This window comes from Diadema antillarum, unplaced genomic scaffold, assembly GCF_040938485.1.
Source record: "Diadema antillarum isolate AM-2024a unplaced genomic scaffold, OU_Dant_1.0 seq00001384_RagTag, whole genome shotgun sequence".
NCBI classification, from domain to species: domain Eukaryota; kingdom Metazoa; phylum Echinodermata; class Echinoidea; order Diadematoida; family Diadematidae; genus Diadema; species Diadema antillarum.
This window is the reverse complement of record NW_027272140.1, coordinates 585124-729302: the sequence shown is the minus strand read 5'-3', so window position 1 is coordinate 729302 and position 144179 is coordinate 585124. Positions and strand designations below refer to the sequence as shown.

General features: G+C 39.3%; 6 protein-coding genes across 6 annotated transcripts; 4 read left to right on the top strand and 2 right to left on the bottom strand.

Annotated features, from left to right (window-relative positions):
* Window positions 1-5260: 5260 nt before the first annotated feature.
* Window positions 5261-12131, top strand: LOC139708902 (pseudouridylate synthase TRUB1-like). Its single transcript, XM_071620865.1, has 6 exons — window positions 5261-5381; window positions 7435-7516; window positions 7998-8070; window positions 9283-9422; window positions 10428-10484; window positions 11873-12131. Exons 1-6 carry the CDS (start codon window positions 5280-5282, stop codon window positions 12016-12018), a joined length of 600 nt encoding a protein of 199 aa, XP_071476966.1. The 5' UTR covers window positions 5261-5279; the 3' UTR covers window positions 12019-12131.
* Window positions 12132-52708: 40577 nt separating this feature from the next.
* On the top strand, window positions 52709-74237 carry LOC139708894 (uncharacterized). Its single transcript, XM_071620858.1, has 18 exons — window positions 52709-53075; window positions 59357-59497; window positions 60218-60407; window positions 61046-61213; window positions 61995-62176; window positions 62699-62934; window positions 63307-63535; window positions 63587-63670; window positions 64891-65214; window positions 66043-66231; window positions 66634-66803; window positions 68060-68151; window positions 69113-69204; window positions 70375-70446; window positions 70999-72157; window positions 72820-73040; window positions 73271-73371; window positions 74100-74237. Exons 1-18 carry the CDS (start codon window positions 52709-52711, stop codon window positions 74235-74237), a joined length of 4155 nt encoding a protein of 1384 aa, XP_071476959.1.
* Window positions 74238-82769: 8532 nt separating this feature from the next.
* Window positions 82770-102135, bottom strand: LOC139708901 (anaphase-promoting complex subunit 4-like). Its single transcript, XM_071620864.1, has 20 exons — window positions 102005-102135; window positions 100769-100880; window positions 99419-99665; window positions 98902-98967; window positions 98221-98329; window positions 97387-97497; window positions 96819-96902; window positions 95260-95346; window positions 94311-94498; window positions 93607-93707; window positions 92878-92929; window positions 91706-91808; window positions 90063-90119; window positions 89325-89564; window positions 88290-88381; window positions 87776-87877; window positions 86248-86340; window positions 85367-85558; window positions 84500-84599; window positions 82770-82910 (listed from the first exon to the last, which is right to left on the bottom strand). Exons 1-20 carry the CDS (start codon window positions 102113-102115, stop codon window positions 82770-82772), a joined length of 2388 nt encoding a protein of 795 aa, XP_071476965.1. The 5' UTR covers window positions 102116-102135.
* Window positions 102136-108285: 6150 nt separating this feature from the next.
* LOC139708893 (uncharacterized) lies at window positions 108286-113131 on the top strand. Its single transcript, XM_071620857.1, has 4 exons — window positions 108286-108635; window positions 109612-109880; window positions 111181-111352; window positions 112720-113131. Exons 1-4 carry the CDS (start codon window positions 108328-108330, stop codon window positions 113129-113131), a joined length of 1161 nt encoding a protein of 386 aa, XP_071476958.1. The 5' UTR covers window positions 108286-108327.
* A 10222-nt stretch (window positions 113132-123353) lies between these two features.
* On the top strand, window positions 123354-130885 carry LOC139708892 (alpha-(1,3)-fucosyltransferase 7-like). Its single transcript, XM_071620856.1, has 2 exons — window positions 123354-123383; window positions 129569-130885. Exons 1-2 carry the CDS (start codon window positions 123354-123356, stop codon window positions 130883-130885), a joined length of 1347 nt encoding a protein of 448 aa, XP_071476957.1.
* A 7479-nt stretch (window positions 130886-138364) lies between these two features.
* Window positions 138365-139486, bottom strand: LOC139708891 (alpha-(1,3)-fucosyltransferase 7-like). Its single transcript, XM_071620854.1, has one exon. It carries the CDS (start codon window positions 139484-139486, stop codon window positions 138365-138367), a length of 1122 nt encoding a protein of 373 aa, XP_071476955.1.
* Between the last annotated feature and the right edge of the window lie 4693 nt (window positions 139487-144179).

Here is a 144179-nt window from a genome sequence, read left to right as displayed (position 1 = left end):
GAGTGTGATAGGGTTTTAGCAGGGAGGTGGAAGCGATCTTTCAACATGTTCAATGTGTTGTGGGTAGAATTTATGTTTGGCTTATTGCCTAGATATTTCGGGTACAAGTCACGAGACCAACGCCCGCGAGTCATACAGCCCACGAGTTATACACCCCGCGAGTCATACAGCCCACGAGTTATACACCCCACAAGTCATACAGCCCACGAGTTATACACTCCCACGAGTCATACAGCCCATGAGATCGACACTAAGCAAACAAAGCCTACGAGACCGACGCATTCATTTAAACCCCTTGTTGTATATCTGTCGAACTCGTGGGCTGTTTTTACCTATATAGTGTCGAACTCGTGGGCTGTTTTTACCTATAGTGTCGAACTCATGGGCTAATTTATTTGCCTAGTGTCGAACTCGTGGGCTGCATGACTCGTGGGCTGTATGACTCTTGGGTGTCCGTCTTGTGCCGACCCCGATATTTCATAGGAACAGGAGCAATTGTCATGAAACCACCCCGACAAGGTTAATGCAACCGGGCAAAATACCATATAGACGGTTTCACTGGTTCTTGAGCGTTAACTACTAGTATACAAAATACTTTGCTGTGAGAGTTTCAGTGGTATGGGCAGCTAGAAGTGACTCCACACAGGAATACCAACCTCTGATCCCTGCTCCAAACTAATTATTCACTGAGGGGCGCAACCCCGAAGTGAATATTTATTTTGGAGGCACCAAGGCCTGTAGTTTTAACCAGCAACCCGAAATTAGGCAAAACTTTTTGCTTGTTTTATATTTTGGATCAAAAAATTAAACAAAAGAAGGGAAAATGGGGAAAAATGCGAGGCAAGAAGTCATGTGGTGGATGCGATGTTGTTAGTTTGGAGCAGGGATCAGAGGTTGGTATCCCTGTGTGGAGTCACCTCTAGCTGCCCATACCACTGAAACTCTCACAGCAAAGTATTTTGTATACTGGTAGTTAAAGGACAAGTTCACCTTCATAAACATAAGGATTGAGAGAATGTAGCAATATTAGTAGAACACATCATTGAAAGTTTGAGGAAAATCAGACAATCCGTTCAAAAGTTATGAATTTTTGAAGTTTTTGTGCAGTAACCGCTGGATGAGAAGACTACTGCAGTGTATGAATAACTTAGATGTCACATGCGTACAACAATATAAGGAAAATATAAAGATAATTTCACAAAATGCCATCTTTTGAAAAAAGTACACATTCCCCTGACTCGTTACCGACAAATGTTATGGGTAATATTATTCCCCCTACCTCTAGAAAGAGGCAAGTCAAGAGCTCTTTTATTATGCGAAAAAGTGAAAATATGTTGAATTTTCTTTTACATTTTCTTTATACTGTTGTACGCATATGACTCACAAGCTGTAGTAGTCTCCTCATCCAGCGGTTCCAACACAAAAATTTTAAAAATTCATAACTTTTGCATCGATTGTCCAATTTTCCTCAAACTTTCACTGATGTGTTCTACTAATATTGTTGCATTCTCTCAATCCTTATGTTTATGAAGGTGAACTTGTCCTTTAACGCTCAAGAACCAGTGAAACCGTCTATATGGTATTTTGCCCGGTTGCATTAACCTTGTCGGGGTGGTTTCATGACAATTGCTCCTGTTCCTATGAAATATCGGGGTCATCCCACAAGACGGACACCAGCGCACCATGTCAGAATTGCTTGATGATGCATGTCACAATAGACCTATTTGTTAGAAATTGCTACATTTCACAGATTGACGGTACGAAGCAGTGCGCAATGTCAAAATTGCTTTGTGGCGTCACATCTTATACCTGGTTAGAAGTTGTTACATATCACAAAGGGACCGTGCGAGGCAGTGCGCGATGTCAGAATTGCTTTGTGATGTCACAATTGTTTTGTTAAATTTATTGTTACATTATTTTCACAAAGTGACAGTACGACGCAGTGCACGATGTCAGAATTGCTTTGTGATGTCACAATTGTTTTGTTAGAAATTGTTACATTTCACAAAGTGACTGTACAAAGCTGCGCACAATTTTGGAATTGCTTTATTTGTAATGTCATTTTGCAAATACATGTATGTACATGTAGTATACTATTTGCAAAAAAAAAAAAAAAAATAATGTTGTCATAGAAGTGACGTCATTTTGCAAATAGTACTCATAGTACTTCATAGAGTGTCAAACATGCCAACATTCTGACATAAACACTTATTGGGTCTAGGGCAATTACCCCCTGGGCAATTACCCCGGACCCTTCCCCTGGCCCTAATCCTAATCCTAACCCTAATCTTATTCTAACCTTACCGTTAACCAGTATTAGCCGGGGGGGGGGGGGGGGGGGGTAATTGCCCTCTGGGGGTAATTGCCCGGATACGTCACTCTGTTTTATGTAACATTTTTTAACAAACAATTGTGACATCACAAAGCAATTCTGACATTGCGCACTGCTCGTACGGTCACTCTGTGAAATGTATCAATTTCTAACAACACGATTGTGACGTCATAAAAACAATTCTGACATTACGCATTGCTTCGCACCGCGCGTAGCGCTTGTCAAAATAAATGTAACTTTTGTTTACAAACATCACAAGTAGTTCTGACATCGCGCGCTGCTACACTTCACAACATCGCATCCACCATACGACTTCTCATTTTGCATTTCCCCCTTCCTTTGTTTAAATTTTTGATCCAAAATATAAAACAAATATACTTTGCCTAATTTCGAGTTTCTTGTTCAAACTATAGGCCTCGGTGCCTCCAAAAGAACTACAGTGTATTCACTTCAGGGCTGCGCCCCTCAGTGAATAGTTCCTTTGGAGTCACCTCTGCCCATAGTTTTAACAAGAAACCCTCAATGCAAAATATATTTGTATACTAGTAGATGAAATATCTATAAACACGTGAAGCTATTAACCAGTCACTAGAGGATAATTTTTTGATCCAAAAAAATGTACCCCCTAGTACTAGTATAACCGCGTTTTCTGTGGGCTTTGGTGGCGCTGTTCACTGTTATGCATGCTGCGCTCCAAAGTGAACGGGTAATCCCCGTTGATCCCGCCCGTTCGGTTCAAAACAAGGGGATTTGGAACGTGACTGGCCTGTGAGGCTGCTATTTTTGCCTAGTTGCGCCTGCCTGTAAGTTCCTTAATCATACTATCTGGGCTCCTCGCTGCTGCTGATTCCTCATACGTGGACATCACAACTCAGCTTGACTCAAGACGAGGTTACAAATCCGAGTTTCACAGTTTGAAATTTCGATTCCCCTGCGTGCATGCCATGATGCCATAGTCGTGACCCGCGACCCCCGGCCGGATGCCCGGGTCGTTCATCATGATCATGTCTATCATCATGGCATGGTGCACGTGCAATGACAATGTTGCCGAATTTCCCGTCGCACTGACTGGTGGGACTGATTCTGCTATTGCGAAATGAAATGTAAGTGTATCGGATATCGGCTAGCTAGACGAGGATACCGAAAGTGTGAAAGATGAGTCAAGGGTCTCTGACGTCCAGTCTTGCCCGTCTGAATGGACTCTTTGCTGTGGTAAAACCAGCAGGAATTACTTCAGCCAATGTGGTGGACAGATTGAAGACAGTTCTTCTCAGAGATATTCGGTATCGTGAAGAACATGGAGAACAGTTTCTATATGGGGAGTCCAGAGAGAACGTTGTTGAAGCCAGAGAAAAAGGTGGCGAAAAAGGAGAAAAAGGCGGGACACCTCGGGTTTGAACACTGATGTGCCCCCCCCCCCCCCCATTCATTTTATCTCAAAATTGCTTGGTCTGTGTAATGTAGGACTAGTAATAATAGTAAATTTATAGGTAAATTTATAATTATGTGTATTTAATGATTGTTTTCTGTGTCTGACACAGTTATAAACTACTGTAAAAGTGGAAATTTTCGCGCATTTCGCACAACCAGAAACTAGCGCGAAAATAAAAGCACGCGAATATTTTTGCTTGTCGTATGTTCCTGTGCGTCATGTCTCGATTCCGCAGAATTAAAAACACACGAAACTCTTCTAACCCAGCCAAGCGCAAAAAATTAGTCACGCGAAAATATCCACTTTTACAGTAATATGATAGTGCTGCATTGATTGACGATATTCATAGCCGGTGCTACGTTTTCAAAAGGGGGGGGGGGCACTTCTAATTTTCATCAGCTAAAAAGCCCCCCCCCCCCCCCCAAAAAAAAAAAAAAAAAAAAAAAAAGGCCTTCAGTGCAACTTCTGGTGCCACTGGTGTTTCTTCAGCTGACAGGCAAAAAAAAAGAAAAAAAGGTCATCAGTGCAAAAACAAAGGCCTTGTTATACTGCACTCACTTCAGGGTTTCATTCTGCTCTTGGCACTTCCAGGATAAAAAAAAAGAAAAGTGGGGGGGGGGGGGGGGCAGCAAGTGATGGTGACACCCTACATGTATATATTCCCAATGTATGGTGCAAAAAGTGGGGGGGGGGGGGGCAGCCCCCCCCCCCCCCCACCCCCATACCACATTACTTGTTTCTGTTTTATTATTATTATTTTAAGAGAATTGGGATATGTAATGACAAATGCGAGGACGGATTTACTTTCACACCAGTTCCAAACACACAGTGACTCTACTCTCCCTTCCCACCTTTCCTTTCGCTTTCTTCATTTCTTCTCCCTTCAGATTCTTATCAGGACTTTCCACACAATGCTGAACCACAAACCTCACCTCCTGTATATTCTCACCACCATGCAGTCATTCAAAGATTGCATAATAACTGATTATATTTTAAAACTTTGAATGTCAGTTGAATGGGTTGGATATTACATTTTACCTGTACTGTTAGTGTGTGCAGAAGTCCATTCATGTGGTCACTTAACACTCCAGGGATTTTTTGTTTTGTTTTTGTGCAAAACTGCTACTGTTCTAGTAGAATCTACATGTTCAAAGTTGGCCACTTGAATTTGAGATGTACTGCACTGACCCGATCCTCGCACGTAAGCCATTTGAGAATTGTGTGAGTGTGTGTGTGTGTGCTTGTGTGTGCATTGCTGTTGCTTCTAGTTCAATGATGCAGTCATCATATGCTATGTGAATGGGCCAGTTACCTGCAACATTTATTTTTCACTCAAATATCTTCCCCTTTTTACTGTTAATCTCCACTCACGGGCTGTTTGTTACAGTAGACCTTAAGAAGGAAAATCAAATCTTAGTCCATTTTTTGTTTGATTGGATTAAAACAGGTGGCTCCCCAAACTGTGCAATGAATGAAACTGGAAGGACAAACAAGAAATGTTACAAGCTGCCAAAGATGGGACATGGTGGTACCCTTGATATGCACGCCACTGGGGTGCTTGTGGTTGGCATTGGAAAGGGCACTAAGCAGCTGGCATCATACCTTCAAGGTGGAAAGGTAGGAATGGGTTTATTGAATCCAGACTTAAAGGCATAATTTACCATCTGCAGATAAAACAAAAACCCAGCATTACTGCTTTAAAATAGTTCTAAAATGTGAGTTAGGGATAGAAACAACCACTGTAAAACAGAAATTGAGTCGGTAAAATTGATGTTAAGTATTGTTGAATATACAAAATGTGATTGTTATAATAAAAATGTTTCCAGACTAAACCGTATACAGTTACAGTTTAATTGAGAAAAATACATACAGTGTATTTATCTCTTTATATTTCAGGCTTTATCACGAAAATTTTATATAATAGGATGTTTTGTGGTACAACAGACCTACACATATGCATTAAATGTCATATCTTGAAATTTTTTTTCAAATTACTGTTCCCAAAGGTAAACAGGACCTTTAAACAGTCACCCTTTCTTTCTCAGAGATATCTCCTGTATATATATATATATATATATATATATATATATACACACACACATTCTTTCCAATCCATTATCTTTGGTTTGATGGGTTGCCAGCTACACAGTAGCTCATTCATATGTCAACCTTTATAGGAGGACTTGACCTTTTAAAAAGGCGGGTGGGACACATGTTTTATTTCTGATAGTCAACATTGTATATTGTCATCCCCTCTATTAAGAGGCAAAGTTCTCCTTCCCTGAGGAAAGCAGATCAAGTGGAAGGTCTTTCTTGGAAGAATGCTATCACCCACCCCACTAAGAGCAAAGAGCAGGGCTGAAAGACCCTGTATAGTGGTCTTTTTTCCTGATGCTTTTGGATGTATTTAAAGGACAAGTTCACCTTTATAAACATAAGGATTGAGAGAATGTAGCAATATTAGTAGAACACATCATTGAAAGTTTGAGGAAAATCAGACAATCCGTTCAAAAGTTATGAATTTTTAAAATTTTTGTGCAGCAACCGCTGGATGAGAAGACTACTGCAGTGTATGAATAACTTGCGTACAACAATATAAGGAAAATATAAAGAGAATTTCACAAAATTCCATCTTTTGAAAAAAGTACACATTCCCCTGACTCGTTAGCGACAAATGTTATGGGCAATATTATTCCCCCTGCCTTTAGAAAGAGGCAAGTCAAGAGCTCTTTTATAATGCGAAAAAAGTGAAAATATGTTCAATTTTCTTTTACATTTTCTTTATACTGTTGTACGCACATGACTCACAAGCTGTAGTAGTCTCCTCATCCAGCGGTTCCAACACAAAAATTTTAAAAATTCATAACTTTTGCATCGATTGTCCAATTTTCCTCAAACTTTCACTGATGTGTTCTACTAATATTGTTGCATTCTCTCAATCCTTATGTTTATGAAGGTGAACTTGTCCTTTAAGTGCACCTGTTTCATGGTATATCAACTCTTGTAGGGTAACCCCAAGATGACCAGTACCAATTATAGTAATGGGAGTAAATAATATCATGTCTTCATACAGTGCACTCCTGTTGAAACAAAAATCTCATTCCAACAAAGAAAATATTCAGGTTCCAAAATTACGATCTAGCTTGTATATGTGTACATATATATATATATATATGTTTTAATGTTCAGCTATAACAAAATCTCGATGTAACAAAAGAAAACAACTTAATAGGGAAGACAATATTTTCTTTCCCTTTTTTTTTTTTAAAGAGCTTGCTACCTCTTGGTATGTGTAATACTGTATGCACACTGATTTTTATGATTCACCTATTTGAGAATAGTAGAAAAACATGTTGCAGGATGTAGGATATCTTGAGGCAAAATAAAAAAAGATTTAAAATCATGATATTATTTGTACATACGTACATATATATTCGCATTAATAGAGAAACATTGATAAACGTGTTTTTGCTTACGGAACTTCAAGTCACGTAACATGCCATAAGGCTACCAAAGATGAGTTAATCAAAGGCAATAAGTACATTGGATGATATTTGAGTAATACATATGTAGCAGTAATGTTCTAGATTGATAGTAATATCCTTGACTCATGTCTTAAGCTGATATAGTTGAATTCTTTGCTTAGAAATGTCCACAATTTCAATTTCAGACGTATGTGGCCCATGGCTGTTTGGGAAATGCTACAGACACCATGGATGCTTCAGGAGAAGTTACAGAGTCTTCAGAGTTTGGTGAGTAATCTACTTGGCATTGAACTCCATGTGCTTCTCATGCATAAAATGTCACATATTCAATAAATCTGTCAGTCAAATCATGTTTGAGAAGACATAGAATATCTCTCCATTATTGCTGTAGTTTGGCATGAATAATATTTGTTACAGAAAATATTTCAAGAGACATTGCAAACAGGCTTTTTGTCTACAGACAGTGAATGCTCGCTCAAAAAAGCCATCATAATTCTGGATGAATATGAGTTTAATAAATATGAGGAAATTATAGTGCATGTACTGTATACATCTCAGTGTTTCTGCATAGTTGAATATCCTTTGTCTTTCTTCCTTTTGAGTGTCATTTGCAATCAAACTCATTTTGTCATAATAGGCTCTTGCTGAAGACACCGTTTTTGAAGTGAATGTAATATTCTGACGCAGTATAGGTCTGCTGGCATAATAAGTTTACTTTTGACTGTTCAATTTGTTTGTGTTCACCCAGGTCATATTTCTGAATCTGATTTCAAGGGGGCTTTGAATAACTTTGTTGGGAACATCATGCAAGCACCTCCACTGTAAGTATTGAGTGTGTTTATTTGCAGCAATCTACGTCTTCTTTTTCACAGTAATAAGCTGCTCCATCAAAATTCAGACAAATGGATTACTGTAAAAGTGGTTTCTTTCGCGTACAGATACTTTCGCGGTTTCCATCGGTGCCGACTTTTTTGCGTGTGTTTAAATTCGCGATCGGCAAAATCTGTGAATTCACAGTCTGCAAAATCTGTGAATTCACAATCGGCAAAAACTGTTTTATTTTGCACATGAAAATCCAAACTATAATCTAATTATTCTTTTATTCATTAAATAGAAATTAAACTAAATGCAGGCTTACCTGAAATCCTGTCTCTCGAGTACTTTATAACGTGCTTGCTGTGTGTGTGTTGACCATCAATACACTCAATGCGCGGAATCTTTGTGCGTGCATGTGCGCAATAGTTTTGTAACAAGCGGCGAGTTCAAAACATTTCCTTGCGTGGTTAATTTCGCGTGACTTTTCAAAACATTTTCTCGTGATGTTAAATTCGCGGTTCAACCTCAAAGCGCAAAAAGCGCGAAAATAAAACCACCACGAAAGAAACCACTTTTACAGTAGTAGGAAGTTCACTGAAATGTATACACTAGATCCTTACCAAGTTTTTATAGATCTACAGTATATGTCACAAAATGTACTTTTTTGTGTGTTGATTTCATTCCAAAATAAGACATGTAGTGGAAAATTGTGTGCTTGATTTTTATAGCTGTAATAACAGGACATTCTTGATATTTTCTGTTTTGAACATCAGTAATTTCATGTCATGTCTTATCAAAGAAACATTCCTTTATCAATTGTGCTGAAAAGATGTCTGCAATGTCATATATGAAAACTAATATCTGAGAAGAATCTCTATTATACTTATAAAATACAAAAGAGAAGTCACATGTAACCACAGTGCCTACTTTGATTGGCTCATAGAGTACACTGTCGTTTAGAACACTAAAATTTATAAGGTCACAACTCTGTCGTCTTTGTTGAATATACACACCATATCGCATGAAATGATAACATTGAAACAGTCAAGACTATGTCATCATTTGTCCAACTTTGCTAGTACTTTTTTACCTGTGCTTTTGGATTTTGAATACAATGTTTCTTCCTTCAAACCTTGTTCACTTTGGGGGAAATTCTACATTGTATATGGCTGTGTTGATTGAATCATCATTAGTTTGTAATGTCGTTGTGGATCCAGGTACTCCGCCCTGAAAGTGCAGGGGGAGAGGATGTCTGATCTGGTGAAGAGGGGTGTGAAGGTTGCACCAAAGCCAGAGAGACCTGTGCAAGTTTACAGTCTTCGATGCCTGACGTTCAATCCCCCAGATTTTACAATTGGTTAGTCTAATTGAGATCTGGCAACTGAAACTTTACCATTTCATACTTTGCTGCATTATACAATCCACACCTTGGAGGAAGTGTAACTTCAAGAATTTCAGTTAAAAACAATGGAAGATTTGTATCAGTTCAAAGAATTGAATATTTTTGGTTGTCAGCATTGCCTCCAGCTGTATGCCAAGAGACATAAAAGTTTTAGGTGTTTTATAATGTGTCTGTGTGCTTGCCTCTTGATAACTGTTTCATGAAGTACTGGTATTCATGCAGTTTTTAATAATCCTGTCCATAGAAATTGATGAATATGCATTGTTATAGGCTTAGTACATTTGTATTGTTTGTTTTTTTTTGTCATTGATATTTGGGCATGATATAATGGCAATAAAAAGATGTATTGCTGAGAGTTTCTCTTCAAGTTCTTATGAATTATGCAGCATGCAGTAAATACATATATTGATATCACATACAGTTTGGAACTTAGATGATCACTTTATCTATGAAGGCACTTGTAGAATGACCTTACACTCTTTGAATTTACTCATTCTCTTCATACTGACTGTGGGTTAAGGTTTAAGGAATTGAAACAATTTTCTGCTTTGTTTTGCTTTGCCATGTTTTCTGACCAAAAAGATGTTATTGTTATGAATGATCAACCCCAGAGACATGAACACATAGCTGTATACCGCAATTCCATGTTAGATGACTGACCCATTTATTTCTACTGTAATGTTTTCCTTCCGGTTGACTGTTTACTCCAATCTTCAGTGGTCCAGTGCTCCTATATTTAACTAATATAGAAAACTTAAGAAGGTTCATTTGTGATTCAAAGTAAGTATACAATTTCCAGACATAACTGTCAAGTACTTTAAATGCTATTACCCCCTTCCTTCCCCTTTAACACACAAATGCCCACTCACACACACAAACATACACATACAATGTAAATAATGTACAGGATCCAAACAATGCCTTTACACTACCACTTCTATGATTTATTTTCTCTGAAAGAGGTCAGCTGTGGAGGTGGCTTCTACGTCAGAAAGCTCATACATGACCTTGGGAAACGTGAGTATTCCTCTCAAATCTCCCCTTCAATGAACGTACAGTGCACTCCCATTATCACAAACACGTTTATATCAAAATTCATGTTATAACCAAATAAAGATTCAGATCCCAAAATTATCATCTGTATATCATCTTCATACGCTTTTCTGTTTGGTTACGTCATAAAATTTGATTGTATAACAAAAGAAAACCACCAGTCCCGAAGACTTCATTATAATGGGAGTATGCTGTAATTACTACAGACTAATATTCATGTGTATGTACCAAGGTGTAATTTATGTCACTTTTTTTTTTATAATTGGGATGCTAGGTATTGATATTCAGAGTTATGGTAATGATAATGCAACAGTTTTATTTTTGCCATGTGTACAGGGGAACCTTGTTATAGTGAGCTGCTTGGAACCACTTTAGTTTCCTCTTTATATTAGGAATAAAAGGAATGAGCCCTGCAAAATTACCTTTTTATATCTGGCATCCTTCTGTATCCTTCCTTGTTATGTCAAGGTTCCAAAATGTAAACTTAGAATTCATAGTGCCATCACTCTCTGAATGTAGACAAATTTACATAAGTGGATTTCCTGTCAGCAGAATGTTCAGGTACATGTGTATATGTTACATTGTACGTATAGCACTTTTACACAGTCTTTTAAATGGCCGTAACATGCAGAAATTATGATTGGTTGATAACAATCATCTTTTGGTCTGTGATAAACTTGACATTTGAATAATCTGAAGAGTTCTTTTTTGCTTTTATTTAATGATTTTCCCCTTGCTACATTATGCTTCATCACGACACATTGAAATAAAAACTACATGTATCAGTGTTGTTGACCAGTGAAATACCACAAGATATTCTGGGAATTGTGTATTTACATGAATACATGTACACTGATGTCAAATTCTTTTAGGTAATTGAATCATTTCAAAGATCATTCAGAAAGAACCTGTGTTTTTGCTTTTGTTTTAATTTTTTATGATAGACTTTAATTGTAGCTTTAATTCCTCTTTTTGACAGTTAAGAAAAATTAAAATACATGTACATGTGAACAGTACTACTGTAAAAGTGGATATTTTCGTGCAACTAATTTTTCGCATTCAGCCGGGTAAGAAGAGTTTCATGTGTTTTTAATTCCGCGGAATCAAGACATCAAGTACTGGAACATATGGCAAGCAAAAATATTCACGTGCTTTTATTTTCGCGCTAGTTTCTGGTTGTGCGAAATGCGCGAAAATTTCAACACCAAGAAAATTTCCACTTTTACAGTATTGCAAATGTCTCTTCTGGTGAAGAAACTTCCATGTGAACATGCAATGATTCATTTTTGTAATTCATGTAGTAATGTTTACTCATGACTTCACACAATTGTGTTCTTGTATGTTGAGAGCAGGTCTAGGCTCGTGCGCCCATATGACGGCCCTGTGCAGAACCAAGCAAGGATACTTCACGCTGGACAAGCACGCCTTGCTGGAAGACAGGTGGACACTCCAGGACATCCTGCGAGCAGTGGAAGAATTCCAGGAGGTTGGCAGATGACAGTAGCAAAGAGTTTGACAATCCAAGAAACGAACTTCCTTCTTTGAGCATTGTACACTTGGCTCACTGGATGATGTATGAACTCAGTGCATCACTGTTGGGTGTCAGAACAATTCTTGTAGACTGTAGGCCACATTCCTGTTCTCATTCCCCCCCCCCCCCCCCCCCCCCCCCCCCCCCACCGTAGGGACTCGAGTGGCACTTGACACAAACTACAGAGTCTCTTCCATTTGTGGACTGGAAATTTGCAAAGTCATGGTGCAATGAATTAATTATGCATGTATTTTTTTTTTAATGCCTGTCCTACATTGCGTTATTACACTTAGTAAAAATAAGATATTTGGTGTTTGCAAAATGTAGACATCTGTTCAGATGCTCGACATGACCCATTCCTGATGTGACCTTGCTGATTACATACAATGGGTTTGTTATTCATCAGCAAACTTCTACAAATTGATGATTAAGTGAAAACTCAGAATAAAGAAGTCTGTCATATTATACCATAATATCTGATGAAACAAACTTTACTTTGGTCTCGGTGGAACAAAATCCTGTACTGGTACTTTTTTCTTTCCTTTAAAGGAAACCAAAACCCAAAGAGCAATGTGGATTGAATGAAAGCAGCAACATTATTAGAACACATCAGGGAAAGTCTGAGGAAAATCGGACAATCAATGCAAAAGTTATGAATTTCTTAAGATTTTGGTGTAGTAATGACTGAATAAGGGAACTACTACAGTTTATGACATCATGTGTGGACAACAATAAAAAGAAAATATAAAGGAAATTCAACATACATATATTTTCACTTTTCTAGCTTAATGAAAGAGCCCTTGACTAACTTCTTTCAGAACGCAGGGGGAATGATATTACCCGTAACATATGTCAGTAAGAAGTTGATGGAATGTGCAATTTTCATGAAAAATGAATTATTGTGGAATTCTTCTTTTATTTTAGAACTTTATATTGTTGTCCACACATGACGTCATAAACTCTAGTACAGTTGTAGTCTCCTTATCCAGTCATTACAGCACCAAAACTTTAACAATTCATAACTTTTGCATCAATTGTCCGATTTTCCTCAAACTTCCACCGTGTTCTACTGTTGCTGCATTCACTCTATCCATATTGCTCTTTGGGGTTTGGTGTGTGTGAGGTTGTCCTCCATGAAAATATCTTTGCTTTCAACCTTTTTTTAAAAAAAACTATTCATCTGTACCAGACTTTGGAGTAAATTGATCTTAAATAAACACACACAGAGAAGGTAACATGCTGTTGTGTTGTATTGCCCACTTCTTTACAAGATATAGAGCTGTTATTTCCTTTCTTTTTTTCATATTGAATGGTGGTGTTTTTTACTTTTGCTTTTTTTAGCTCACCTGAGCCAAAGGCTCAAGTGAGCTATTGCGATCGCCCTTCGTCCGGCGTCCGTCGTGCGTCGTGCGTCGTGCGTCGTCCGTCGTCCGTTGTGCGTAAACTTTTTACATTTTCATCTTCTTCTTGAAAACCCCAAGACCGATTTTCATCAAACTTGGCAGGTAGCATCCCTAGGGGGTTAGGAACTCAATTTGTTAAAATGGGCACCATGACCCACCCAGGGGGCCCCCAGGGGGGCCCAAACCCCCCAAAATTAAGGAATCTTTAAAAATCTTCTTCTCTAGAACCAGAAGTGATAGAGCTAAGTTAATACTATGAGTTAGTACATTGATGACTGCAGTTTCAAGTTTGTTCATGGCAGAATCAGGGATGCCCCCCTTGGGACCCAGGGGAGGGGGGTGGGGAGGGGTTCTAATGGGGCCTAAATTGTACATTTTCATCTTCTTCTTGAGAACCCCATGACCCATTTTCACCAAACTTGGCAGGTAGCATCCCTAGGGGGTTAGGAACTCAATTTGTTAAAATGGGCACCATGCCCCACCCAGGGGGCCCCCAGGGGGCCCCCAGGGGGCCCCCAGGGGGCCCAAATCCCCCAAAATTAAGGAATCTTTAAAAATCTTCTTCTCTAGAACCAGAAGTGATGGAGCTAAGTTAATACTATGAGTTAGTACATTGATGACTGCAGTTTCAAGTTTGTTCATGGCAGAATCAGGGGTGCCCCCCTTGGGACCCAGGGGAGGGAGGTGAGGAGGGGTAAAATGGGGCCTAAATTGTACATTTTTATCTTCTTTTTTAGAACCCCATGACCCATTTTCACCAAACTTGGCAGGTAGCATCCCTAAGGGGTTAGGATCTCAATTTGTTAAAATGGGCACCTTGTCCCACCCAGGGGGCCCCCAGGGGGGCCCAAACCCCCCAAATGAAGGAATCGTTAAAAATTTTCTCTAGAATCAGAAGTTATACAGCTAAGATAATACTATGAGTGAGTACATTAATGACTGTAGTTTCGAGTTTGTTCATAGGAGATCCAGGGGTGCCCCTCTTGGGGGCAGGGGTGGGGTGGGGGGGGGGGGTGGTTAGGAAGGTCCAAATGGGGGCCTGAATCGTACATTGTCATCTTCTTCCTGAAAACCTCATGATAGATTTTCGTCAAACTTGGCAGGTAGCATCCTTAGGGGGTCAGGATCTCAATTTATCAAAATGGGCACCATGCCCCACCCAGAGGGCCCCAGGGGGCCCCCAATTCCCCAAATTAAGGAATCTTTAAAAATTTGGGCCCTTATTGTACATTTTCATCTTCTACTTCAGAATGCCTGGTCAAATTTTGGTAGAGCTGTGAATAATTTAGATTAGTGACTGCGTGAAAGGTGAACTTGCGATACTCAGGTGAGCGCTAGACCCGCGGGTCTCTTGTTTTCCTTCAGTGTCTTGCAGTGATCATTGAATCAACTTTACAAGTGGCCGATAGGATTATTTTGATAAAATACATGGAAATACAGTGAATTATAGGTCATTTTTTTTTCTTTGATCTCCAACTTCCAATTTACTGAAGTGAAGACTTTTGAATAAACAAAACACACTGAACAAGACCGTCAGTTGGTGGTGTACATCACTGCCAGGCAGACAGAAATTTTACATGTTCAGTTGCTATGGTGTAGGTTTGTACTTGTACTTCTAAATTACATGTACATGCACACTGAAGCAGTAAATCCTGATCAGCTAAGGCTTGTGTCAGCACATTTCACCTTGTGACCATTTTCACTACCATGCATAAAAGATTTAATAGGATAATAGAGTACGAATACACTTGTACAGTGTACAAGTGAATCAGGTGAATGAGGTCCATGTATGTACATTGCAGTACACTAGTATACCAAGGGTAAACAAAAGTAAAGTAAAATTTGATTGCAAGGCTATTTCATGATCAAAAGTCTCTGCAGTGCATAACTATACACAGCCCAGTCGCTGTTACAGTATGCAAATGGTTGGTTTATAACAGAACCTACTTTGTACATGTACTACTATTGTCTATACAGCTGTATACATGGCAATTTGCACTACAGTGTAGAACTATTAGTACTACCGTGCACTCTCGTTATAACGAAATGCTTGGGACCAGGAGTTTTCTTTCGTTATAACGAAATTTCGTTCTAACCTATCAAATACAATATATAACGAAAACAAGGAAGCCACGCATATATGATATTCTGTTGTTGAATACACGTCATACACTGGAAAGCTATGTGAACAATTAAACAAATAGTTGATCAATTTCAGATTATTGTATTACAATAACACAAGTTCCCCTCGGAAACTGTGTGTGATACACCAAGCGAACACAGTGATGTAATGCGTTCGCCCATGCAGAGATGCTGTAAATGCCTTGTTCCGCTACGTATTTTTTGAAAGCGATTAGCATTTCGTTATAATGGAGCACATTTCTTTTGCTTTTCTTTGTCAGTGGTGCTCGGAAAAGACTTCGTTATAACAAAAATTTCGCTATAACAGTGTTCATTACAAGCGAATTTGGTACCACTGACTTTAATGGCGATAATTATGGGACCAGAAGTTTTACTTCGTTATAACCCTGTTCGTTGTAACGGGAGTGCACCGTAATGTCCGTATTACTATTCAGTAGACAATTGGCATTGGACATGTTGGAAGCTCAAATTTTTGGCCAACTTTGTCACCAGGTATTTTTAATAACACCGAATGGTTCAAATTTACAAGTTAGGGACCCTATGGCTTATGTATGTATGAAGTCCGGTTGGCCTTGTGACATGGTCTTTGTGTGCACAAGATCATACCCAGTCTTCACTTTTCGAATTAATCTTGTACCGAACAGTCCCTCTTTCAACTTCATGGAAATGAAAAGGCACTTCTTGGCCATCAGAAACATTCTACTCAACGTGCAGTGTGTAGGAGCTGACGTCCGTCCCCACACACGTGCGGTCGAGAGTAGTTCCGTGAAGGCTCCGTGCCATTCTTGGAAGAAGAACCCGAGACTGCTCACGCGAAGGTCCAATTATATGAGGAGCACCCACCAACATAAGTAGATGGGACCGACACATATTTTTGTACCTCCGTGAGGGTTGGTACGCCGAATTCGGTCTTTGGAACACCTTATGAAGGTTAGCCAGCTTTTTGCGCCCACCGCTTGCTCACACTGAACCCACGATTCGAAGAAAACTGGCAAGAAAACTACGAATCTCCACGTGAGTTACGAGTAACAATGCTAGGGTTAGAAGCTGCGGAAGTCTTCCGCAAGTCGTCCCTCCACAACGGCCATCGTAATTCTGCAGTGTTCAATAAGTGTATCGGTATCGCTCGTATACGTAAACCATAAAATCGATGCGGCCACGGATGCATCATGCATACCGCATCATTACACTTGGGATCTTTGGTTTTTGCGTTCAAAGCAAAGATTGCCCGTATGGCGCCCTCTTACGTGCGCTTGCTTTAATGCTGCAGTGATCGGTGACCGTCAACCGACGCGACAAGATGCCGCATCTCTAATCTCACATAGTCCTACGTTCCTCACCCGTAGTTACCCGGAGTTGCGCACGCAAGTCCTATTTACCCGCAGCCAAGTTTAGGCCCTGTCACACCTTTCCGGGCAAGCTACGCGAGATTGTTGCGTGTGGGGATTTTCCAGCACGCAGGACAATTTTTGCAGGCGGACAAGGATTTGGGCTAGTTTCGCATGCGTCTTGCGTGCTGGACCCGTGCTACTCACGTTCTACTTACGTGCATTCCGTGTGACCTGCGTTTCAGGCGCATGGGTGGCGAGTGAGGGATGACAACTCGGTGAAGGAATCCCTCTGAAGGAATTTGATACGGCAGAAGTCCCACAGAATGTCATGAGGGAGCTTTAGATTTACGGCGCGGACGTTCGACGACGCTTGCGTTGGACGTTCTCCCCTCTCCCTGCGTCGTTCTAAAAAGTAGCTTTAGATTACGCTGGGACGCAACCTACAAAAATGATATGGCGCCCCCATAAGATCGGTGCATGAAGTACTGTAGTAGCTCTCTCCGTCGTGAATTGAGCGGACGTAAAAATAGCCCAGAACGCGTATGAAAAACTCAGATGACGCAAGCTATAAATACATCGACTTGACGCGCGTTTTGCGTATGCTCAGAACATTTTTGTTTAGATTTTTCCTCTGAACGTCCCCGTCGCGAAACTCTAAAGCTCCCTATTTCTTGGCCGCAGCCGACTCTCAACTAACCAGCAGAAAGGCAGTAACTGACGCTCAGCATGCACGCAATTGCTCGTTAATAGCTCGCTCCACGCCTTCAGAACTGACCAGCTACACGGATATTGGCAGTTTCGACACCGTTCCTTGCCAGTAAAACACCCGTATTATGCTCTTAGAATGCCCGCAGATGACACGCGCTTCCGGCGCATAAGCATAGATCCACGGGTAACTTATACGTATTGTGCCTCAAGCTGGTCAACTGCCTGTGACTTGCGGCAGCTGTAAGGGCCTCCTACTTGTTTTCTGCTTGGACCTCTGCGGGCAATCCCCGCGACTCGCCCGGAAAAAGTTTTGGTCACGCTCAAAACTTGGCTGCGGGGTAAATCGGACTTGCGTGCGCACCTCCGGGCAACTACGGGCGAAATACGCGCTAGGAATTGTCAGGTGCGGGCCAACTGTTGGGAGGTCCGGGTAGCAAAAATTTTTCCCCTCAAGTCAACCCGCAAGGCTTCCCCAGACACGGTGTGACAAGGCCTTGAGCATGCTCAAAACTCGTTCCGGGTGAGTCGCGGGGGTTTGCCCGCAGAGGTACACGCAGAACACCAGTAGGGGGCCCTTATAGCGGCAGCACCTCGCAGGCAACTCCCACGCAGGTACTTCGCAGCTGTAACGCAGGTACTTCCGCAGTCCCCGTATATGTCGCTCTAACTGAAATCGGATCGGTTTCGAAGGTTTCACGCAGGTCGCACGGAATACACGCATGTAGCAGGTAAGTAGCACGCGTCTAGCAGGTAAGACGCAAGTACGGAACTAGCCAACATCCTTGTCCGCCCGCAGAAAATTCTCCTGCGTGCTGGAAAATCCCTACTCGCAACAATAGTATAAGGCCGGCGCGTAGCTTACCCGGAAAGGTGCAACGAGACTCGAAAGAAAAAATTCGTAAAACATCAAGGCGATAGCTTTGTGAGATGGTGACATATCGCGCGAAATGTCGGGGGGGGGGGGGGGGGGGATAGAGATTACATTCATGTAGGACCCTATCTTTGACATCACCAAATTACATCTCGAGTATAGGCTATGTTGTAAGTATCAAAATCTGTGGATCATTGTTCTGTTGTTTAATTTTTGCCAGTCCATGTGTTTTGATGTTGTTGGGTACATAATGTATTCACTTTTGAACATAACGTGTTATAGGTTGCCTATACTTTCAGTAAGAGTTCCTGAAAAGACTATGTTGCATGGTCGTGCCCACCATCTTGCCAAAATTGACTCCCGGCCCGCCAGAAATCTCCGAATACTCCGATACGCTTGTTTTTCACTGTCCTGCATGCCGCCGCATGGTGAAGAAATGTTGATGGTGATGCAGTGCATCAATACAGTATACCTGGCAAGTGGAAACAGGACAAAAGAGATGGCAGTATGAATTACCCGGTAAAAACAATGAGAAGCGCTTGATTATTAGTCTACAACAGTGGGTGATCATAATGACAACATCTGCTTCGGTGAAGTCTGCACATTTTAGTGAATAACAGCAGCCCGCCTAACGTTAGACTTTCATTTTGATGCAATGCGCCAGATATAGCTACTGCATGGTTTTACTGTTTCTTCATGTTTCATTATTTGCCATTGCTGGAGAAAATGGACGTGAGAGAGGGACACGATACAGAACAGTCAGAGCATTGATATCATATCAGATTTCATAAGCTCACGTCAAAAAAAGGGAAAATAAAATATTATTGAATGGCTTTGAAGTTATTATACCTGAGGGCCTATCTAGAGGCTTTCCCCAGACCCTCTGATCATCAGAGTCGCGCCATGATTGATTTTTGATGTGGCAGGTAATATGTCATCATCAGAGACATGGTTGTGATCATTAATTTTGTCAAGGATGTGATTGTGAGTCCGGAATCTGGGAGAGTTGAATGGTCTTCCAACATCTTGGCCTGAGGTGCAAGATTCGCTGACCTCTCTTCTCCATCTTGAGCACGCCGCCGTCTCATTTGACCTAACAAGTCGACATGATCTATACCTCGTCACCGGGACAACTTCGTTAACCAGTTCTGGCGACTGCTTGGATGGCTTGGACATTTCGGCCTGGTGGTCGGTGACAGGCCGGGTCCTGAGAGCTACCCGTTCACGCCGCAATCAGCGCATCCATTTAGCTCGACGATTCCTTTGTGGTGTCAATATTTATGCATAATGTTCCTACTCTACTCACTCAAGTTTTTACAGTTCGGAATCATTTCATGTACATTGGAGATGGAACCACCAGTCGCAATATTCTAGGAAAATCTGCGCTCTCAGAGAAGCAGTGTAGTGTATCAAAGTGGTACATTCAAGCACTGCAAATCAGTAGTATGGTAGGTGTTCAACCCACCGACCGGGTCTATAACGACCGACCGCGCATTATAATGGCATTGCGCGTACAGAAAGAAAATGTACGCATGGGACTACGCGCAACGGTGTTCGATTCTTCACTGGGCTACGCTACCGAGTAAAATGTGGCGAAAACAACTAAGTATTCCCTCTAAATTACCGAAATTTAGCAAAATCGAATAAGGTTTATCCTGTAACTACATATAACTAGGCCTACCTTTGCTGACTCGTTGTTAGATGTAGAGTATCCTTCCGTAATAAATTTGACGATTTTGACCGCAAAATTGTCACCGCCGCTTGTACGATCGTGCACACACGTTACACAAATTTGGTATACACATGACATAAACATTTTGTCGCCCGCTACGACCGTACGAGTTGATGCAGAAACGAGAAATGAATGTGAAAAAAACAAACCGACTCATCTAATTTATTTCAATTACGATGAAAAGTTTCCTAATGAAAATCAAGTCAAATTCATCAAACAGTCCTTCAAAAGTAATATCGAAGGATTCAAAATATATTCAAATATTATTGGGGAAAAAATGACGGCTAGAAAAAAACAGCGGCCTGTCGAAAAAACGCATTTAAGTGCCCTTTATACGTATTGTCAGGGTGGTCGGTAGAAATGAGCAGGGCAACTGAGTGCGGAAAAAATGACACCCCACGCGTTCGAAGCCGCCATTTAAGAGCGCGTGCCTCAGATCGCATTTTCAGTGCGCGCTTGTGAATCCGGAGTATTTTCTCCACACGTGAGTAAAATTTCAGGCAAACTGAGAGATTTTTCACGTTTCTATTGATAGAAAAACGTTAGGTGTCCGGTATTATGAACACCCAACCATACTGCATACGCTTCTATTGTTGTGTTGAAGTCTTCTAAATGAGATGGTATCCAAGCAGCGCACGAGCCAATCAAAACAGTGCATTCATGCGCACTTGCCTGCTCGCGCACAAGTTCATGCGCGATGCATTATTTTGTCGTCACAAATAGGCGTGCGTATAACAGGTGTGGGGATGCGCGCAGCAGGTGGTGAAGCCGATTTCTCACTCTCAAAGGTTATCGTGCAAGTATATTTCAGCCATTGGATTACGCGTGTAATATTATACGAATAATTTATGAGTTGTGAGTGCATAGGGCACGAATATCGCACGAGGCGCGAGATAAGCCACTGGTCTATTCAACAAGGCGCGTAGCGCCGCGTTGAATAGACCAGTGGCGAATCTCGCGCCGAGTGCGGTATTACGTGCCCCAATTCACGAACAAAATCATATATTATTCGTTTTATACAACACCTTGTCCACAATCACAGTACTAAATTAGTGACCGCTAACTCAGGAAGGCCCAAAAATAAATGTAACAATTAGGCCGAGAATTGTAAACCACCCTGTGTACTGCTTTCAAACACTCGTCATGATTCGACCACACAGTCACAGGAATCACAAACTCCGCAGGGTCTATACCCATTCTACGCTAACGTTAGATCGAGTTAGGCCTGACTGTTAAGCCTACCTGAGATGTCGGTAGATCTAGTACACTAGTAGGTCTAGACTTTCTCTATTTCCGAAAATGATTTTGTATAAAAACACAGAAAAATAATCAAATTACGGTTTCTCAACTTGAAATGAAGTCTTGATTTTGGGATCACTGTGGTCCACGTAGCAGATCAGAGTCAAAACTAAAAACACAGCAGTAGGTAGGCCGCAATACATGCAACTAGCTAGGTAAAGTAGCTGCGCGTACACGTTAAACGTTGCAGTACTCCGCCGCGACTGGTCTGTTTACCGGCAGCGCATCGCAGCGCAGCCGGCCAGCACGTACAATGTAGTTTGCTGGCGCTTTGCTGCTGTGAGCCACAGAACTCTGTGAGCGGCCATGCATTAGTAGCCCCCCACGAAGCCGTGCTGTAGTACCTTCGAGCCGTGCAATAGGCCCATGCCAGGGGCCTATTGTATGGCTGTCACTCTCAATGAGTTTGGTAGGTATTTTTTATTGAATGTCATGTGACATGTTCTTGGCCAATCACAATTCGACATCATTCTGAGGTGTTGTATAAACCAAAATATGCATGGGACAAAAATTTTGATTAGATAAATTTTCTCGTATAACTTTCTGATATTTAGAGTGGGGCACTCATGTCTCGGACCCAAACACTACTGATTATAAGCCACATGATGGGTTGTTACTTCATATTCCTACAAGTCTAATATATTTGTGTTATTACTGATTTAAAACAGCTTCTGAACGGGGTGCGTTGGGCCATCCCTGGGAGAAATCAGGGGCGGATCCAGGAATTTCGTAAAGAGGGGCGCGTTTACAAGATTAAAGGGGGGCGCACGCACCCCTCCCCCCATTTTTTTCTTTTTATTTCTTTTGTTTCAACAAAAAATAAGGGGGGGGCGTGCGCCGGTTGCGGTCCTCCCTGGATCCGCCCCTGGAAGTGGGGCATTGGTTGGGGCAAAGTGGGACAGACAGTAACTACATGTATTATAGGCGAGACAATATTACAAGCATATCTTATAATAATACGTGTGTGTGTGTGTGTGTGTGCGCGCGCTCGCGTGCACGTAGGCCCTATTATGATTGATGTGATGTGAGTGTGTGAATATTTACACATGAAGAGTTTCATAGCAAAACGTGATATATCCATTATGGTCCATCAGAGAAAGGTGCATTTCAAGCGCCTGAAATAAAAAAGAAAAATAAGAAAATTTGTGATTATTCTCTCATAGCTTTGAATAAAGGGAGAAGTGAAACAGTGATGATGTCCCAGTTTACCCCAGCACCCCCCAAAAATAAAAATGGTGGCTAACATCACAATTGAGCTATTTTTTTAAACATCTTTTAATGCAAATTATTGGAAGTCATAAGGTCTACACATTATAGCGTGCTAAGTACATACTAAAGCTGAATTCAGAAATCGCACTGAATGCAAAAAAAAAAAAAAAAAACCCGACAAAGTGTCTAAAAAAATAATTCAAAATTAAACTTTCCAGCAGAGTTGTTTCAGAGCTGTGTGTGCTTATACTCAAATGCCAAATGCCAAATAGGGGATAAGCCTTGACAGCTGATTAGTTCAAAACTTTTTGAGATAATATGAGAGGTGTCCCACTTCTCCCGCGTCCCAGTTCCCCCCACTCTCCTCTAGTTTGCGTGATCCGAAGAACCTTTGGGTTCTACTTGCTGCCGGAGTCAGTGTGTCGATGACTTTAGAATATCCAACTCTGTTTAGAATTAGACTGGCTTCAATAGGTGTGTGCTTGATGAAACATTGCCTTTATACAGTATACATATACGCTATATGTGCGATTTGCTTGTTCGACAGGTGCATGTTACCGAAGTCTGTTGCTATCACAAATGCCATAAGGACTGTCACTATGAGGAGCTTCCTATTACCTAGCTGCTTCGTGCCTTTTGTTTCAGAAAACTATTATTCCAAAAATGAACCAAGGTTCGTTAATCCGAAAATGTAAAGAATGCGCGTGCTAACGAACCTTCGGAATTATACGAACTTTTTTTTTTTCATTTTCGGATTAACGAACCTTCGGAATAATGAGCTGTAGTTTATTTTCGGATTAACGAACTTTCGGAATAATGAACATTATTTCATTTTCGGATTAACGAACCTTCGGAATAACTGTGAGTTTCTATTTTGACAAATTGAAAAAAAAATTGAGCTTCCGGTGTAATGGTAATAATTTAATATTCTCTCTATAGTTTGGATGTAAAACACAAGCACTGCACATACCGGATTACAACCATAAACCCAAATCTATGAGCTGACAAGCAATCAGACAACGAACTAAACCATTAATTTCGTTTCCCACCAGTCCTGATGTCCCGCCCAGATGCTACGGATGTTTACTCCAGTCTTCCCTGTCGTTCTTCGGCGGCCGGGCCGCCACAAAATATTCAGCTTGGCTGTAGACATGGTAGTAATTCATCGTTACAATTATTTCAGCAGAATGGTATAGAGCGGCTACATCAGAATCGACTGAAAGTCAGTCATGGATGTTTCAAGGTCATTTGTTTTCTTCAATCTTTCACAGATGCAAATTAGCTGATGTATGGATGTCGTCATCTCAACTCACAGCCGTTTTCCTCACGATAATGACACAACGTTTTGATCGATAATGAAATGATTACAACGCCTATCATTTACTTCTCTGATCCACACTGCTGGGCTATTGAAACACAATGAAAATGTGATTGAAGAAAAAAAAAAGACGATGTTTGTTAAGATCAACGATAGATAGAGGATATTTAGTTCAGAGTTGCATAAAGACTTGTCGGACCATGACGTCATCTCATGTAATTTGCATCCTGGCTGGAGGTTGTTATATAGACTATGCACTAAATCTTCGCTTTAAAGCCACTTTCCCTGTAAAACTGATGGCTGTCTGAACGCTATATTATATTCACAGGGGCGTCACCAGCTTTTTTTCAAGGGGGGTGCGTTTTGACACTAAATGTTTACGATATTTTTTGGACAGACATTTGGAATATAGGAAGCTCTCAATCCCTTACAGTTTTTTTAGGGAAACCGGCGCACCGGTAGCTAGGATTTCATCTTGGGGGGGGGGGGGGGGGGGGGGGTAATATGCGAGGGAGCGAGCAAGGGTGGGGGGGGGGGTGAGGGTGTGGAAGTGCCGGAGAGGGTTGTACCCCTTATAAATGGATTATAGAATGACGGTGTGAAACGACAAATTACTTCCAGCGATATCAGGGGAACGGCATAACGACCACATGCGAGCGAGCGGAGCGAGCGAGCTTGAAAATTTTGACATTTTACAGTCCAAAAACTGCCGTTTGTAGCCATATTCTTTTGCTTTGTAAATTAAGGGGGGCGCACCGGGCGCAACTGCTGGTAATTACTGGTAGCAACATCAGGTAAATGGCATAATAATTAAATGCCAGCGAGCAAAGAGAGCGAGCTTGGAAATTTTGTCATTTTACAGTCCAAAAACTGCCATTTGGAGCCATATTTTTTCGCTTTGGAAATAAAGGAGGGGTAGGGGCGCACCGGGCGCAACTGCCGGTAATTACTGGCAGCAACATCAGGAGAATTGCATAACAATTAAATGCGAGCGAGCGAAAAGAGCGAGCTTCAAAATTTTGATATTTTACAGTCCAAACACTGCCATTTAGAGCCGTATTTTTTCGCTTTGGAGATAAAGGAGGGGTGGGGGCGCAACGAGCGCAACTGCCGGTAATTAGTGGCAATAACATCAGAAGAATTGCATAACAATAATTAAATGCGAGCGAGCGAGCGAGCGAGCTTGAAATTTTTGACATTTTTACAGTCCAAAAACTGCCGTTTGTAGCCGTATTTTTTTGCTTTGGAAATTAAGGGGGCGCATCGCGCGCATCTTACTGCTGGCAATATCTGGCAGCAACATCAGGTGAATGGCATAACAATAAATGCGAGCGAGCGAAGAGAGCGAGCTTAAAAATTTTGATATTTTACAGTCCCAAAACTGCCATTTGGAGCCATATTTTTTCGCTTTGGAAATAAAGGAGGTGGGGGGGGGGGCGCACCGGGCGCAACTGCCGGCAATTTCTGGCAGCAACATCAGGAGAATTGCATAACAATTAAATGCGAGCGAGCGAGCGAGCGAGCTTGAAAATTTTGACATTTTACAGTAAAAAACAAACAAAACTGCCGTTTGTAGCTATATTTCTTCGATTTAGAATTTAAGGGGGCGCATCGGGCGCAACTCCTGTCTCCTGGCAAATACTGGCAGCAATATCAGGAGAGCATACTAGTAATGATTACATTCGAGCGAGGGGGACGAGCGAGCTTGAAAATATTACATTTTACAGTCCAAAAACTGCCGTTCTTTTCTTAGCAATATTTTTTCGCTTTGGAAATTAAGGGGGGAGGGGCACCGGGCGCAACTGCAGGCAATTACTGGCAGCAACATCAGAAGAATGGCATAAAGATTAAATGCTAGCGAACGGAGCGAGCGAGCTTGAAAATTTTGACATTTTACAGTCCCCAAATTGCCGTTTGTAGCTAGATATTTTTTGCTTTGGAAATTAAGGGGGCGCACCAGGCGCAACTGCCGGAAATTACTGGCAGCAACTTCAGGAGAATGGCATTACGACTAAATGCGAGCGAGAGGAGCGAGCGAGCTTGAAAATTTTGACATTTTACTGTCCAAAAACTGCCGTTTGAAGCTATATTTTTTTTCGCTTTGGAAATTAAAGGGGGGGGGGGGGGACGCCCGGTGCGCCCCTCTCCCTGGATCCGCCACTGGTAGTCAAGGGTGTGGGTTTATGTTCATGACTGGGGGAGGTATGACCAGCGAGGTGGCGTCGAAGTGACCAAGCGGGGAAAGGATGTCCAAAATCTGCACTTTAGAGCATCCCCTAAACTAATTGTGCGTGTTTGTGTGTGTGTATTATAATGTACATGGAAAAGTTAGGAATTAGCCCAGGTCAAGTCTTTTCATTGGCAATGCAAGACATTTTTACATAGACTAGTATGTAAAGCAACACTGCAAAATCAATGATCTAGCTTTGATATAACGAAGCGTAAGGTACAAAGGTGTACATTCTACATCACATTGCGCAACATTGTAGCGACTCTTCGTTCGGATGTACCGAGTACACTGCGCACATCCTGCTTATATGCAGAATGCCAACCAGGAATCACGCTGAATCACAATCTTTTATCGGGTCCGGGGTTTTTAAACAATGTTTCACACTGTATCTATACCTATCTAATTATGGTTAAAAGAAATCATAGAAAAATATCTTATTTCTTGATCACCCTTTCATTCAAAAGCAGTTTACTAACACTTGAATTACTATTTCGGTAAGTCTTTTTTTTTTTTACCAGCGGATTGGGAGGGGGCGCACCCCTACCCCCCCCCCCCCCCCCGTAGTTACGCCACTGCTTTTGGGTGAAATAATTGGACAGATTTCTTGAATTCTAACAAAAAAAACAAGAAAATCTTTTCATCGTGGGAATTATGATTATGTGGGGTGGGGCAAATGGTACGCTTGCCTTCCAACATTTCTATGGGGGCAACATTTTTGTTTTCTTTCAAAAGCAAGAAAATCTTCTCATTTCGGGAATTATTAATTATGGGGGGGGGGGGCAAAATTTAAATATGCTTGCCCCTCCAATATTTTTATGGGGGTAACTTTTTGTTTTTCTGTCAAAAAAAGAGATAAGAAAATCTTCTCGTCTCTGGAATTATGGAGGGGGGTGGGCAAAATGATACGCTTGCCACTCCATTTTTTTCATCTTTTTTTAGTGAGGCTAGGGCTCGCTCTTGGGCTGGCAATGGATTGGTCAGAAGTAACGTACATAGACCCTAAGTAGCACACGTATCTCCGTATCGTACGGATGTACAGTACGGTCGATAAATAGTAAACACTGTAGAATACTAATAGATATGTATAAAATCAGTGCTGCCAGAACCAGGGGTGGCGAATTGATTTGTGTGTGTGTGTGTGTGTGTGTGTGTGTCCCTGGTGCAAAATATAAAGAAAAAAATAGAAAAGAGTAATCATCTAGCATCCGGCGTTGAGGTCGCTCGCAGACTGATTTTTTTTTTTTTTTTTTTTTAAGGATCTGAAGGGGGGTGCGTTCGCACCCAACGCACCCCCCCTGGTGACGCCCATGTATTCATTAATTCTACGCGATGAAACTGGATTTTCATTCATTGGTACGCGATGAAACTGGATTTCGTCTAGTAAGGGCCTTTCCAAACTTTTGCATCGGATATTGTGTAAAATCTTCCGAAAAAACTACAAAGTGAATTCTGTCGGGGGGGGGGGGGAATATCGAAAATCACACTTTAAACATTAAAACAACGTAAGGCATCCCGGATATGGGATATCCAGTGGGCCAAGAATTATTACATGTATTATCATTTCTTGAAAGTCTGCTATATACACAAACTTTACGATCGATGATGATTACAAAGTGCAGCATATATTTGAAGGAAGCGGGAGAGTACAGATGATGTGCACGCGATAAATCCTATTGATTATGTTATAACTTCACATGAGAGTGTAACAATTCAGGGTGGCTAAAAGCTAATCTGAACAGGGCTCTATTAATATTGTAAAGGGAGGAGGGATTCGGACATTGCTCCATTATACATATGAAGCGATAGACGGCGCATTGACGTTCTCCATCAAACCAAAAGCCCAGAAATATTGTGAGTTGAACGGTAACACTACAAAAATTTCAGGGTGACTAGACATCCTGATATTAGGCACCTACATTGCTAAAAGATAATAGCCCCTGTACTTCCTTCCTTGAGTCATCCAACCCCGTAAATTTTGCCTATAAATGACTGACGTGAAACTTGACCAGTGTGAAATTCTATTGTGCATATTCCAATTGGACGTATCTCTCTCTCATAGTAAAATCAAGCAATTGGTCTAGAGGCTTCATTCTGGAAAAACGGAAACGGGCCCATTCTTTGAGACTCTAATGCAGCAATATACACACATTAGTGAAAGTTTGAGTATACTAGTATGCCAGAGTCGGACAATCCGTTCAAAAGTTATGAATGTTTGAAGTTTCAGTCCGGGTGTGGTCGCTGGATGTGAAGACTACTACAGCTTGTGATGTCATAATGTGTAGAACGATAAACTGTAAAGAAAATTCAACTTATTTTCACTTATTTCTCATGCTGAATACAAGAGCACACGACTTTGCCTCTTTCAGAAGGCAGGGGAATGATATTACTCTTAACATATATGTCAGTTAAACAGGTTGAGGGAATGTGTAGACCCTACTTTTTTAAATGAAATTTTGTGGAATTCTCTCGATATTTTCCTTTTGATAAGCATATCGTTCTACGCATGTGACATCTTTACTTTCTCATGATCTCCCTTACGAAAAAGTCCTGTGGTACTCCTGTGGTAATTACCACAGGACGGTACCACAGGACAGTACCACAGGAAAGTACCACAGGACAGTACCACAGGAATTGCCCTGTGGTATTTTGGGACATACCACAGGACAGTACCACAGGAATTCCTGTGGTATTTTGGGACGTACCACAGGGCAGTACCACAGGAAATTACCACAGGACCGGTACCACAGAACAGTACCACAGGACAGTACCACAGGAATTCCTGTGGTATTTTGGGACGTACCACAGGGCAGTACCACAGGAATTCCTGTGGTATTTTGGGACGTACCATAGGGCAGTACCACAGGACTAGTACCACAGAACAGTACCACAGGAACTGTCCTGTGGTATTTTGGGACAGTACCACAGAACAGTACCACAGGTCGATCATTACCACACAGCATTACCACAGGGCAGTACCACACAGCATTTCCATGGTACCACAGGAGAGTACCACACAGGATAGATCGAAAAAAAAAATCTGGGAGACTTTTAGCCACATTTCAAGGAATATTTCTGATAGGTGAGTGATGGATTTTAGGACAAACATGGCCCTACTTAATAACCTGTCCTACTCCTAACATAACCTCAAACGAGAGTCTAATGGCCAAGTGCCAATCTAGTCCTATTAGTGGGGTGGCTTAGTGAAATTATCGTGACACGGCGGACAAAAGCATGATTTTTTCACCAAAGGTACTTCATGATGTACCTTCTCAAAAAATAGGGTGCTCCAAGAAAATTGATGCTGGGAAGGAGGTCAGAGGTCAAAGGTCAATGACCTTTATTTGTGAAACAGGTTTTTTGGCTATTTCTCAGGTCAGGAATATCAAATCTGGATAAAACTTGGCAGGAAGAATATTGAAAACAAGTAAAATATTTTGATTGAATTTGGAGTGAATTTTCCAAAGGTCAAAGGTCAAAGGTCAATGAACTTTTTCTAAAAATCATGTTTTTGTTTATTTCTCCAGGTAGGAAGATTCAATTTTCACAAAATTTGATATGAATGTTGTATAGAAGGTACTAAGAGTATAAACCAGGGGTCAAATATAATTGTTGATTTGTGCGTTGCCATGGCAACCCAAAACTAGGGTTTTTAATTGAAGTTAGTTACAGGAGGCTATTTTCCAGTTTGGAAGAGATTCCATTTGAATAGGTACAACTGATCGACGGGATGTATACAGGTTTGAAATACTTTTCATTAGTGTTAAGTGGTATGTTGCCATGGCAACTACATATAGAGATTTTGGTTAAACTTAAAGGAGACTTCAGAACTTATGAATTTGAAGAGATTTCCATCAGGGTTGGTATAATTGATCAACAAAAAAGTCGCCAGACAAAGATTTGTCACCTTTATAGCATGTGGGTTGAGTGAATGCAGCAACAATAGTAGAACACATCAGTGAGAGTTTGAGGAAAATTGGACAATCCGTTCTAAAGTTATGAATTTTTGAAGTTTCTGCTCATGCAGTCGAGGCTGGATGAGAAGACTACTATACCTTGTAATGTCACATGTGTACAATGATATAAAGAATGAATAAAGACAATTCAACATAAATTATTTTCGCTTACAAAAGGATACTCAACTTCTCTTTCAGAAGGCAGGGGGAATAATATTACCCTTGACATACGTCAGTAGCAAGTCAAAGAAACTATGTGAACTTTATTCAAAAAGTATGGTTTTGTGAAATTCTCATTTTATTTTCCTTAGAATGTGCGCATGTGACATCATGCACTGTGGTAGTCTTTTCATCCCGCCGCGACTGTGCAGATACCTTAAAAATCATAACTTTTGAACGGATTGTACGATTTTTCCAAGCTTTCTGTGATGTGTCCTACTAATATTGTTGTATTCACTGAATCCATGTGTGCATGAAGGTGGACTTGTCCTCAAAAGAGCAGACTGTAAGCTTTAAAATGATGTATCACACAATTCAAAGGGATTCCCCTAACCTATCTAAATAATAATACCGGTACTGGAAAGAAAGCACACACTCTGGATAAGTATGAACTGAGAAAAGAGGCTGCATTGTCTATTTTAGCGTTTAATCTTTACCAAGCTGTCTCATGTCAATATGTTCGTCTTTTCTTCCCCCCTCCAATTTTCATTTGAGTTTGTCATTATCAATTTTTGATGATAAGAACGATGCCACAAGGCATTGTTTCTTAAAAATGCTTCACCTGCTCCTTCAGGTCCAAAATCTACATCAATATATATAATTTTCCTGATCTCCTCAACATTTTCCCAAAATAAAGCATACACCTTTTATGCATTGAGTCCTCCTTTTTGTGGATAATTAAAGGCAAAACCCCAAAATTAGTGCTTGAAAATTATTCTTAAGTGTGAGTTACGGATAGAAAGAACCTCTGTAAAAATGAATCTGTATAATCAATGTTAAGTATTGTCAATAACACAAAATGTGAACAATATTTCTATGATAACATGTTTCCAGACTAAACCGTCCGCATTTATGCTTTAATGAGAAAAATACTGATATCTCTTTATATGTTTGCTTTGATTGCAAAAACTGTATATGGTAGGATGTCTTGTGATACAACAGGGGGGGGGGCATTTCATGAAGCAGTTTGGTCAAATATTTTTCTGACAAACTGTTACAAACTACAGAAATCCTTGCATCTGATTGGCAGAGAGCAAATTTGTCCGACAACTTGTCAGACAAAATGCTTCATGAAATGCCCCAGACCTACACATATTATGCATAAAATGTGATATCCTGAACATTTTTTTCAAGTCACTCTCCCAAAAGTGTATATATAGGACCTTTAAGTTTTTCTTGTGTTTGTTCCTGGCAGATTACTAGTACACAAATGCTCCAATCCATGATGACCTAACGGAAATTAAGGAAATTAAAATGAATATACAGCTGTACTGAAAACCAAAACTACAGATACTAATAACTTACTTCATTCTTCTCTCCCCACCCCACCCCTTCTTTTTGGTTTCTTGATATACTAGTAGATCTAGCTAACTTTGATAATTGTCATTATGTAACATCATCTTCAATTGACAAGGCGATAAAACTTAACAATCATTTCATTATGCTGCTGGACTAATGGGGTCAGTTGAACTATATTGTTTTTAATGTACTATACTTTTTCCTCCTGTCAATCACATGTATTTTGGGTGGAATGTATTTTGACATAAAGCATCATAGAATCAACCGCCTTTGGGGTCGGGAAATTTGTCATATTGTATTGTGATTTAGATTCTGCTCTATGCCGATTTTGTTTTATTTCTATCAACTTTTTAAACTCCCCCATAGACTTTGTTCACCAGCCAACTACATCCCACCCTCTTTGGATAATGTGAACCAATCAAACATTGCTTTTACTTTTTAATAACATGTCTATACATAGCTATCAGACCAAAAATATTCAAACCGCTTTAAGTCTTTATGAGTGAAATTACAAATATCAATATATTTTTAAGAATATTCAAATTGTCTAAATTCAACTTCATCTATGAAAACAAACTTTTAACCTTTTTAAACATTTGAATAACCCCCATAAGAAATAAGAAACATATAGAGAGGGGAAGTGCGGACTATAAAAATTGCTTACGGGAACCAGGTAATCCCTGCGCTAAACCTATGGAATTCACACAATCTTGGAGGAAACAGGTTAAATTTGTTAGGAAATATGTAGGGTAATACCCAAAACCTTAAGTTCTCAATGGAATATGCAGCTCTTCTACTGGTAAACTAGTAGTTCTGGGAGAAAAAAATGAGCTGTGACATAGTCCTACACCTGGCTAAGTCATTGCCCAAGATTTAAAGTATCTGAGCCAGAGTCACATGTCACTCTTTGCCATTTCTCTACAGGAGGTAGACAGTACTAAAAAAAATCCTTTACCAGAAATTATATCAAATTATTTAATGAAAAGGTGCTTAAGAAAACTGGACTATTCCAACACACCTCCCTCAGGTCTGCAACACAGACTAACCACCTGCTACCATAGGAACACCAGTAAAAATGGTGTATTATTGGTAACATGCACATAATATGTCGAATTATGGGTCTGAATTTTAAGACTAGCAACCATGTACATTGCATTGCATTGTACAGAAACCTGGCGAATGCCCTGTGTATAGTCTTTGAATTCAGACATTATTGTTATGTACAAATTAAGGGCATTTTCTCATTTTTTCTGTTAGCGGATTTCTTGGAGCACCCCCTAATTTTGATCCTCATATATATACAAATGTCTGAGGAAAAAATGACACTTTTGTCCGGCGTGTCACGATTATCAGTATATTTGTCACTAAGCCACCCCACTATATATAGATCTATATAGTCATATTCTATTCCTAGGTAGCCATCGACCCTCTCAGTACATATATATATGGCCGTCTATCCATAAAGCATTAAGGCATGGTTACTAACTCGATTATACTTTATTATCAAGATATGAAATTACACTTTCATAACAATATCTATGATATTGGGAATAACATAACATAATTAGACAATCTTTCATAAAGTTCAAAGTAAGTTCCATCATTAATACTTTGACTTTTTAAGTCATATATGTATTTTCTAAAATCTAGAGTGCTTTTTATGAATATTCATGAGCTATGTAAAAATTTGTACCACAGGAGTACCACAGGAGTACCACAGAAGTCCTTATGAAATTTCTCATGCTTTACATCAGCACTTTCACTAAATAGGTAATACTGTAGGAGTATAGGACAGGATAAGTAATGGCAAATCAATTGTTATAATTCACAGCATAACTCATCTATCAATTGATTGAGGAATATTAATATGTGCTTTTTTGTTTGTATTTTTGTTATAAATTTCAGTTGATTCTGCCTTACAATTTTCCTGTGTGGTACTCCTGTGTGGTACTGCTGTTTGATATTCTCCTGATGTGATAGTCCTCTGGTATAAAATGTTAAGAAAAAAAAGAATATCCTGTAGCATTTTTCTGTGGTACTTACGAATTTAATTTGCTGTGTGGTACTTCTGTGTGGAATAGCACCATATTATGATTTTCCTGTGGGATTTTGGACAGTTCCTGTGGTACTCTCCTGTGGTATACATCGAAAATTACCACAGGAATTCCTGTCGTACTGTCCTGTGGTACGTCCCAAAATTCCACAGGACAATTCGTGTGGTACTGTCCTGTGGTACGTCCCAAAATACCACAGGACAAGTCATGTGGTACTGTCCTGTGGTACTATCCTGTGGTACTTTCCTGTGGTATTGTCCTGTGGTACGTCCCAAAATACCACAGGACAAGTCGTGTGGTACTGTCCTGTGGTACTATCCTGTGGTACTTTCCTGTGGTATTGTCCTGTGGTACGTCCCAAAATACCACAGGACAAGTCGTGTGGTACTGTCCTGTGGTACTATCCTGTGGTACTGTCCTGTGGTACGTCCCAAAATACCACAGGACAAGTCGTGTGGTACTATCCTGTGGTACTGTCCTGTGGTACTGCCCTGTGGTACGTCCCAAAATACCACAGGACAAGTCGTGTGGTACTGTCCTGTGGTACTATCCTGTGGTACTTTCCTGTGGTACTGCCCTGTGGTATTGTCCTGTGGTACTGCCCTGTGGTACTGTCCTGTGGTACGTCCCAAAATACCACAGGACAAGTCGTGAGGTACTGTCCTGTGGTATGTCCCAAAATACCACAGGACAATTCCTGTGGTACTGTCCTGTGGTATGTCCCAAAATACCACAGGACAAGTCGTGTGGTACTGTCCTGTGGTACTTTCCTGTGGTACTGCCCTGTGGTACTTTCCTGTGGTACTGCCCTGTGGTACTGTCCTGTGGTACGTCCTAAAATACCACAGGACGAGTCGTGTGGTACTGTCCTGTGGTACTATCCTGTGGTACTTTCCTGTGGTACTGTCCTGTGGTACTGCCCTGTGGTACGTCCCAAAATACCACAGGACAAGTCGTGTGGTACTGTCCTGTGGTACTATCCTGTGGTACTATCCTGTGGTACTGTCCTGTGGTACTGCCCTGTGGTACTGTCCTGTGGTACGTCCTAAAATACCACAGGACAAGTCGTGTGGTACTGTCCTGTGGTACTATCCTGTTGTACTTTCCTGTGGTACTGTCCTGTGGTACTATCCTGTGGTACTGTCCTGTGGTACGTCCCAAAATACCACAGGACAATTCCTGTGGTACTGTCCTGTGGTACTGTCCTGTGGTACTATCCTGTGGTACTTTCCTGTGGAACTGCCCTGTGGTACTGTCCTGTGGTACGTCCTAAAATACCACAGAACAAGTCGTGTGGTACTATCCTGTGGTACTTTCCTGTTGTACTCTCCTGTGGTACGTCCCAAAATACCACAGGACAATTCATGTGGTACTGTCCTGTGGTACTGTTGTGTGGTATACATCCCAAAATACCACACGACAATTTGTGTGTATACTGTCTTGTGGTACTGTTCTGTGGTACTTTCCTGTGGTAATGTCCTGTGGTACTGCCCTGTGGTACATCCCAGAGTACCACACGATCCTGTGACACAGTACCACACAGTTCCTGTGTTAACATATATTTGTGTGGTACATTGTGTGGTACCAACCAGTACCACAGGGAGTACCACATGAGCCTGTAAAACAGTACCACACAGTTCCTGTGGTAACATTTATTTATGTGGTACATTGTGTGGTACTGACAAGTACTACAGGGAGTACCCTACAAGCCTGTGGTACAGTACCACACAGTTCCTGTGGTAACATTACAAGTGTGTGGTACATTGTGTGGTACCGACAAGTACCACAGGGAGTACCACATGACTTTTTTGTTAGGGCTAGCAGTGCTGCACAGAAACTGTAAAAGTTCGTAACTTCAATGCCTTTCACTGATGTGTTAATGTACTGCATTATCTCAACCACAAAACTTGTCCTAGCTAGGCATTGTTTACCATTTGCAGATGAAACAAAAAACCCAGATTTGGTGCTTCAAAGTTCCAAAATGTGAGTTAGTGATCGATAGAAACAACCAATATAAATAAAATGTTAGGCTCTAATCAGTTAATGTCAAGTATTGTTAAATATACAAAACGTGAACAATAGTTATAATAAGATTGTTCCTAGAATAAACTGTCCACAGTTATGGTTTATTGAGAAAAATAGTGATATCCCCTTATATTTTAGGCTTTAGGCCTGCTGCGAAATTTTCATAGAGTAGGATATTTTGTGACACAATTAATTGCCTACACATATGCAACAAATGTGATAACTCAGCATTTTTTAAACCACTGATCCCAATGGTTAACAATACAGTTGTACAAAAGCTTTTGCGGCAGCTTGCGTTATCGAAGAAATAAAGAAGTGAGATGCTGAGACAGAACATGCCAAAATGGAAGCAATCCACTGAACATTTATTTCGTGTGGGAAGCTGCATGATCGATTCCCTGTCAGTTTCCGCGAGTACAGTACAAGTATTTTGATGCGTTTCGTTGCGTATGAATTGTGTGTTCCACGAGTCAGAGTACAAACTTGTACCAATACCAAAGATATCTCTGTTATGTGCAGTATACCACTGATCTGGGATATACTTATACTCAAAGAGAATTTCCTCAGTAAGTGCCCCAAAATCCAAATTAAAAAAATCTCTTTTCTCCTCCCCAAGTGGTGGAGAGGAGAAAAATCTCTTTTGATATACCGGTACTCGTGGTGGGGAGGAGAAAAATCTCTTTGGTACTCGTATACGATACTACACTTGAACTGTACTAGTAACGTTTATAAAAACAGGCTATGAACAAGTATTTTCACTGAATATCTTTGTTAATTGAACTAGAAAATAGCTAATTATTGTTAAAGAAAGTTGTAAAAATCATTAAGAAAATAAGAAACATTTGTTAATTGTGAAAGCGCTAATTGTGAGCTTACCGAATTTCAGGAAAAATATATACACGTACATTGTATTACAGTAATCTGTAAAACGATTTTTTGTAAAGACTACGCACTCAACGGTCAAAGGTGAGTACCATAGCGTCCAGCACCCGGATGTACGCCTGAACCACTGAACCGTTGGGCGGACCGTGATGATCCCAATGCGATAAAGATTTGAGTGTACACTTTCTCACGGTACGTAAACGATACACTCGGATTGCATGCGGGACACACCTGCACCTGTTCATCCCTCTCCCTATCTAGACACCTGTAGCTGTACCTGTATGCAACCACAACCTCTGCTATGCTCTCGTCGCGTCTGCTGCTGGTGGTGGCGTAGTGACAAGCACAAGATGTGCATGTGGCTAGGAGGAGAAGTAGGATCCGGAGACGAGAGAACAAACAACTGTCAGAGATAGAATCTAGACGCTGATACGGTATCTGATCCCAAGTCACTTGCTCCTTGAAGACGGTAAGCAACTAGTATCCAAATCTTAGAATTAGATTTTACATCTAGCGTCTATGTCAGCACGTTGACGTACGACGTCTGAGTTTTGTTAAAGATTCGAGAAACGTACTCGGTAACGTTAGTATTCATATTCCCCCTCTTCGTCCGTTAAACTTATGGCAAAACAATGACCTAGCTAGCGAGCTGAGCTGAGCTGATCGGCGATGGATGCGATCCGATTGGTGGCGATACTAAAAAATTTACAGGTGCTAGGTGCGGGTGTGGGTGGCGTGTGTGACACGGTGACGCTAGAACTAGGTAGAAGAATGGATAGTCGTATCAATAATCGGTAACGAAATTGCGTGGAGGAAGGAGTTTGTTGATGTGTTGTCGAAATTGTAGTGTTGTGTAATACTGCTGGATCAGCTGGAATTGGAAGAAGCAGATGGAAGTGTATTGACTATATCAGTGACAGTGTAGATCTATATTTACTAGACCAGGCCAGTCTATCACAGTATCAGACTGCAGACTACTGTAAAAGTGGATATTTTCGCGTGACTAATTTTTCACGCTTTGCCGGGTGAGAAGAGTTTCGTGTGTTTTTAATTCCGCGGAATCAAGACACCAAGTACACAAACATATCCTTACGGCAAGCAAAAATATTTGCATGCTTTTATTTTCGCGCTGGCCCTACTTCAGGTCTGGTTGCGCGAAATGCGCGAAAATTTCAACACCGCGAAAATTTCCACTTTTACAGTATGCCTTATTTTATTATGGCCTAATGCATGAACAAAATTTCAATCCTCTTTGGAAGCAAATTAATCTTTGACTTTGTCCACACCACACTGACACTCATGTCTGGACATGATGCTGATGGGCGATGACAGCAATGTCCGGTCAACATTCTGAAGATTGTGAACACGTTTAGTACTAGACTGATAGTACAGTGTATCTGTCTCTTCACAGTGCCAGTGGGCTTTTGACGTTGTGACATGTATGGTCAGCCCCCGTTTAAACGGGGGTCCTGACCATACATGTCCCAACACCAGATAAGAAGCCCACTGTGAAGAGACAGATACCATCGATGGCATCGGTCTCTAAATATAACATGTTACTATGTTAGTTCTAAGTCTTGACAACAGTCAACACAGTTCACGATCACTGGATTTTTACTCTCTATGTGCCCGAGGTCTATGTCTAAGCCTAGAAAATACAGTTAGGTGATATAAATCTAGGCTGTGTTTATGCTTCCCTTTTTCGGGCCAGACTCGGCATTTTGAAACTTGCAAAACGCGGTTGTGTCCTTGCTCATTGTGATATAAACGCTGTTTCAAAATGTTTCAAAATGCACAAAAAGGTGTGTTCACGGTCGGCGATTCTGACTAATCACGTTTCATGGGAAAATGTAAACGCAAAATCACTTATATTCGCTTTTAAATGATGTCATCTCATCACCTTTGCAGTTCACATAAAAATGCATGCGCCAGGCCAGCCGACCTTACAATTACTTTACTGCACAATGTACAATCTGCAGGTGTTGTGTTTTTTAGCTCGAGCTCCCTGTTGGTACATTTACTGTGTGTATACAGTACAGACACGTAAATGCATGAAGACCTTTACAATACAATCCGATTTTGTCAACAATTTGTCAAAATAAATACTTGTATTTCCTATCATTGTCTACAGTCTGTCCGTGTGTATTCTTCAAATAATCAAGATGATATTAGGCATGCTGCGAAACGTGAATATTGCACACACTCAGGCCAGAACTTTTGAAAAAGTGCATGCCCCAATTTGACCTGCCTCTGCTGAGGTCAACCAAGCAATCATAAACGCTCTTTCCAACCTCCAAGAAAGTGAGCATAAACAATGCTCTACAGTGAATGCTGGTTTGAATCAGCGTTTTGAATCAGCCTTTCAGAATGCTGATTCTGCCTTCGTAAATTGAGCATAAACACACCCCGAGACGTTTCTAATTCTAGTAGACTACTCTAGTAGTACTCATGTACATTGTAGATTCTAGTTTCTCTTCTCCTTCTAGTCTGACATTCCAGATTTGTAGATTGGTATAAGGGCAAGTCCAAGATAACACGCACGTTTAATACGTATGGGACATTCAGAGACTTTTATGACCTGAAAAATAGTGTTAATGGCCTTTGATCATATCGAACTTAATCATGGTGATTGATATCTAGAAGAAGTATAATCATGTAAAAAATTGAGAAAAATGACCTTGACAATTATATTCTAGAAGAGAAAATATGTGCCGTTACGTATGGGACCAGAGAAATTGTTTTTTTGAACATTTTTTTCAACCTCAAAACTCTCTGAAAGTATATCATTCTACAACTTGTAACTCACTGTGATGAAAGTCACAACACTCAAGATTATCACAGGTAAGTTTCATGTCATTAGGCAAAAAGCTCTAATTACAGGGTCTAATTAAAGACAGACATGACGTGTTACGTATGGGACAGTTACGTATGGGACAGTTTGTCCCCCATTCATTTAGTGTGTGAAGAACCATGTTTACGGGTATTTTGCATAATCATTGAAGTAAAATCAGTTGAAACTACTCAAATACTGATCCAGATTGTCAAGGAAACAATATTCCCCAAATATTCACCATCATAATCATATTCAATCATATTTCTATATTTTTATGACCAACCTGGGTATGCATGCCCTTTGTATCCCATTCGTTTAGTGTGTGGAAAACCATGTTTATGGGTATTTTGCAAAATAATTTTGCAAAATACCCATAAACAAATTTTTGCATAATTATTGAGGTGGAATCAGCTGAAATTACTCAAATACTGATCCAGATTGACAAGGGAACAATATTCCCCAGATATTTACCATCATAATCCCATTCAATCATATTCTATATTTTTTATGACCAACCTGAGTATGTATGCCCTATTTTTATCAGGATAGTAACTACTGAAAAATTGAATAGTTTAAAGTGCTTACTTCCATTGATGAAGGGCAGTTTGCCATTTAGTTTCAATAAAAAACAACTTGACACAAGAAATATTAAGTTTAATAAATAAGCAATACCTGCTGCGTGGAACCCCAGTGATCGAGTAGATGATGTCTGTCTAGCAGTCAGGTCATTGATTCGAGTCACACCTCAGTATGTATACCCATGAATTTTGTTGTAGCTACTACTGAAAACTGAATAAGGACAATTTGTGTATCACTTGCAATTAAAAAAAAAAATCATTTTACTTTTTATTTTTTTTTCTATATAGGCCTATATATATTCAGATTCAGATTCAGATTCAGATTTATTCACAACCATTTCAAATTGGAACTCCATCACATAAACTTTGAATTCCTCTAGTCTTAGGATTTTATGCTCTTACATTGTAAGTAATTCATATAATTGGTTTCCATTCATCTCTTTAAATTTTGAAAACTGAATCCCCATTCCTACAAAAAACTATACTATCCCTTTAATGTTGATTTTTCATTGTGTATTTTGCCATTTTCCCCTCCCCCTTTCTGAAAATTGTTCAGTCAAGTTCATGTATTGTTTCAAGTGTCTATAACTCAAAAAGTAGCTACAATGTTGGGATGCTTTCTTCAGGATGATTGACCATTTATGTACTGAGAGACCTTCCCAGCTAGGTACATGCATTCACATGCAATATGTATGAGGATGTCCCATACGTAACGCATTTGTCCCATACGTAACATTATTTCAATGCCTGATAAAAGATATTTCTTTTACTTTTTTTTTCTTTTTTCTCTGGTATTTAATTTCTCTAAACAATAAATTAGAACTTTCCAAAAGGGCATTAAGATAACTTTAGCAATTTCAGAAAAAACCTAAAAAAATGACCTCATTTTGTTACGTATGGGACATCTCATGATAGGACACGAGCTAATTTGCATAATCATTTGCATAATCCCTAAATTTTCATACCAAGTTAAACTATGTAATGAACTTCTTATGTCCACATATTAATCAAATATCATTTGCTTTCCTTTGAATTAATATGAATTTTTATAAATGTCCCATACGTAACGCTGTGTTTCACATTTATGCAAATGAAGCCCTTGAAATTTGCATAAATTTACATAATATCATTTTTTCCTCCACGGAAATCAAAACTTCAACTCATAAGCTTCAAAATGATACCAAACATGTCAATATTGAGCAAAGATGAAATTTTGACTTCTGAGGGGACCTTATCTTGGACTTGCCCATAACCAGGAGACGGTATTGTTTAATTGTTCAGCAATTCTCGCTATCGCCAATGACGTAAAAAGTATCTGGATGTGGCTTTTTCGTCAAGATTTAGTGCACTTCCGGGACTGCAGCACTTCCGGTGCGGGGCATATTTTGCACAGCGCTAGCGTGCGCGTACGTGTACCTTACCTAGCGCTGCGCCGGCCACGGATAGGCGGCTGTACCCGAGCCAGCTGGCCACGGCTGTACATACTGTAGCTATAGCCCCCGCATTGCCCTGCCCTAGGCCTTGCATTATAGCATGCACCGCACGCATACAAGCTAGACATACCAGTACTGCTCGATCATTGCGATCGACTTGCACATCAGTCATTTCTGCATATGCTGAAAATAATACTGGAAACTGATATTCACCCACCTCAATATCGTCATGGAATGCCCATCTTTTTTCATTTGTTCTCTGTCGAAGTGCCGTGAACACAATCGGGAACGAACCATGATCTCAAACTTATCTTGTCTCCGAAGCAATACAAGCAAGTCGCACGCGCTGTGGAGTCACCTGAAAACTTCACCCACATCACGTCTCGCATGCAAGGGATATTTCTGTAGATTTGTTCGTTTATTGTCGTGCGACCAACACATGGCAGCTTCGCAGTAACAACCCATATAGTCGTATTTACAGCAATTTCTCTAGAATGGAGAAATTTCAAATCATATAGAAGCTAAAATTCAAGTCGAGGAAACAGTAAGTACTCGTAAGAATACAGTCGGTTGTATGTAAAGAGCATTAGTCGCATATCACGCGTGTACGAACGGAAGTGACTTGGCTCCTGAACTATCCCATAATGCACCGCAAGTGATGCTTAAATCAACATCCGGGTACTTTTTACGTCATTGGCGATAGCGAGAATTGTACCATGCCATGATTGACACTGTCAACAAATCACTCCTGAGTCTACACTACAGATGAAATATCAGATCTCAAACTTTAGCGAGATAAGTGACTGCCTTGAGGGGCATGGTATACAATTAATATACAATGTACCAAGCCTGAGAGGTTCTGGTCGGGATACTTGTGTACAGCGACAGGGCTGCTTATAGTTACATGTAGTTGAAACCATAATATAGTATGTGCATGCGCATGAGGTGACTTCAATAGTACCCTTTAGTTTCTCTGTAAGGGGTTCAGCCCCAATGATTGACGTCACTGAAACCACATAGTTACCTCGGTACACCAGAACCTTGAACAATGACCTGGTATATTTGTTTTATATCCCTCCCTATGAATTTTAAGAGTAACACCAAAGTAAAGTGGATGTTTGACCGATCTCCAAAGTTATTTTTTTTTTCCACACACAAAATTACACATAAAAGTAAGTGCATCAACTGCGTGATACCCTCCACGTCTTCTTGTGAAGCGTACACGCCGTGTATTTGGTGGAAAACCGTGATGTGATGTGATGTGATGTTGTCGCATGTGCCAAAATATGCACTTGTGATGGGTAGTGCACGTATGCTTTGATAGCAAATATCACAATGGCAGAATAAGGATCCGTCCTAGGGAAAATGATTGGAAACTGATTTTCATATAGTGGAATTATGTTTTGTCACTTTCATTGCTCTCAGCCAATCAATGAAGTAAAAATAAATTGTGAAGGATATCATTACAACTATCTGCCCAGAGCTCAGATATGTTTTCTCAACAGTGCTTTGCCCTGAAACTTAATCTCAGGGCATAGCACTGTTGAAAAATTACTGAGGGCAAATAGTTTCAACCATTCAACAAATTTGAAGTGTGCATAAAGTATCATTTCACAATGCGCAAAACCTAAGATCATACACGTGCAGTTCACAATGAGCACTGGTGGGTGCGCAAATGTATCCACACAAGACAAGCTTATGCGCATCGTGGAAAACCACTAGTAGATGACTACTGGGCAGTATAGCAAAAACTATCTACTTGTGCTGCACCTTGGACCAATCAGAATTGAAGATTCATCAAATGACGTATAAATTTCCTGCAGTGTAGTGTAAGGCTGCTACCGTCACTGCAAAACATGAGCAACTTTAGATCTAATCAGTTGTCATTTCCATTTATTCTATAGAACTTAGACTTGGGACAGTTGTTCCTTGGAATTTAGTCAAAATCAAATATTACGTATTCATTGATTACAATGTATTTCAAAATCCAGAATCTGGATCTACCAAAACTAAAAGTGACAGATACCCTCCACTGCGTAGAGAATGTGTACACAGTTTATTGATAAGTTTCATGCAGCGTGCCTGTAATTTTTCACGCTCAATTGGGTAAGATAAATTTTGCGTGTTTTTGATCGTGCAGGTAATCAAAATACAAAGTAGTAGATCTACAGAGTGTGTTACATACCATCAGTATAATAACAAAAATTGGAGCTGATGGCCTTTTCAACGGCATGACATAATTTGTCTAGCCTCGCCTAGACTTTTATGCAGACACAAAGCTTTGGATTATCAGAATTTAAATGAATAAATTCCTATGCTGAAATGATATTACACTTCATATGTTTTGAAATATTATATGAGATTGTTAATTCAACTGGCTATTTTAAAAATTTGTGAGAAAGACTTAAACTGCAGAAACTCCTAGATACTGCTCTCTTGGAATACTATTTTGGTGAAATAGTTCACATATTAGCCTTGAGGTAATGTTAGAATATTGATATGTTTGTTGGAGAAGATAATACATAAAGTTTCTTAAAAGGCTTTTGAATTGAGTTTCATTTTTACAGTACCGGTATCATTGTTCTTCACCATTTTGTTACACTGAGTGTATCAGCTTCTCTACGCATCGTGTATGGTGGAATCTTCCATTTATACCTTGTACATGCACAGTCCTGCATACAATGTGTGTATGTAGGACTTACACGTGTACGTGTACGTATGAGGAAGTAAGTTTAGCCAGACTCGTCATTTGAACGTCCCTTAACTAATCAGCGTGTTTTAACTATTAATTGGTAACAAATAAAAGCTTGAGGAGCCAATCATCTGATAATTATTAATCAAATCAATTATGACACTATTACCTGTCGAGGAATAGTATTCTAACTTATTATACAGAAGCATCGACCTGACCCACTTGTACATGTGGAGTTTTGTCCACACACTGTATGTTCATTTAGCTTTGGGCAGCGCTTGATTGTAAACTTGGTCATTAAAATGAACGATCATATAAAATAACAAGCTTAAATATCAATTTTTGGTATCAAATCCTTCAAGATTATTTTTAGCATTTTCTTTGTAGGTATGACTGCCTCTCCTATTGTGCTCCGTGCAACACATTGCATGATCTAGGTATGGTACACACTGTGCTTACTATCAGTGATCCACAACTTGCTCAGTCATACTGTTGTAACCCAACAAGCTACGACAGTACGCTTCAAAAAAGCATAATATCCATCTAAAATACTATCAAGCAATCAGCGAATTAGAGACATGTCAGTAATAAGCTTCCATCTTAATACATGTATACTCACTATGTTGGGCTTGTCAAAAAACAAGTTTTAGTAGACATCTGGTGACAACTAAACTGTATCAACACACGTCTCGGTTCTCACACCTGTAAGTAGAATGTATCAGTCCGAGTCCTCTCACTCTGTCGTAACAGTGATATTTGAATATTAAAGAGGGGAAAATTCATGAAAAATAAGCGATAGCATTATACCACAGAATATGGGAATTAGCTGTGATTGATGCTTGTGAAACCCTGTACCAAGTGCACCTTGTTCAGCAACAATTCACGTTTTCCTTGTAAAGTAGAAGGGGACTATATTTGTTTCGCCGTAGATCAACAAGAAGCATGCATATTTTGAGTGATGAAACCGTATATAGGGTCTTCTGTAAGTTCCTCTTTGGGAAGCGGAGTTTGATTAGAAAAAGTGCCTTGACAAATCTCGAGACGGAAAGGGGAATCCCAGTGGAGTTGAAAGTTAGTCTTACAAGAAGGAGTAAAATTTTCTTCGTACAATTGTGAAAATTTGGTCCAAAAAAAAAAAGTGATTGAAAATGTGGAAGTCAAGACATTCTGAAGTTTCAAAAATTTTTCAGGAAACAGTTCTTGAGCAGACGATATGAGTCAGATATATGCAAATAGAGTGTAGTGAAGTGATGATATCATGCCCTCACAGCTTGCCATATATCGTTTGTACATAAAATTTTGAAAATTCTGGTTCCTCATCCAAATGCAATTACAGTGATGTACATGTATGCCCCAGTCTCAAATCCTGATATATCAAAATGATTATTATTCTGAAGTTATTCAACTAAGAATAAACATCTTGTTTGCCCCTTTAATAACAGAAACATTGAATTTTTGCCATATTTTTGTTTATTTTGTACATGATCAATGGAAAATTGTGAGGTGATAACATCATCAGCTCACTCATTTGTACATATCAACTGTACGAGAACTATGCAGAAATTAGTGAAACTTCAGAATTCATAACTTCCCTAATACTTACCCAATTTTAATCAAATTTTCACTGTTATACTTGTAAAATTTTTCTTTTTCTTATTAGACTAGAATTTAACAAAAGAAATTCCTCTTGAAGTGAACATCGGTATATAGTCATGAAACACAACGGCCATGAAGTTTACAGAATTTGTTGCAATCTTATTTGTAATCTTTGTGTAGGACTTTTATTACTGAGGGCCATGTAATTACATGTACAATGCTCTCTTCTGATCTAAATGCTAAATTTAAACTCAACTTTTGTTTTGTTTTGTTTTGTTTTGTTTTTTGTTTGTTTGGTGTTTTTTTTTTTGTTTTTTTTTTGGTCCCTTTCCTGCATGTGTAGATTGTACTGAAGTGGTATAAATTTGCTTTTAGTTGCCAATTTGGTTCCATAGAATGGCAGACAGATTCCAACAGTGATAGAGTAGGATCTGGCGTAGGTGTTGTCTATCAAAATAGTGATTACTGATGATTTTACATTTTATTTACCTGGTACATCTAAAGCCCTAGCAGGTGTGTGTTTGTAATATATCAATGCCATAATATGTGTGCTCGTCACAATGACATCACTTTTTATTGAATTACTGGTACTCTTTTCTTTCTTTCTTATTTTCCTCCATAGGGTAAGCAATGAACTAACTACAAGTCTGTGTTTGTTGTGTGTGTGTGGTACCTTATCTCAAAAAGGCAACATTGTTAGAAAATACTTAATCGCATGCAAAATAGCACTCTGTTGTGGGCATGATATTATGAATTCATTATTCTTGTGGATATGTGCACAAAAAGTGACTATTGCTTTGCAGTTTGTGGATTATGGTAAAGCAAGATATTTTTGAGGCATGAAATTTTCGCGAATTGGAGCCAGTTGCCTCTTTCGTAGCATGAAACTTTTGATACATGCATAAAGTGCAGACAAGAACATTCGCATGCATTTTAATTTTGCAAATCTTGGATCTTGCTAATGTCTGATAACATAGATCTTTCAGCAAATGGGATTCTATAGACATTCTCTATGAGCTCACTAATAGTATACCCTAAGTACACACTATGACTATATTTACCAGGTACTTTAAATCAATTTGTGAGATTCTGAGCTATCAATGTAATTTCAAGCACTGGTGAGACAAGTAGGAAAATCCACATTGCAGGAATTCATTAGGCAGTTAAAAAACAAACAAACAAACATGCAGAAACCAAGTTATTGTGTTTATTTTTTTTTTGTGTGTGTCTTGCCCTTTGGTTACTCTAGAAAACTACAAAAAAGTCACATTTAATTGTCCGTTTCCTGTAACATCTTTTAACCAAATTGATATACGGTAGTCTGCATAAATATTTCTCATATTCAGTGAGAAAAATCTCAACAAGTTATGAGGGCTCTGTTTTATTGGAGAAAATTGGATTGGAGTCTTACATCATGAACAGTACACTGTATAGCATTATGTGAAATACGTTTCTTTGTGCAAGATTCTACTTGAACAGCTGACAATTTATATTTTTATGCCATTTTTTTGTTTGTTTTTTGACACAGCAACAAATCCGTAGAACTGAATATAAAGTTTCTTTGTTACCAACAGCTTATATGGCAAATAATGTAATAACCTTTAATTTAATTCAGTCAGCATGATATATGGCCATGGGCCTTCATAATGTACACAATTCCACCAGAACTTAATTTAGTGACAAAGTTTCTGCAGGAGCCCATAAATCATTGTTGTTGGTTTTTTTTAACAATTTCACACACGGATTATTAGACTTAGCACTAGTAGTGACTATGTGTTCCAACAATAAGTCAAATGTTTACTTTATGAAAATGTTGCATGACTTTCAAAATGTACATGTATGTACTGACAAACAGTGAGCTATCATCATACATCATTCTGCTTTCCACTGTGTATTACATGCCTGTCCCAGTTAAATACAAAATGCCTTCACAAAACCACCTTCTTGACTGGAATGTTTCAAACAGCTGACATTAGTTCATCATGTATTGTTGCTATCGAGGGCTACACGTTTTGTTCTTTCTCGTTGTCTCTCTCTTTCTTCTTTTTCTTTTTTTACAGGAATTATATGTTTTTACATGACATGTACTATGATTTGAAGTGTCTATTTGTTCCAGTCTATGAGTTAATGGATGAAGGATAATTTATTTAAGCTCATCTTTGGTAAAATTATTCATGGTGGCTGTACAATATGACACAAGACTCAAGTCACTCATAAATTGCAGTGTATCTTTGACAGGATTAAAAAAATGCTTGTTGAAACACCAGCATAGAAAGAACACTTTTCCTTTCCTCCAAATTCCATTTATTCATAAAAGAAATTAGTGTGATTTTTCAAACACTTTTGAGAACTTTATCATTATTATTATTATTTTTTTAATTCTGGTTATGTAATTCTAGACTTGTCTTTTTTACACTGCACACACTGAGGGTAGGGATAAGAGACAGGTAGTGGTGGTTGGGGTTTTTAAGTGCTATGTGCAGCCCTTATTAACATGAAGACTTTATTCAGCATTATAGACAATACAGAAACCCCAAGCTTCTGTCTCAAGGGTATTTGATTATGCCTTGGTCTCTCTAGTCACTGATGTTTGACTTTGTAGGCATCTGAACTATCACATCCCGGGGGGGGGGGGGGGGGGGGGGGGGGGGGGGGGGGGGGGAGAATAAAAGAAAGGATGAGGAGTTTGGAAGAGTACTCTTAATCAAACTTAGGCATCCAGTCTGAGGATGGAATTGTAAATATTTGGCTTCTTTTTGCCTTGCTAGCAGCTTTAAAGAGAATGGCCCCCAAATCCCTGTGGCTCTTCATAAAGAAATCTCCCACTGCACTGCAATTGATTCCTTTTCAGTGGTAGTACTCTACGTGCAATTCTGAAGATCCCCCCCCCCCCCCCCCACCCAAGCACCTGCGGCTCCTTAATGGAGGAGTCGCACGTTGCCATGGTAGTGGCCGGCTTGATGACAAAGCTTCCAGGGCAGGGCGTCCTTGTGGATTCTAGTCCCTTGCAATGTATCGGGGTGGAGATTGGAGATTTATTGATGCTGAGTGAAGTTGAGATGCCATCTCATTTTAAATTCAATGGCAAGTTGGTGTGTCTTCGGGAAGCAAATAAACACTGAGCTCGAATGGCTGATATGTGCATGCTGTGCAATATCACCTTGCTGCAAGCCTCGGTCATTTGCATCAAGACTTAACTGTTTGATGCTTTTTTTCTTTCTTTTTTTCCTCTTGTCTGGCAAGTTCCAAGAACAAGCAGCCTTTGATACCACATTGTTGTTACCCAGTGAAGTTGTTTTTGAAGATGTATGTTTTTGTTTCTGTTGTTGTGTTTTCTTAGAAGCATCTGTGCAGTGATGTTTGTTTAAGCTAACAAACAAAAGAAGCGATGAGTTTAATGACCAACATCAACATTCTTTGCCAGAGTCGAGACAGTCTGACCTCTCATGTTTTTATGCCTCCGCCAAGAAGTGGTGCCGGAGGCATTATGTTTTCGGGTTGTCCGTCCGTCCGTCCTTCCGTCCGTCCGTAATGAATTTTGTGGACAGGGTAACTATCAAAACCTTTTGAGGTATCCTAATGAAACTTGGCATGTATGTGTATTAGGGGGTGAAGTTGTGCCTATCAACTTTTGGCTGCACATGCTCAAGGTCAAAGGTCAAAAGGTCAAGGTTAAATGCTTAAAATTTCACTATTTCCCCCATATCTATGCAATGCCTGAAGATATTTTCTTGAAACTTAGTGTATAAATGTATTACGCAATTAAGATTCTCTGGTGAAAGTTTGGGGCCATGAGGTCAAAAGGTCAAAGGTCAAAAGGTCAAGTAAAATGTTAAAATTTCACTTTTTTCTCTGTATCTTGGAAATTGTTCAAGGTATCTTTATGGAACAAAGTGTATATGCATGTACTGACTGGCAGTGGTTATCTAGGGAATTTGGGGTTCATGGGGTCAAAGGTCAGGGGTCAAAGGTCAAGGGCAATACTTCAAAATGTTACTATTTTCCTTATATTTATGCAATGCCAGCAGGATTATTTTTTTAAAACTTGATGTATGCATGTACAACCCACTAGAGATTCTCAGGGATTTTTTTTTTTTTGCCAAGACGGTCAAAGGTCAAAAGGTCAAAGAGCAAGTGAAAGTGCTGAACTTACTTTTTTTCCGTATCTCGGAAGTGGCTCAAGTTATCTTTAAACTTAGTATATATTTATGTGTGTTCTGCCTGACAGTGATTCTCTTATGAATCAAAGGCCAGATGAAAATGATAACAATTTACTGTTCAATACAGAAATTGCACTTTTTCTCCATACCTTGAAAATTACTCAAGTGTGTAAACTTATGAAAGGGTCAAAGTCGAAGTTAAAGTTCTTAAATCCCCAAATACATGATCTCCTATTCATCCAATTAAACATAGGTCAAGGAAGGTGAACATTCGATACATTTGTGACAAATATGTCATTTTAATATTTTGCCAATTTTGTGAAAATGTAATCACACAATGTCCACATGTACTATAGACCTATTAGGAGAATCATGCATTACGGCGGAGGCATACCAGTCGCCATAGCGACATTTCTAGTTTTGTTTTTTGTCTTTTTTATGAAACCGACATTGGTGTTCCTGAAGTAACGTTCTACACTTTGCCATATATCTTTTGAATTGTGTAGCACACTGCATTATATAATTCGTTGCCAACCATTTGGCTACTGTATTCAGTTAGCAGGACAGAAATAGGCCCAGTTAATCATGCTTAGAAGAAGCAATTTGCATGAGAATACGATGACGAAAGATGGGTATAATACACCTCATCACTCATTTATTAGGCATTTTGTCATGATAATGAGCAAGAGACAGACAGGCAGACAGACATACAGACAGAAAGATAGATAGAGAGAGAGAGAGAAAAGGAGAGACATATAGAAAGATGGAGGGAGAAAGAGAAATGAAAAGAGAGTGTTGGGTTGGATGGTGGTTTGATGTAATTAATGTAAACATTTGGCAACACGGTTGGGAAGGAGGACAAATTAAACCCAAGTGAATCATGACTGGAATTTCTAACCAGACAGCATCAGACTAATGTGCCGCAGGGGTGGATGTAATATACCGGCCTCACTCATTATTCCATCAACAGATAGAATGATGAGGCTGCGATGAGATGGGGGAGTACTCTGTGTGCCTTTCATTAGCCTCATATTTGTATTGATTAAGGCCGAGCCATGCCTCAACCACCGATCTCGCAACCCCTCCACTGGCATCAGCGGCGGTAAGTGGCCGCATTATTGACCCGTGAAGGACATGTTAGCCCCGGTTTATTGTCATGTAAAGTCTTTTTCATTGCAACAGGGACTGGGCGAAATCTTCAATAACAACTTGTCAATGGAAAAGTAAAAAGGAAGGTGAAATGTGGTCCTCACAATGAGTAATCCTCAATGACTTGGAGATATCGATGTCATGTTTCATTTAATTCTCATAAGAAACCTGCTTTGCTAACGGTGGCTGCCTGGGGTGTATGTAAAAAAAGTGAGGAAAAAAAGTGTACCTCCTCGAAGTGATTTAAAAAAAAATGTTTTTCTGTTTGAGAACACCACCTTCCCTTGAAGATATGAAGTTACAGGTTGAAGTTCAGAGTTTTGGAGTGGAAAGGGAAATGGTTGATGATTGTGGTACATGTACTACATACTGTGTAACATTTCATGTTGAAGAATAGAGCTCAGAATTTGTGTAATATCTGATTCGGATATGTTTGATCAACACTACAGGTAGTAACAGAAGAATGTGTGCAGAAATTAGTCACTTTGTTTTGCTTAGCACAGTACTATTGTAATGATATAATTAATTTATACCAGAAAACTGGCAAATGAAGCTGACCTCTTGTGGTTTGCCCTCAGAGATGACTAGCAATAGTCAGCAAATGGTATCAACCTGGCACATTGTGCCATACATGTATGAAGAAGAACCTGAAATTTCCATGATCCACTCAGGTTGGAAATTACAAAAACTAGGGTTCTGTCTATTGCCTCATATCACTCTCTTCTGATCTTACTTCATCATTTCTCTGTAAAAGAAAACAAAGACCAGATAATCAGTTATGAAAGAATGAGTACTCTGTATTTTGTACCTTAAATCTGTTTGTTTTGTTGGACCACTGTTCCAGGAACTGGTGAAAATCTTGTGTTAACTGGAGTTGCAAAGCTGCTTGTTTTTGTTCAATATCTGATGTCTTACAGGAGTATAAATTTCTATGAGAATATATTTGCCTTTGAAAATTCTCTGCCCCATGTATCAAGTAAATTGATGCCTACTGAAATGATGGAAGCATGATCATGCAATACCGATGTACAGTATTATGTCATCAGAGAATATAAGTTTCAACATGTAACCATTTGGTGATCAATCATTCAAGGACATGAGAGTCATAATGTCATTAACATTATTTTCCTCCTAGTATGGAAGTAAATTTAAGATACTTTTATACTGCTGTCATCAATCTTCATACTTACAGTTTGTACGTATCATGTTACATGTAGCTTTTTTTATATAATTCCATTTTTATGATAATATGTCACAAGAGTAAATGTTATGCACCCAGTTGCTATGAAGGAATTTAGCAATTATTCTACTCTTTGTTATTGCACAACTCTTGACATCACATTTTGTTTTTGTTTGCTCACCACAGAACTCCAAGATGGAATCAGTAGAAAGAACGGGAGATAGGTAACTGCGGTTGTGATGAAATCCGGGAATCTGATGAGAGATCCACCATGAACTGAGTGAAAACAAGAGAAATCACCCCTTCCCCACCCCCAATTTAGCTTTGCAGCCCAACCTCCCAAGGAGGTCTGACTGTTCAAATGGAGGACAAGCAGCAACGAAACCTACGCAACTTCCAACACCAGGCCCGGCTGCTCCTGACGGAGCGAGAGCGGGAGCACCTGTACGAGATGCTAAGGGAGTACCAGACGTTTTGCAACTCGCGCCAGTTTGTCTCCAACCTCCACGGCATCCTGAACACACCGGCCAAGCTGGACCTGCTGCGCGATGTCCGGAATTTGGTCCCGCCGGCGTGCCTGCACGAGTTTGATGGCCTGGCGCCGTACGACCGCATGGCGCACCCGATGCCCCAGCACATGTTTGGCAGCGAAGGGGCAAGCGTCTTCAAAAGGTCGCCCAGTTGGCATGGACAAGGAAGGCATCAAGATACTCAGAGTGAAGACTTGGGTAAGTTTACGTTCCTGTGGTGGTGGTGGTGGGTTTTTCCTCCCCCATATCTTCAGGCTAAACATTACACCTTGCTACCTTCTATCTCCTTTCTTCTTTCTCAACTCTCCTTGCCCCCCTTTTTTTTCTCCTTCTTTTTTCACTTTTTTTATTCTCTTTTACTTTTCTACATGGATGGATGTATGATTAGCCTCAATCCTTCATATTTTTTCTGTTCCTATTTACAACTACCTCATCCTTACCCTTATTTTTCTTGTGTTAATTTCGTCATATTCATTTCCTATTTCTCCTCTTGTTCCATTCTCTTTTTCCTTAATCTTCTTCATTTCTTGTTCAGTTCTTCTTCTCTTCATTATCTTCATTATCTTCTTAATCTGCTTCTCTTTTTCCTTTTGTTCTCATTTTCATGCTGCATTGTGACCCTTTTCTCCCTGTTTTTCTCAATATATATATATATATTTTTTTTTTTGCTGCTATGCAATGTCTAAGGTGTGCCAACCAAAGCCAGGGTACTGAATGCATACATCTGGACAAAATTCTGTACCGTCAGAATGGAAGGAGCCCCAAAGTTATACCAGAAACCCAGGTTCTGGTAATACCAGCAATTGTGTCGTTGGGCAGTCAGTTTCTATTTGTTAATGGTATTGATTTATTCTCCGTCTACATCCAGCCAAACTGGGGTCACTGAACCTAAATGGGAGGTGATTTCCGTTTTTCCTCCTTTTGTTCGAATGTCTCATTGTGGTGCAGTGACCTCCTAATGAGATTTGTTTTCTTCGACTCACTTCTGCTTAATTCCTTATTAGCTGATCCCCTAAGCTTCAAGAGAAACACTACTCTGTTCTGCGTGAGTTCATCTCAATACAAGTGATATTGCAAGTACCCTTACCATTATGCTTAATAACATAAATGGAATCCTTGTGAGAATGAACATGCATATTTTGAAATCAATTTGATATTATATTGATTCCAAGCCAGCTTATTTGCTCAGGTTTTGTTGTTGTTGTTGTTCATAACTCAACTGTCAAGTTAACTCTATGTATATCCCATTAGCCAAGATTCAATTTTTGAACAAACACATTTGTAGGACTACTGTGTCATAAAACCACCCATGACCGTCCTTGTCAAATTGACAGTGTTTTTGCAGTTGATGAGATTTTGCAGGTTTAGTTCTGTGCAGAACTGAATTGAAGATTCTAGCAGCTGCTACTGAACATAAATGTACTGTTTATAGTGTGTTTTATATTCAAAATGACAAAATTCTAACATTTATCTAAAAAGTTCATTTAACAGATGCTGTTGTTGTTATTTTTTGCCAAAACAAGGCATATGGACTTAAGTTTGGAAAATCAATTTCTACAGGAATAGTTAAAGGGATGTAAAAAAAAACCAGGGATATCATTATTTTAGGAAGGAGGACTGCTTCTAAGAGTGATGTGAATTAATGTAAGATAGGGACTCCATCCATTACAGGAAGACTGCTAGTAAGAGTGATGTATAAGATATTCTATGCACAGCCAATGGTCTTTTGGGGGGTTCGGAAGCATGGCATTCACTCGTGCTATGCAGGGGCTTTTGACTCTGCCAATGAAGATGTTATTAGCTCACCTGAGCCAAAGGCTCAAGTGAGCTATTGCGATCGCCCTTCGTCCGGCGTCCGTCGTGCGTCGTGCGTCGTCCGTCGTCCGTCGTCCGTCGTCCGTCGTCCGTCGTCCGTCGTGCGTCGTCCGTCGTGCGTCGTGCGTAAACTTTTTACATTTTCATCTTCTTCTTGAAAACCCCATGACCGATTTTCATCAAACTTGGCAGGTAGCATCCCTAGGGGGTTAGGAACTCAATTTGTTAAAATGGGCACCATGCCCCACCCAGGGGGCCCCCAGGGGGGCCCAAACCCCCAAAAATTAAGGAATCTGTAAAAATCTTCTTCTCTAGAACCAGAAGTGATAGAGCGAAGTTAATACTATGAGTTAGTACATTGATGACTGTAGTTTCAAGTTTGTTCATGGCAGAATCAGGGGTGCCCCCCTTGGGACCCAGGGGAGGGGGGTGGGGAAGGGTTCTAATGGGGCCTAAATTGTACATTTTCATCTTCTTCTTGAGAACTCCATGACCCATTTTCACCAAACTTGGCAGGTAGCATCCCTAGGGGGTTAGGAACTCCATTTATTAAAATGGGCACCATGACCCACCCAGGGGGCCCCCAGGGGGCCCAAACCCCCCAAAATTAAGGAATCCGCAAAAACCTTCTTCTCTAGAACCAGAAGTGATAGAGCTAGGTTAATACTATGAGTTAGCACATTGATGACTGTAGTTTCAAGTTTGTTCATGGCAGAATCAGGGGTGCCCCCCTTGGGACCCAGGGGGGGGGGGGGGTGGGGGTGGGGGTGAGGAGGGGTCCTAATGGGGCCTAAATTGTACATTTTTATCTTCTTCTTGAGAACCCCATGACCCATTTTCACCAAACTTGGCAGGTAGCATTCCTAGGGGGTTAGGATCTCAATTTGTTAAAATGGGCACCATGCCCCGCCCAGGGGGCTCCCAGGGGGCCCAAACCCCCCAATTGAAGGAATCTTTAAAAATCTTCTCTAGAATCAGAAGTTATAGAGCTGAGATAATACTATGAGTGAGTACATTAATGACTGTAGTTTCAAGTTTGTTCATAGGAGATCCAGGGGTGCCCCTCTTGGGGGTAGGGGGGAGGGGGGTGGTTGGAAGGGTCCAAATGGGGGCCTGAATTGTACATTTTCATCTTCTTCCTGAAAACCTCATGATGGATTTTTGTCAAACTTGGCAGGTAGCATCCCTAGGTGGTCAGGATCTCAATTTATCAAACTGGGCACCATGCCCCACCCAGAGGGCCCCAGGGAGCCCCAATTCCCCCAAATTAAGGAATCTTGAAAAAATTGGGCCCTTATTGTACATTTTCATCTTCCACTTGAGAATGCCTCGTCAAATTTTGGTAGAGCTGTGAATAATTTAGATTAGTGACTGCGTGAAAGGTGAACTTGCGATACTCAGGTGAGCGCTAGACCCGCGGGTCTCTTGTTTATCTCAGAATGGGTGCACCTGCCCAGCTCTGAGGATGATCAATATCGTCGCAAGCAATTCCCTCCTATATAAATGACAAGCAAAGTAGAGGAAGGACAGAGAAAGAGAGGGATGGAAAGAAGAAAAAAATATGCCTGGTGTTGCTGTGAACTTTCAAACTGAATTGTTGAAGCAAGGAGCTTTGAAGCTGCTTGGTTGAAGGCAGTCTATGTGGAGACAATTTTCAAAGGAGGGTTAAGTTGTAATTCATCAGTTTTTATATCTTTCAGTCTTTCCTCCATGTTAGATGTGCATAGAATACACTTGAATTTACAAATATTAGACATTCAGGATATGACATGGTAGGATCCATGTGGTCTCCTGAAGTGTGTGCGAGTTGATCGTCATGTTTCTATTGTTTGGTATCATTTTTCATTCAATCCAAAATGTTACTGCTGAGAACAGCCCCCATGTCCTGCCCATACTGTAGGAGAAACATGCAAATGGTTTGTCTATGATCTGCCCTTCTCTCTCTCTCTCTTGTCTAGCCATGCCCCCCCCCCCCCCCCCAAATCTCTCTCTTTTTGTTGGAAGGCAATCAACAAGCAATCCAGTGCCACACCATCTTTGGCATCATTGCTGCACTTCCTTATACTTCCTTCGGGTTGAAACTGACAATTGTCTGTCAGATCTTTCGTTTTAAGTGTCATCCAAGTGTTATTTTAGTGGATTTTAGTAGGCCATAAAGTATGCTGCTTGCCCCCTCTTCACTGTGTTAACTTTGTCCGAATGTAGCCCTGACATCTCACAAAAGGCCTCCTCTGTAATCCCTTAAAAGCCGCTCCATTGAAATTGATCACAGGGAATTGTTTGGGTCCTGTTTCTCCTTCGTCCAGTGGAAGTCAATATGGCAGGAGATGACCGATGGTGGACAAAGGATGCCATCACGTCCACTCATTGTGTTGGCGGTCAGTGAGTGACAGTTTGTACTTGAAGAGCTGTCCATCCACAAAGGGTTGAAAGAGAAATTACATGGCAATTGTTGTAACCCCTGCCAGTTTAGGGCAGTGTCTGCATTGTTGGGTATAAGCCCTTTTTACAAATTAGATGAGTGTGCATTAAAGTTACCAGGCACAAAGTCGGTTTGGTGTTGCTGGGCCTTGTGTGTTCTTTGGTGGTTTTTCTAGATATAACCATGTAAATCTACCCAAATGTACAATGGATATTGGCCACTTTGACAGATAGTGTTGAGTATGCATACAAAACGTTGCGCTATAGTGTCTTGGATACGAATATTGTACACTCTATGAATAATTATGTTTCTACGCATCTTTCTTGATATTGAATGATAATTCCATCCATGGGCATTTGAGTGCCCATCAAAGTTAGACTGGACAATGACTGTCAGTGATGGTAGATTTAGTCTCAAACTTTCATTCGACCAGCTTTTCTCCTTGGATCTGTTTCTGGAAGTCATCACATAAAAGTCTTTCCAGATATCTCAGAATGGCCAAAGTCACTCATATATGTAGCTATGGGAAACTTTCAAAGAGAAGTGAAATCCATTTCATGAAGTCTCTCACGTTGATAAGTGTGCCTTATGAGCGAAAAGTCTCTCATAATCTGACTTTCACAAACGGACCCCCCCCCCCCCCCCCCCCCGTGATTGTTAAGTGTGACTTTTGTAAACATTGATCACAAAAGGATCATTGATTGGTCCAATAAATGACAATTAGAAAGTCCTTGGTCTGTATTATTTGCTCAACTCCACGCATCCCTGCTTTTTCTTGCACTGAGAAGATATTCCACAAAGAGTCCATGACGGGTTTGTGGCAGATTGACTTTCTCAGAGGCATAGACGATCCCCTGACTTGTGGGGGAGGCATGTTTCGAATTTCAGTGCAGCTTTTTCACGCAAAGCCACAGAGCACTTAAAGTTCTGCCTCTCGTGGCATTTTATCATGTAAGGAGAGAAGACAAAGGCAAACAAAAGCTGTCTTATTGGACCATACCATGCTTGGGTAACCGTTGGGCTATTGATCTCATGGAACTTTTGTCTAGAGTTGCGTCACAGGTCAATTGATTTCCTTTCTCCTGTGCGTTTAGGCCGGGAATCCGTACAAATGGATATATAGTGCCGGAGGAGAAAAACAGGGCATGATGAGTACCTTAAGTACTTACATTGCCAGGACACTGCTAAGAACATTCTAAATCAAAACATTATCGATCATCACTATTGATTGTGAATCTTATGCATGCATGGCTCTGTACGTGGAAATTTTCAAGGATTTTAGATAACATATGACAAAACAAAACAAATAAAAATAGTTCATGCTGAACCTGTTCTCTCTTACAATGCCATGGTGTTGTTATCATTGTATGACTGTGTTTTGTAGGTTTTGACTCTGTCGTTACCAACTGGCAACTGTGCTGCGCAGAATGTTAGTGATGTTTAATGAAGCCAGTGATCTTGATGTAGTAGACAGTGAAGTAATCACTTGGGGGAACTTTGTAATATTTGCTGCTGGTGAGCTGAGGAAATTCAGAGATTGGTAATGTAGAGTGCTGTAAAAAAAAAGAAGAAATAAAAATAAGATTTAATCAGTTAGCTGTAGAGATTGTGAAGGACTGAGATGCAGTTTGATGATTGCAAAATTGTTTACCGGTACTTCAGATGGACGAGCCAGGGTCGCTGCACCCAACATGTTGATTGTAATTCTCTGAATGATTGAAATGGGAGATAAAAAAGGGGAAAACCATCACCTCATCACATTTTCTAAAGTGCTTGCAGTCATATGTATATTTGATACTGTAGATACATCGGTAGCATAACAGCAACAAAATGTGAATAAAACACAAGTTATGTGAGATTAAGCTCCTTCCCGATATTTTGAAATGAACAGCTTCAAAATGAATTTATTAACACTGGTAGTCATTTCCTGGTATTACAGTGGTGGAAGACATTCTTTTACCTGAGACAAAGAGTATGATTAGTTTTAGAATATGATTTGCCATTTCTGTTACATTTGTCAAAATATGTTTCATTTGTCAAAATATGTTTCAGATATGAAATAGAAAAAGGAGATGAAACAGGATTTTTAAAGGAGGTTCATAATTACACATTAATTGATAACACAGAGTTAATAGAACATCAGTATATATGACTGGGTAGTGTTTGATATTTACATATCATTATAAAAGTACTGATAATATCTAAAGATGCGCTTGTTGTTATTCATTTCTTCTTTCCATAGACTTCAACCACTATGTGGGCAGTGGGCCCAGGGTACTGACCATCGCAAACAAGAGTGAGGACCTTGGTTTCACCATCAAGGGAGGATCTGAGCAAGGTGCCCCCGTCTCTGTCAGCAGGGTGGAAAGGGGGTCGGAAGCAGGTAGGCTGGAGACTTTATTCCATACTGTAAAATTAGAAACATTCGCGGAATGAAACTTTTTCGACTTACAGCCGACAGCTTTTTTTTTTTTTTTTTGCAGCATGAAACTTTTGTGAATTGCCCCTGGCATTCAATGCATTGTGTGAAAACAATCTTACCATGCATTTTACTTTCTTGAATTTTTGCCTCCTTGCAAAAGTTTCATGCATGCAAAAATGTCTGGTTTTGCAGTATTATGCAGTGTATACCTGATTATCTGTGTGTTTCATGAAATTGTTTCTTCTGTCACACAGTGTTTAGTTTTACGTTGAGTGAAGAACTCCAACGAAGACACACAAAGTAGAGCTGGAACTTTCTGAACATTAATCTCAATTTTTGATTGTCTTCCTACTGTAGAATTGCCTTTTTGTTCTAGCATGCTACATCTGAATTTCATATTTGTTTTGATGCTTTTACTTGTTTACTTTATATGTGGGTCAACGGCTAGTACATAGCAGTCATCAAATATGATGATTTATAGAACTTAAGCAACAATTCCTCTCTCCAGTTTTGACCAGCATAGTAAGGCTTGATACGAAAAAAAGTAACAACACAGCAGCATCAACAAGACCACACACACCCACACAAACATGATATGATGTACAATTGCTATAACATTGAAAGCTGCACCACCCCTATGTAATGACATCCCATGGTTGCTCCTGTCACAAAACACCCCAGAGAGGAACGGCCTGGTGGTCGGCGATGAGATCGTGGAGGTGAACAACATCAGCTTCGAGGAGATAGCCATCAGCAGCGCCATCAGGGTGCTGCAGGGCTCCACTCGCCTCAGGATGACTGTGCAGCACAACCCCGCCCTGGCCGCCTCACAGCACACTCACCGACGGCAGTCTAAGGAGAAGATGAAATGGTACGGAGGTTGACCTTTGCCCTCTGACAGAGAAGGATCTCTGTGGTCATTTAAACACAGATAGTGTTCTTGCCAAGAGTGCTTTTGTCTGATTATATTTTCATTGATGAGTAGGAGGCTGTGCAACGTTTATTATTATTCCCAGTAAGCAATTAATCCTAGCAGAAGAGAGCCAGAATGATATTATTTTGTTGCTCCTCTTTCTTAGATTATGAAGGAAAGAGTACAATGTGAATGATATCTTGATTATCCTGAGCTAGCCTTTATTTTCTTCTAAAACTTAGAAAACATTGCCACTGTGGTATCATGATTCATTATGATTCAAACTGAGGCAACATAATTTGATATTCCCCTCAACGGTGGAAAATACTGCTTAAGCTGAAGAACAGTGCATATTATGCTCCAAGCTGTGGCAACATAATTTGTTATCCACGAGAAAAAGGCCAGCAAATACTGAGTGAATTGAAAAAGAGGGCAGTATGTTCCTAGCTCATACAACATATTTTGATAGCCCCCTCAAGGCCAGTCAATATAATTATGACAAAACATAGTCTTTATAGCCGGAGACAAAGCAGTGTTTCTACTAGTGTGCCTCATACAACATAACATTTTTTTTCTCCATTGCCTATCCTCCTCAGGTTTGACACCTACTCGCGGTCAAGAGGACCCCCTGCTGGACTGAACACATCACCTCCCCAAACCAACACGGATAGGAAAGTGGTGATCCAGCTGGATGAGAAACACAGATTTATCGGATTCAACATCCGAGGGGGCAGCGAGTATGGTCTTGGCATCTTTGTCTCAAAGTAAGAATAAAAAAGGGAAAGAACAACAACTCGCCCCCTTCTCACACACACAGACACACAAATTTATGCGAATGGAACAAAGGACAGCTTCTCAAACGGAACCTACGTTTAAATATACACACACTAAAACACATAAACATTGGCACACACAACAAAGAAGCCAAACAGAACCAAGAAGTCAGTAGATGAGCTGTGACATTGGGGCAACTTTACAAAACTGGAATTGTACTTCAATTCTACATTATTGTTTCTTTTTCTTTTTACCAGGCAATTTTACTTTAGTATAACACTAAATTATGGTGTTGTGTGTTGTATAGAAGCAACTCCAACTTAATGAGACATTATTCTATCTGACATACAACCGTAGTCAGTCTGGATGAAAAACAAATCTGGACATGAATGTATAACATGACAATATGTGTACAGTTTTAGCCTATTTCATTCTGAATCAAGTCCACAACCAAGACTTTTCATGACACTCACAAATATCATTTTGAATCAGCTGTAGAAGGTATCTGGTAGATGACCAGAGATTCTAGATTTCGGGAAGTTAACATATAAGAATTTCAAGGATGGACTTCCAGTGAAACAAGGAGGTTGCATAATGGGACCTATGGATACCATTATCCAAGAAAATTCAAGGGCACAAAAAGAGACTGCTCCACTTCTATTAGATAATTTTGACTCTCTGTGCAGTCTTAGTAAGTTTAATATGCATGTAAATGTACCAGGCATTCAAGAATTTTTCCATTTTTGTGTGCCTCATTGCATCGCCACCAAGGATTGACCGTGGGGGCATGGCGGAGTACCACAGGGTGCAGGTTGGGGACCAGATCCTGTCAGTCAATGGCACCAACTGCGAGAACATCCGGCACGCCGAGGCCGTGGACCTCCTCCGCGGCCAGAAGAGATTGGTGCTGACCATCCGCAGCATGGGGAATACCCTGAATCAGAGTCAGAGCAGTGAGTGGACCAAAAAAAAATAAGAGAGAGAAATCTTGTAGTCAAGGTGACACATCATCACTTCACTCTGATTTGATTTGGAGGATGTGCATATGATTGTGAAGTTTTTTTCTGAACCCCCTACCATTACCAGTCACAACTATTCTGCCTTAATTGTCAGTGGTATATGATGTTGTAGTTGTCTTGAGAGGGTATTACTGCATGAGGTGAAAGAAAGTCTGTATTACCTTATCTTTTGAACATGTTCTTGATATCATATTCAGTCATGTAATGCTGCCATAGACACCATGTAAAAAAATCATGAAAACGTATTATTAAGTGTACAAGAGAGTATACTTGTGATAGAGAAATTTGCCAAGATAACTTGCTATGCATCTATTTGAAGATTTGAATTGCGTTTGTTGGATTTCTTGTCAATTGCCAATCATTATGCTACTGTACATGAAGTGCAAAAAAGTTTCAAGATATTTCTACCGTAAAATGACCTCATCACATATCATCTTCCTTTTCTATCAAACCCAGGATCTCAGAGATCTCCAAGTGCCACATCTTCCCTTATTGGAGCCCCTTCGGCATTGCAGCAGCAGTCTCCCCCACTTCCCAATGGACCAGTCCCACCGATCCCTAAACAGAACAAGGACTGGCTGACCCGGGCACAGCCCCAGGGAGGAGTGCAGAGGCTGGATGGGAGGGAGGGCAAGACCAAACGTTCTGGCATGGATACGCCCAGTGTGCACCCCACAAGGCCTGTTGTTCAGGTGCTTAGTGAATTCATTAGAAAATGTTGAATATCTTTCCAAATAGTGAATATATATGTTTAGTGTTAATGGGGGAATTTGTTTTAACATATGAGTATATATGCATATGCACTATATAGATCCTCAGTTCTAAGTGATTTGTATAATTTGTATGAATGATACTTCTCCATATAGTGATCATCTGTAGCTATTGAATTTCTGACACAGATGGGAAGTACCTGCTATGTCATTTTTTAATGTTCTGAGTGGAAAATATATTCTTCACTGTGAATATAAATTTCATGCTTATGTTCCAAACTTCATGTTAGTATTTTTCTCCAAGACTAAATAACAAGTATGATTCAATATCATTGTTGAAATGTCTGTTTGTAGGGTCATATGGGCATGCTGCCAGGAGAGGTCACTGCGGCTGAACCAAGCTCATCCAGACCCAGCTCCGCCCAATCCCAGCTGTCGTCCAGGCTGTCGCAACCTGCGGTGGCGCCGGCCACGCTGCAGGTCGCGTACACGCAGCCCCACCCAGCCTCCTACTCCAGGCCCCAATCTCAGGCGCAGTCCTCTCCGCGACCCCAGACCTACCCAGAGCAGGATAGTAGACAAGGTCAGGAGAGTGGTGGTGGTGGTGGTAATACCGGTGGTGGTGGTGGTAAAGGTGGTGGTGGTGGTAGGGGTAAAGGTGGGGGCAAGGACAGGAAACGAGCCTTGGGGCGGTCACTGAGCATGAAGCACCCTGGAGGTAAGATTCCTTGTCCATCTGTCTTGTCTGTTTCCTGACTTGCTGTCATTATGCATTAATATCTGTAAAAAAAATCACCTCATTCTTTCAATATCCAGTAGCAACTAACCAATAATAGCGTTTGCACCTAAGGTCACATACCCATACCGATTGCACGGCTGACCTCACCAATTTCCATTTACTCTTTCCTGTGTAAAATTCATGATCAACTCTTAGTGTATGGTCTTTACTCGTGCAGTGGAACAAGATTTCACACTTGGTGAAAGATGAACTGCACTATTAAACTCGGCTTCACCTTGAATTGAGTGAAGTGGAACAAGATTTCACACTTGGTGAAAGATGAGCTGCGCTATTAAACTCGGCTTCACCTTGAATAGAGCAGCTATGTATCTTTCTAAAAGACAGAAAGAGGACTTGTTGAAAAGGACCTACATCTTGACTTACAGTAACACCTACCGTATACTGTATTTGTATTCTCATTTTCCACTTCAATTCAGAATATATTCCCTCATCTCATTCTCCATTAGAGCACTAAAAATTATTATTCTCACTCTTTACCTTACCATTAACAATGTGTAATTCATAATGTACAGTCTCACCCATTATTTTCATGTACATTTGCAAAAATATTATTGCCTGCGTGCATGATAGGTGTTTTTAAACGTCATACCCTGCATGAGTAAAAATCAGGATGTTCATAGATGGCTCTGCATATGAAGCTCATCTACATACATCACAGTTTCTAGATTTGAGAATTAATTGCTGTTACATTGAAACTTTACAACTGTGTCTTGTTATACTGCATCAGTTCCATATTTTGATGAATTATATTAATTTTCACGTCCATAACTCAACTGGAATATTGCATGTCAAGGCTTGCAAATACTCATATACAGTAGCGTATATATGGAAGTAGACAACACGTTTCGATATGGGAAGGACTATGACTTACGGCATTCGTTCATTTGGTTGGTCCATCCTGTTGTACATTTTCTTTGTGGCTAACATTATAACCTTTTTATTTTCCTCCACGGTAAACACAATCAAATGAAATCAATGAGTATTATTCACTGCAATTTGCTGTGCTGAGTTATGTCTTGCAGTTTATTCACAATGATGAAATCACAATTGATGGACTTGGTAAGTTTCTTGTTTGTTCTGCCTTGCAAAGAGCATCTATCCCCAATCATATAATTTTGATTTCTTTTGTGTAATGGCAGAGAGGCGGTTGCCAGTAATCGATGCGCAGTCCAAGCAGAAGCCAACAAAGGTTAAGCGCAACAAGACGTTCCGAGAGCTGTTCGGCCTCAAGCCCAAGGTCAAAGTTCGCGAGGTAGAAGAGCACCGGGCCAAGATGATGGAGGTGGAGAGGGAGAAGGGGAGAGAGCCGGGCCAGCAGGATCTGAAGCGGGAGGAGGAGATCGTGGCGGAGGTTTTCCAGGAGGACCTGGCCCGGGTGGATCCCATCGGCCAGGAGGCGGGAGCCCACGAGGAAGGGGGCGCGGTTGTGGAGAAGGAGAAAGATGGCAAGCGCAATAGAAAAGGTTAGATCTTCGGGGACCTATTTTGCAGTGCCTCACCATACTTACCCATCCCAGTTCTAAAATTGACATTTGTTACCCTCAACGAGTGTCAGTATACCATAGTCACCAATAAAACTTGCACATATATCTTTTAAGCTCTTATGTACCAACATGACTTGTTCAGTAAGTGTCAAGTCATGCATAATTGGCCCAAATTGTCCTCTGTGAAACAAGCTCAATCAACGACAATAAACACTTCACTTCTCTGCCACCTTCATTGCATATCAATTTTTTGGCAGTCATGGACAAAACCAAAGAGATCATCATTTTAACTCACAAGTAGTTTATTTGATGTTTCATATTTTTCGTATACCTTGTGTGATCTTGACAAGGACATAATGAACCATGACTAATGGAATCACTCTTGGGAATGATCCTGCCAATCCAACCTTAGTGTTCCTGTTGGTCTATTGTATTGAAAGTGATTAGATAGTGTTGAGGATATTGTGGGCCCAAGTCAGAATAGCAATGAGAAGACATCCTTTTGTTCTTCTTGCATATACTTTGCTCTCTGACTTGTCCAGATTTGACAATAAACACCACCTTCCAGAGCATGACATCCCCATCTCTAAAACTGATGTTAATAGACAATTTGGACGTGCTTGATTTGTACACCATGCAAACTTTCACTCAAATGAGACAATCTATATGATGGATTTGTTTTTCTTTTGTTTTTATCATTCCAAGGAAATTTGTGATTGCATGTGCCAATGCATGTAATATTTTATTCACGGTGCATTGAAGGTATCCTAATGTACATTCTTGTAAAATATTAAAAATCCCTGGCAGGTAAGAGCAAAATGACTGGTATCATTGCCAGCTTCAGAAAGACTCGCCCCGAGGGCATCGTGAAGAAGCGTCACGCCTCCTCCAACTCGCCGGAAGAAGAGCCGGAAAGCCCGCCCCAAGATGACCGACCCGGTTCGGCCACCAGCTGGGCTTCCAGGAAGGACAGCCTCGGGGAATCTCACAGCAACAGTAAGTCACGGTTCCCACTCAAAGTCAGGCTTTGATTTGAAACTTGCTGATGAAGACCATGACTTTCTGTAGTAGAGATAGAGTGTTTGAAACTCCTAAAGTTTGACACTTCCATTTTCAAGACTTCAGTAGATGTACAATAGACTTCCTTGTTTATTTTTTAGAACTTACATATGTGATCTTTGAGAATCAAATGTTATAATTTAAGAGTGAAAGTATCAATTTCCTACTTATTTTTGTAATGATTGTAAGTTTGAAACCAAAAGTTAATAAAATTTAGACAGAGAACCCTAACCTTAATGGCTCTGATAAAGAAAAATCAACTAATTTGTGACAATGTTAAAGGGGATAGTCGTGACTTATTATGTGTCTGCTTTTAACTGTGTGTGTGCTGTGAAGCAGGTTCCCATGGAAGTCTAGGGCGGCAGAAGGGGATGTTCATGGCGGGGGCGGGGACCCAGATCATGCACATGAATGCTGCCCAGGCCAGTCAGATGTCCATCTTGGAGGAGGCGGTCAAGAAGGTCCTGAGTGAGGACGAGTCCACTGCGGTCCTCCGTCACGTCAAGAGGGTAGGACAGAGGGGTTGACCTTTAATCTCTTATTTCGTAAATGGTTTTTTCTCTCATGTCAATATGAAAAGTTTGTTCTTGGATGTTATGAAACGGATAATAGTATGATCTTGTAACACATGGGTACAGCATTCTTCAAGGAATCAGACAAAAACACAGACACTTCAACACGCACACACACACTGACACCACATACACACACACAGAGACTCCAACTCTCCCGTTTTCGACGGGAGATCTCCCGCCGAAAGCCCATTTTTGCACAATCTCCCGTTCTCCCGTTTGAGATTTGATTTCTCCCGCCCTGGCTCTGTGTCTCCCGGTTGAAAGGATTTCTTACTTATTTCTATCGTATGTTGAAAAAATAAGCCTTAGATAGCACCAGAGAACATCTAGAATCCTAGGAACTTCGCGCTTCGCACACATCAACTTGGAGTCTCCCGTTTGCTAGGGGTTTCGGGCGGGAGAATCTCCAGATCAGAAGGTGCTTGGGGTTGGAGTCTCTGCACACAGGCAGAAATTGACACACACAAAACAGAAGAAATGGTGTGTGAGGTGTAATTTAAAAAAAAAAAAAAATATATATATATATATATATATATATATATATATATATATATATATATATATATATATATGAGTGGTCCATCAGAATTCTCAAGGCTTTTGGATGATACTAAGTCATGTTTTTGTATCACACACATTTGATATGTCACTGAAGCTTCACTCCCTGTGTGATATAAAAGCAACAGAAGAAGTACACATCCAGAACACTTTTTTGCATTCTGCCTTTCAGACCGATGAACAGTATGTATTAAGAATGGGCTGTTTTTACTCATTGCTTATGATCAGACACTATCAATAATAAATGTCCCTGGTTCAAGCTCATAATTCAAAGTTCAAATTCAAATATACATGCTTCATATTTGTTCTCACGTAAGGTTAGCTTATAAAGTCCAGTCAGTTCTCAGCAGTAATTCCCCCCACTCCCTAGTAGCCAAAACGTCACATGTGACAATGTCCAAGGCAAAGGTGTAGTCAGCTTCACACATTGGTGTGTTACCAGACTGGATTAAGGCCTTTTCTTAGTGTCACCAGATGCTGAATTTTAAGGAGATGAGAAATCAGATGGATCAGTGTGATTAAGTGCCTATGTTGGACATGATTAAAAAGAAAAATCATAGATCAGGAGGTTTGGGATATCAACAATAATCTTATTGTACCTGTTACCATGAACTTTGTGTTCTTTATTGCAGTACCATGCTGAGGGGGACGTCGATTCCCTTGTCACCCCCTTACTGGCCATCTTGGATAAACCAGAGAAGGTGGTTCTTCTCAGAGAAGTCAGGTATGATCTACTCTCTCATGGTGTGATGATATTGTTGAGGAAATGAATTAGTATAACAGGGATTTTGCAAGATTACAGAGCAAAGCAAAGACAAGGAGGAAGACCTCTTTAAGTAGCACCTACCTTATTTTGTATACAAATCACGCAAGCAGAGTGTCATCAAAAAACTGACTTACACTTGTATATTTCAATACGAGTCGTACACTTGCTGTCATGGTGGGATCTCTGCGGCATAGCAGTTGACAGGATTGAAACTGGGTAACGAGATGGTGCAATAGTGGATGCAAGGTGGTCCTTGCATCCATGCACAAGATGTTTTTAGCTATGATGTCTGTCTTGACCCACATGTGCAAACATGGTTGCCTAGGAACGAAGTGATGAAAGTAGACCAGCAGTTCCCTTTGGAAAGAACAGTGCTAACACTAAGAGGAATACCATTGACAAATGGTAGTGTGATACCATCATTATTATCACTATCATAATTATGACAGCTCTCAGACACTAAACAGCCAGTATGATTAGCCACAGACTAGTCATATGGTACCAGGTACCAACCATCTGATGTCCCCAATCCCCTTCCCCAAACCGGAAAAAGTGAGCCTTTTCTGTAAAAGAGACTGTTTGATGTACATGTATGGTAGAATATACCAGTTGGAATTTTGCAAAGGGTAAAGCTTGCTGTACGCTCGCATACGTGTTTTGGGAACAGATGCCTCTATTCACTTATCACTGACTGACAGTGAGTCAACCTGACTATTAATTGTTGATATTTTGTGACTTAACTCTTTCAGTGCCATGAGTGACATATTTATGCACAATGTCAATAGACTTGTTAGCCCAGTGGTCTTGAGAGGCTCAAGAGGAATTTAAGCTAGATCCTAAAGTTCGGTCAACTGGTGTCACACGCAGATGTCTAATTCTGAACCCCCCCCCCCCCCCCCCCATTTGTTGCACTCTACAGGGGAGTTATTGCACCCCTCGACCTGGCTGTGTATGACTCAATGGTGTCAAGGAGAGAGCTGGAGGCGAGGAACATCCTAAATGCCAAGTCAGGTAGGATGCACCTTCTCTTGTACAATTCATGATGTCACAGTTGGTTTCATTTGCTGACCATGGGCATTACTTTTAATACATGTTACTGTACCATATACAAAACAGTCTGTGTCATTAAATTGCTCACCTGCTTATCATTGTGATTCATATTGTCAACCCATATATCAGTGAATATTACTCTCCACTTATCATGATTCCCACAATGGAATTAATGAGTGTTGGGAGATTTATTTACTCTTGTACGAGAATTCATAGATGTTTCAGGTCTTCATGTAAAGTGATGAGTTATTCATAGTACCTCTTATGATGCATTCTGTTTTGTAAAACAAATTTTGGATTTGCCAACGTGAAGTTGCTGCTGTGGCAGGCAAGCTTTGGACAAGATTCATGTATCCATGGGCAAACTATATGGAGGAACTGTGCATAAAATGTGAATGCATCACTGCACTAGCCCATCATCTTTCCCTTCATCTTCGCTCCTCCTCCTCCATGGGTGCTAACAACCTGCTTGCCTGCTTGCCCAGGGCAATTAAAACTTCCCTGTTGGGCAAGTGATATGAATGGGCACTTGCCTGTTGAAAATAGAGAGCCCAACTCAAAGATTCATTTGGGCAAGTGGAAGAAATATCCTTTGTAGTGCCTCCCCCCCCCCTCATTATTATCAACTTGTGATATGCCTTGGCCCATCATCACCATTGCCGTTTTCATTGTCATCATCGTTGTCATCATTATCCTCATCAATCCTTATCATCGCCATCACCATCATCATCATCACTATAACAACAACTGGCAGCTTCGTCTTCTGCTCACTGGCTGTCTTTGATGTGATGAACAATGCCATCATTTTATCATTGCTATCGTAATGTAGTGCACTCCCGTTAATAATGAACGCAGTTGTAAATTCTAGTAACAACGAAGGAAAAATTCAGGCCTCGGCATTATCCACTCTGTGTTTTTTATTGTTTATTTGTTCGTCTGAACAAAATTTTGATATAACAAAAGAAAATGGCCAGTCCTGAGGACTTGGTTATTTGGAATCCACTGTAATACACTGCATCTACTCTAGCGGTGGATATAGTAAGGCAGTATACTGAGTTTCAAGTGTGTGTAATGATGACCTTATTGCGCTGTTGTTTTGTTCATCTTATTCCGTATTTCCGTGTTATAAAGGGTCAGTTTCTCCAAGACTTATGCGAGAATCTCGCCAACAAGTCAGCGATCACACCGACTCCAGGCAAGAAGGTCAGTTTTGAAGTTTGTCACAAACTTATCTTGGCAATCTTTTATTTTTCAATTTCTGCTGTATGATAATTGCCTGTTTTTATTTATTGAACTTGATAGTGCCTCGACCATTTATATTCAGTCTGATCAAATAATTTGATTTTCAGATGTTTGTGTTTGTGTGTGTTGGTGTTTGAAAGTATTTACCTTAATTTTATCCATATTATGATCTAGTGTGTGTGTGATGTTTGACTGGATACTTCTGTTCGGTTACAGCAAATTGGACATAACGCACACAGTGGGTTAGATAGTTAAAGAAATTAAGTTCAATATGATGAGGCAATCTTCAAGCTAGAATCTGTGCATTGATGGTTCACAAATGTGTGTTTTAGAGCAGATTTTGTAGCATTATGCACACAAACTAGGCAAGACCTTATTCACCAGTCTTGAAATGACCTTCGCAGGACAAGAAGTGTTTAATTGTAATTGGTTATAGACAATTGGACATACAGTATATTGAATACAACATACATTACCATGATGATATGAATTTTGGTTATGATATAGTTTCAGAAACTGCCAGCACTAGCAGTGGAGGAAAAGAGAGGCTTAAGAGACATCAGAATGAGCTGGAGCGGCTTAGAAAGCAGCGAGAGGAGGAAGTCCGCCAGGCAAAACTGAACTCTTTTGGAAGGTCACTTGACACAGACTCTTTGTCGTATGAAGTGGTAAGTCACCCGGCCAACCAGAGCCGCCATGGCAGCTTTGATACCTACAGCAATGGGGAGCGGCGGGACATGACCCAGCCACCAGCGATGACGACCTTCAAGCCAGCCGTGACTTCGGCCGGAGGCAGCCCGGCCAACAGCACGCCGGAGGGCAGTCTGTCCAAGCGGTCGGCCAAGAAGGTCCTCATCAATGCCTCGCCGCAAATCATCCGCACGAACTCGATGCGCAGCGGTGAACAGTTCTCGCACGAACGGCTGGAAAGCAGCAGGCACAGGCAGGAAGAGGAAGGCTTTGACCATTCTGGGAGAGGAATGGGAGCAGCACCCTATGCACCTGTAACACACTTTGGCGATCAGAATGGGTCTTCTCCAAAGATACAAAACACAGACTATCCCAGCAGGAATCGAGATGCTCAATACTTGCAGGGACCATCGACGAGTACGCGCGAGTACGAGTCACCGTATGCCACCATCAATTTCAATCCAGGTGCAGACGAAGTAGCAGATACCACTGATGCAAATGAAAGCGATCACGATAGCGTGGATTCAGACTACAGCCTGAGCAAAAAGAGCGCCGTTTATCATCTGATGGGCAGGGACGGTGAGGACGTCCACATTGGAGGGGACTCTCCGCTGTCCCCGACGAAGCCTCGCAAGCTGAGCCCCATCCCGGCTTCCCCTCCCTCCCCTCGCGTGATTGAGCCGACCCCTCCAGCCTCCCCAACAGAGGCGTCTGCCAGTGTCAACCTTGACAATCTTATCAGGGTAACTCCGAACAAAATATCCGTTCCTCCCCTGAGGGACGGGTCCAGCTCCAACCGATCGAGCGGGAGCAGCTCGGACGAACCCGTCTACGCCATGGTGGACAAAGGTCAGAGGAAGACGGCAAACTTACTCGATGTGAGAGAATCCATCGACAGCGCCTCAGAGTCTGAGAGTAGCGTCAAGAAAGTGAGCTTCAGTGATTACAGAGGGTCACCCCAGGCTCCTAGGAAAGGCATCCTGTAAGTTTTACCTTTGTAATGAAGAATCTTCCGGTTTTTCTCTTCACTCTGAAAACATCACAAGTGAATTTGTCTTTTTCTTTCAACAGCAAAATACAGATTTATGATAACCCAAGTATATATGTGTCTGAAGTTTTGATGTAATGCTGTAATTGAAGTTCATGGGCCCTTTTCACAAGAAGAAATGCTCACAAATGATTTACAATTCAAAGTTATCAAAATTAAGAAAACAATTTGATATATTATCTTCAGACTTTTTAGTTTTTGGAAGAAGAGAAATATGCATGATATTTTGTAATCCTCACCAAAACATGCCATTGTCTCTTATATCCTTAGAATGTAGTCCTACAATAATCCACTTGTTTGATTCAGTCAGACTAGCCGATTAATATTCTCAATAGAGATTTGACTCCCTATATCATTTTTGTTGGTCAGGTATTTGGTAAATTTACCCCCCCCCAAAAAAAAAAAAAAAAAAAAAAAAAAAAAACCAACAACACCAAAACAGCAAATTTCAATCAATTTGTATTTTCATTGTATCTCAATAATACAATTGATAAGCAATACACTGACTCAGCTCCAAGACATGAAAATCTGCTTTCACTTTTACTTCCACCATTTACTTTACAATACCTGGTTTTCTGTGTCTTTGACACTTGCAGCAAAAACAGTTTCAACGGCAATGAGCGCCCCACCATCCCTGTGCGCAACCCTCAGCTCTACATCGATGACGACGATGACGACGAACCATCGCCCCTCAAGGAAATAATTCGACGAAACCGAGGGAAGTCACCTGTGAAGCCAGCCGCCAGGCGGAGGATAGACGGGTTCCCTGGGAGGGAGATTTTCCAATTTGAGCTGAGCAAATCACAGTCCTCACTCGGTAAAGAATCCTTTCGTCTTTTCACACATTGCACAATTGTCTTTGTCATTTTGTGGAGGCATTCCACAGAGCAAGATAAACAAAGAAATGTTGCAGCAAATTTTTGTCTTCTGTTTTGAATAATCCATGCTAGACAGTAATGCAATGAAATTAAAAATTTAAAGTGGATCCAGGTTGATTTCTGATTCCATCTGATTTGATAATGAAGTTCTTCTTGCATTTTGTCGTAGGGTTGAGTCTAACAGGAGGCAAGGACTACAAGAATCAGCCGTATGTCAAAGTGGACAAGATATACCCTGGGGGTGCTGTGGCGGAAGACGGCACACTCACTGTAAGTCAGCATCCATCTCCTTCTACAAACCCAATATAACAGTAATGTTGATAGAAAACTGATAGTCCAAGAATCAACACTGGAAATTGCACTCTAACCGCACATTTCAGTGTGTATTTTCCTCACACAGAGTCATATCTGGTGTATCTTCTGAAGGTGAAATTTACTAACGTTCAAGCATGCGATCAGGTCGTGCTTTTTTTAAGGTCTTGAGTTGATATGAATTGTTTGAATTTCAAAAGTAGAACTCTAGGATGGACATGTTTTACTGATATTCACTTTCATTGAGCTTAGATTGGTCAGTTGCTCTCTCTCTCTGAAACACAAGGAAAACTGAATGAAATCAAATTAAATCAAAGTATTACAACAAAATACGTCTGTGGCTAGACAGCAATAGCAATGGCGAATATTCTTGTTTGAATGATACTTTTAACTGGAAAAGAGAAGTGACTAAATGAATGACATAGACAAGTGGCCATCTGTTATGTGTGTACAGTCAACTAGCAGTGATTTTGCTTTATTTGTGTAAATTTTGTGTGCCTATTGTAAGTTATGAGACACTTTTGTATGTTCTTTGGCACCTTTTCCAAAGAAGCTTGATTGGCTTTTATTAGTCACTCGCAGTACGTTTACTTCATGATTGTGAAACTGTGGTGTCAATTGTTTTAATGTGGAAATAAATGAAATGAAATGAAATGAAATGTGAATTAATGTGTTTGTGTCTCCAGACTGGCTGCGTCCTGGTCGGAGTGGACGGGGAGAATCTACTGGACGTCAGCCATCAGCAGGCCATGGACATCATCCGGTCAGCCTACACAAACTCGCCCCGTAAGACTATGCAGGTAGAATTCATGGATGCCCTGTGAAAAAGGGGGAGAGAGAGCTTCTTCCATTGCCGCCACCACCACCACCACCACCGCCACCATTACCAACGTGGCTCCACCACTTCCAACTTGGATCTGTTGATGACGTGATGACGATGATGCTGGTTTAGTGACAGATGGCCGTAACTCCAAATCCGGGGCAGAAATCTATCCACTTACTGTATAAGCTGTTATTTTCGCGAGGGTTTAAGTTTTCACGAATTTCGCGAATAACAGTCGGACCACAAATGTAACAACAAGCGACAATGTCACCATGCGCGAGGGTAATGGTGTGCTTATGATGGCCTCCGTGTCAATTTGTGAAAATAACATCTAGTGAAAATGTCGGTGACTTCCTCAATTGCGAAAATATTTGTATGCGAAAATAATAGCATATACACAGTGCGCCGTGATTTTTCGATGCTAACAAGTGTCTCAACCGAATGTTCTGCTGAAATAGGTTCTCGACTCTTTGTTTGTACTTCCATGGCAGACCATTGTGAATTTACTGAATAGTCAGTCCCACATATAGCATCCTTTGCAGTTCACGACATTTGAAGATCAGATTGATGAGATTGATAGGAATCAATGGGAACAATGCAGTGTGTGCTGTTGGTAGAAGAAATACCCCAGTGTCTGGTATTTGGTACGGGGCATCAGAGTGTCCTACAGACACAGTCTGTCGATGTATGAACTTTGTTATAATGACCAAGACATGATGTATACATGTCGTGTCAAAGTCTTCTGAAGACAGCGCAACACTAAAATCATTACTGTAAAAGTGGAAATTTTCACGCATTTTGCGCAACCAGAAACTAGTGCGAAAATAAAGAACACGCAAATATTTTTACATGTCTGTGGTCCATTAACCCGTTGAGAATGGACTGATTTTGCTACAACATGCATTTCCCATGGACACCTGCCCGAATATACTCGGGACTCGTCCTCAACGGGTTCATAAATGACTTGATTCTGCGGAATTAAAAACACGCAAAAGTCATCTTACCCAGCTGAGTGTAAAAATAACCCTTTTTGCAGTATGTAACAATACTATAACAGAGCTTCTTCCAAAACAGTTAGAACAGTACAAGGTCTTGCAGTTGATAGGAAAAGTTTTTTTTTTTAAATTATTATTGTATGGGTTCATGTTTGTTCAGTAGCAAAGAATCAAACTTGCAGAGTGTATTGAAAGCTATTGTAAGGAAATTTTAAGTTACCATGTATAAGTTTCATTTATGACCATGTGACTCAAAGGCTTTCAGGCCATTTATCACCTTGTTGAGGTTTACTCACAACCTTGTCAAAAAGCCAGCCATAGCTATGAAGCAATACTGGAGAGAGGCTGAATTCCATGGAGATGTCTTTATCCTCTAATTTCTACCACTTTCTATGCAGCAAAACGCACACCTTGATGCTCAGAAGCCACCATCTCATGCTAACTGTATATAATTTTGTAGAAATGCCAAATTCTTATAGCGATTTAGATATCAGAAATCCGTCTTCTAGCCGGTCTTTCATTCCAGTTTCTATGAAGTGATAGCCTTGTATTCATTTGTGATGTTTCATAGCTAAATGTGTACAGAGTAATATTTGATTTGCATACAGATCTTCTGCATTGATGTGCCGAACTTATAGAGGATATAGAGGGATGTGAATAATTGCATTGAGTTGTTTGTTGTTTTTTTTTTACCTTTTCAATATCAGTGTGCATTTCTATGTATGTGATCTTGTTAGAAATTTGAGATTCATTAATATGGATTAAAGTATATATTACCAGCATGTGCAAATATCTACTTGATCTTTTATACTACTGCACATAGTGATGATCATGCTGACGAAATTACAGGGGCAATATTTTGTATATCAGAAAATACTCAGCAGTGGCTTTTTGCACCTATTTATGACTTTGTAATCAGTGTATTTTTTATATCATTATCTTCAAATGTGTTAATCAATTCCATGGCATAATGGAACAGAATGTAGAATACTTGTAGTATTTAAACAACAATATACAAGTATTAGATTGTGTCACTGTGTTTGCTTTGAATATGTGCAGTGGTAAATTCCATAGAAATTTAGATAGATTAGAACTGATAGCAAAAGCTCTTGATGGAAAAAAAAAAGGAAGAAGCTTTTTTTGAAGTTTCTGTGAATGGAAAGCAAAACAAAACAAACAGTATTCTTAGGATATGTGCATTACATTTACGTGAAATGTGTGTATGTTCTTTTTCAACAGAAATTTTCATTAGACATAAAGCTTATTCAGGATTAGCATGCTAAACAGAAAAACAATTAACTTCAGACACTAAACCAAAATATTATTTCGTTGCCCATGCTTTGTAATACATCTTAAAGAGAAAAAAGAATAAAAAATCTGCATTTGATCATGTATGTTCATTGTATAATTTTTACATCGGGAAAAAGTCCTCAAATTGGAATTAAAGTGAGTTTAATGCTTGTAGAAACTTAGATATTAAAAGTCCTCAAATTGGAATTATAGTGAGTTTCATACTTGTAGAAACTCTAGTAGATTGTAATAGGGAAAATGATTCCTTCTTGGTTGGATGGACTACATGAAAACTGTCAACAAGTGTTATGACCTGTGTTGTCTTTCAAAGGCTAAATTCTATGCAAGATCCAACAGAGAGAGAGGGGGAGGGGGAAAGATTGAAAGCTATCAGATTATTATGCAACGCTTCATATTGTTACCAAAGGCTGTCTGGTACTTTGCCTTTATCCGTCACCTTGAGTCCTCTTCACATCAACTTGAATCTCAGAGAAAAATGTGATTCTGCCCATGCTGCACTACGAGTACTTGAGTATATTTGCTCCTTGAATATGTATGATCCATTTATGGAGTGCTTGGTGCGACATCATGACCGTGAACACTGACATTGAACAAGCCGTTTTTTTACCTGAATCATGATAGGCCGTCCATAGCATTTTTGCTTGAAATGTTTTTTTAAGGTTGGAGTGTTGTAGGTATTGAAATATCAGAAGTATCGTATTTTGGTTTGTGGTGTACAGAACACATACAGAGAATACACGTTGTATTATATGCAAGGCTGATTATATCTGCTGTTTCTAATATGGCGCTTGACTTTACAGTTTATGTTATGCAATATTCGAACTATAAGGGGTAGCACAAGGCTGAAATATATATTCGTATTTGGAGAAAACGTGCACTCAATACACATGCATTTAACATTAATGTTTCACTCAGGGTGCCACCTGACAAACAATACAACAACAACAACAAAATAAGAAGGAAAATTTGTACCTTTTTCCACTAACAGGATGAAATGTTGCTATTTCTTTTGATCTGCACTGCCAAGAGTGGCTGCATTTCTAAAAATGTAAGATGCCAAGCAAATGAAGAATTGTGCAACCCAGGTGTATTACCCCTTTCGCAGATTTTGTGCAACATCGACTTAACAAGGGGAATTAAATTCCGTCCATTAGTACTTGAAAATGTGTTAAAGCAATGCCTTGTGTGAGTTTCTTTCACCGCATTATTTACTTGTCACAAACCTTAAAGGACAAGTTCACCTTCATAAACATAAGGATTGAGAGAATGTAGCAATATTAGTAGAACACATCATTGAAAGTTTGAGGAAAATCAGACAATCCGTTCAAAAGTTATGATTTTTTGAAGTTTTTCTGCAGTACCCGCTGGATGAGAAGACTACTGCAGTGTATGAATAACTTAGATGTCACATGCGTACAACAATATAAGGAAAATATAAAGAGAATTTCACATAATTCCATCTTTTGAAAAAAGTACACATTCCCCTGACTCGTTACCGATAAATGTTATGGGTAATATTATTCCCCCTGCCTTTAGAAAGAGGCAAGTCAATTGCTCTTTTATTATGCGAAAAAAGTGAAAATATGTTGAATTTTCTTTTATATTTTCTTTATACTGTTGTACGCATATGACTCACAAGCTGCAGTAGTCTCCTCATCCAGCGGTTCCAACACAAAAATTTAAAAAATTCATAACTTTTGCATCGATTGTCCAATTTTCCTCAAACTTTCACTGATGTGTTCTACTAATATTGTTGCATTTTCTCAATCCTTATGTTTATGAAGGTGAACTTGTCCTTTAAATGATGATCGAGTCCGCTTAAGACTGTATGCGGAGGGGAATCTCTCATGGATTTCTTATTGTTGGGGAATATGAGGTCCTTATGCCCATGGAGACTTGCTCTTTTAACAAAACAGCATGAACAAACAAATCTGATAGTAAATTCTCCTTTTTAGAGATCCTTTTGTCACTTTTGAGATTGAAATGCATGTAAAAGTAACAAAACTGAACAAGTAACTTGCAGATTCTACTGTTGCTGAACAGTCACTTTCACAAAACAGGTTTGATGCTAACTTCAGCAAATACTGTTTCTACCTGTTTAGAGTACTTGGAAATGCCAACAGTTGAAAATTCTCGAGGAGTCTCTTCTTTGTACAGTATATATGCCTGCTGTTACAAGTTTCTATCATGTGTGTATGTGTGTAAGTCCCTTGTGCATTTCATATTTTCTCTATTTTGTGAGCTCATGCTATCCTGCTAGTCTACTGTGGCATCCTTTGTAAGGTTATCTAGCAATTAGACTGACACAGTGAGAGCCCTTCCCACGCACAGGAACAGAGGGCTAATCAACCAAGTATCCAAGTATAATAAGGATACCCATGCATTACTATTTGCTAATGACCAGTAGACGATGCTACAAGTTGCAAATATCAAATAAATAGAGTTCTATGTTAGAGTTAATATGTAATGCAAACAACAATATGTGAAATACTGATATACTACATATAATGCAATTATTATATTAAAGGACAAGTTCACCTTCATAAACATAAGGATTGAGAGAATGTAGCAATATTAGTAGAACACATCATTGAAAGTTTGAGGAAAATCAGACAATCCGTTCAAAAGTTATGATTTTTTGAAGTTTTTCTGCAGTACCCGCTGGATGAGAAGACTACTGCAGTGTATGAATAACTTAGATGTCACATGCGTACAACAATATAAGGAAAATATAAAGAGAATTTCACATAATTCCATCTTTTGAAAAAAGTACACATTCCCCTGACTCGTTACCGATAAATGTTATGGGTAATATTATTCCCCCTGCCTTTAGAAAGAGGCAAGTCAATTGCTCTTTTATTATGCGAAAAAAGTGAAAATATGTTGAATTTTCTTTTATATTTTCTTTATACTGTTGTACGCATATGACTCACAAGCTGCAGTAGTCTCCTCATCCAGCGGTTCCAACACAAAAATTTAAAAAATTCATAACTTTTGCATCGATTGTCCAATTTTCCTCAAACTTTCACTGATGTGTTCTACTAATATTGTTGCATTTTCTCAATCCTTATGTTTATGAAGGTGAACTTGTCCTTTAAATGATGATCGAGTCCGCTTAAGACTGTATGCGGAGGGGAATCTCTCATGGATTTCTTATTGTTGGGGAATATGAGGTCCTTATGCCCATGGAGACTTGCTCTTTTAACAAAACAGCATGAACAAACAAATCTGATAGTAAATTCTCCTTTTTAGAGATCCTTTTGTCACTTTTGAGATTGAAATGCATGTAAAAGTAACAAAACTGAACAAGTAACTTGCAGATTCTACTGTTGCTGAACAGTCACTTTCACAAAACAGGTTTGATGCTAACTTCAGCAAATACTGTTTCTACCTGTTTAGAGTACTTGGAAATGCCAACAGTTGAAAATTCTCGAGGAGTCTCTTCTTTGTACAGTATATATGCCTGCTGTTACAAGTTTCTATCATGTGTGTATGTGTGTAAGTCCCTTGTGCATTTCATATTTTCTCTATTTTGTGAGCTCATGCTATCCTGCCATGTACAGAGACTATCTACCTTTTGATATTTTGTGTTGACCATTTCTGTAGAATATTGTGTAATATCCTTTGTTTTGCTGAAGAAATAATAAAAACACCAGCAATACGCTCTTTGAGGCTTTCAACCTTTAAGACCTGTGTGACTTCGTGATATTTGGCTGTACTGTTAATCATCAGGCCCCTGTTTTATAGTACACTCTCAGAGGAGAATGAAATTGAAAATACATGTGGATTGAGTGAATGCAGCAAATTAGTAGAGCACATCAGCTAGGTTTAAGGAAAATCAGACAACCTGTTGAAAAGTTATGAATCTTTTAAAGTTTCGATGCAGCCATTGCTAGATGAATGGACCAACAGTGTGTGATGTCACATGATGGAAAATGATACAAAGAGAATTCCACAAAATTTAAAGATATATTGAGTTTTCTTTACATTTTCTTAATATTACTTTCCATACATGATGTCACATGGTGTGTTCTCATCCAGTGATAGCAACACCAAAACTTTTTCATGGATGTCCAAGTTTCCTCAAACTTTCACTGATGTGTTCTAATAATACTGCTACATTTTCTCAATTCACATACAATGTATATTTGGGTTTCACTCTCCATTAACTGCACACTTACAGTTGTGCTGTTGCCATGTTGTAACCATGAAAGCCGTTAGCATAGTAACTATGATTTTCAGTCTCATTACACAGTGCCCATCATTTTGATTGTATGAAAAATGTTCTGCTCCAAAACAGAGAATGTACCTCATGAAAGGTCTTGCTATATCAATGGTTCATTTACTATACAGCCTGTTATTAAAGCGACAATTCAATTTTTTGCAAATTTTGCAAATCATTTTTGGGCCGCTTATTTAACAACATGCGAAAATGTCACCACTTTATTGTAATTACATTTTTATAGCATTAGTGCACTTACCATAGCCTCGGTTTCAAAGCGCAAAAACAAAATCTCGCAAAAATGTCGGTGACCTCATTCGCAAAAATATCTGTATGCGAAAATCACAGCTTTTGCACAGCAACACGTGTACATGCACGCACACACACTAACCAACTGACACTCAAACTCACTTTGTCACACACACACGCACACACACACACACACACACACACACACACACAGATTTACCGACAGACTGACACAAACACAGCTATGCTCCAAATGAAATGCATCTGATCACAAAAGGTGTGGGATAGCAATACAGATAAAGTCTTTATCACACATTCACAGCTGTGCTGTACAGGACAAATCCTTCAACCATGCTGAGAGACAATGACCTCACATGTAACTTAGCGTCGCTGGGGCGACAAGACCTCGTATCTACAAAATGTCAAATGTTCAGGAAAGCAAAAAATAAAAAAATAAAAAAATAACATGGCAGCCAAAGCACTGTATCAAATGGGATAGCCTTTCATTTGGCATGCCCTGGTGGCTTCATTTTTGGGGTAAGAAAGCTCGGATTTGGACAGGACATCACTGAACTGATTGTCTGGCCATTAATCAAAGAAAGTCATTTTCACCAAAATTTGAGATACCTGTACAAGGTCTTGTCACCCAAGTGACGTTATATTTCAATGCTTTGTGTCTGAACATCTTGTAGAGGCGCATGGTGTTACATACTCCCTTTTGTATTCAAATTCACAACTCTGCATCAGTGTGTCACATTCGGGCTCAAGATAATACTAGCAAGGTTGAGATTGTAATTGGCTCCCAGTTTGACAATGGCAATTGAAGAAAGCACTTGGACATCTAGTACATTTGACTGCTTCATCCCATCATGGCTGGTAACATCTAGGGTTTACATTGTTACATTTTACTGTAATTATCACAGCCAGTAACCTGTAACAATCCTGGATGCAGTGACAAAATGCATCTTCACCAGTTTGTTTATTCTGTTTTGTTTTGTTTTTGTTTTTGTTGTTGAAATGTCAAGGTCTCTTTAGTTTCATGAAAATTTGTGGCACCTTGGCATAGATTGTCCACATTCTGCATTGGAAAAGTAGACTGAAACAGTGTGACACTGAGAATGGAACTAGTCAAAGCCCACTGAAAATAAAAATATTTCTGAAGGATACTTCTCAAGTGACCCGTTGCACAGTTTGTGACTTGGCACGAAAATCTGAATGTAACTGGACATAAGAAAGTTTAATGTCGATGCTGTCTTAAAATAACTTCTTTCCTGCTTTCCAATGCGTGACCCTGGGCAGGTGAGCCACTGTTTGGTTCTTTGCTCATACAGGACATGAGACACACATACTGATCATGTGACGCACACAAGCAGACTTTATGCATCTGATGGAGTACTGCACATGCACTGATCTCTATCCTTGTTTCTCATTTTACTGGTAGCAAAGTTTCCTCCCGCATGAGCTGGGAAGCTGATATCAAAATCTGTTACTATCAAGATGATGTTGGCGATAGCTCCATTCATTAAGGTTCTTGGAAAAAATTCTGCCAACCTGAAGGCCCATCACAGCGATGCCAACGTGCTCCACTAGGTTGTTAGATGCCTGCATGCGTAGAAATCCAGCCAGCACATCTTTGCTAGGGCTCCTGCATCTTCTCCTGGGTGGTGATAGGCATAACTCCCTGGTGGAGACGCATCCCATCAGGTGAAAGTCAGCCACAATGTTGGAAAAGCATGAACCTTGATCCGAGGGCATGTCAGTCATCGGCATTACTGGTATCTTCTGCCACCAGCATGGAGGAATCGTCGAGCTCCGCCTCCTCTTCATCGTCCTCATCCTCCCCCTCATCCTCGGCGTCCATATCGAACAGGCGTACCCGCCTCTGGTTGGAGAACAGCTGTCACAACAAAGATATACGACACAAAGTGAGGCTTTGCTATCTCTACAGAGCTCTCAGACACTCCCAATCTGGTATGGTATGGTATATAACTCATTAGTTTGGATCAGTTTGATTGACTTTTAGGCACCCGAATGTGGCCTTCATCTGGTGCAGAGTTAAAACATGCAACACTGCTGTCGGACTTTGGCATCGACTTTACTGGTAAACAGATTGAAATGAAGAGAATGTGGAAAAGCTCTACCCTTCGAACTAAATGATCTGACTGACTGGCAAGTAATCAGGAATGCCAATCCTGTAAAGAGCATTGTAGCATTCTGAATGTTGAAAAGGCATATTGTTTGGTGGTTTTACCTTCCTTGCAATAGACATGTATAGTAATACAATTTGGGAAAACCAGCATTTTCAATGAAACCTGCTGTATTTCCTGTTAAAAAAAAACCAACAAAAAACACACACACATACACACACACACACACACACACATACATACAAAAATAGTACCAAAAAAAAAAAAGGTAACAGTTATTATCTCTGTGTAATGACAGTCTACACTGGGTCTGCACTTCAACTTTGCATCGGTTTTGTGAAGTATTCATTCATATATACAATAGAATATCTGATCAGGAAGGAGTAATCTGTGATACTGTAATCCAGTATGGTATTATAGATTGAATTAATTTTTTTAATGCAATGTTAAGTATTTTTGCTTTTTTATTTTTTCTCCTTTGTTTCCAACACACAGGAGCAAATGGGATTTGATTATAACTATGTCACTCCACCCCAAAAAGCATCTGTAAAAATCTATCAAGATATACCTGAGAAAGGGGAATTCCCATAGAGATGACAATGTTACTGGTTACTGCATGCAAAGGGATTCTTGTTTATCCTCATTATTTCTGTTGTTTTTTTTTTCACTTCACAGACCAAAGACCGCACAAGTATTGCACGACCTCAAGTAGTCTTGGCTCCTCAGACTCTGATTCAATTATTTTTGTCACAGGCAGATACTGTATACGCTATAATTATCGCGTACATAAATTTTCGCGAATTGCCGCTCTCACACATTTTCGCGAGTGGTTAAATTCGCGATTGGGGGACCAGAGAAAATATGAAGTGGCAAAGAAAGTTTTCAACTTACTAGCAAATAAGAATGATACTAGTTATACACTGCGTGAAAAAAACTTACCAAACTCTGCTAACTAGACTAGTAAGTTAGAATTCAACATTTTTGAAGTGGTTAAGTCCATCGCGCTAGATTTCTGACGAGTGGTCCCCTTGCGATAATGGATTGGCTCTCTACAGTATTCGTAAGTAGACGTGGAAGTGCTGTATGTACGTAAACAAGCTTAGCCAGGTATGGTCTGTTCGGTAAGCCATGACATGGTATACTAGTACTGAAATGTTCGTATCATCAAGGCAAGGGATTCATTTTGGAAGGTAATATTTTCGCGTGTTGTTAATTTCGCGAATAGCTCCCGACTCGCGAAATTTGCAAAAATAAAACCCCCGCGAAATATATAGCGTATACAGTATTGGGTAGGTGGAAGTGTGTGGTTAAGTAGGAGGGGGGGGGTGCAGAAACTCACCACACAAGCAACCTTCCTGGACCCGCTGACCGCCAGACGACACGCCCTCATGTTATCCATTCTTCGGAACATCACCAGTGGGCCAGCATCAAATGTAGGGCTGGGAGCAGAGGGTGTAATTCGATATCAGATTGGAGTGCTTGTCAACCCCCCATGAGCCCAATTAGTTGAGATTCTCAACAACAAGATGCTAACACCTCAATGTCATTCATGCTGGAGCTGAAGATTATCAGCATTTAGGTTTTCTCAGCAGTAACAGGGCCAGATCAAGGCCATTCAACAGCAAAACAGTCGCTTTAGCTGTATTGCGGCTCACCTGAGGTAACTAGTAATACTTAGGAAACAGTATGAAGTAGGCACACCACACAATGCATAGAACAGTAAGTCAATTAGAGCACAAGCCCAAATGTGTCCATGAATCAAGCAAAGTTGTGGCAAGTACCATTTTATCAAGTATTGTTTAAATGTGTAGTGACTTCTTATGTCAGCAAAAAAGTTTGAAATCTAACTAACAGAAACTTACCTAAAATAATGCATTGAACATGAAGAAAACATATCAAATATGTTGAAATGAAAATACATATTTGTACAGTCAGGAACCCTTATTGGTACACTTGCCAAGTGGTACATACCATATGCATGGATAATGTACAATCAATTATGTAAATATACTATACTGTTGTATTTTTTACTCAGTATGCATGTTTTACTATGTACACATATACCCTTGAAAGTTTCTTTTGTTACACACCATTTGTCAAACCAAGACAGTAGCAATAAAGGCAAAAGAAAAGATATCAACACATAGGCATAGAGTGGAAGTCCATCAAGGGAACAACAAAGAGCCTTTGCAGGTCTTATGCTTACAGATTAGTGACCTCAGAGAGGTGACCTTTGACCTCCGACAGTGGGGTGAAGTCGGCCTGACCCTGGAGGGCTTCCAGAGAGAGCTGGCAGAGGACAGGCTTGGGGCTGCCCCCAGCACCGTCTTCCTTGACCTCTTGTAGGAGGATGGACAATGAGTGGTCACCATAAAAAGCTGCATCCAGGACTAGATGGCTGAAAGATTACAATAAAACAGAGTATATCAAATGAATGAGGTGACAAAAATCACATTGCAAGAGAATAGTAAGTGGAGGGGTGAAGGTCGAGGTTTCAATTTTCTTCAATTTGTCTCCCTCTGAAATTTTGTAAGATCGCAACTGTTGATGTGTAATTCAACAAACACGTCAGAAAAAAGGAACCACAGGACTCAAACCTGTCATCTACTGCTTTCCGGGCAGTGACACTACCACCAGGCTATCCCTGGTTGCTGGCAGTGACACGATGAACTTGGAACACTTACCCAAACTCCAAAATTGTTAAATTACAGATCAGCAGTTGCGATCTGACAAATTTCATGTGTTAGAGAGAGACAAATTGAAGAAAATTGAAACCTCAAAAATCACAATATATCAACATACCTAGGTAGAAGTAGAGGTGAGAAATTGATAGACAGAAAGAAAGATAGATACATACAAATACACCAATATATACAGAGATAAATGAAAAGATGGAGAGACCAGCAGATAAATATTGATAGATGGAAGGACAGATAGCTAAATTCATAGAAATAAATAAATTAACAGACAGCTACATGGATAAATATGTAGAGGTAAATAGATAGAGTGACTGAAAGAAAGACATTGACATTAAATATCAAGAAAGCATGTGCAAAAAGAAATCTCTACATCACTTGATAGTTTTACCTGTCAGCTGCCAGTGACACGATACTCTCGTCGGGGTCTGATGAACCAAGACTACCAAAGTTCAAGGCGACAATGTCTGTGTGGTCTTTCGTTCTAAACAAATGGAAACGCAACAAAGGAATATCAATCATCATTTATGGATGCTTTAAGGCTGAGAACAACCTAGAACGCATATCTACAATCTACAAACAGTGTCTTCAAGCACCTTCCAATGGACTTTAGGGACACAAATGCAAGTTGTTTAGGCTGTGAAATGTTATAGAGTGAGACTGTACCGTATGTCCAAAAAAAAAAATACAACGGTACCCTCTGCAATGATAGCTTTAAAAATAGTGAATCAATCCAAAAACAATTTCAGTGTATGAAACTATAACTCGTTGCCCACATCTTACAGAGAACCCCATTCGATTTGCTTCAGTGGCCAAAGAGAAATGAGAAATTTTGTAGAGCATGTCAGAAATCTCTTCCCTCCAAGTTTTGTCTATTGTGTTCACACATTAATTTGCATTTCCAAGAACATCCAAGTGTTGAACTTGGAAGAATCAGACTCATGACATGCTTTACAACAATCCGCATTTCTCTGTGACCACTTAACCAAATTGAATGGGGTTTTCTGCAAAATAGAGCTAAGATGTCATATTATAAGACACTGAAGTAGCATTTAGACGGTTTAATCATATTGGGTGTTATCAATGCGAAAAGTGGATTGTAATTTTTTTTTGGGACATACTGTACATGTTTGAAAATCATTTGTTGTGGGAAATGGCACCAGCATCCTAGCGCAATAGCAGCACAAGAGTGAGGCTCATGATGCATACTGGAGTACAAATGCATGAGCTCAAAGACTTGTTCATTGACAACGTACTTTAAAATGTTCTCAACAGTGCACCTTCCAAGCCCACAGTATTACATAGCGGCTGGTTACATTCACAGGATTCTTGGTTAGTGGTACAGTACACCGATGGTGAATACACACTATCACACTAGATTCTATATCGCAATGCATGAATGACATCACGATCAGAATATTAGGTGACTTTCAAATCTTTTTTTGGATAGCAAATATACTAAACATCAAGAAAAAGTCAAACTGGCAACTCAAAAATGATGTGAATGGGGATATGAAAGACAACTTTTTAAATCTTTTGATGGGTATTTTTAAAAGTAAATAGTAAAAAGATTGACACAGCACCAAAGTCAGATGTACACTACGACTTCTTTCGTTCATTCGTTCGTTTATTCTTTCCGATAGAAGATCAGTGGTTACAAAGAACATAAACTAAAATCAATCAAAATGAGATCAATGACATAATGCAGACAAACAAAATTAGAGTTTACATATTTTGCCATATCAAACAGTTCATGGAAGTGAAAAAGAGAACGAGAGGACGAGAAACTACTTTCTTTTGTTGCTTGGCCTTATAATTAAACATTATTTTTTTTAAGCATTATTATCATAATAATCATCATCATTGTTATCATCTGGTATCCTGACTGATATACATACACAAAACACAGGACAACTCACCTGTCTGGCTTGGCGTACTGCCTTGTCAAGTGAATACTCTTGGTCGGTGAGGGCGCTACACTCTTCACCGTGTACAAGATACCAAGGTCCTGGTTACCTTGTCTGCAGGTTGATTGAAGAAGAAAACAACCAGCAATGCAATGCACACTTTGAATGAAGTGACCTTTAGGTTTGTGTACATGGGATACAAAAATATGTAAGATCTATTTACAGTAGAGGGTTTATCTTCTTTTTTCTTTTACAGCCTGTAGTGTCTGAAAGCTTGAAAAAAATCAATTTCTACAATTGTTCACAACAGTGATGTGAATGACCCTTTTTACACGAAAATGAAAAAAAAAAATTCAAGTTCTGTATAATCAAAGGATGTGAGTCATTGCTAATTTGTTCAGGACATAGTTACCCGCTGAATTACAATGAATATCAGTCTTACCATCAACTGTAATTACACATAATACACAGGATGTGTTAGTGGAAACTTTGCTCTTGCATATGAATAGGATTGGTTGAAGCTTACTGCGAGAATATCCAGTGCTCCTGGTCATCTGTTTCTGACCGGTGGTCAAGACGGTGGGACTCTCGGCAGGTGAGGGACTCGCCTCCAACATGCTGCGATGAGACGGGAACCAATGTTGCAAACAAAAGGGACTTCATTTTCATTTTCAAGAAAAGTAAAACTGTCTTTGTTGGTATATAGCATGAAAAGTGGGAGGTAGGCAGAGGAAATGCAGATCTTCCACATTTGTCAGGCATAGAGATTACACCTCCAAGTGGTCTTGTGATAATCACTCACTAACTCAGCTCAAATCTGCACTGACTAATATTTGAAAATTCCCAAAGTTTTAAACAAAATTCATCAAGTATTACTACCAAGCAAGAATGGGCCAGAGAGAGAGACAGAGAGAGACAAAAACCACATCCATCCTTTTTCACCAACAACACACCAGTATGAGTGGAAATTTACATATAATATACATTTGATATATTCAGGGCTGCGCACTAACCCATTTCTACTGGTCTGACCTGTCTGTCAGACCAGTAGGTACCCAGTTTTTCCATTTTTTTTTTTCCTGGTGAATTCCTGAAAAAGAGTTACTGGTCCAAAAGTGATTTCCACTGGTCAGGGACCGTCGGACCAGTGCCAGCGTGCAGCGCAGATATATCCATTTCATTCGTATATACAGATGTTCTCAGGACTATATCTAAGCTTGATGTACATTTCTTTAAAATTGTGTATTCAGGAAATCTGAAACTCAATGAAGATAATGCTCCATATAGAGGCTGCCATTAAAACGAAGCCTTTGCTTACGACAGCAGTGTCCTGCATTTGTTCATAATGCTTTGATTCAATGACATACTATTTTTTTTTTACCTGTATGATTAGTATACTAATATTTTTCAATATACAATCATTTTTTGAAGATTTCCTTGTGATGTTAGATTTTTTTGTGAAAAAATCTAATCAAATCAAATCACAGAAAAAAATCTGAAACGGCCACAATGTCTCTTTGTCATGCTTTTTGTTGGTTTCAATCTGCTGGTGTTAACTTACAGGTGGTCTGCTCAGGGCATGATCAACCCTTTCCTTGACCAGGTCGTGAAGTTGGCTCAGCGACTTCTCGCGCTGCCATGGAAACAGCAGGTCACTCTCGCGGAGGCTGGGCGTAGCGTTGACCAGGTCCTGCCAAGAGTCCGGGGCGGAGTTGACGGGGAACTGGAGGTTCTCCTTGCGCAGGTACTGGCCGACCCTCTCCAGGGTGAAGCCTGACTTGGTCCCTTCCAAACTCGGTTCCTTTTGGACAAGACAAAAAGTAGACAAGATACTTGTCTGAGATACAAATACAAGTTGGTTCATGATAAGTTGTCCCTCCAGAGCCACACAGTCCTTCCAACCTTTCTGACTGAAAAATAGGGATGATTTGGCTCCACAGTAGGAAAGAGAGAGTAATTCCCTTAGAAGTCAGTGGTAAAATAATCAAGAAATATAGGAAACTCTTATTGAAATGAGAGCTGGGAATGTTCAAAATTCAGATTCTTTCCTCAAATTTCAAAATGGTTCATCATTCTAAAACCGACAATATACAACTCTTGCATAACTTTCAAGTCCAACTGGTCAACAATAAATCAACCAGCATTACATCCTGTAAAAGATGAAATAGGGTCAACTTAACCACTCAAATTGGCTTCAAATTTGTTTGTCAGCAAAATTATTCTCAATGAGGTCATAATTTTATACTCTGCATAGAGGTAATGTGTCATTACATTTAGGATAATATTTTCAAATACTTACATCTGTGAAGTTCTCTGTTAGAAAGTCGGCAACAAAGTTGATATCTCGTTGGTACATCTGTCAACACAAAATAAAAGCAAGGACTAGGAAGTCAAGTTGCAAATCATTGCTTATACAATTGAATGTTATCAGGCCACACACTTAAATGACATATGGAACACCATAAGAACCAGAGTGTAAAAAATGGAAGCTAAATTGGCGTCCGAGTTCCATTGCAAAAAGGACTGAGCATTTTTGTCATGGCAACAGGCATGTGACAGGCATCCTCATGTTAGTGCTACTCATTTGAAGCATGGTAAGTAGATAAAAGACAAAAACAAATAGATAACATTGACCATCCCCCCCCCCCCCCTCAAAAAAAAAAAAAGAAATGAAAAGAACACCGTAATGGTCAGCACATGTATCTAGTCAAAATATGCTAACTCTGTCTCTTGGGTCAATCTCAATCTAAGCTACGACGAAAAAAAAAAATCATAAGAAAACAAAATGAGCAAATTATGTAAAAATGTAAGATGACATACATATAGGAAGGCTGCATCCAGCATGCAGTAATACAAATTATATTAAGTCAAATGCAATAATGAGTCACTACAAAAAGAAAACATATCTACATCAGTATTAATCTATCTACCCAACATCTCAGCTGTCTAACCTCTGATATCTGTGAGTCTGTCTGTCTGTCTGTCTGTCTCTATAAATATATGAGATTGACTCAGAGTAACAGATAAGCAAATATGAAAGGATACGCAAGGTAACACAAAAGAGGCTTGATGATAATACACAAACAACAGCACAAGATTGAAGTCACAACTCACTCTGCTAACACAACTCACTCTGCTGACACAACTCACTCTGCTAACACAGCTCACTCTGCTGACACAACTCACTCTGCTAACACAACTCACTCTCCTAACACAACTCACTCTCTTAACACAACTCACTCTACTAACACAACTCACTCTGCTAACACAACTCACTCTGCTAACACAACTCACTCTGCTAACACAACTCACTCTGCTAACACAACTCATTCTGCTGACACAACTCAATCTGCTAACACAACTCACTCTGCTGACACAACTCATTCTGCTGACACAACTCACTCTGCTAACACAACTCACTCTGCTAACACAACTCACTCTGCTAACACAACTCACTCTGCTAACACAACTCACTCCGCTAACACAACTCACTCCGCTAACACAACTCACTCCGCTAACACAACTCACTCCGCTAACACAACTCACTCCGCTAACACAACTCACTCCGCTAACACAACTCACTCCGCTAACACAACTCACTCCGCTAACACAACTCACTCTGCTAACAAAACTCACTCTGCTAACACAACTCACTCTGCTAACACAACTCACTCCGCTAACACAACTCACTCTGCTAACACAACTCACTCTGCTAACAAAACTCACTCTGCTAACAAAACTCACTCTGCTAACACAACTCACTCTGCTAACACAACTCACTCCGCTAACACAACTCACTCTGCTAACACAACTCACTCTGCTAACAAAACTCACTCTGCTAACAAAACTCACTCTGCTAACACAACTCATTCTGCCAACAAAACTCACTCTGCTAACAAAACTCACTCTGCTAACAAAACTCACTCTGCTAACAAAACTCACTCTGCTAACACTCTGCTGTATTGGTTCCTCCAGGAGCTGCATCAAGACGACGTAGAGCCAGCGGAAGAAGGCCTTGAAGTTCTTCAGACTGTGCTCAATCACCCTGGAGGTCAGTGCAACAGAACATTTGATGAAGACCAGGAGGAGATCTGAGTCTTGTACAGAATGTAAGTGATCAAATCTGGGAAAACTTTATCATGGTATGAGACATCAAGTTTATGAAAAAATCAACTTTATTCTATGCAGCTAAATCTCAACTTTTGTAGGTTGTTACTTATGGAGATGAGGCTGTAAATTTCAACTTGACATGTAACAGATAAAAGCAAACTTCAAAAAGAGACAATGACAGCTGAAACAAAAGAAATATAATTTACAGATCTTCAAAGTCAAAGCAAGGCCGCTATTGGTGGCAAATTTGATATGAAACAGGAGCCAGAGTAAAATATAGCAAATCAATGTTCTCCCATTTCTTACACACATGCACAGACAAATGGCTTAAGAGGATGTGTATTTATAACATAGACTTCATACAGACTGATTTTTTTTCTTTCTGTGTGCATGTGTGTGTGTGTGTGTGTGTGTGTGTGTGTGTGTGTCTGTGTGTGTCTGTGTGTATGCATTTGCTGTTTGTCATTGTTTTTTTGTTCTAAGCTGGAAGTTGCTAAATACTGTATATACCATATGTTTAGTGAGTTCAATTTTTTTGTGAATCAGGACTTCCCAACAAATTTATGAGTGGCTAAATTTGCGATTGTGGTGTGCGGTACTGAACGGACAATTGCATGTGCATACGTCACATTCATGTTGAGATCAGAGTACATATTTTCGAGTGTTTTCAAATTTGCGAATAGCAACCAATTCGCGAAATTCATGATAATAAAAACCTCGCAAAATATTCGCCGTATGCAGTACCTAGTATGGCAGTTTGAACTGAGGAAGTTGTGGTTAGCAAAGTTTAACTATTGGTCCTTGCCTCCATGACTTGTTAATAAACTCACCATTTTTACCTAAATTTGAACAACAACAAAAAAATGCCCGTGGAGTGACTCAGGTTTCATCAATATGCTTATCTGCCACGATTCTTGCTGAAACATAATCTATGTTTAATATCTATGTCTATCTAACTCTCGTTCACCCTCTCCTATGGTAAAGTCATTCTCTGAGTTACTCACTGCAAAAGTTCATTGGCCTTTAGCATGAAGGATCCAACAGCACTCATGGCATCTGCAAATGAAGTATGAAAAAAAAAATCAAGATATTTAAAAAAGTTAAGATGTTGAAAAAAGTTAAGATGTTTATCATACATTTATTGTAATTACTGTTGTCATTACTTTATGTATAATTTTTTTCTTTCTTATAATCTTTTCTGTGAAATTGAAAGGCACAAAATAAAAATTCACAGCTTGGGCCTTTGGCTTAATCATAGATAGTAATTCCAGCTTGCATCAGTCTATCATACCATGAATAATTGCAAGCATCCTATTCTGAAACACTTGTGGCACTAAATTTGTATTCAATCCATATCTGTATTTTTGAAATAATGCTCTATGAACATGTTTATAATACTAGATATAAGGAATATAAACACAAAAATTGTGAAGTTGCACATGTGACAGATTCAGTTACTAATGACAGTCGAGCTAAGCAGGAGTGTTCTTCACAGTGTGCATGGGCTACAATCCACAGAAGAGTAGGGAGTATGCTATTAAACCCGTTGAGGACGAGTTCTGAGTATACTCGGGCAAGTGTCTACGGGAAATGCGTGTTGTAGCAAAGTCAGCCTGTCCTCAATGGGTTAATAGGAGAGTATGGGGGTTTTTCGATGCACCTTTTGTGGACTTTATGTAAAGGAAGAGAAGGAAAAAGAAAGTTTTCACGTCATCTAATCTTTCCATCCTCACCTTGAATGGCAGTGGCACTGAGGCCCAGCATGCCATACTTGTCATACCATAGAGCCATGCCTTTCAGCTCACTCAGGTGGAAGAGAAGTGAGCGACCGACACTGGACAGAAATAGAGCAAAGTTCACTGTTGGTTCTTGACCCCACTACTAGTACTGCAGAGGTAGAACATGGGTGCAGTGTCTTGGGACATAACTTCCACACACCACACTATCTAACCTGTCTTACAATATCTAGACTAAAGCACATCATGAGGCATCAAAGGAGTCCTGCAAGGCAATTCTAATCTACGCTTTGCTGAGAGGCAATTACAATGATGATAATGAAACATGAAAATGTAGTATAAAACAATATGGTTGTTGAAATGGTTTGAAGTTTTGTTCACAAATATATACAAAAGCAGAATTAAATTGTTACAAATACAATATTATAAAACTTTATGGGAATTCATGTAAATACTAACTATATTCAGTGCTTGAGCAAATCCCAGTCAACAGCTTTCACAAATTGCATGTTTGTTGACAAAATTTATGTGGATTACTATAAACTCTGCAGGCAATAATGAAGCAATCCAAGTCTCCACCTCTTCTTAAAATGCATGCTTGCTTTAAACATAGTACTTTTTCTTTTCCTATATATTTTTAGTATAACTGCTGATGAATTATTTATCCTTAACAGACAAGACTAAATGAAGGCTGCCGGTACCTGTGAATATGTTTGAGGACCAGTTTCTGGATGCTGACATATGAGTTTTCGACAGACTGGTCCAGTTTCTTTAGGCCCTTCTCCGTCAGATCATTGACAAGAAACTCCTGGAGCTCAAGGCTAGCCTTGCCCCACAGCAAAAGCTGCAGAAACTCATCGCTGAGCGAGCCCTCACTCACTTTCTTTTGCTGCTTGCAAATAACAGAGGAAAACGAAACCTCAATGTCATTAAACAACATGTGTACGCCTTTAGCCTCCATATGATTTTGAAATGATCGCTTGGGTGATTTACGACTAGAAGTATCTTGCACTGACAAGAAACTTGTCAAACATGACAAATGAACAATAAGTGGCAAATCACGCAAAACTGCAAGTCTTATGCAAACAACATGTTAAATAACAACTAAAGCTGTGGTAAACATCCTTCACTGCAGCTTGCAGGTTTAATAAACATATTAAAAACCTGCAGAAATGTGAAGTGAGTGTGATCGTTGCATATCTACTCACATTCAGTGAAATTTGCCACACCTTTAATGGATTGACCTGATGACTGAGTATAAGCAACTAAATTGTGAACACACTGTATAGTTACCCTTGAATTCCAAATACTTTTGGGGTGCCCATGGAATGCCACATGAACAATCTTTATTACAAGTTATGTTGTAGTTCCCTTATATCTGTATCATTCAGAATTTTCTTTTCCCATTCTACTAAAATTCTATTCACATGGTTACCGTACCTTTGCTGCCTTTAAAAAAATCTTGTTGATAGAGGGTGAATTCTCCCCCTAGGAAGTGTGACCATTGCTCCAACAATTGCTGTGCTATAGAACTGGCATGTTGAAAATGAGAGATAATAGCATGGATACATACATGTACTTGTGTGCACAGAGATTAATGAGATTACATAGCAGAAATGTATGGAGATATGACAGAGAAAGTGAAAGTACCTGAGCATACTTGGTGAGTTTCGTCTCCATCTCAATGAGAATGTCCTCCTTGGCTTCAGTGACAGCCTTCAGGGTCGCCTCAAGGTACTGCAAGATGGTATACCAATGATAATGCATGTATGCATGCATAGATACATAGATACATAGAAACATGGATCGTATCAGGGTGATTACCCCTCCCCCCCCCCCCCCCCCCCCAGGGCAATTACCCCCCAGCTAATTACTGGTTAGTGATAAGGTTAGAGTAAAGATGAGGGTTAGGGTTAGGTTTGGGGTTTGGAGTTTGGGTTTGGGTTAGGGTAAGGATTAGGTTCAGGATTAGGATTAGGGTTAGCCGGGGTCAGGGGAAGGGTCTGGGATGATTGCCCAGGGGGTAATTGCCCTAGACCCAAATGGATAGATAGATAGATACATGGATAGATATAGATAGATAGATAGATAGATAGATAGATAGATAGATAGATAGATAGATAGACAGATAGATAGATAGATAGATAGATAGATAGATAGATAGATAAATGAATAAATAAATACAAATATAAACAGTGTAGACAGAGAGATACATAGATAGCACACATACATGTACATACATACAAATGTATGTATTCACACACAAGCATATGCATGCATACATGCATACATTTTACATACCATACAATTCTAGGACAATTACGCGATGAAAACTTAATCAAGACCTTTCCCGTTCCTCTTCCCCTAATCCTAATCCTAATCCTGAACCTAAACCTAACCCTAACCCAAATCTTTGCTCTAACCCTATCACTATCCGGTCTTTATCCAGGGTAAAATTGTCCTGATACATGTACATATGTAACACTTAGCAAATGGTAAATCCCCTCGTCATTGTTAACAGGATGGTCATTAGCTCAACAAATTACGTAGGTTTCTTAACACCATAGTGGTAGATTATGCCTCAAGTTTGTGTGTAAATTATTCAAGTTTACCTCACTAAACCCGATTCAAAATTGACATTAACTCAAAATGTGTAAATGAAAGCATGTTTCAACTAATTTGCAATTAACAATAGTGTTAAATGCAGCAGTCTAATCTTAACAGAGAGCTCGTGTTGCATATTCTGTATAGTAACAACTTTATACACAAAGCAGGGATACTTGGCCAAACCTAGAACAAAGCAAGTTTTTCATCAACAGGGCATTGCAATATTTGATTAATTTGGCACTCAAGAATTGATCTAACATCTGCTGTGTTTCCATTTTTCTTCCCCTAATTCTAAGTAATTCCACAATTTCTATGAAAAAAAAAAATAAAACTGGCAACGCAAGTACCTTCGTTCTTATAACTGATAACAATATATGCCATGACTTACTCACAAAAGCAACTTCTAGTAAAGAATTGTCTTTGGATGCACTGATATGTTCACTATATGACTACCATCATTAATTGGTATACAGCAACATCACTACGAAGATATTATGATGTTTCAGACGTGTGATTATAAGAAATATTCTTACAATAGCATTTCTGTCTCTAAGTTTTAACCATGGCTTCAAAGAAGAGAGTCGAATCATCTCCCAACATACCTCCATTAGAGTCCTGATCTTGCCAAACTTCATTGCGTATCTTGAGATTTCCTGATGTCTAGACGCTAGGAGAACGCAATTCATCTGTGGTGCGTTCGTGGATAACAGAAAGGAGAAAAGACCAAACCGTATACGAAATGATTATGCCAACCATGGCTCAAGTTAAATGCAGCAAATACTCTTTGATATCAATAACCTTTGTTATAAACTGAGTAACCATCATCTCGAAAAATGCATACACACCTCTATTTCTATTCATGGATACTACTTTAAAGCCACACATTTTTGCGTGAATGAAACTTTCATGAATTTGTGGCTTTGTTTTACCTAAGTGCATTGTCTAACATTGCATTTAGGTCATTTGTTTTTTTCAATAAACTAAACAAATTTGAACAAACAAACTTAAATAGCTGAGCATATCACAACTAAGGATGTGGGCATATTAAGCTTTAAATGAATTCCACCACATGTGCCACCCCTTCCATCCCCCCCCCCCCCCCCAAAAAAAGAGACTTATCCTTAGACGGAGTGGAATGTATCTGAAATGCTTGTCAGATGATTCACTTACTGTGAGCATGGTCTGGTAGATCTCTGTGATGTCATCTTCATTGGAATGTTCCACTACGACAGAGAGGGTATGCAAATCTGCTGATAGCGATGCTCCAACAATATCTCCACACTTGAAAAGGGAAGAGTATTTGAGCACAGAATACAAAGAATTACTTATCACACACACACAGGCACACACACATCAAAATGGAAGTTTCACAAGTTTTTTGGTCAAAAATCAAATATCAGAATGACAAGAATGCATAAAAATAAGTTTGAGTTTTCCTCACTTCCCAACAATATCTATAATTTCATGAAAATACAGTCAAACCCGTCAATAGCGACCACTGTCTATAGCAGCCAAATGGCGTATGCAACCATTAAAACACAATTTCCCCCAAGAGAAAAGCCATGTCGATGACTCTGTCTATAGCAGCTACCTGTCTTCTATGGCCACTTTTTTTCATTTCCCTTTGGTGGCTGCTATAGAAAGGTTTGACTGTAGTTACAAAGTTGTAATCTAAAGAAATTGACTTGTTTAAAAAAAGACTTGTTAAGACAGATTGTAAGCTGATTTTTTTTTTTTGTGTGCTAAATGACAGACTGAACCACAACCACTATGGTTTCAGGAAATTTCATTCCACAGACATGGAATTAACCTGATTGTACGATTGGGGGTTGAATGCCCACTTTGCTGAGTAAAAGTATGTCATTGGTGTGTTCATGGACTTGCGCTAGGCATTCAACACTTTTCACAACAATATCCTCGTACACAAAAAAAAAATGTACCAATAAAGGTACCAACAAACATGGCAATACATTTCCTAGGCGTGTTTACCATTTAAATTCTCACCTTTAATGTAGGAATGAAATGTGATACCTCCAAACTTGCTACTGGTGCCACACCATAAGCCAAAAGAGTGAGTTGCCCAGAACTGGCTCCAATGATAAGCATGTTTAATCTGATGAGGAAGGAGAAGAAGATGACAGGAGAAGGTGAAGAAGGAAGAGGAGGAGGAGAAGGACAGAGAAGGAAGAAAATGACAAAGAAGAAACAGAAGGAGAAATGAGAAGACAAACAAGGTGAAGGAAGGAGGCAAAGAAGAACAAAAAATATGGAAAGGGAAGCAGAGGAAGAATGTGACAATTATAATAAAGGCACTACAGACTTAAAAATTTTGCTGGTCATCATCATTAAACCAGTCGCAGAGTAAATCTACAGGAACTCTTATCCATTGAATAGATTCATTTTTTTTTCCCAGCACAACCTCTATATATTGAGCTACTAACAGAACACAGTTGAACATACAATAGCTTACTGATATTAACAATTTTACATCTAAACCAGCCAAATCAAATCTACTGCTTATCAGAACAGTGTTAATATTGAAAAAGATTTCATTCCTGCCACATGTCCTCTCATATAGGAGAATATGTTGTACATGATAAACATTCGTCAAAGCAGAACCGAAGTACTACAGACTGAAATGTAGTTCATCGAGTCATTAATTGGCAGTTCACACAATGTACTTACTTTTTCTGTTCTTTGAGTCTTTTGGCATTCTCGACATTGTCATCAATGTAGGTCTTGATGGATGATCTGTACAAAAAATTATAAAACAATCAGTATGAACTTTAAATACACTACAATAATGATTGCTAATGAATGATGCATAATGCATGCTAAAAGTAGTTCATGAAAGAATTTATAGCAACACAATCTGCACACAGCCATACATAGAACAAATAAGATATGGCTTCTGATGTTTGCTTGTATGGTTGGTACATTTTTTTTTCTTCTTCTTCTTCAACAATTAGTTTTTCTGGTACAAATATTGCTAACTTTAATGCTCAGCATTGACAAGCTGTTGTTTGGTCTCACTTTATACATGATGTTTACACGAGGACTGCATAAAGTACATTGCTAATACTGAAGTCGGATCAAGGGAAAACTACGAGTCAAATTCGGGAACTCGATCCTCTTTTCAGTATTTTCTTTTCTGTGTGTGTACGTGTGTGTCTTTTTCAGTTCTTTTTCTTTGCTTACTTACATTTTAGACAGTGAGGGCAACTTGGGCAGGAATTTCTCAGCCCCATCCTCAGAGGAGGCTGAGAATGCGGCTATCTTGGCCGTGATCGACGACTGCTGACCGGTGGTCTCTAGGTTTGGGCCAGTGTCCACTGCTGATGTCCACTGCATGGTGGTAATGGGCTGGTCAATGTTGGCAGTGTGAATCACCTCTGCCTTCTCGACACTGCACAGAATGAGCTTACCAGAGCTATACCCAACAGCAAGGACTGAGAGGATAAAATTACAATTATCATTGTCATCATGTTAAAAAACAATAATAATACAAATACTACTGTTACTGCGAATAATGATGATGATAATGATGATGATAATAATGATAATAATGATGATAATAATGATGATGATAATAATAATAATAATAACAACAACAATAATAATAATAATAATAATAATAATAATGAAAATGATAATAATAATAATAATAATAATAATAATAATGATAATAATAATGAAAATAATGATAACAATAATAATAATAATAATAATAATAATAATGATAATAATAATAATAATAATGATAATGATAATAATAATAATAATAATAATAATAATAATAATAATGATGATAATAATAATGGTAACAATAATGATTAAAAAATAATCATAACATACCATAGATTCCAAATTTTTCACAGGTGGTTAAGTCACAATCAGGAATGCGTATATTGTACTGCCTACATGTGCTTAGCATAATAGGTGTGCATGTTCCCATAGTTGGCAAGAGGTATCTGCATGCAGCTGCTACCTGCCTATGTTGCATGTACATGCATCACTCTCATACTTAAATGTACTACTCAGGCAACCACAGAAATATTTTTACAGGTTATCAAATTTGCACAGTTTTGTTGTTTTTTATATAATTTTAAAACCCCCTCCTTATTGCATTCCCATACTGCTTTTGATAACCTTCTATGCAAAAATTTGACAGAAGATATCAATTCCTATAAAGGAGCATGACTTTCCTCCACTCTCTGTTATATCCCCCTCTGTTTGACCTTGGTCCATGTCATATGAATGCATTCAAAACACATTTAATAGCAATGGCCATTTGATACTGAACAAGGTTTAGAGTCAAAACATTGATGATGTATTTGTACATAGAATCAGACATTACGTAGTTTTGTATCAAAGGAATCTAAACTTGTATCATACAAATCAGTAAATTTCATTCCTCAAGCAGGACCATACACGCATGCTGCATCACATATAATTTGGTCGGGTGAATTTGAGTCACAATGGGCTTATATCTTCCTACGACTACCACCGTACTGCTTTCCAAAAGAAGGTTACAAACTCAAAGTAAACTGACCTTTGCCATCGGGTCTCCAGGCCAGAGCACGAACCTCTTTTCTCTCCTCCTCCCCTGGTGGAGACAGAGTCCAGATAGGCTGGCGTTGCCACGTCAGTCGCTGCAACAAAACCTGCCAAGAAATTCATATGCTGTGCTGTGATCATGAAAGCCATGAAATCAGAAGCAATATGGGTGATATTTGATTTTTTTTTTCTTTAAACCCCACTTGCTCTCATTTTTAAAAGTGCATGAAGAAATCAAATTCTGCGGTTTTAGAGAATGAATGTAATATGATATGCTTGATAAAATTACAAGTCTTGCAATATATCTCTTTAGAAAACATGAAATATATGACATTTCACACAGAAAACAAACACACACTGCATATCATATGTTGCAGGAGATCATATTCATGGCACAAGGACAGCTGATTGTTTGTTTGTTGTTGTTTTTTATTTCTATTGAGGCCACCAGATCAGATGGTCAAAAATTACTTGATGAGTAATTCAATTCAGCTTAAAACTTATCTGATTCCTGTCTCTACTTCTACTCCTCTCATGCAACATTACTCTCTCTTTCAATCCTATACTCGCAAGTGAATGCAACTTTTTTCTAAATGCTTTGAGAGGTTATCCAGTCACCATTGGAAAGGAGTGTCATTGATGAAAATAACATTATTTAATGCTGAGTGGAATGAACATGCAATAAGTTACATTTTCTTTCATCCATGGTTTTGTATATTTGAGTTTCCATTTTATACTGGTCTTTGTTTTGTATGAATACAGGGCTCTAAACGGACTACCCTGTTTTCAAATAACACAGAATAAATAAAATTAATACAATAAATATTATCAAAGATTCCAGATGGGTGGTTTTCTTTGGGCTAAAACAAAAGAAAATGGGGGGAAAAGGAATATACTGTTTTATGTGACACTAGTCAGTTATCCCTGGCAAGTCAATTTACTACACGTGCATCAGCTTCACTGATCTCTAAAGGAGCTATCTGGATATGTCATTGGCCCATTCTCACTGTACATACAAGTGAAACCACCATGCCGCCATCTTACCAGGCACACTCTATGGGGACTTGCAAACGTTTTCCAGCAGAGACTGTCATCACAATCACAAGATGTTGAGAGCTCTGTACACAAATGCATGGGCGATGTGCTTGGTGAGATGGCGGCATGGCTGCTTCAAAACGATTGGCCTACGAGATATCCAATTAACTTCTACAGAGATCTGTGATCAGCTCACCTCCCCATTTTCATTGGACAGGGCTATCAGGTCCATCTTGGGGGACCACTCCATGAGGGTGACCTCAACGGAGAGGTTCCTCTCCTCCAGCTGGCGAAAGGCTTGCTGCATGGTGCGTGGCGGGTCAGTCTCCCTGCCAGGTCATCGGCTCCACTATACCGTCACAGAGTTTTTACTCCACCATGCACTGTGGGACTGGGAAAAATTATAGTGAAGGATCGCTTTCAAGCATCAGAATTTCACCTTCAATCATTGTTTGTTTGTTTGTTTGTTTGGTTTATTTCTGCATTTTCTTTCTCTGAATACAATTGCAAATGAAAACAAAATGATACAGATACATACAAATCAATACAAAGAAAAATCTTTTGCATAACAACATTCAGTCTGAAGTGGCATAATTATGAATCAAAATAACATATTAAGGCATACTGTATCTATAAACAAAGGAGAAATCAATACAGGGGACCGTCATCATAAGCAGAGCTTGACGTGGATGAGGCCCTATCTGAATATGTGATACCAATGTAATACAACACCAATGATACATGTACTCATAAAACTCTTAATCTTAATACACAAAACACATTTTGCTACAGAAAAAAAAACAGAAAAGAAAAATAGTGACTTGGCGCTTTAAGACAAGAAAAAAAAAACAGCACGCAGCACCATTGACTGCTGCATGGTATAGTAGACAATAAAAGTGTAGGTGTGTGCGATTGTGATGTTCACATCCAAAAATCAAGAATACAAGATTACACTCTATTGTGATGTTGGTGGATATCAACATCACTTGTAATTCGCAAAGAGATGATCAGAGAGCTGCAAAGTATGGTCCTTTGGGAAGGCATTTAAGTTCCCCTACAGACAAATTGGCTTTATAATAAATACGGTCTCTCAGAGAACCGTTTTAGATAGACTTTAAAAAACTTTAGATAGACTTTGAAAGTAAATAACAAGGCATATACGTTGTACATGTTCTTGAATTGATTCTTGATGAATTCGACACTGGAAAAAAAAATGCATTTCAAGACAATAATCATCATCATACCCATGCCAAGATGATGGGGTTAATCATAACTGGCAGGGTATAAATTTATTCTAATCACCAATTATTAGCATGAAATGGAATGAAATTTGAATAGGGACAAAACAAAATGACTAGATTGTTGGATTTAACCCAGCTGGTACATGATGTATTTACTGTTGATATTTGATTAGGTGTTTATTCAGAAAGACTTCCATATGTCCCCCACAACACTAATTCTGACATACCAGTACCACTCTACACTAGTAGTGGTACCATACCCTTGTTAGATTATGAAAAAAAAAATGTGCGTGCCGACGCAGTGACTAAATGTACAGGGGTTGAATGCAAGCGCCAACTTGCCAGAATTCAGTCAACATCGGGTGCCGCCCCTGATGCTAGTTTGCGCCAATAAGGTATGGCGCTGCGCATTTTCAGTGGCCTCCCCTTGTTGAAGTGTATGCGCATTGACATCGAACACGCTTTGCGGCATATATATCGCCTGACCGAATTCTGATCGTGTTGACTCAATGACTCACTGTAGTCTGGGGAATTATATCAAGGTGATATATTTTGGGATTTTGTGAAATTTTATATTGTGTTTAACAAAATAAAAACTGAGATAAAGAATTTGATACATTTAACATACAGTGCCACATGCTGTACGAACTTTTCTAGCCTTGTAATTGTACAGTCTGACAGTGTCCTGTAAAGTAATATGTCCTAAATCTAATTTATTCTAGTTTTTGAAATATTGCAGAAAAGCTTAAATGACCGAAAAACTGGGGGTCTTACCCTATACTCGAAAATATGATCCTGTTATCAAAAATATCAATTAGAGTAATTTTAAGGTCAAAAATGTGTGTAGTGTGGCCCCTTACTAAACCCCTGCTCTGGCCTCTGCTCTGGATTGCCCCAAAACTTTTTAGTATTTTCATTTGTGCGTGCGCTGTTTGAATGTAGCAGCACGGTTCGGTTGACAGCGTGACCTTTTTGAGTTTTAAAAGTGCATTCAGATCGCGTGAACTCCCGATATTCAAAATGGCCTGGCGTGAAAGACGATGTTCCGTTCGCACATGCTGCATATTATAATCATCATTTTCGGTAAGTTGTAAAATGTGTATGTCAATATTGATAGCATATGAAGTCTCATTAATGAAGATTTACATTATAGGGATCTAGGTAGTGGTCATTTCATTTCTAATTCTAGATGAGTTTGACTGAGGTGACAAAAAATGATCGAGAGCTAGGTCTAGTCTAAAGACAAAGTATTAAACCTCAAAGCGATTGCAATGCGATCGCTGAGCTCTCTTTTCTTGTGTTGTGGGTCGTGACGGTACAGCCCTGTCGCTATTTATACAGCGACTGGGCTGTGTATAGAGGATCTAGAATCTAACGTTAGTTTAGACCTAAACTTACAGTCTATGGCCTAGTAATAGTACCATTAGTAGTAACACGAAAAAGCATTATGTGGGACTAGGGGCATAGAAGTATCCCCTAGATTCTAGTAGTTCATAGCCCTTTCTAGGGCATTACAGGATTGTCTTTTGCTACCGTATAAAATCTATAATGTGGAAGGATCCGATGCCTGAGAATTCAGGCATTGAATGATGAAAATGTAATATTTATGAACGAAAGCGATTGTCTCACCACTGTCACAATGTTGATTTCCGCGGGCTGGCGCACGTCCTGGCACTGGCCGACTTCTTCCCAGACTGTACTGCGGTCCGCACACGCGTACGCGCACCGCTGGAACGGTCCACGGCTGATTCGGTCCTCTGCTGCCCTGCGATGCGATCTGTGTGTTGATGATGTGCATGGATGCACCGATGCAAGCGAAAGTCCTTGATCTACTTACCCGTGATGATGCGTTGACGAACAGGGGTACCCGTGCATATATATCCGTAGCAGTTTTCTATAGATTGGACTCGACACTTATCTGTTTGCTGATATGATGCAGGCAAGTATGATTACAATGTTCATTATTTTGTTGCCGTGTCTTTTTTGGTCGATGGGGCCATGATGGGCTCAAATTCACGGGGAAAGCCGCCGTAGTATCCGGGGCGTTACAGACACGCAGTGCAGTGAATTTATGCACTGTCGATAGTCGTCGCTTTCTGTTAGCACTTGCAATTATATTATGGCAGTACATTGACCAGTGTATGTATTATTAGAAGATCTAACTCGATTTAGTTACTTAGATTTAATTCAACTGAAAGGCTAGCCCGACAACCAGACGCTGTTAATACGCTGTGCGAATACAGCGCTACTTACAGCGACTGGTCTGGGCTGTGTATAGTTGCTGAAAAAAAGCCAACTCAACAAGGCATGTTTAATTGACCATATAAAATGTTTAAATTTAAATTACACTTGATCCAACATAAGATAGGCCTAACGTTAGCGGTAGAGTAATTCTAGACTCTATTCACACTAACGTTAAGGTAAGCGTTAGTCTAATTAGAATGATCTAACGTTACAGTTTCCAATTCATATCAATTCATACTTATATCTTGGCCTTGACCGAAAGATCGGTCTGTATCTGTCCGTCCGGGAATGTTCCGCGGAGACTACGTCTGGCTTCACGGATCCCCTCCGTATACAGACCGAAGTCAATGATGCCAGCTCCTGTGTGGCAGTAGCGCACAGATCAAACGTTACGATAAACCAAATTTCAGACAGCTTTTTTACATTCAAACAAGTTTGACATGACATGACACATTATGCAGCAATATTCGGGGTTAATTTCTCACATTGTGCTATCGAAATACTCACAGTAACTCAGTTATAATGCAGAAATTTTGTCCATATCGCAACATCGCCGTTCGCTAGCAGTAAGTCGCCATTTTGAATCTGTAAACTAATCACATGCGAGGTACGTGTTTAGTGAAAAAAAACACGTAGAAACTACCTCGCATGTGATTGGCTAATAGATTCATACTGTATGTTTCTGCAGTTTGAACATGACGACGCGACGGGCTGGTTGTTTTGTGTTTTACGTTGAAAATTCTACCGAAATGTTGGATTATTCATTAATCTGGTGAGTGTAGTCTATTCTTGAATAGTTGATATAACCATACAAGCTTGAATTTGCCGACCTAGGGCCGTGAATTAGACGCAATCGAGAAGGGTGAGGTACAATTCCACCCAATTTTCCATAGAGACAGTGGTTAAGAATATCCACACAGCAATGGGTACTGGTACCTTCCGTCTGTCTACGGAGGACAGCGTTAATGGCAAAATATAAAAGAGTCCTCCGAACAGACGGATCTTTCTGTCTAATCTTGGCCTACCTTTTCTATTCTTAAGAGTGGTCGATTCATGGAAGCGCTCAAATCATGGACATTGGCAACATGTTTTACGCGAGTAGGGTATAACACCCCCAGTATTCGGTCACTTAAGCTTTTTTACAATATTTTTCAAACTAAAATAATACATACATCATATTTACAGCAATGTAGGGCAACATCCCCAGTATTTGGTCACTTCAGCTTTTTTGCAATATTTTTCCAACTAAAATAATACATACATACATCATATCTGCAGCAATGTAAGTGAAATAGATCTATATCAAATTTCTTTAATCTCAATTTTCATTTTCTTAAATATCACACAGAATATCACAAAATCGCAAAATATATCGCCTTGAAAATTCCCCAGTATTCGGTCACGCAATATGCGTGTTCAAAGGCATCTGAAAAATATGTGCGCGCGCTACCTTGTTGGCGCAAAATTGCATCGGGGACGTTGCGGCGCCCGTTGATGACCGAATACTGGGGACTCGGCACTTGCATTCAACCCTTGTACATTGAGGCACTGTATCGGCACTTACAGAAATTTTGTTTTTCTTTTGCGTTTTTGAGGATACCATCACACTCCAAGCTTGCGATAAGCAAAAAATCCCGTGAGAGAACGGCCTATTTCTCGATTTTTAGCACTTTTTCGGCGACCTGTACTCTTTAAACTGGGCCTTATCTGCGCGCGCTTTTGGAAAGCAGTGCCGATTCTGCACTTTTGACGGTAAAATTTGGGAGTTTGGATGGATTTTTGGAGGGGGCTAAGGGAGTTTCCTGTTGTGAATGAGTGTGCAAGTATGTGAATTGATGTGATTTGCATATGTTGTGGCAGTTGAACTTACTGGCTGGTGACTAGTGATAAGTGACCGAATACCAGTAGCTGACCGAATACTGATGCTCTTACCCTTAGATGTGAAATATATCAAATTTCTTTAATCTTAATTTTCATTTTGTTAAATTATAAAATATCTCACAGAATTGGACAAAATCCCAAAATATATCACCTTGAAAATCCCCCAGAATACGGTCACCGCAACCAGTATTCGGTCACGCGATGCGCGCATTCAAAGTAAATGCGTGTTCACGCTGAGATCACGGCAGCTGAAAAATGCGCCGCGCACTACCTTGTTGGCGCAAAATTGCATCGGGGACGTGGCGGCGCCCGTTGGTGACCGAATACTGGGGAATCAACACTTGCATTCAACCCTTGTACAATTGAGACGTCTGTATCGGCACGTACGGAGATTTTGTTTTTCTTTTACATTTTTGACGATAGCATCACACTCCGAGCTTGCGATAAGCAAAAAATCCCGCAAGAGAACAGCGTATTTCTCGATTTTTAGCACTTTTCGGCGACCTGCATTAAAACTGGGCTTAATCCGTGCGTGCTTTGGGAGAGTCGCGCCGATTCTGCACTTTTGACAGTGAAATTTGGGATTTTGGATGGATTTTTGGAGGGGACTAAGGAACTTTCCTGTTGTGAATGAGTGTGCAAGTATGTGGATCGATGTGATTTGCGTGTGTTGTGACAGTAGAACTTACTGGCTGGTGATTAGTGATAAGTGACCGAATCTTAGAACTGTGACGTGAGCTGTACAGACATGTCGCTGCGCTGTGCTGTGTCGCTTTGCACGTCAAGATGAATTAGAGGTAGATTACAATGTAGAGCTAGAATTTAGGACAGTTTGAAACCGTGTCATGGCTGTTTATTTTGTTCATCGTATAAGTGCAGTGTCGACAACATAGTTTTCGATATATTTTCATCATATTTCTTGTTAATTTTTATTAACAACATTTGTATCTGGCTTTCTGTTCGTTTTGCTGTCCTCATTTGCATGAGATATTACACTTGTGCTTGCCTGTTGCCTTGGTGACTGCATGGATTATAACCAGCATGTTTGTGTGCCATCTCATTTTCCTCCTGTTCAATGCAGAGACTTTGTATGGCAGAATAGTTGCCTGGTTATGATAATGTGGATTCCAGGCTTTGATGTACGAGGAAGTTGATGGTCATGGGGACGAAGAATATCATGGACAACTCGTTGGATCGAGACATCTCTTCGCCAGATGCGGTACCTGCAATAGCTGGCTCCACCTCCGCCATGACAGTCGGCTTGCCTGGCTCTCGTCCCAGCAAATTTCCCATCAAAATCCCCGAATCTCAGGGCAAGGCCCAAGCCAATGCAGCCACAAGACCAGGGCGGTATGATGAAGGCGTAGAGACCAGACCCCTGACTCCGCCAGGCTCCTCCCAGAATCTTCAGCTAGTCTTTGACTCCAGCAAAATATATCACAGCCACCCCCGCAAATACAGGTGATAAGAGCAGAGGGAAGTGGTTTTTCAAAATAATTTTTTTTCCCTATATCTAACTTAAAAACTGCATGTTGTTGTTTTTTAACCGAGTATGCACTCAATACTGTATTACTAAATTTGCCCTCTTTCCACACCCTGTCTGGTAAAAAGACACGACTATGGTATTCATAAGTGATTGATTTGGTATTGTCAGTTTGTATGTTTAGTTGTTTTGGGTTAAGCTGTATACTGGAAACACTGTGTGTACAATGTGTCTTTCTGTGCTATTTAGAGAGTCATTAAATTTTGCTCCTAATTCCCACTTGAAGTCTTGGAACCTTACTTTGAATGCAATGTGCTTGTTAACATCGAACTCAATACCTTGATATGATATTTATTTATTTAGCATTGTACAGTAGATTGACAGCATGTACAGTACTGTAGTGTTAGTGTGCAAAATACAAAAACACAAATATGCTTCATGAATTATTTGATAAAATAGAAATACTTGCCTTATTAACTTTAGTCATAGATCAGCAGGTAAGATGTCCAAATGTATGTCTCAAACTGTGTCATAATCCTATACTCTGCAGTTTGATGTTAAACCCATTGAGGACGAGTCCAGAGTATACTCAGGCAAGGGTCTATTGGAAATGCGTGTTGTAGCAAAATCAGTCTGTCCTCAATGGGTTAAAATGTCCACAAATACAGAAAATTATACTGTGAAATGAGGAATGTTCATGTGCATTTTAATTTCGCGAATTTCGTGAGAGCCAAGATTTGCAAAATTAAAATGCATGCAAAAGATCTAACCTACACTATATGCGTTGAATGCTGGTGGCAATTTGTGAAAATTTCATGCCGCAAATATATCATATTTTACAGTAGATGTGATATGATGATGTGTACAGCACTGTAGTACCCAACTGATTGTTCATTTATCCATATGTTTGTTTGTTTTCTTCCTGTAATATTGCCTCTGCCTTTCACCTTGCAGACTACTCCTAGACACAGATCAAGACAGCACAAGTGCCAATGATGCATCCACGGCCACCACATCCAAAGCTGGCAGCGATGCCAAACAGTCTCCAGCCTTGATGCAGGTCAAAGATGGTCAGGTCATCACCATGGGAACCACCAGCAACATACCCAAGCCGCCGGCTGATGATACTGGCCCAACGGGTAGCTCAGCACCTTTCACAATGCCAGAAACAATGTCCGGCAGGCCGGGTAGCCAAATGGGACCAGCTGAGATTCGTTCAGGAGGTGTGTAGTGTATCCTCTTATGTGATTTGCTGACTAAAATTTGCAAGGCAGAATTTGCCTGATCAGTGATTGTTTTTATACAGTAGTCTGGTAATCATTATTACATTCTTGCTGTTTTCTATGCCTGAAGGTGACAATGCCAATGGCTGTTGGCATAATTTTTAGTGTCATTCAGCTTTATTTTATCATCTTCTGAGGACTGCCATTGATTGTGCTTGTAGTATTGACAAATAGGAAAGAGAAAGCAATGGTAAATTGTAAACCTGAATTAGTTATCATGTAACATTTTCATTCAGGGTACCTTGCGAGGAGAATAGTGACAGCTAAGTACTTCTGTTATATGAGCTCTGTTGATTTTCAAAGTGCAGATCTGCCAACGTGTGTGCGCTGGTGTAGCATATGATAATGTTTTGTCTTCATCCTAAGTAAGAAAATATTTATTTTTTTGAGAAGAAAAACATTTTCCACTGTGCATAATTTGTAACTTTTATGCCTCTGCCATGAAGTGTTGCTGGAGGCATTATGTTTTTGGGTTGTCCGTCTGTCCGTCCATCCACCCGTAATCGATTTTGTAGACAGCTTAACTTGAGAACCGTCGCGGTATCCAAATGAAACTTGGCATGTGTATGTATGAGTGGAAAGATTTGTGCGCATTAAGGTTTGGGTACACATGTTTAAGGTCATAGGTCAAGGTCAGTGTCCTTTTTTTCCCCTCCATATTTTTCAAATGGCTAAAGTTGTCCTCATGACTGCATGACAAATGATTCTCTTGAGGATTTGCTCTCTGAAACAATCTAGCCATCCAAATAAATTGTGGTTTAAGGAATGCATTCGCAGTAAACACATTTGGGGTTGTGCCATCAAACTTTCAAACATGTTAGTTCAATTTTTTACCAGTCATGTGAAATGTTGTCTCGACCTGTCAATATGTATTACAGACCTTTGAATGAGATGTGGTTGAGGCATATCAGCAACATTTCTAGTTTTTTCTTGATCTGCAGTGGTTAGTAGGCCTGATAATGAGGCGTATTCATGTAAGCACATCCCCACAAGAAACAAAACAAAACAAAAAATGCCAAAATTTGAAGCACAAATGAAGTTTCTTTGCCACGCTATTTTATATAGCCAGTAAATTGCAAAGTGCTTTGATATACTATTGTCATATTTGTATGTAATCCTACAGTTCCAACTGCATCCATTGAGACTTTCAGAAGACATGGTATACCCACAAGATTTCATTTTACCTTGTGCCCGCAATTCAATATTCTTTTCTTGTCCATTTTGTGTGGGGAATCTGCAGAATCTCGCTATATACCTCAGTCGTTCATGGACTCCGTGAAGGGTCCCGTGGTTGGAACGGGGTCAGCAGACCTTGCAGTGGGGCATCCAGCTGACAAGTTGGCATCACCACAGGGGACAGGAGGTCATGTCGGAACCAAGCTCAACAATCCCTCTAGTGCTGATGGAAAAAGGTAATGAGATTTCAGGTACAGTAAAGATGCGTAGCCACCTGCTTTAACCCCACTGATGAGAAATTATGTCTAGATGATAAAGACCGGGCATATAGCAGCCACCTGTCTACTGCAGCCAGAAGCTAACTTGTGTTCCCATTGGGCAATTTATATTTCAGTGAATAGCAACCACAGAGTTCTTGCATTCTTTCGGCCAGAGTGTTTGCATCAAGAGATGGCCTCTTGTCTTTGTTTTGTTTTGTTTGTTTGTTATGTTTTGGTTCTCGTAGGTTGTTGTTGTTGTTGTTTTTTTTTTTGGGGGGGGGGGGGAAGGGGGGTGGCAATCAAAGTGTTAACAGATGAAACCAAAGGAAAAACACATGCGCAGTCGTTCATTTCTGTGGTAGACAATTTGTGTTGGGGGGGGGGGGGCGATGGGGAACATGCATATGATATCTGTGACAAATGTTATGCAATCAAATCAAATCCTGCCTCCTACCCCTTTGTGCAGACCACTTTTGTGTTTCCCACGGGAGGCCACTGAATGCAATGTTTGCTAGGAGCAGACGGTGACATAGAAGGTGGAAAACGAATGCTGTGAATTTTCCTTGCGAAAGTACATTTTATACATGACTTGCACAATACTTCATAGGAAATAATTACATTTGTAGAGAAGATTAATGAGAAGCCATCATACTACTTAAAGCATTCTGAGGTGCAAGGGGATTCATCACCTGCAAAATAAGATCTCATTGAAGAAATTTTAGTTCTAAATGCTGAATAGTGGAGAACATGATTAACCGAACAATTAATGTGTGCTGCATTCAACCCATCTCAGAATGTCAAGTTGTCACATTCGTAAGGATAAAAAAAAAGTAATTAGCTTCTGTTGGCATCAGTTTAGACAGATAGAGAAGGTATTCAGATTCAGGCCCATGTTAGTACACATGATGATGATGCTTTCTGGGTTCGAGGTTACAGTGACTCCCATTATAACGAAGTTCTCGGGACCAGCAGTTTTCTTTCACTTTATCGAAAATTTGTTCTAACGGAATAAATAAAAAGTTTTTTTAAAAAATAGAGCCGATAATGTTGCGGTCTGAATTTTAACTTCGTTGTAACTAGAATTAGTTATAACCGTGTTCGTTATAACAGGGGTGCACTGTACATTCATTTTGTGTTATGGTGGTGGTTTGAAAAAAAGGAAGAAAGAATGAATATATTTTTTCTTTTCTTTTTTTTTAAATGAGACAAGAGTAGACTCCTATAATCATCAACAATATGGTAGTAAGAATGATATTCTCCTTACTTTTCAAGATAGAAACCCGCTGTATGTCCTACTATGAGTAGTGACCTGTGACCTGAGACCTTTTACTGCCTTCTTTCAGTGTCAAGAACAGCCAGAGCCAGAAAGGTGTTAAACCAGACTGCACGGTGGTCCATCCAGAGCCTCGACGCCTCTTTGGGTTTGGACCGTACTACCGCCCCCTCCCGGAGACAGTGTGCTATCCAGTGGAACCAGCAACGGGAGTGCAGAAGAGCAACCCTGCTGGGGCTGGTTCTGCCCCATGGGGCCTCTCGCGGGCAATAGAGCGGGCGGGGCTCTCGGGCACCAGATTCGAGAGTAGAGGTGGTGCTTCGGTGGAGACGGGTGCAGGGCCTGGCGTGAGCGGCCAGATGGTGTCAGTGGACAGTACAGATGGAGGAGGAGGAGGAGGACGGAGGGGGTCAGATGGGGCCAAGCTGAAACCCAGCCCTTCACCGGCAGAGGTCAATGCATGGCTGACCGGACCATTTTGATGCTGTGTACCCTCACCTGCATTGATGCCATGGAGTTATTACTAGGAAAATATGCATACCTGTGTGGGTCCACACTTGTTCCCCGAGTTGTCAGTTGACTCTTTGTGCTGTATGTCTTTTGTCACAGAAAATTATAGAAAAATCTTCCAAGTTGGACTTGATGGAAAAAGGTTTCAGCTCACATTTTTAATGAAAGTGATGAAACAGATGAAGATCTGTGAAAATTTGAGCAAACTTTGACACATTAAAAAAACTTTGAACGTTTGGCTGCCTGGAACATGATTTTTCAATGGAATAAGTGGTTTGTGTTCCTCTGGACGGCAGAACCATGCATCTTGGTCAGTCTGGTTCCCTTTGGGAACCTTACATTCTTGCATCTATGCAAGGCTTCTAGTTGAACAGGGATGACCATCCACCTAAGAACTAATGCAGTGGACTTGGGATGATTGTAATTCAACAAGTGATATAGAGGATCTGTGGTATGCCCATGCTGCATCAAGTGTTGTATTTTCAGTACTGTGTTCTGCTACTGGGGTTTGACTCATGCTGCGACAAATATGAGCAGTTCCCATTCCTCATGGATTTTCAAGACCTTTTATGAAAATGCTGCAGTCCACATAGAGCTAAAGAGAAGAGAATTGTTTCCTTGTCAACTTTCTAATTTGCTCTATGGTTTGATGATTTGTGAAAAATTCATAATTCGAAATATATTTTCAATAAAAAATTTGTACTATTTGCAAACTGATGTCACAGAGCAATTCTGAAATTGTGCACAGCTTTGTGAAATGTAACAATTTCTAACAAAACAATTGTGACATCACAAAGCAATTCTGACATTGCGCACTGCTTCGTACCATCACTGTGTGAAATGTAACATTTTCTAACAAAACAATTGTAACATCACAAAGCAGTTCTGACATTGTGGGCTGCTTCGTAGAGTCAGTGTACGGTCCCTTCACAACATCGCATCTATCACACGACTTCTCTGATGGTGTTGAGGTGTTGTTTTTTTTTTTGGTTTTGGGGTTTTTTTGATTAACAAAATATACTGTGCCTAATTTCTAGTTTAGTAGTAAAACTGTAGGCCTCGGTGGCTCCAAAAGAACTTTTCACATCGGGGCTGACCCCCTCAGTGAATAGTTCTTTTGGAGTAGCCACTGCCCATAGTTTTAACCAGAAACTCTCAAGGCAAATTATATTTGTATATTATGTATATGAATGAATTGTAATATGACCTGAAATGGACATAGTTCTTTCTGCACGCTGTGTCATTTCATTTCAGATGCTTAGTCTCTGAAAGCAAGGGCAAGATAATTGTCATATATCATATGCATGAACAAAGTTTGCAAGTGCTGTGCTATTCCATGTGACCAACTCTCTCTTTTGGGTGCAGATATGTTATAAATTGATTCATGATGACCCAATGAATAGTGGCACAGGGCTTGTAGACAAGCAAAAGCCCTATAGGTAGTTGTGATAATGTTTCTGTAATGCATTCATATACATCATAACAAGGTTTTGTCATATATCAGCCAGCATATTGATGAACATGATCCCATGATACTTGAACCCTTTGTTATGTTTGGCCCATAGACAGAACATCCTGTAATGTTCTCCCATGAGAAAACATTTCCACATTTGAAAACATATGCAAAACAATGCAAACCTATTGAATGATGATCTACATTTTTTGTGCAATCACTTGAATAGATTTTGTTATTCTGCGCAGTGCCAAACTCCAAATGACCATTCTGCGCAGTGCCAAAATCCAAATGACCATTCTGCGCAGTGCATTAAAATTGAGCACTGCTCATTAGAGATTGTGTGACTTAGTAAGTTTAAGGTACACATATATGTATGTGTTTTCAGGGTACTCTGATCCATGCAATAGATAAGACTTTTGTTGTGTGAAATTTGTGTTTATACTGTATATTGCATTACTTTTCTGTCATGTGGATATACGTCTCTTGCCTCCATCTTGAAACTTTTTGCCTCCTCCAGTGGAAAAGTCGTAGTGTTCCTGCCCTCAGCCAGTCCCTCTTTATGTAATGCCGAAGGGGCATGTCAAATTTTTGAGATGGCTACATGGTAACTTAAAGATATTCTGTTTGTAACATTTACCCTGCATTGTTTGCTTTACTAAATACCGGTAGTCACCCACCCTGCCCCCCCCCCCCCCCCCCCCCCCCCGAAGATGTGACCAGTCATAGGATGGAGCTTGTGTGGCCAGCGTATGTACAATTGTAAGTCTCTTGAAAGAACGTGACAAGGTTAGAATGAATCTTTGATTTTATGATCTGCTGTGGCTCAGGGAATGTATGATAAATTATATACTGAATGATACTTTTTTTGGTTGTTGATGTGGATAATTGATAAGAATGTTCAGACTTAGTTGACCGATCGCACAAAGGTGATGGAATCGGAACTGGCTGCATCATTCTTATGCTGCTTTTCTTTGGATATTTATACCGGGTGTCCCAAAAAAAGCGGAACGGTGGATTTTCAGTACCTTGCGTTCTAAAAGTGATACATTTTTTGACATTATTAGAAAGAGCATCTTCCGCAGAAGACCATGATACCAAAATCATTAAATTTGGTTCAGCACTTTTTATTCTACGCCAATTTTTGTAAATGCAGTCATTTTCAATTTTTTGCGACTTATGAGATAATAATTTGGGTGCGACAAGCGTTCCATACGGTGAATTGTGTAAGCTCGTTGATCCATGTCAACAAAAGATAACGCTTTCATATTGGGAGCGCGCGCACACACACACACACACAGACACACACACACGGGTTTCCCAATGTGAAAGCTGTATCTTTTGTTGACACGGATTACCGAGCTTACACAATATTCACCGTATGGATCGCGTAGTGCACTTTAATTATTATCTCATAAGTCGCAAAAATCCGGCGAAATTTGGCAATGACTGCATTTTCAGAAATTGGCGTAGAATAAAAAGTACTGAACCAAATTTGATGATTTTGGTATCATAGTCTTCTGCGGAAGATGCTCTTTCTAATGATGTCAAAAGATATATAACTTTTAGACCGCAAGATACTGAAAATCCACCGTTCCGCTTTTTTTGGGACACCCGGTATAGTAGCATGAGAGTAATGTAAACCTATTTACTTGAGAATGGGTGACTGCGTATTGTCACTTGTGTAGATTAGTCTGATCGGTAAGTCAGAAGACTTTCTGTATCGTGGATAATTTGACCATGAATACCTGAAAGGGATTATGGTGTTGGGGCATTATGGACAAGATCTCAGAAAGCTCACTGAAAACAAATGGTAATGTATTTAAATTGCATGATTACATAGGTGTCCGAGGTCTGCAGAAGGATAGTGTTGTTCACTACTCAACTCTGTTACAGGTCAAAGCTGAATGTACTACATGTATCAATGTCTTTCAGACAGTGCACAGTTCTGTTCGTGCCGATGAAATGAGATTCAAGATGTAACGCTTCTCTCTTAATTTTTTTTTCATTTGCTGACTTCACTGATGTAAGATTCATATTGTGAGTTGAATAATTGTACAAAACAAAGAATTTCCACCATAAAGGTCATGTAATTGTTTTGTTTAGATGAAATTGTAAAAATGAAACAGATTATCAAATTATCTGGGGGGCATTTCATGAAGGAACTTGTCAGAATAAATATCTGACAAGTCAATTATATCCGACAAGTTCAGAAAAACCAGCCAATTTCTCAAAACTTGTCGGATATACAAGTGTAATTGACTTGTCAGATATTTTATCTGACAAGTTCCTTCATGAAATGCCCCCCTGATTTGTACATGTTTGGGTTCAAGAAGACCAGGGTTACGTACTCGAGAATAAGGCAGCGAGAAATCATATACGTGTACCATCTAATGTTTCGGATATTTCAAGCACTTACTGGTAAAGCCTTTCATAAGTTTTTACTCGAAACTACTCTTTCAACTTAATCGTCATGTCCAGAATCATGATAATGGCACATAGGTGCTTTTCTAGACACTTTGTTTTTAAGCCTCCGCCACGAAGTGTCGCCGGAGGCATTATGTTTTCGGGTTGTCTGTCCGTCCATCCATCGGTCTGTCCGTCCTTCCGTCCGTAATGTTATTTTGTGGACAGCACATCTAAAAAACTGTTAGAGTTATCCCAATGAAACTTGGCATGTATATGTATGAGTGGGCGAAGTTGTGCCTATCAACTTTTGGGTGCACATGCTCAATGTCAAAGGTCAAAAGGTCAAGGTCAAATGCTCAAAATTTCACTATTTCCCGTATATCTATGCAATGCCTGGAGGTATTTTCTTGAAACTTGGTGTATACATGAACTACCAAATAAAGATTCCCCAGAGAGAGCTTTGGGTCATGAAGTCAAAGGTCAAGGGTCAAAGGTCAAGTGAAAATGTTAAAATTTCACATTTTTCTCCATATCTCACAAATATTTCAAGGTATCTTCATGGAACGTAGTATTTATGCATGTACTGACTGTCAGTGATCATGTAGGGAATTTAGGGGTTATGAGTCAAAGGTTAGGGGGTGAAAAGTCAAGGTCAACTCATCAAAATGTCATTATTTCTTTCTTATCTGTGCAATGCCTGCAGGATTTTTCTTGAAACTTAGTGTATGCATATATTACCCAATACAGATTCTCTTGGAAGTTTCTTGCCTAAAGGTCAAAGGTCCAAATGTCAAGTGAAAGTGCTAAATTTCACTTCTTCTTTAAACTTATAAAAGGGTCAAAAGTTGGGTAAAAATATCCTCAAATCCCCAAATACCTGCACTCTTAGACAGTATAGCCATTCATCCAAATAAACCTTGTTCAAGGATAGTGAACACTCAATGCATTTGTGACAAACCTGTCATTTTGATATTTTGCCAGTTATGTGAAGCTGTTATCACACAATGTCAAGACATTGTGCTATAGACCTATTCGGAGAACCATGCATTATCGCGGAGGCATACCAGTCGCCATAGCGACATTTCTATTTTTGTTTTTGTTTTTGCTGCATTTTGCAGATGTTAGCAATTATGAATTGTATGTACTGAGGAATGTCACTGAAAGTGAAATTAACAAGTCAAGTGAACCATTACAATATCCTGACATTACTGTTGTCATAATACATTCACACACACACATAAATTCCATGTCCTGCAAGGATGCTTGACTAATATTTAGGCTCTGTACTTGAACAAATATATGCAGTATATTTCTTTTGTTTTTGTGTTTGTATTTATCTCTGTCACAGGAAAGAATGAGTTCCTTACTTTTCAGTGTTATATGTCATATCTTGCCATTTGTCAAGCTCTTGGCAACTTACATAGCTTCCATTGTTTACTGTCTGGAAGTTTACCGTAGCCCCAAATCGTATTTGACAGATTTTATTGTGCTTTACTTTTATGCAAGTAATTTCATAGACATTCACTGAAAGTATGAAACAAGACATGCAAATGGAAAAGATTTCAGTAATGCAGTTGGTGTTTTCAAAGAGGGGAAAAAAAAAACAGATTTTATTTATGAATGTGTCCAACATCTGCAGTACTGGCAAATAAATGTCTGGAAAATGTTGATATTTGGGTGTGTAGCAGTTTAGTTGTATTTTAGTCAAGGGGAAAGAATACTTGCTGATGAGAATAAGAGGATTGAAAGCTTCACAGAGTGTGTATAGCACTTATGACCTTCTGCTTGTCAATGAGCCTTTGGACAAGGCTTTGATGCTGAACATTTTAAAAGAGAAATGGATGGAATGAGATTGCATACTGGGATGCTACTCTGATAATCCTTGTGTGTGTTAACCCCATCGCGCACTATACGACCTGAGATCATACGGCCTTGAGACCAGGTGGTGCGAACTAGTAATGCACTCAATACAATCAGATTACACAACTAAGCTTATGACCATTCTGACTTCAGTATATTATTTTCTCCAAAGAGTATGGAGGCGCACACAATGCTCAATGCATGTGCTTCTATACCCTTTGCATAATACTGTATTGTGATTGGCTGAAAGCCCACAACGGGTTGTGAAAATTCAACATGTCAAATCTCTATGACTGGCTCTAAGACCCAGTCATACGACTGGAAATTGGTGAGGCTGGTGACGTCACACTTCCAGTCTTAATGTCATACGACCAGTCTCATCATGATATAGTGTGCGGCGGGCTTTACTTGTGTCTTTGAATGCTTGGTCCAAAAAGCTTGTCAAGAAATAAGTTTTTGGCTGATAAAAAAAGAGCAAAACACAAAGCAAACAAAAGTGTCAAACTTAGCATCCTATTACTTGTCATCACAACGCTATGTGCAGCAGTGTCAAAATTCCAGATGAGTTAGAAAGGAGTAAAAAAAAAAAGAACAAGATATTACAAGCACAGCAGTGAAAATTGGATCAAAAGTAAGGAAGTTATGAAAATTTAAATATTCACAAATTTTTTACAACAGTTCTGTAACAGTTGATATGAATGATATCAATGATTGAGCTGAAAATGTCATTATCACACAGTCTTCCATAGCTTGAAAAAAAAAAGAAACATTACTCCTGATTGAATAACTTCAAAGTAATAGATATACTGTATCAGGATTTGAGACTGGGGCATATTTGTGTTTCATCGAAACCTGGAAACTTTCGACATTTTACATACAAACTTAAGGCAAAATAATGCCACAAAATGACTTCATCAATTCACAATTTGCATATCAATACTGACTGTTCAAGAACTGTTTCGGGGAAATAGCGAAACATCACATTTTCAAAACTTCCTTAAATTTCAGGCGATTTTGATCAAATCTTAATCGCAAAATTTTGCTCTTTCTTATCAATTTAACCCCCTAATCCCACCGGGTTTTTTTAGGGACCCGAATGAAACCACCTTCAGATCTCGGTCGTGGATAGCGCGATCCTCGCGAAATTTGCACTAAGGTAGAGGCCAATGTAATCTACAAGACTGTATAGTGAGATTTTTTCAAATTTTAATTTATATATTTTCTATTCATTTATGCTAATTTATGCAAAAATACTTTTGCCTCTAAATAAAAAAGTAAAGCTCCAATACTTCTAATACTTGGTGAACATATTCTTTTCAATATCCCCAACAATAATTTTAAGCAAAAATTCGGCTTCATTATTATTTCTTACGTATTTTATTGTTTATTGAATTTCTTATGTATTTCTTTGTTTTTTACTTTTTTGTGTTTTTTGTCAAAATTTGTCGCAGAAACTTTTTAGAGCATAATCAGGCTAAAATAAATCATCAGCCATTAAAAGTAAAAATATTCATTTTCATATGAATTAATTGCACACAATTTACATTGGATTTGTACACAAAATCATGTTTTTGAGCAATTTTTGGGTCGACGATTTTTTTTTCAAAGCGGCGTGGCTTCAAGACGTTATGCCCTTGAGCGACAAATTTGGTCTCAAAAGTTGTGCGATACTTGAAAGAAAAAGGTCATAAAATGTCGCGGCGAGAGCATCACGCGCTGCGGAATAATCACGCGAAACGTCGGGAGGGGTGGGGGGTGGGCAAAATGCCCTTCTCCCCCCCCCCCCCCCCCCCCCCGTGGGAATAGGGTTAACTTTAAACTAGCTTCGAATTTACGCATCATCTGTAAGGGTTGTCTTAACTCTATAAGCCCAACCTATTTTGACCCCCTCCAGGTCCAGATATTACCGTAATACATGTAATTATATGGCGCATGGGTAGAGCAGCTCATACGATTTGTCTGTGTCTATTTATGATCAAGCAACTTACATTTCTTAAGATCACCTATTGAGGGCGTTATTCACCAAAATATAAAGAAACACATAGGAAATGATACGATAAAAATCATGTTTTTTCTTTATGCGTGTATATACAAATCTTTTTGTATAATCTATATGTCTTTACTCTAGACCAGTCATTCTTACATTTGCCACAAAGAAAAGCAAGTCAAACTTCACTTTTTATTATGGTTGAAATTTATCAAGGTCAACACATGGGGCGCTATATTTGTGACAATACATAGGAAGAAATTATATGATAAGACATATGATGTATTGTGTGGGATAGGCACATAGGTAATGTATCACATTTCACCTCTCCATGATCTTGGAATTTCTAGTTTGCAGATTGAAAATAGGATAAAGAAATGATTCTACATGTCAAACTTGTGTGAAAGAATCAAATTGACACAAAATAAATGAATATTCTGTGGAATATGCTGTATTTTCAATTATATCTGTCATATCTATTGTTTGATGCCTATGTCACGTGAAAAAAAAAATAAGGGGAATGATAAGAAGACCACTTCAGGGCCATTCACAGCGCAAATACTTCATATCTTGGTCCTTCAGCGAATTACAATCAAGAAACACCCTTTTCATCCATGCTGTTAACTGAAATTGGAACGGGAAACATGCAAAATCTGACCGACAAGGTTGGCAGTTTATGATTGTCCTGGTAATCAGCAATATCGAACTTAACTGAATTATACAAGTATATATCAAATGTTTGTAATAAAATTTCACAAAAACGCACCAAATTTGGTCAAAATTGGATTAAGGCGTAAGAGTGGATAATGAAAAATGGTAGGGACGGAATGTGCCCCCTTGAGTATTGGTTGAGGTGAGGAGTCGGCTTTAAACACTTTGTAAGATACTTAGAAACCACTCCATGTAATGTTAAAAAACATTCAGTTCTTGCAGGAATTCAAAGTTAAGTTGACAAAAATCGGTTTTGAATGGATGAGATATCCAAAAACAAGGTAAAACAAAGCGATCATGATAAAAGGTTAGGTCCCGCCTTTTATCAGCATCGCTTTGTTTTGCATATCTCAGCCATTTTAAAACCAATTTTCAGCAAATAAACTTTGAATTCTCCTTCGAATTATAGCTCCTTCATATTTCAAAAAGAGTTCTCATTATCTAAATATATATTTTTTTAAAAATCATCTGAAGCTTCATCTCAACCGAAACTGTACCATCGCTTTTATAGGGCTACAACACTAGTGTTACAGACCCATTTCATGACTTCCGCCGTACGTTTCTCGAAACTGGTTCTAAAACTCCCATGTTTGTGTGCGTGTATGTGTGTGAGAGAGAGAGAGAAAGAGAGAGAAAAAAAAGGGAGAGAGAGGGAGGGATAGAGATGGAGGATACGCTTGATACAATATTATTATCTACCTCCACGCACGAACGCAACTACCGGTATCTGATTCACATACCCAAATTGGCTAATCGATGTACTCCTCAAAGCGTGCAAAGCTTACCGCTTTTATCTTAAAATAAAAACTCCGATCGTGCTCGCACTCACTCAGACTTTCCATTTGTCTTGGATGGTAGAAAGACCGGTGTAAGGGCAGTGGAGAGATGCGCGCCTCACGAGCATTATTCATGGCCGGGAGAAAATCGTATGTTTGGGAATACGTCTACACTACAGGACCGTGTGTGAGGTGAGGAATTCGGGAAGTTTGGGCCCTTCATATACGCTGAAGGTATACTTACGACTGTAAGCACTCACTGTATATCGTGATAGTAGACTCATTTGTTAAGAATGTGAGAATAAAAAATTTTGTCCAAAATACACGATTGATTCAATGTCTTTACATGCGGTGCTTCGTAGTTGGGCATGCTTTTCTTTAATTTTTGTTATTAATATTAATTAACGTTATTATCCTCATCATTACTGCTATCATATCTGATAAACCAATTTGATCTTAATTCGGTCCTCAAATTTCCAAGGGTGGTGTTCTGCTCAAACTCTGCTCAAGTTTCACTACTCGACAACTTTTATCTGCTTTCTGAATCTACGTCGAAATCGAAATTCAATGTAGTCCCCGTGACTAACTAGTAGATAAATGAATGAATAAATACAGGTAAATAAGTAAGTAAGTAAACGAATGAATAAATGAATGAATAAATAAATAAATAAATAAATAAATTTGTAAATAAATAAATAAGTAAATAAACAAATAGATAAGAATTAGAAGGTTCGTCCTACCTCTAAATGAAGCGTATTTTATAGTAGAAGGATTCTGTTTCATAATTGCCAAACCCAATAGATCTTAACAGGCGCGTATGGCTTCTTCTTTTTTTTTCAACAAATATTTTCGTAATGATTTGTGTTACTCTATTTACAGGTGTGAGCAGGAAACATGGAAAGTTGAGCTAGAGAGAACCAGCGAATTCGTCATCATCTCAAGAAGGACATAATAATTTCTTTATATATCGATCTGCAATAAAGACGTGTGCAGCAATCATGCCCATCGGTTATACGAGATACCAATCGGTAAGTGCATCTTGAACGACTACTATACAGAATGGTGCCTATATACATTATTCCCACGCGATGAAGATTTTGCCTTGTTATAATTGAAATATTTTGACAATTTCTTTTTTAATGAATGAGAAAAAGCCTGAAAATTTGACACATCTCGGGAATTATTTGAGGGGGGGGGAATCGAAACCCCTGTTGTGAAACAATATGCAATAGGCCCATACAAGCGACATTCAACTAGGCCTATATCGCAATTTTGACGGAATGCCAACCCGGTTTTTTTTTTTTTATTGTTTTTGTTTTTGTTTCTTTGTGTGCATGGTCTGGATAGGTTGCTACATTAGGTCATGACCACTGTTGTATTCTATTGAAGTCACGAGTTCATGTCGTTATCAAGCGACAAGAATGTTCTATGCCTCGCTCGTATTGCAAATCATGGGGTATGGGCTACATGAGGAATATCAAATAGTACTGTATACAACCCAAATTTGGCAACATGCGCATTATGCAGGGTTTAAAATCGATGCCAGGAATGGGTATATTTTTAGCAAATAAAATTCAAATTTTGTTACCCCACGCCCTGGGTCATAATCTGATGCAAAGGTATCGGCGCTACACATAAATACTTTAAAAAGGTCTTGTCACACGACCATTTCTTCTCCGAATTATAGGAACCACACGAACCTACGTGTTAATCAGTGTTAAAAATGCATGCAAGGAATTCAGAGGGTCACATGTATCAACATCATATCAATACGATTTTAGCCTCTGCCCCAATCGACAGATTTGGCACTTTTACAATATTCGACAAAAAGAATTTATTGCCTATAAACGGCTAAGGACAATGCAATAGTGATTGCAACCTGCTAATTCTTTGATCTGATCAAAGCTTTTGGTACAATTATACTGGATTCCAATGGCTAATCATACAATAGGCTGCGATTCAAATTTCACTCATTACAGAAGAAATTTGAGGGCAAGGGCTGTCTCTGTTCCAGGACATCTGATGAAATAGACAACAATGTTACAGTTTCTAGCCTTCATAACAATGTAATGGGGATACCTCTATAGGCATCCTTCTTGATAAGATAATTTATCTGTTATTTTTATATATCTTATATAGCATAACGACATTCATTATTAGAGTCTCATCTCTCTGGTTACTATTTTGTACACTGCAAAAAGTCCGGTGTTAAATAGTGAACACCGAGCTGGTGTTAAATTTTCGGTGCTCATTTATGGTGTTGAATTAACACCTACGGGTGTCATTTCAAATTTTAAACTGTTTTTTCAAGAGTTTCTTAGTAACTGCACTTCTTGTTGATTTTTAATTCAAACAAGACGATCAAGAATTTTACATTAAAATACTAGATTTTTGAAAAAATGTGAAAATAAATTTACACCAAAGTAACACCAGCTGGTGTGGTCCCTTATTGAAGCTGGACGGGTATTAAACCATTGATATTAACACCAGCAAATGTCAAATCAACACCATGTGGTGTCATTTTTGAATTAACACCAGTACAGTGTCAAAATAACACCAGGTACAGTGTCAAATTAACACCACGAAGTGTCAGGTGAACACTTTTCAACACCATCACAGTGCATTTTTAACACCTGTGGGTGTGGTCCTTTATTGAAGTTTGATCGGTGTTAGATTTAACACCCGTGGTGTTAAATCTAACACCGATGTTTTTGCAGTGTACGCTTTGCCGATGACACCCCCCCCCACCTCCTCCCCCTCCCCCCACGCACACACACACACAATAATGTGGATACATTATTGTGAATACAGTCTCTGCCTGTAGTGCTAATGCAAGACATTAATGGATCGTGCGGCTGGTAATCAAATCAATATCAATGATCGATGATTCCCAACTAGAAATGATTAAAGACCCAATCATAGCCTGAAGTTTCTTGGTGCAATGTGATCGCTGATAATGGTCTTACGTGGAATGAATGTTTACGTTACACAACAATCTCAAAGATGTTGGAATTAATGTTATTACTGCAACACAATGGTCCACGGACAATGGTACTTCTATCGAAATTTTCTAGGCACTTGCGCCAAGACAGACCTTACTCCAATTTTTTTTTTCTTGCACAAGGAATTAGCACTTGCATAGGATGTTGTGCCTGATCAAGCTATTGATATGGCTTTCTCTAACAACCTTTGTTTAAAAAAGCAAAAACATTTAAAGTTTTGTTTTATATAAGGTTAAACACTGCAATAAGTAATTACCAATGCCACATCAAAAAGACGTGTAAGTAAAAACATCAACTATTCTAATAATGAGCACTTTAGATTCACAACAGATAAATCCATGAAAAAAAAAAACGACCTTCAATGGCATCATTCGAGAGTTGAAAACAAATTATAGGTAGTAGTCATCAGGCCCCATTATAGTCATTTTTCTCCATTCATCTCCATTAACAAGTGTAAGTTACCGGGATATACAACTTAAGTAACGAATATGTTTGTTCGTTACTGATCTTATCTTCAATTTGTAATCTTCTTCTTCTCAGAGTTTTTTTTTTCAGTCTCGGGCAAACTTTTTTTGTTTGTTTCAGTCAGTGCAATATTGCAATTCACAACAGTGCAATACTCGTATGTTCTGAATAATGTGATACATGCGTTTTTTAATGTTTTAACAATTATTTTGATATATAGATTCAATGTTAAAGTATATACATTCAGTGTTTAAGATGAAACTCATCAACATGATGTTCAATACGGTTTTTTTCATTTTTATCATAATAAAGTAAGATATTATAATTACTTCTCGTTTGATGTGTGACTGTGTATGCATAAGTTGAACGGCTGCATGAGATGAGTATATGGGTTTATTTTTATAGACATGTGGATGCAATGTGCATGTGTACGTAGGTGTATGTGTGTTAATGCGTGTGTGCGTATGAGTATACGTTACGTTGATAACTATGGTTATTATTTTCAAGAAATATATTTTGTTTGATAATTGGTACGAATTGGTTATTGTTTTGATATGATGCTGTATATTTCTTTATGATGTTAATGTAACCGGTATTTGTTATTTCTGAAATATTCATACATTGTATGCTGTTTGATGTAATTGCTGTATTTCTCGATGTGACGCATTATAATTTAGCCTTCGGGCTACTACTTTGCATGTTTGTTTCAATAAACCATTATCAAATCAAATCAAAATTTAAACTTCAAAACTGCGTGACCCTCTTGTATCTAAATCAAGGCAAACTGCAACTAAGGGGTATGTTAGAGTAAGCTGGACCATAACAATCCTTAGTAGACTTTGACTTTAAGTAGAGGGATTCGTAAAATGTGTCTCTCTCTCCTTATATTATACTGTATACATAACAAAATACTAAACACGTTGGCGCAGTACTAATTAACTTGTCAACTGTAACGTAGACATCAAACCTTTTAACTGCTCATTATTTAGGGCTGTTCTGTGGTAGCTTCTTAAACCAGTTCTTTTCTCTTTTTTCCCCCTCACTGATCAGAATGAAAAAAAGAAGAAAGCAAGCGTCTCAGAAATCTTGTCTCACATAATTTGGCCCCATAACACACACACACACACACACACATAGTTCATCACATCGCTATCCACTTTCCCCCTCCACAACGGTGTTACGTAATCCCTCCCTTTTCATGCTCCACCGAACACTACCTGTAAAGAGTCGTGCAGAACTGATAGAATCAATTCATTGATGAAATGGCACGCATTGGGTTTTGACCAGCGGCTTCCGTGATATTTATTGTAAAGGCGTTCGATACATACTGCGGGCAGAGCAAGCATGAACAGGTATGGCCAAGGCCTTGGGCCGTCGTTGAAGGAGGACTAGTGACTGAATCGAATCACTGGCTGCATTGTTGTCTTAACCGCTACAGAAGATAGCCACGTCCCACAAGCAATACCGTGCTGTGAGAGACTTGGCGCCGTGGGAGAATTATACGTGTTCCGTTTAGGCGCCATGAAAATCACAGAAGGAAGTCGTGTACGGCCACGGTGGTGGAGGGGAATTCATTGACGTGGAAGAAAACAGTCAAGGAGACGTTATGGACTCAACAGCATAATTATTAATGACCTCCAGCAGTCACCGATGTTCATTGCAAGTATGGTCGTGTTCGGTATCAAAAACCAACCAGTAAGTGTACATTGTGGTGCAGAACACGTACAGCACCTTATCACAGTTAAACTAATTACAACACGATATTGAATATAGCGCAAGTTTTGTGATAATAATCATTTAAGGTACACAGTCATGATATGCAAATCATATTCGTGAATCAGGTATTAGCCGGGATTAATGGTTTACTTATGGACGAGCTACAACAAACAATATACTTTTCATAAACCGTGTGTGTGTATCTTCTTATGCTGATTATTAGTAATGTAGAGCATTGTGATGAAGACACTATGAAGATATCGACAACCTGGCTGAGACCATACTGTAGCGTGGCTAATGCGACATCACTAATAGATAGAAGAGTTTCAAACAAGATATAGGGCACGGCTCACAGGGAATTAACCAAGCTGTAAACGAATAGCTTTGATTAGATTGTCATTGGTTCTAAAAAAAACATGCAGTGAATGCTTATTCCACTCAGTCCGCTTCATTTCATCTAAATATCAAAGGCAGATCACCGCCCTGAGGTATCATAGACCGGATTTATAGTAACTTCCATTGAAATGTCTTAGGATTGAAGTAAAGAAAGGCCGCAAGAAGCCACTCCGACCCACAACTCGACCATAACAAAGCGGGGAGATCACCACGAAATGATACCAATCATCTATAGAGCACGCCAAGTAGTTTGACGCCAAAAGTTGCGTTCTATGATGATCAACTCTGCACATTCGATGAAAATTCCCTCTGACTTCTATTCTACAGCTGTACAGCGTAGTAGTAGTGGTAGTAGAAGTAGTTTTGCCCCGCGTGTTTCTTTACGTAATTGTGTCTATTCCTCTTCGAGAAGAGTCGAATCACGTTTCAAGAGTCCGTTTAGTTTATTTCAGCAGTTTCTATATGGTATGATTGATGTGTAATGAAATACTTACGTAAACGAGATGCCTGCTCGCAAAACAGAAAAGAACTTAAAATGATATCATTCCTCGGGCCCGTTTCATAAAATTTGTTATCAGTGACAACTGCCACATTTCTAAGGCAAATTTTCTCTCAGCCAATCAGATGCAAGGATTCAGTATATCTTGTCACATCTATGACAACTTGTCACTGATGACAAGTTTTATGAAACGGGTCCCAGGTTGAATAACTGCAGAATAGTGATCAGTTGGATATACCAGGATTTGAGCCTCGGGCACAATTGCGTTTGAATGAAAAACTGAACATTTCAAAATATTGTTTGTACAAACTGTATGGCAAGTTGTGAGAGTATGACATGCTCACTTTGCCATTTGCATAGCTACTTATATTGACCGTTCAAGAATGAATGTTTCCTGAAAAATTAGCAAAACTTCAAAATGTCACAACTTCATTATTTTTCATCCGATTTCGACTTTATGATAATAATATGCACGCATATAATATATATATATATATATATATATATATATATATATATACATATATATAATATGCATGTACTGAGCAATGTTATTTGACTTTGCGTATTTTTGTTATTTTTGTTCTATTATGTTTTGTTCTGTTTTGTTTTGTTTTTCAATAAGTGTAATGTTGGCAGCTCTTATCATTGTAGTATATACTTCTTCGAGCAAAATCACAGAGGAGCGGAAAGGTGAAATTACATCTATTAACCATGTTTAATACATGTATACTTGTATGTCTGATAATTCACAAATAAATTTCACCTTTACGTATCATCTTACCTCTTATTCATCATAAAACCATAAGCCATATTATCTTAGAGGATATATCAAAGATGTATCTCATCCCCCTTCTGAAATGGTACTTTCCAAACACAAGAACCCGTGACACCGCACAAAGAGGTAGTGTGCTGTGTTGTTGTATACGTATGTAACTGCGAGCGCATGCCAGTTCCGGTCTCAATTCGTTGCATTTTTGATCCATTTGATATACGTTTTTACAGTGGGCTTTCTTTAATTCATGTGGTGACTAAAATGATGGCTTAATAGTGGTGCTTTTCAAATAGAGATTTTACAAAGTGATTCGCAAATTCCTTTAATTTGTTTTCTACTCTCTATTTTTTCTCTTTCCAGTTCTACAATATCGTAGTGGTGGCTGGTCTCATGACAGTGACAGTCCTTGGTATTCTCACAGCAATGTGGACAACTCCAGCCCATCGGAGTAGCAGGTACGCCATCATAGCTACCAACTCCAGCGAGTACCAAGCCCTCATCCGCAAGAACACGGGCTGCGTGAAGAAGGTGCACATCTTTGGCACCTTCAGCGTCATGAAACATATCCCTGAAATCAGCCACTACATGGAGCTCTTCATCAAGAGCACACTACCTCTGAACGAAACGGGCGTCGACTGCATGTCCATGGGCTACGATTGCGACATCAGCCTGACGATGGGGGACGAGATCAACATGCTCAAGGGGAAAGATGCCGTGGTCTTCGGCTTGGTTCCTACACAGTTTCGTGGAGAGGGAGGCAAACAGCTGAGAGAACTGGTAAATCGCATTCCCGAGCCAGGGCAATACTGGATTTACTTTAGTACAGAGAGTCCGCTACGGGTAATGAGATGGACCGCTGACCTGAATCTTGGTAGACTGAAATATCACTTGCTAATGACCTACGACTCCGACTCAGATATCGTGTTACCGTTTGGCTACTACCGCCCCTTCAACACATCAAATAAAGCTTCACCCACACAAGATGTGTTCCAGGACGTCAGCACTGAGCCACCAGTTCTCGAGGATCCGGCGGCCAACCGGAAAGGACTCATATCGTGGATGGCGAGCAACTGTCGGGGGTTCTGGCCTCGAGTAAGCTTCGTGCGGCACATGAAGGAGCTACTCCCACTTGATGACTACGGCAGGTGCGGCCGAAGCGAGTGTCTTCCAAAACGGTCGGACGTATGCAACAAGCTCTTGGCATCGTACAAGTTTATTCTGTCCATTCCTAATACGGAGTGCAAAGAGTATATTACGGAAAAGTTTTGGCTCCAGTCGCTCACCTACGGTGCAGTCCCCGTTGTGCTTGGCTCGAAGAAAGAAACCTACGAGAAGTTAGCCCCACCTAATTCCTTCATCCATGCCGCCGATTTCGGGAGTTTCGACGAGCTCGCTGCCTACCTCAAGATGCTGGACGCTGATGATGACAAGTACAGGCAATTCTACGAATGGAAAAAACAGGGCGAGGTCGTTCTCACGTACCCAACCCGACCCAGTGTCTTTTGCCAAGCAATTCCCTTTATGAAGGTCCAGCGCAAGAGGATCCCATTCAAATATCTCAGTGACTCACCATGGTTTAATGGTTGTAGACTTCCCGTTGATAGGAGGACGTTTGATCTAACGAAAGATGAAGAGAACGAATTAATGTTTCTAGAAAACTGGACGGTGTGGCGGTGAGGTATATGGGACCTCAAATTAGATATTATTATCAATGTTATATTATCATTTAGTGATTACATAATGATTAAAATCTCATTTTACTTTATAATACGTGCAATGATTTTAACCTGTTATTATCATCTTCATGAAGCGGTCTTAATGACACGAAGAAATATATAAGCAAGTGATACAATTACCCTGCTAGTCAGCCTTCGCGAAAATATACACCTCGAGAACACAACATTATACTTTGTTGACGAGCCCGTCCATATGCCGATATTGACTCCTTCAGATTGTAAAAGATAAGAACAAAAAAAGCTTATATCATGTGAAAGGCGCGTCCTTTACTAATTTGTGATACTTAATAAATTTGTAAGTGTATCTGTATACTGTACATGCATAGCAATGGTCATTCAATTATAAATGCACATTCAAAACGTAATAATGATCAAAGTGTTTGTCAATTTATGACGAAAAGATTAACATAGGTACATGTATGATGAATGTGGAATAACGGAGTGCGTATCTACTTCGCCATATTGCAGAACTAGCTCAAATTTAAATGATACGTCAAATTAAAAAAAAAATGAAATGAATCGGATTTGGCTCATGAGAAATACTGAAGCATAATATGTTCAACATGATTATCGTGACATAGAGGTCTTCTGTGGATACATTTATTTTACTGTTGCATGTATGGATATCTCAATTTTTTACCTCATTCCCCTAAAACTATGAGAAATGAATGGGACCGAGATCCAGGCCCGTATCAAGTATCGAGAATTTTGCCAGTTAACACATTCGTCTTTGGCTTCTCTCCTAATTCCCAAGCGAAGACACGATCCGCTGGCATTATTGCTGACCCCCATTCTACATCACCCTTTAGAGACTTTTTATGTGGACTTGGAAAATTACTGAGGGATCTTACCAATTTTTGGTCTCTCGGTGGTCTCTAAAGGATGATGTGGAATGGAGGCCTGCTCGGATGAAATTACAAGGACCAGCTTCTTCCTACCCAAAATTGGCAAGATCCCTTAGCAGTTTCCAAGTCCACATGAAAATGCTGTCTATGTGGAATAGTTTTAAAGAGAATCCTTGAAAGATCATTAAAAGACCAAAATGTAATTTTCAGAAAATATCTCAGAGATCTCCATGGGACCTTGAAGATTGCCAAAGATTCACTGAGAGACCAATAAGACTATCTGACATACTCCCTGAGACCTTCAAGAGATCAACCAAGATCTCTTAGAGACTAGTCTTTCAGTGATCCCTTACTGATCTCTCAAAGATCTTTCATTGATCTCCAAAAAAAGTGGCAATTTAAGATAAACTGTTGAACGATTATTGAACGACTAGTAAGACCCTTGAGCGCCCATCGAGAGATCGCTGAATGAACGCTGAAAGACCACTTGACCACTGAAAGACCATTTTCATTAAAGACTACGGAAAGACATATTGAATCGTACGTTATAAAAAATTTTCGAAAACCATAGAGATCATGAAATTCACTGATAGATTAAGAAGGAACCGTGAAAGACCTCGGAGATCATTGAAAGTTCGTGGAAAGATCATTGAGATATCTGTCAATTTTTAGGGTCTTTCAACGGTCTTTCTGAGGTATTGCCATAATGTGGAATGGGGGCGTTAGAGCCCGAGATAGGAGAATCGCATCACCGATCGAGACACGCTGACATGATATCATATGGCTCAAGATCAGAAACGCAGTGAAAGTGATATAGCGGGGAACATTGCACTAGAAATAGCACGTCGCATCTATAATGTGCTTAACTCAGTAAAACTCGATGAGATTTTATGTTGTACGTGCGAATATTCGCACTGTCATCCCTGAAGAAGAGGAAGGTTCCTCGAAAATTCGGATTATTCATTAAATCAAGATTGGCTATTAATGCATTCCCTGCATTCCTCTGTTGTGACTTTATTATTGCTATATATATATATATATATATATATATATATATATATATATATTATATATATATATATACATATTACATATACAAGCTGTATATATATATATACATATTATATATACAAGCTGTATATATATATATATATATACATATTATATATACAAGCTGTATATATATATATATATATATATATACATATATGATATGTGTGTGAGTGTTTGTGTGTGTGAGTACGTGATAGCGTATACATGATAGCGATTGGATGATATCTGTGTCAGTATCCCACGTTAAGACGTTATAATGACGGTATGCTTCACGTCAAGTTCGAGAAACTGATCAGTTATAACCTTGATGGCCATCGAATCATATCCAAATCATACAAAGGTGTCTGTACTAATAAATGAATATAATCTTTAATAAAGGAATATTAGCCCACACGTATAGATTAAATTGAACAGTCGCGTTGAACATGCTTGTGCATGGTGGTATCATCTTGATGTTGTTGTTTTTAACAATAAGAGCGCAAAAAGAGCGCATCTCTAAGTGAAAGTTCATTCCGTGTTCAACTTAGCGTCATAGGGCCTATATATACTGTAAATGATAAAACACGAACAAACAAAAAGTTTGTTGAACGTTTCCTGAATGCAAACTGTTCTAAATAGATGTTGGTCATTTATAAGGAATTCAAAATTACCACACGTTTTCTCCCTAAACAGTAATGTAGGTTACAAACAATCAATAAACGTACATCACATAAGATTCGGTAATGATATTTTGGCCTTCATAAGTCTCACACCAAGCTCCCAAACGTAAGATTCCAATTTTATTTCTACATGAAATCAAAAGAAAATATAGTTTGTTTGAAGTCGCTCTGTAGTTGTAATGACTCGTATCGGTGGTTTCTTTGAGAAGTCATCGTGACAAATTTGCTTTAGGAGCCTTAAGAGAAGGTTAAAGGGATAGTACAGTATTGGTGGAGATGAGAATTGGACTTATAACTTTTTGTGAGATACCAAGAAAACACTTATGAAATAGTACTGGGCATACCATTTTAAGAGGAATTCAAAGTTTATTTGATGAAAATCGGGTTTGGAATGACTGAAACATCCAAAAACAAAGTAAAACAAAGCAATCGTAATAAAGTGTGGGTCCCACACTTATTAGAATCGCTCTGTTTTAGATATCTCAGCCATTTCAAAACCAATTTTCACCAAATAGACGTTAAATTCCTCATGGAATTACATGCTCTTTCGTATTTCATAAGAGGTTTCTCATTATCTCACAAAAAAAAATGTTAGAAACCTGAAATTAGGTCTCAACCAAAACTATACGATCCCTTTAAAGACTATTTACTGATGGGGGGGGGGGAGAATATGTTAGGACTTATTCGATCTCCTGTTAAGGAGTTACAGTATGTACATTCTCCGATATCGATTTGTCATTGGGGTCGTAATCACAGTGTGGTGAAAAGACATCCAATTTTGAAATCCACATCTTTTCTGATTTGAGTAATTCTGGCTAAAAACGACATCGCATAACTCTAGAAAGACTGACTACGTAGGAAGATATGTAAATTCTTTCCCGGGTGGATATAAATGTCTCGTAAGTCGAATTTCACTTAATTGGTGGATTTTTCTCTACTCCTATTTTATTCGACTTAGGTGAGGTTCACTATATACTTTATGTATTTATTTGGCATGGTTTTAACACCGTACTTGATGTTGTTTGTTTGCCTGTTCGTATTATGTTATTTGAAATAATGTGAGGTTTATCTTTTATCCTTTCATTATCCTTTCATAAAAGCATGATTTCAAATCATATTCACAGCCCTACGGTTGCTTTCCCAATTGGCCCTTTGGCAGATTTGTATGTTACACACGCATGACAAAAACAAGCAAAGCAAGCAAAATACATTGTAGACCAACAGCTCCGTAACATCTGAATTTACAGTGTCATCGAGTAACATGACCTGACCGCATAAAGCACAGAGAAGAAGAAAAAGAAGAAGAAAATTAAGATATAAAGGTTGTGGTCAAAAGTTACACCTTTCTCTGTCATATTCATTCTTTCTTTATATGTTTCTTTTTGAAAGTTCGGACGTCAAAATAAAACTGAACACAAATTGTACATTACTACGAGACTTGCGGGACTACGTTTCTGGACTCTTTCAATTCCGTATTTACCTATGGAGTCAAAAGAGGTCTGAGCTTTCGCTCCAGGCAGAATTTTCGTCAGATGCAAGATTCCGTATTTAAATAGGCGGTGTGTCTCATCGCACTGTTTGCGCGGAGAAGCCTCGCAACGAAATAAGCTGATGGGTAAACACTATCTGCTTGTGAGGTTGACACGGAGAACTTTCCTCGTATTAACATGGGCTCATGAGTTGAAAAAAGTCATTCCACTTGGGACTAACACAGGTATGCGACATGCTATTCTTTGATCTCTTCTCTTTTGTCTTTCAAACCTATGCGGTGGTTACGCTTTATCACGCCTTAAAGGGTTTGTATATAGTTTCGGTTGAGATGGGGCTTCAGGTTTTTAACGATGTATGCTAATGATCTTTTGAGATAATGAGAGACCTCTTATGAAATAATATGAGCATATGATATTCCAAGAGGAATTTAAAGTTTATTCGATGAAAATTGGTTTTAAAATGGTTGAGATATCCAAAACAAAACGATCCTAATAAAGGTGGGCTTTTATCAGGATCGCTTTGTTTTACTTTGTTTTTGATATCTCAGTCATCTCAGAACCGATTTTCATCAAACTTTGAATTCCTCTGAAAACTGATTTTTTTCTTTAAAATCATTTCATAAAGTGGTTTCTAAGTATCTCCCAAAAAGTCATCTTAACCAATACTATGCCGTCCATTTAGGTGCTTAGAGATAATATGCAGAGCAAGCTTAGCAACTGCAATAAAAAGGTGTGTTCAAAATGGTGCTGTAAAAGAATAATGATAAGAAAAGCGGAATTGATGAGGATTATAGAATAAAACGTAAAAAGATTGTTTTGTTTGTATGACAAATTTTATGGTTGACAATAGGATGGGACGTGGACTCCACTATTGTGAATACTGTTGGGCTAAATGAAAGATTTGTATCTTTAGTGTATAAATCTAAGAACAGGGTGCACTCTTTTCTAAGTTTTCCATTCAAATGTGTTGCCACGTGAAGCCCCAGTCAAATCTAGTCCTCTTCAGAAGTAAGATATATCAATGAAATTTTCCTTGAAAATAGCGGTCCGTCTGTGAGGTGATCTAAGTAGACGCGCTCTTGCAAATTCACAATACATCCTGATGTGAAGATGGTGCATATATTATTTACAAATGTAAAGTTTGGTCAGGTGCAGAATGTCAAAATACTCTTTTGATGTTTATTGTATTGTGAATTACTGTAGTATTCTGTATTCGTGGTTAATTTATGTGTTTGTTCTTTCTTTGATAATCGTAAAGCGCTTTGAAACATGTTTGTCTACAATTGGGAGACCTCCGGATGATTTTCAGACTTTAACATTTCAGCAACATATAGATTAGTTACACTGAGTACAGAATTTCAGAATTTATAGTGATTTGGTTGAGGAATAAGAACGTTTTCCAAATTTACAACAAATTGCAACGAACAAGGATGATGACATGCAGCCTCATCATAAGAATGTATGACTCTGGGCTTAAAGAAGCAGAACAAAAGAAGGTGTGGCATGTATACATTCTACACAGGTGAGCTTGTTAAGCAAGTGGTCTTGTAATGGAATTACACTACTATATACATTTCTAAAATATGTGAGGCTCCAATGTCATCAACACTGTTCAGTGTAATTTGTTCAAGATTTTCCAGAGTATATGTTTCTCTACTCAAGAACCACAATGAATTCCACAAATCTAGACATGGAGCTGTCGATTTATGTACTACATGAAATGAAATTATGAAAATCGTGTGGAATGCACCTTTAAAGGGGATGGCTAGTAACTGCAATCAGTGGGAATCAGTGGGAATGCTGGGGGATGATGGTTCCAATCCTTGTGGGATTCATTTAAGAGTACATTTTGTATCTATTGTTGTGTGAAAATTATTTGCTTCAGAATGGTCTCATATTCAAGTAATGTGCAGTTTAATGTTTCCAGGTTAGCATGCCTGTACAGTGACGGGGAGATTAAACTGCACATTACCTGAATATGAGACCATTCTGAAGAAAATAATTTTCACACAACAATAGATATATAATGTACTCTAAAATGAATCCCATAAGGATTGGAATAATTATCCCCCAGCATTCCCACTGATTCCCACTGATCAGTTGCTAGGCCATCCCCTTTAAGCGCTATATAAATTTTCCATATTTATTATTATTATTATTATCATCATCATCATCATCATCATCATCATTGCTATGATTATTGGTCGATGGTGATCAATTCGAAGACAGTTAAACTGTCAATATTTCGTTCCCATGCACTGCTAGCATACACAGCAAGCGAGCTTATATATAGTTTTATAAAATCATGTAAGCTTGATAGGCCGGCTTGTACTTACATATCCTAATGTCATGCATCAAACACACCTTTCTGAAAAAGGTTGTTCCATGGGAAACCATACAAAACTTTACCAGGCCTTGCCCGACAGCCTTGCCCAACATGAACAAAGTACTTTTACGCATGCAAACCGGGTTCCAGGTATCGAAATTCATTTATTGAGTATGCAAAGGTGTATAGAGCAGCTCGTTTATTTGGTTGGTCAGTCCTGAATGGATTACCTTTCAATCCTAATGAATCAGTAAAGCGGGCTTATGAATTGTATGATTTCAAGCAGGCTTTATTGATTAAAAACGAAGATGCAATATCTAAAAATGACATCCGTAAACGAATTAAGACTGGAAACGAAGCACTTCTGATAGGCTATATATGACTCCTTCTACGTTCATGGTCCTTATAATATTTTGATGTCAAAACGTGGATGCATATCTTTCATTCTAAGAAGATCTTATCATTCTGACTCTCAAAACAAGAATGAACCATCTGTGTTCGAAAACACGGAATGACGGTTTTTATGCTATCTCTTTGATCAATCTATAGAAGAGTCGGGTCTAATTGAATCTGAATTGCAGAAAGAAAGGACAAAAAGAGACAAGAAAAGGACATGAAGATGTTTCTGAAAACAAATTACGAGTAGGGCACTTGTTCACTCGATAAATGATTTAAAAATGAATTTGTAATAAAACAACATGGCACAGAAAATGACCATAAACGTACACATTTCGAGATACAGTGCAAGGACGATGACGTTTCAGAGTCGTCCAGATAAATAGTCGTTGTTAATACAATTATGTACCACCATTAATTGTCATAGTCCCATCCATTTTATGTACTTTTGTCTAAAAATAAACTCATTATCAAATAGTTTATTTGCTTGCAATATCAGTTGAATTGTTATCTATTAAGGTACCATCAATGATTTATTGTGTTCAATCTTTAAATAATTCACATATCGCAAATTAGTTCGGAAGATATGACAGTTTGCTTTATTCACGTATACGCATTAACTTGCATTCCCCTCCAACAAGGAATTGTCAATCATCTCCAAATTGACCAATCAGCAAGATCCCTGTGGATGACCTTGATTGTGTGTCTGTCGGGCAGCTCTCTGCATCCAGTATACCACGGGGAATCCCCGATGTACTTGACCTCCCTATGACGAACCGGATGTAAATATGGTATCGCTCTGCAGAAAACGCCTGGTAGTGTGGGAAATGTCAGAACCACCTCTCCTGTTTTCCTCCACTCGTAATATTTTCGATAGAGTTCGTCGTCATTGGCGACCAGATTGAGGTAGTCCGCAAGATCTTGAAGGGTCTCGAAGTCGGCGGCATGCACGAAGGAATTTGGCGGCGCCACCTGCATATAGTTTTCTCTGCGCGTGCCGAAGACAACAGGCACCACGCCGGACGTCAGCGAATTCAACCAGAACTTCTCCGTGATGTAATCATAACACTCTGAGTTCGGGGTGGCTAGGTAAAACCTGTAGCGAGCCAGAAGTTTGTTACAGTACTCAGATCTCTTTGGCAGACACTCCTTGTGCCCGCATGCCCCGTAGTCGTCTAGCGGCATGATCTGCAAAAGTTTGGAAATGAGAGAATTCCGTGGCCAAAACACGCCCTTGCAGTTGCTCGCCACCCAGGATATCAGCCCCGTACGGTTATAGAACGACTCCTCCTGAAAGTCTGAATCCGATGGGGCATCTTCAGAGTCATTGAAAGGTCGGTAGTAGCCGAAGGGGATGTGGATATCGGATCGCGAATCGTACGTCATGAGCAAATGATACTTCAGGCGAGTGAATTCCAGAGTCTCTGTCCACCTCACGATGCGGAGGGGACTCTCTGTGCTGAAGTAGATCCACGTCTGTCCTGGCTCGGGCTCAAGTTCCAGCAGTTTGTCTAAGAGAGAATTCCTCCGGAACTGTGTACCCACCATGCCGAAAACTACCGCATCTTTCCCTTTGATCATGCTTATGTTGGCTCCCAGTGTCAGTTTCAAATCGCAGTCATAGCCTCGAGAAAAGCAATCGACGTCCGATTCAAATTCGGGCTCGGTGCTAACTTTAAAAAGACCAGTGTAATGTTTCAATTCCGGGACATGCTTTATGAGTTCCATATCACTAAAAATGTGAATCCGTTTTACACATTTTGTTACCACCATTTCTTCCTGTTCTTCCTTTTCCTCCTCGTTCTCATTTTCTGCCTCCTTCTCCTTCTCCTCCTCCTCCTCTTCCTCCTCCTCCTCCTCATCCAGAACTCTTACAACAAAGTCATCCATGTCATGAAGATACCTCTCGGTGTCAGCTACTAGTATTCTGTCGTCGTCATGACGATCTGTTGTTGTCTTGACAACTTTGTTGACTTCAGTAGTAGATAGTACGTCATCATCTACATCGTCGTAGCGCTCCATTGTCTCGCGGATGGAGTCGGAGATATGAATGCTGGTCTGCATCTCATGAAAGAGGTCCAGTCGAGTCCTGGTGGAGGGGTAGTAGTGGCACTCTGGAGTACTCCAGAGGGAGACGACCACGCCCAGGACCAGCACGCACGTCACGATAAAGCTGTAACGGTGGTAGGCCTGAAATGAAACATCATCAACAACAGAGATTGAGGGAATAGGATGAGATAAAATACCAGTAAGAAGACAGAGACTGATGGTATATGTAACATCGATAGAGGGGATGCACATCGACGGACATTGTAGAACCATGCAGATATGAACTACTAGCTGCATAAACAGCTGACATGAGATTTACGGATATAAAAAGTATAGATAAATACTTACGGCCAGTCAAGGAGTCCTATATCTAGAAGACTAAAGCTATTACTGAAAAGCAACATCTGTATTTCAAATCCTATGTATATTGAGAAACAAATAGATGGCAAGAAATTAGAGTTTTGACGGTCTAATATCCACTTAAAGAATATAATGGCGTGAGAGCTGAAGCTTTACAAGGTTTGCAGCCTCTCGGTCTATATGAATCTGTTTCTACCAAGGAGGTGCTCGGCGTACCTCCTAATTGGTTCAAGCTATACTGGGTGGAAGAGTAATAGTGTCCATGAAGCCGCTGATGTTGCAGGTCATGAGCGCAAGCGAGGCGCTCCAGAAAAGAAAGCAGCTGCCAGGAATTGTAAACTTCTTTTCGTCACTGCAGTCTATCTAAGCTTTTACTATGCCATATCTGTATCTTCTGTAGTTCCCGCCATAATTTGCCTGTAAAGCCACGTGAGGATCCATCTTTTCAAATTTGATATTTGTCTAAATGGATTGTTTTAATCAATATCATTATCGACGGACAGTCCAACCATCTATTACATAAGAAAAAAGTTTACTTTAAAGCTAAATCAACATACCACTGCAGTCATTTTTTTTTAAAGTATTAGTTTCCAACGACATCTGATATGCCTGAAGATAAAAGCAGTGAAGATGATGGACTGTTGATATTGCAATATGAGATAGATAAGCCTTTTTACACATGAGAAATGAGTAAAAAGATACACTGCAAAAAGTCCGGTGTTAAATATAAAACACCGAGCTGGTGTTAAATTTCCGATGCTCATTCATGGTGTTAGATTAACACCTCCGGGTGTCATTTCAAAATTTAAAATTGTTTTTTTAATAGTTTCTTAGTTACTGCACTTCTTGTTAATTTTGAACTTCAACAAGACGATAAAGAATTTTCCGATAAAGTACTTGATTTTTGAAAAAATCTGTTAATACAGTTACACCACAGTAACACCAGTTGGTGTGGTCCCCTATTGAAGCTGGACGGGTGTTATACCATTGAAATTAACACCACCAATATCAAATCAACACCATGCGGTGTCATTATTGAATTAACTCTAGCGCAGTGTCAAAAATATCACCAGCCACAGTGTCAAATTAACACCACGAAGTGCCAGGCGAACACTTTTTAACACCGTCACAATACATTTTCTACACCTGTGGGTGTGGTCCTCTATTGAAGTTTGATCGGAGATAGATTTAACACCCATGGTGTTAAATCTAACACCGATGTTTTTACAGTGTAGATACATAAAAAGATAAACGGTGTTTAAGAAACAAACAAATATATGAATCAACTGGCATATAGAGTGTGTCACCGATGATTTTATGTTGGAAATCAAGCTCGGGATTTAGAAACTTAGGAAAAACTTGATATCAAAGGTTGAAATTTAGGGAGGACAAGTATTGAATAAGAAGAGAAAGCGGTTGAAAGAGGATTTGCCTAAAACAAGTCAACCACAACCTTCTCGTTCAATAATCCTTTTTGTATAGTATATCCTAGAGTAGGTGGTCAAAGAGTGAAGCAAAGCATTTGTTATACAACTCCTTATTCGAAGACGCTGCTACTCATTTCATTTTTCATTTTTTTTATTTCATTTTATTTCCACAACTTGCACAACTGGTTAAAAAAAAAGAATGAACAATGCAGGACAACATGTCAATCATATGCAATACAGGGTGTGGAGGAAGAAGCAAAGGCCGTTGACCTGTCAAGGCTTCTCCCTAGTAAACAGTAACAATCATGACACAATACAAAAAAAAAAGAGAACAAAACAAATCAAAACAAATCAAAACAAGATTAGCATAAAGGGAATTATGACAGGAAGGCATTATTGCACGTATATGACTTTACAACATATTCTTTATATTTTCTCTTGAATGCAGATATAGAGACACACTGCTTAATATTATTTGGGAGACTGTTCCACATCTTAGGGCCAATATATATTATTGTGGATCGTGAGAACTCATACTTGAAATTGTGCAATCTATAATCTTCCCCCCGTCTTGTACGATATCTACTTACTTCATTATTCTTTACAAAATCAAAATCATAAAAACATGGCAACATATTATTTCTAAACAGATACATAAAACAGACAGTTTGGGACTTATTAATATCAAATATTTCAGAAAATTTAATTTTTCAAACAGATGACTGGAATGCGAATATGGTTTCGAGTTCGTTATGATTCTTATTACACGCTTCTAAAGAACTAAAATTCGATTCAAATGGCATATTGCACTGTTCCCCCAAATAATATTGCAGTAGGTAAGGCGCGGCAAGATCAAGGTTTGGTAAAGTCTAACGAGTATGTTGAACGGTAAAATATGTTTTAGCCTATTCATAATACCGATTGTTTTCCTTATTTTCACACACACCATATGAATATGTTTCTTCCACATTAATTTTTCATCAATTACTACACCCAGGAATTTCCCTGACTTAACAGAAGAAATCTTACAATCATTAATACATATATCAACTTCATATACAATATATTTGTTTCTAGGCTTAAAAAGCATACAACATGTTTTATCCACGTTTAATTTAAGTCTATTTGCTTGAAACCAATCATTAACTAAACAAAGTTCATGATCAAAAGTTGAACAAAGAACATTCATATCATTACCAGACAAAAATAAACTAGTGTCATCTGCAAAAGCAATAGTGTGAAGTAACTTACTTGAAAAATGCAAATCATTAACATATATAATGAATAATAAAGGCCCTAAAACAGATCCCTGAGGAACACCAATATTTACACAACGATATGTAGACGATATACCATTTATGGACACAAATTGCACTCTATCATATAAATACTCCGAAACAGATTCAATGCAGTACCTCTGATACCATATATTTCCATATTTCTGATAAGAATACTATGATCCATGCAATCAAAAGCTTTAGACAAATCTAAAAATAATCCAATCAAAAACTTCTTATTTTCAAAAGACTGTGCTATTTTATTACTTAATTCCATTAAAGCCATGTATGAAGAATACCCTTTTCTGAAACCAAATTGTTTCGAATACAAAATATCTCTTTCATGTAAAAATTTCATCAGCTGATTATATATCAACCTTCCAAATATCTTCGAGAAAGCAGATAAAAGAGAAATAGGTCTATAATTTGTTAAAAGATCTTTATCACCTCCTTTGTGGACAGGAATAAGTTTTGTTATGTTTAAACACTTTGGAAACACACCATCCTTTAAAGATGCATTAAACATATTGCACAAGGGATTTACAAATAAAATAATACTCCTCTTTATAACATAACTATCAATATCATCATATCCAGGACTTTTACCTGTTTTTAAATTTTGTACAATTTCCAGAATATCACATACTTGTATAGGCCTTAAAAACATAGAGTGAGGATTATTACTTGTTGATAAAAATTTTCGTAAAATATGAAGAGGTAGGTGGAACTGTATTTACAATTTTTGAACCTATATTACTAGAAAATACATTAAATGTATCAGCAATGGCATATTGATCACACAGGAATTGCCCGTTTGGTTGCAAAATGCGATATTGCACTTTTTCCCTCACCTTACAAAGAAGCCTGTTTATGATTTTCCACGTACCTTTAATATCATTATGAACATTCTTAAATTTATTATAATGATAATTTCGCTTCTTTTGACGTAACTCAGCATTAACTTTATTTCTACATGCAATATAGACAGCCTTTCGATACTCTGCTGGATTCTTTAAATGCTTCGAATACAATGCATTTTTCTTATTACACATTTTCCTAAGAGTATTATCAAACCATGGTTTTTTATATTGATCACACTTCCGTTTACTTTCAATATTATGGAAAACACTGATTATACAATTGAATTACCACTTTCATAAATTTATCGAATTGATCATCAACATTCCCCTGCATTACATCATTATTCCAATCAATCTCATTTAACTTTTCACAAAATTGCATCATATTGTTATCACAAATATTGCGTCTATAAATCTTTTCAGAACTTTCAATATTACCGAAATCATAATAACAAAATACAGGCAAATGGTCGCTTACATCATTCTGTAACTA

Bases quoted from the DNA above. Each gene is read 5' to 3' on its own strand.
- LOC139708902 (XM_071620865.1), top strand. From the start codon at position 5,280: ATGGGACATGGTGGTACCCTTGATATGCACGCCACTGGGGTGCTTGTG. The intron at 5,382-7,434 runs GTAGGAATGGGT...TTTCAATTTCAG, and splicing joins CATACCTTCAAGGTGGAAAG to ACGTATGTGGCCCATGGCTG. The intron at 9,423-10,427 runs GTTAGTCTAATT...TTTCTCTGAAAG, and splicing joins TCCCCCAGATTTTACAATTG to AGGTCAGCTGTGGAGGTGGC.
- LOC139708894 (XM_071620858.1), top strand. From the start codon at position 52,709: ATGGAGGACAAGCAGCAACGAAACCTACGCAACTTCCAACACCAGGCC. The intron at 66,232-66,633 runs GTAAGTCACGGT...GCTGTGAAGCAG, and splicing joins CGGGGAATCTCACAGCAACA to GTTCCCATGGAAGTCTAGGG. The intron at 66,804-68,059 runs GTAGGACAGAGG...TCTTTATTGCAG, and splicing joins TCCTCCGTCACGTCAAGAGG to TACCATGCTGAGGGGGACGT.
- LOC139708901 (XM_071620864.1), bottom strand. From the start codon at position 102,115: ATGCAGCAAGCCTTTCGCCAGCTGGAGGAGAGGAACCTCTCCGTTGAG. The intron at 98,968-99,418 runs GTAAGTAAGCAA...TTTTTTGTACAG, and splicing joins TTGCCCTCACTGTCTAAAAT to ATCATCCATCAAGACCTACA. The intron at 95,347-96,818 runs GTATGTTGGGAG...ACCATCTTGCAG, and splicing joins AGATCAGGACTCTAATGGAG to TACCTTGAGGCGACCCTGAA.
- LOC139708893 (XM_071620857.1), top strand. From the start codon at position 108,328: ATGGTCATGGGGACGAAGAATATCATGGACAACTCGTTGGATCGAGAC. The intron at 108,636-109,611 runs GTGATAAGAGCA...TTCACCTTGCAG, and splicing joins AGCCACCCCCGCAAATACAG to ACTACTCCTAGACACAGATC. The intron at 109,881-111,180 runs GTGTGTAGTGTA...GGGAATCTGCAG, and splicing joins AGCTGAGATTCGTTCAGGAG to AATCTCGCTATATACCTCAG.
- LOC139708892 (XM_071620856.1), top strand. From the start codon at position 123,354: ATGCCCATCGGTTATACGAGATACCAATCG. The intron at 123,384-129,568 runs GTAAGTGCATCT...TTCTCTTTCCAG, and splicing joins GTTATACGAGATACCAATCG to TTCTACAATATCGTAGTGGT.
- LOC139708891 (XM_071620854.1), bottom strand. From the start codon at position 139,486: ATGGTGGTAACAAAATGTGTAAAACGGATTCACATTTTTAGTGATATG.